We start from the raw sequence: 144,179 nt of genomic DNA on the forward strand, positions 1-144,179 counted from the left end.
GAGGATAATTCCTGACGTTTCCTTGACAGTGAGAGGTCGGTGACCTACAGCTTCTTAAAGAGTTTTGGCATATGCTATACATGGTGAGAAACATCGGGAGTGCACGTGATATTCTGGGGGATAGTGTGCAACTGTCTTGTTTAAAAAGCTGCAGAGTGAAAAACTTTTCCATCGAAGAAAAAGCTTCACTTGCATTCTATCAGTCTATCAGTCATAAATCAGTGTAATGGCTCGTAATGTGAAACATACTTTCCACCACAATCTATTTTTTCCTTTTAGAGTGTTGCTTTTAAAGTGTTGCTGTACAATGCTCTGAAGCGGGTTTGTTGTCCTGTTGCTTTTCCTCACTGACTCTGGTGTTGTTTTAACCTCTTCAATTGAGGGGCAAGAGTGTTTTCTTAAGTTTAGTATCTCTGTCAGACCTTTGGCTCACATCTGAGACACCGAAGACAAGGTAAATATGAAGTGAGTTTCAGAGAAAAGCAGAGTTTGGAATTGTTTCGTGGCATTAGAATTGATAGAGGAGATGTAGGGGATGAAAGGATAAGGTTTATAATGTCAAAAAAGAAGCTAACCAGGATATGAATGTTTTTTTTTTTTTTTTTTTAACTTAGACTAAGCTGCTGCTCACACCCTGACAATCCTCGCAGACTAACACCATGCAGGCCGGCTGTGAAGCCAGGACCAGCTCTCCTGCTGTAGTTGAACAGAGAGGAAGACAAAGAAAAAGCAAGGAAGATAGAATCATTCAGGCTCTTTACCTTCTCCTTCTTACTTTTCAAGTAGTTAAATTCATAAAATCTTTGACGCTCTTCTCAGTCACCATTGGCGATGTTCGAATTGATACAAAATGCATAATTGAACGGCTCCTCACTATTTTTTTGGTGACATCACAGCCTGTCAGCGTTGAATGGCCCATGCAGACCCAAGCATGAGATCATGTGTAAATGTGCTACATCTTTATATTTTTTTTAAATCAGTAAAGACAACCGATGGTTAGAACACAAGCCCACAATGCCAGGTTTAGTGTAGTTAGCCTTCTGCTAATATCTGTTCGTTCACTCAGCTAACATGGGCACTGCCATTTTGTTTTGGTCATGTAAGAACCAATGAAAAGCTCGTGCAAAACGAAACAGACATCACCCCTTGCTTTAGGTGAATAAATACGAAACATAGAACAGTTTTGAATGAATTCATCCTATTTAGCTCCTTCTAGTATCAAGCTATGTAGATTGTCTCTTGCATTGAATAACCAGACTGATGATACCATGCAGGACCTTGCATTTGTATCCATCTGTGAGTTGCCCTGTGTAACTCTCTTGATATTCCCCAGAAATTGTGGCTTTATCTACAATTGAATTCACTCAAAATCTTGACTTTTTCCTTATATAAGCCTTTATTATGTTGTTTTTTTTTACTTTATTAATGTGATCCTTAGCTTTGCATGCTCCACATAGTCCTAGCTAATGTTTGCACGTTTGTAAAAAGTTATTGCAACAGTTTGGTTGTAGTTCACATTTCAAGTCTTGCCTGAGGTAGATTCAGCCTCCTTAAAGCCATTAGACTGATTGACTGACCATGCAGTGAAATGTTTGGCCTCTGACCACAGAATTTGACTCCTGCACACTCTCTCACAGAAACATTTTGGTTTTGTGGAGAAATGAGAAACGTTTCTAAATCACAGATTATTTTTCATGAACTCATACGCTGCTGCCTGATTGCACTGTGATGCTATCCAGAGAGCAATTAATTTTTTTAGAGTCAAAAAACTTGATGAAGCTATTTTTAAAGCATGTACACGCAATGTGAAATTAGAAAAGGGTAAAATGACAGCAAACTCTCTGGAGAATAATTGCCTTTAACTCTTGTCATTGCTGACTAATTAACAGTATAGCACAGTTCAAAAACTGGCCTCATGTTTGGCTCAAAAATGCACAATCTGATTCTTAATCCAAAAAAAGGCTGTTGTAAACTTTTGCCATCTGGAGCCTTCTTTCCTCCATCACTCCTACCTCATAGGGGTCTGAAGTGTGAGTGACACTAGTGAGGGAGTCCTGTAATGCAAGGTCAGCACAAATGAGAACCAGGCTCACACTGACTCAGCTGGCCGTGTTCTCCTGTCATTTTATTCTTAGCTTGACACCAGAGGAAAAAAAAAAAGTCAAAAGTCTCTAAAAATAGCAGTTCAGCGGCCTTGAGCCAAAGGGCCCAGGTGAATGTTTTTCCTCTATAAATCCTGTTGGTTAGAAAGTGGCACAGCATAGAAGGCAGGTATTGGTACATTAGACGTACTTCAATAGAGCCATTTTTTAAAAATTAATTATTGCATGTTGAACACAGGACAGAATCAATATGAAAACACACCACAAACATGAAGTCACATAACGTGCATGAATGTCACTCATCAAAAACACATCCTCTCAGCACACATGCATCAGATCTCCTAACACAACCACTGACCATTTCAAACTGCAGACGCTTTCCTTTACTGTCATGTTCTGGGTAGGAAACTGCTGATATCATTCCACACTCTATGCAAGGTTATCTGGGATACTAGAGAGGGTTTACAGGCTCTCTGGAGCCTGTCTGACCTTGGAGCAGAAGTTGACTTCACAGATCCTGTGTTCAAGAGGAAGTCTGGGTGAAAAGGGCACTATGAATAGATTCTAGAAATGATCTCACCTTCTACACTAAATCATTTACATGATTAAATCAGTTAAATATTTCCTTTATGGTAGTTAGATTTTTTTTTCCACACATGCACAACTTTCTCTGATAAGTAAGCCTAAAAAGTACAAATGGAAGTTTGTGTCCAAGTATGTTAAAATAACCTTTAAAAGTAAATAGCGTCAGAGAAGCTGCTTAGTTTTACAGTAAAACAAAACAAAAAAAAAATGTAGAACTAAGAGAAAGGTCTGAACACTTTCAGCTTTCAATGAGCGACCTTAGTTTAAAAAGGGCAACATTTCGATCCGAAGGAAGAAAATCTTTTTTTTTCTTCCACGGTTTGCAGTGATTAAAGACTCCGGATTTGAACCCATGGAGAGGAATTCTGTGGTCTAAACATTGTAATGTAAAATTAGTATCAATTCTTCTTAGTCTCACTTATTCCCCCCCAAAAAATTTAATTTGTTTGCATCATCTGCAATACGATATCTTATCGTCAATCAAATTCAAGAATTTTGTTTATTTCCTTTAAATACTTCCAGTCTTTTTACAGCACCAAACAGACAATAACATTAGTGCAACAGACAATTTGTTTGGGCTTTTTAACAAAGCATCAAAGCCGATCCCATGTTTGAAATCACTATGTTCTTGTAAAAATATATTAACTCTGACTTCTGACCTACATTTAATATTTGTTTAAAATATTTTTTCACAATACTTTAACAGCTGCATGCATGTTTGTGTGTTTTGGGAGCTGTGTATTTATGTTCTTGTACTGATTCCTCCTTTAATAAGGTTGGAGTGATCAAATTCAAGATGAAAGAGCACCTGGATACTAACTACAGTGTGGGCCAAGTTTAATATGATGTTTACAGGCTTGATTCCCAGAGCGTGCAGCTGCAGATTATCAAGACCCACTGGAAACAAAACATGGTCTTTAGTAGAGTGAGCTTTCTGGCTGGGATTTTCCAAAGCTGACATTTATAGAGAATAAGATTTACTAAACTACATAATTTAGTTTCTCCAATACCTTCACTTCTGCTCCAAACTCTTTTCTCGCCATCACAATTACAGGAAATCCAAAAGCTGTCAGGGAAAGTGAGGTTTTCTCAACAACTGAAGGTTTCGAATTATAAGTTCAACTTTAAAACTGCAAACACTGTTAGGATCACAGGTTGAAAAAACACGGAAGAGGACCCAATTGCAGAAAACACAAAAAATGATTTAAACTAGAAGGTCAAAACAAAACTTACTTTCCAAAACGAGAAGACACTGGAGACACTGATCAGGAACATCCAACATACGACAGGTTGCCGAAGACAATGAACCAACAACACGAGGGAAGGAACACAGAGACTAAATAGACACAGGGTACTCAAACACAAGTGACACTGGTTACACAGGTGAGGACAATCAGGGTGACCAGACAGGAGGAAAACACACAGAGGAGCAATGAACACAAAACCAGCAACACTGAGGACAGAGAACTGAAGAATGTAACAAAACACAGTGGCACGAAGAGAAGGCATTACAAAATAAAACAGGAGACACTAAAGACTAAACATCAACACAAAAACACTACACCAGGAAACATTAAAACACACAAGGGAAACAGGCAACACTAAGGAATAATAAAACAACAGAACTCGACACCAAACCATGACAAACACTAAACATTGAGAAAAAAAAACCATGAAATCCTTTTAAAGGAATTTGCAGATTTGAATTGTGCACTGTAAGCAATTGCTGTTAATTTATAGCCAATTTTCAATACTAAAATACTGTTTTGATCTAAAACAGTTAAGAAATGTAGTTAGCAATGCATAGTGGAACGCTTACAAGCAACAGGACAAAGGCCCTGAACAGTCCAATGATGTTTTAAGGACGCTCCAGTACAGAACCTGAAGCGTGGTCAATAGTTAATCTTTTGTTTCTGGAAATATGCTACTGCTTGTTTTTCCCAGTTTGTTTTCTTTATCAAAATACCCAAAGACATCAACTCCTGAGTGGAGAATCATCTGAATAGCAGTTTTCAGAGAAGGACACACAGAATGGAGGACGTGCTACACATCGACAACACCTGCTTCATCAACATGAATCAGATTCTGAAACTACAAATAGTTAGTTAGGTCTTATTGAAATCTCATTTTATTGTTCAATACCTATATTGCAGAGGATGATTGATACAAACAGATCCTCAGTAGCACTAGCTTGTCTAGCTATTGATTGTAACGTGTAATTCATGAGTGAGCCTTAGATTTAAATAGTGTACTAAATAAATGCATGTCTGAACATTTAAGTAACATATTTTAGTCCTTCTGATTTCAGTATATTATGTGCAGTTTGATAATGTATAGACATTTAAAGAAATACATTGTGTCTTTTTAGTTGCATAAAATTAACAAAAAAAACAACAAAAAACCCAAACCATTAACATACACGCACATACAAATATTATTGTGTCTTTCATTCATAATGTCTTACTACCTCTCCAGGGAGCAGACTTCTGCTCCAGACAGATTTCTCCCAGATTTTGCAGCTAAACAACGCACCAAGTATGTGCCTGCAGGAGCTGGAGCTGGGCCAATGTCAGCTGGGGAGAGTGTTGTGGGCCATGTGTGTCACAGTGTAGTAGCCTTTCAGTATGCATGTGTACGAGGGTGATAAGTGAGGTTATAGGCTGCAAAAGTCTTGGGACAGTGGGCTGTAAACACAGCTGTGTGTTGAGGTGTAAGTGAGGGCAGCAAGATATTTTCTTTTCTGCAGTCCAGACCGTAGATGAGTTCCTGAATATGTAAAATTACTTGCAGGTGTCTGTGCAGTAGACTGTGGATTGTATGATTAATCTTAAACTAATAATTAGTGTAAGAAAAGTCGGTCAATATGTAAGTACAGTTTTGATTTGAAATGGACAATCTATCATCACCTTTCATGTAAAAAAGAAGTCTAATATGAATAATAATAATAATAATAATAATAATAATAATAATAATAATAATAATAATAATAATAATAATAGTAATAATAATAATGAACAAAAGAAGTCTAGTCATGTCTCTCCTACAGTGACCTCATCAGTTGGAGTTTAGAATTGGAGTCGCAGAGTGCTAGTGAATTTCAACAATATATCAAAGAGTGGACTGAGCTGTAAGGGACCAGACTGGCATTTAGGGCTTAGCCTCCGCCAAGTTCTCAGAGAGGAAAGTGGTTATTAATTTCTGTTTTAAAATACAAAATTTAACATTTAAATATGTGGCATGACAGTTTACATCTCTATCAGTTAGCTTATCCTCTTTGGAAAGATGAATATGCAGTTCAGAGCCAGTACAAGTGTTCAATATCTTGTTGAGTCAAATAGGAGGCAGGAAGCACAGGGGAACTTTTAGAATAATGCTACACTGTCAGTAATCTATAGGTGAACAAAACAAAATGTATTAAGATGAAAATAAGCTGTTTGTGTATTTTTCTGTTACACTGACTTATCCAGACGGAAAGGAGTTTTCATCAGAACATCACAGCAGAGGATCCACTTCCTGTTCACACTCGAGTCTCCAGCAGGATTTACACAAGTGACAACTGGACATTCAGAACCGATTCCGTAACCAGTCACACAACTTTATGGGGGTCTTTTGAGAGCAGCCTCCTCCTCTGCTTGACACAGCTCCTCGTCGCTCTGTGCTTGTGTTGTAGTCTACATCTACATTGTTAGTTTGACACTGTACCACATGCCGCACACATCTCACACTCATCTGGCACACAGACTCTCTGACAAACACACCTCACTCCTGGTGTACATGGTGGTTACGGTTGGTACATTTTGTATGAAGCAAATTTTGAAGATCCAGCTCGTCTCAACATGAACGAAAGAGACAAACTAGATTGGCCTAATTTTTAACTAGAAAGCTAACGTTTGCTAGCAAGAGTTAAAGTCAACAAATTTGTATACTATTAACAAATAGTAAATACAATTTGATTAACAACAATATAGCTAGCTATCCAGCCATGCCAATCTCTCCATTAATTCCTGTGAGAAAAGTTGTTTGGTAACAATGCCTGAAAACGGAGGGGAGAGGAAAAAACTTTCTGACTGCTTACTTTATGCTTCCATGCATAATGGCAACAAATGACACAAAATGATTAAGTAGTCATATGCATGCTCGTAAAAATATTTGATTTCGGTATGGCTGGGCATAGGCTACTGTCTAAAAGAGCCAAGTTGCTTGTTTTAGGCTTATTTCCATAGACTTGGTTGCTTGTTTCTCTTATGAGATCTGGCAACACTGAGAAGCTTCTGTTTCTTTCCCCTGCACCTTGTCAAAATTCTCATCAAGCACCTTCTGTACAAAACAATAACAGAGGAACACTGCATCACATGGCTGTGTGTTATGACCAAATGAGGCAGAAATCTAAGCAGCTGCACAAACAATTCTGTGTTCCACATGGAAATAAAACATTTTTGCAATTATTCGGCTACATTAACATTGTATGCCTTTATATGAGGAAGCCCACTGTTGGCTTGTTCTTGGATTACTGTGAAAGCATAAAAAGGTAAGCTCTTACTGTATCTTGTAAGAAAAAAGCAAAACGTAATAATGTAATAAAACCAATCCAATCATGTTTTTATATCTTTAGTACACACAGTATAAGATATTTGGGGATTTTTCCAAAAGAACAAACCTCCCTTTCCTTTTATAATATTTTATAAATGACTGAGGTTACCTCCAATACAAAATAACTATTCACAGTCTTAATAGCAGGAACAAAGTCAAGTAAAGATTTAACTCTCAGTTGTAGCTTTAATATTTCAGTAGTGAAAAAAATGAAGTCAGACTCCCGTTTGTCAAAAGAGATCAGTAGGAATTTATTATTTGCTTTAAATACATGAACAGCTGTTTTTTTTTTTGTCACTGCTCCACTGATCAGTCTCTGGCAGCAATCTCAAATTGAACTGCAAATGGATTTCCTCCAACACAGAAATGTTACTGAGACAACAATTATGAATCAAGAGTATGTTGTGCTGATGTTAGGCTCGTGGCATGTGTAGCTTTTAGTGCCAGCTTTGCAAGAGGCAGTTGGTAATGTTGAGAGAAAACAAAATAAAAACAGAGGTAGAGGTCATCTCTTGTAACCAAGTGTACATCCAATAAATGCAATTACCTCATAGGATAAAAAAACAGAAGGAAAAATAAACATGGAGGAATGATGTTCTGAAAGCCCTAGCTTCTTGCCTCTCTTGCAGAGTGCTAAACCTGGATATGAATAATGAGTGTAAAGAAAGAAGGTGCAGATGATGAGCTAAACACATGGAGCCCAAAAACACCTCATCAAGCCGGTGACGATCTGCATGATTGAATCATAGAAATAAAATCCACAGAACAGAAACTTACCACTGAAAATAAATACTGCACTGGTCGCTCAATCCTTTTACATTCATTGGGGCTCATGCATTCAGGCCTTTGCTTTACACTTGTCTGCCTTATGTGCTACATTTGTCCAAGTTATGCCACTTTACCATGAAAATCTCAGCCTATTGATAGTACGCTTTTGGTTGTGCTGAGATGAAAAACTTCACAGCAAAACGCATGTACGATAATGACTGGTGTAATTGATTTGAGGAAGCACTTTTTTTAAAGACACAGAGGTGATCAGCAAATTAGGTAGTCCCTGAATAACAGAGGGAATGTGCTGCTTTGCATGACTGCACACCACGACAGAGTGCTGCTGAAGAAGTAGAGTGATCACAGGTTTTCATCCAGTTTCTATTTTACATTTAGGATGATCAACAAATCGACAAAAAACTGAAAAGGAATACTTCTTAAAGTTCAACACAGCTTAGATTGAGCTGTGCTTGGTTTCCTTCTGTCCAAATCCGGCAGCAAGTCCTTTTTTTATATAAATAATGCTAAAACACAAAAGTCATCCTCTCACTCACATCAGAACTGTCACAAAAGTTTCTATAAAAACCTATGAGACACATACATTACATAACATTGCCTGCATACATACAAATATACATATATGCAAATACACAAAAACAAAAACCTCTCTATGTGGAATAATGGCAATTCTGGGGTCTGAAATCATAATTCCATATAAAAATATATAAAAATAAAAGTTAAAATCAAAAGAAGTGTCTTCTTAAAAGATGAAAAAACAAACAAACAATAATCTCAATTGTTCTTACACTATGTGATGGCAACTCAAGGGGTCAGAGTCTCTGAGAGCACACATTTTCTGGTCCATGGGATTCCCACTCACATCCAGATACCATTTTAAAAACAGCTACTGGATAAGTTTAATACTGAAGTGTAAAAATGTCCACAGACACAAAGAGTAGAACAAGGTCCTTAGCTCTCTGGCCAGCCAGTGAGGTAACATGAAAACTACACATCTATTTATCTACACACTAAGGGACCTCTGACTGCAGGGCATGGTAAGTGCACATTCCCATGAAGAGCTTCGTTGTCCTCTTAACCCTGATCAGTTCATGGAGACCTGCGTCACTGTTGACATGGTCCTGTCAACCCAGGCACATGTTTCACTCTAGTGTAATCATGTAACACTGCAAACCAATAGAAATACTTCAAATAATGCAAATACTCTTCCAAAGGGAGGTTAAGTATGTTCAAGTCGGGTTGTTTTCAAATCCATGTGATTGGACAATTAAAAGAAATGGTTGCATGAGAACAGTCCATCTGTGTACTTGCATTTATTTCATTCCAGAAAAGGACAACTAAAGCAATAACTTCTTCCAGTTGTCTTTTTTAAAGTTCTTAAATAGTTTTCAAACTATTCCTTCATATCCTCATCTCATGATCAGGACTCTGGTCCAGTGAGGGCTCCCTTGTGCTAATCATGGAGGCTGAGGGCCCCTGGTTGACTCCAAAAGGAGAAACAGCAGGAGAACGAGCTGCTAGAGGGGACAGCGAAGGCGAAAAGCTTGGGGACATTGCTGCAGATGAAATGGACCCCTCATGACTGATAGGGGACCTGCGCAGTGAGGCCAAGTGGGGGAATGTCCTTCCAATCACAGGGACTTTTGGTGGAACTGACATGGCCCCTGGGTGGGCTACTGATGTGATGAGTGGTGGAGGGTCAATTCTAGGTTTGGGATCGATTTTGTGCTTGGTCTGGAAGGGTTGGCGAGGGTTCTGGCTCTGCTGAGCTGTTTCATCTTTTAGCCTGGCGATCTCTGTGAAGACATTGGCCAGAGGTTGGAACTGAGGGCACCAGTTGAGAAGGTAATCCCAGTTATAGCTTCCACGAAGCTCCTCATCACTGGCAACAATAGCAGTGAGAGAACCATCCACTGAAGGTTTACCATCTTCAGGGAAGGCATAATCCTTGGGTAAGGTAATGTTAAGGCCCCGACCGACTCCAAGGTACCCTCCACCTTCATCCCTGTAGACTGGGAGTTGGCCAGAGAGCAAGGTCCCACTTAGACTACCTCCCAGTTTCTTTCCTTTGAACCAGGTGCTTCCTTCCAAAGCTGCAGGTTCACAGGAGATATCAGAGAGTTGGTCAGCATCCTGCTGGATTCCAGAGTCTGGTCCTCTGGCTGATATGTGCTCCTGCATGGATGAGGTAATCGAGGCGACTCGGGGATACTCGTTTATCATCCTGATCTCATCATCCTCTGCTGCTTCAGCTGACCCTCTGCCACTCGAGTGAGAAGGATCCAAAGAGCCCCCTCTGGTGTAGGGACCACCACCAGCCCCCTGATCTCCAGCATAGCCTGGCAGGGCCTGGTGGTAGATCCGGTCTCCTCCTTGCCCTGAGTTGCATTCATCTAATTTCTGCAGAGCAGTACCTGAGGCAGCAGTTCGGTTTCCTGCATCCTGATCTTTCTTTCTTCTGCGTGACTTAACAAGAAAGACCACTACAGCCATGACCACCAGCAATACGATGAAACCAAGAGATACAGCGATGATGCTAATCAGAAGAATGTTGACATCAGGGGCCAAGCCAAAGTTGGTGTTTGTAACATCAATGGAGATCTGGGCTGTAGTGGATCGAGATGCATCTAGAGGACTATGAGCTTTCACATCCAGGGTCATTAGCCTGGTGTCCCGTTTGGTGCGTCCTGAGCCACTACTGCTGCTACTGCCTGAACCATCCAGTTTAAGGAAAATCACTCCAGTGGTTTTGTTGACATCAAAGAATGGCGAACTGGTGGGAAGGGAATAGAGGACAATACCATCCACCCCATCATCCTCATCATTTGCCTGGACCTGACCAATGCTCTGGCCTTTCTTAGCTCCCTCTGGGACTTCAAAGGAGAAATCTGAAGATACAAAGAGTGGGTCATACTCATCCACACCTACGATGAACACCTGTACAGTGACAGTGGCTGAATGGTTACCGGAATCAACCGCGACAGCAACAAAGTTAAACGAGTTGATTTTCTCAAAGTCAAAGGGTGCTTTGCTCCTGATTTCTCCAGAGTTCTGGTCGATGGCAAAGCCGTCTTTCCCTGCACCTGACCGCTCCATCATATAATATTTGAGTTGGCCAAAAACCCCTGTGTCGTGGTCAATGGCATGGAGAACAGTTACAGCTGAGTTGGCTGGTTGGTTTTCTCTGATACTTGCTGTGAGGACTTCCACTGGGAAGAATGGATGATTGTCATTTACATCTTTCACCTCAACAATGACTGGAGCCAGTGCAAAGTGACCCTGTCCATCTGTGGCCTGTATGATGACAATATGAGTAGACTGGTGTTCACGGTCAAGTGCTCGCTGTAGCCGCAAAGCTCCAGTCCATTGGTCCATGGTAAACAAGTTCACCTCATCACCAGAGCTGATAGTATACTGGACCTCAGCGTTGGGAGTTGAGTCTGGGTCTGTGAAAAAAAAAGCAGAAAATTAGTAATGTGAAAGAAATTAAGACTGTTTTTGAGAAACAATTGGGCAAAAAGTGACAAAAAAAGAACTATAGCCCACCTGTAGCAGTCAATCTTATAATCTCTGTCCCAGCGGCAGCTCCCTCACTCAGTGAGACAGTATATTCTGCTCTGCTGAACACCGGAGGGTTGTCATTCACATCACCAATGGTAATCACCGCAGCCACACTGGAGCTCCTCTGGGGCACACCACGATCTGACACCACCACAGTGAGGTTGTAGATTGGTTTGGTTTCAAAGTCAAGCCCCTCAGCCAACAGTAGAGTTCCTACTGTCTGAAAGCCCCGCCCCTCCAAGAAGCGTACACTGCTTTCAATCTGGAAAGCATTTCCCTCATTTCCACTGGCGAGAGCAAAGTCCAGGCCGCAGTTTTCCCGAGAAAGGTCGCTGTCAAAGGCCTCAAAAGTCAAAACTGTTGAGCCTGGGATGGTATCCTCAGAGACTGTAGCTCTGCAAACAGAAGGACATTCTATAAGTAAGACCAAATATAATGGTTACCCCACAGCCTTCAATCTATAATATGGAACCTGGATTGTGGACTGACCTGTACTCTGATTGGTGAAACACTGGAGCATTGTCATTGACATCAGAGATTTGAACCTGGATGGTGGTAAGAGAGGAAAGGGAAGGCGAACCTCCATCACAAGCTTCTATGACGATACTAACTGAGGGACGCTCAGGGTCAAACTCGGCTCTGTGGTTGATGAACAAGGTTCCTGGATACAGAAAAATGACAAGGAGTGAAGCACTGAGCTTGGAAGAATATGTTAAAGCTCTTTATTTAAGCAGTTACAATGGGAAGACAAGACATAAAGGTTGCCTACCATTGTTTGGGTCAATGTAGAAACCTTCTTGGGTTGATGACATCACTCTGTAGGTGATCTTTCCGTTCTCTCCAGAGTCCCTGTCAGTTGCTGTTACAGTGACAACTGCACTTCCTGGCGGCGTGTGCTCAGGCAGAGTTACCTGGGGTGCAGGGATATTAATAATAACATTTAAAGCATAAAAGAAAAGTTTGAAAAAGAAAACATCAGATTGCATGATAATTAAATACCCAAATCCATGGTGAGCTGGTCAACATGCACTCAACCCACATGGAGGAAATTGCATTTTATGTTTTTGTTCCTTTTTTTTTCTTTTTCACTTTGGCTTATGTTGAGGTCTTGAGCCAGAAAGTAAACATTAAGCAAGGTCATCTTTGCAACTATTCGCCAGTCAATATAAGGCAGTTAGATAAAGTAGTTAAAATTGTAAACCACTGTGTACAGAAATCTACAAGAGAAACACCAGAAATCTTGTAACCTAGAAGCTAGTATGTACAACATAACAAAGTACACAATCAAAAGAATTACAAGGTGAGTGATATAAATAGGTATAGGGTACCAAATTATAAGTTAAATAGAAATAAACTGTCAATACCGTAAATACCATTAAATTATTAAATATTGCAAGATAGTGTGTGTGTGTGTGTGACAGAGATTCATAAAGGGACTGTACAATAAAATCAATGGGACAGGGAAGTGCAACAGAATAATAGAAGTTCAATAAAATAATCAGTCGAATAGAATGAATGATGTTGTATGGGTAAATGTGCAATAGGAAGAGTGTATGTGTTCTGTGCTAAGATGAATTCATGCTATATATAATATGCACAGTACACAATCCATTGTATTTAAATACATACAGTCAGTAAAAAATTTAACATAGCATCCTACCTGGTATAGATCATGGGTGAATGCAGGGGAATTGTCGTTAATATCCTCAATAAGTATTGTAATGTTAGCCTCAGTTTGATGCTGGCTGTCTGTGGCTCTGACAGTCAAGGTATACCACGTCTTCTCTTCAAAGTCCAGAGGGGCCGTTAGGGATACACCTCCACTGTAACGGTGAATTCCGAACTTGCCTAACGCTGTTGGGTCCAGCTGCAAGGAGTAGGAGAGGGCCGGACTGGAGTCCACGTCATTACCCGTCACAAGAGTTATCTCTGTGCCAATCAGCATATCTGATGGATGAAAGAGATTGTACAAAAAAGCCCTCATTAGACCCAAAAGGGTTTTGTCGTGTGACAGTTTAACTTTATGCATTTTAAGATTTTAAGGTTAAAAATTCCTGCATTTTAAAGGTCTTACTCTCTGGGATGCGGACTTCTTTGGGCAACGGAATAGTAGGACTGTTGTCATTTTGGTCAACAATGATCACTGTTAATGTGGCTGAACCGGCCAATCGTGGACTTCCTCTGTCAGTCGCTGTAACTACTAGCCTGTGATTGGACAGACAAAAATGGTGTTGTTCAAAAAGTTTACCTCTCTCTTTAGTTGCAACTTCATGACAAAAAGTAAAAGTAGGGATCTGAAATCTGACATGTAGGTTTAAGTTGAAACTGTTTTCATAGTATGTTTAGCAAATTACAGGGAATTCTACACCAGCTATGTTAACAACAACTAGATTAGCAAGATGGGCGAAATCAACAGTATTTTCTTCTTTGTTATATAATTGATTTTGTTTGTATAACACCATGCAGCAACTCAAGCATTAACTACACCTAAAATATGCATATCTATCTTCAAACTGTGCACAAAGAAAGTGTTGGTTGAAGTTTACTTTAAAGATCTGTCCTTACTTGGTCTGGGTAAAGATCTCCCGGTCCATGATTGCCGCTGTGGTAATGCTCCCTGTCACAGGGTCAATCTTGAACAGACCGCTCATGCCTGATGACTGGATTGAGTAGGTCACCTGACCATTTTGGCCCTGATCCACATCCTCAGCAAGCACCTGGCAGAAGGAAGAAAAATGGAGGAAGACGAGAAGTTGTATTAACCCTTATAGCAACAGCAAAAGTTCCTGAAGTATTTTTTTTTCCATTTGAGAGTACCTGTATGATTGGCATTTCATATCCCTGTGCTTCTTTCATGTAGGCCACATAATTCTGCAGCTGGAAGCGAGGAAGGTTGTCATTGACATCCTGCAGGATCAGGTTTATAGCCATGAAAGACGTGGAGGACACAGTTTCAGCCTTGATAACGAGACGAAGTCTGGGGCTGTCTTCAAAGTCCAGCCCCTTGGAGCTCTGCACCCTGATTTCCCCTGAAACATATATATTTGATTAGATGAATAGATAACCCTGAAATGGCAGTTTCACAGCTTTTTATTTTCTTTAAATCATTGTCTAATTGACTTTTCCAGGGCATCATTTGTTGAAAACATTTTTTTCAATTGTGCATGTCACCTGTTGAGGAGCTGATGGTGAAGGCCTGCCTTTTGTTCCCACTGAAGAGGCTGTAACTGATACCCTTACGTGTGCCATCTGGGTGTTGAGCCTGCGCTTGAGCCACAGCTGTGCCTGAATGATTTGAAGTATTACAGAGAGAAAATGTCTTTACTGTTGAAGAGATTTAAAATTGACAAACTTCATACAGGACAAATTGGTGATATGATAATCCCTAAAAAAACAACATTGTCTTTATCTAACCTTTTTCAGCGTTCTCCTGTAAGCTGACGTCTCTTGCATTCCTAGAAAAGCGAATCCCGCTGTACTCCACCTCCTTCACATATATCACTACCACTCCCTGTGCAGACTGAGCTGGACTGCCCTGGTCCATGGCTTCCACAATCAGGGTCCTCTGAGCCTGGGTCAGATCCGCCAGTGGCTCAGTAGCCTGGATCTCTCCGGTCAGGGAGTTGATGCTAAAGCCCTTCACTGGCATAGCAAAACGATAAAACACAGAACCATTTGCTCCAAAGTCTTTGTCCTCAGCCTTCATGGTGGCTAGAACACGCTGAGAACGTCTGCTGGACACTTCGATGACCAGCGGATCCTGGATGAAGAAGGGGGTGTTGTCGTTGACGTCTAGGACGGTGACTCTCACCTACAAGGAAGTGGTCACAGGTTAGATACTTAATTCATTGCTATAAGAAACAGGGTTAAGGTTTAAATGTGGAATGTGTTATACAAAATATTTAATATGTATGATTGTAAATCCTAAAAAAAGCAAGCCTCTTTTAAATCAAATATGTGAATAATAACTTGTTGTTTTACTTATGAAGATCTTTACAAAAATAAGGTACAGTGAGATAGAGAAAGAAAGTGGATGAAAGAAAAATATACAAAAAACAGCAGATAATTAAGAATTACCTCACTAAAGTGTTCTTTTTAATTGTAAAGCTATCTCTTCACACATGTTTAATAACATCATAAAGCACCTTAAAGTGCCCCACTGTACTGTATGACAAGGCAGCTGTACATATAAAGCTGCCTTGTCTGGCATATAAAACACTTTTCATTCATAAAAATAAAGTTTTTATGAACAGTTGCTAAATACCTCAAACATCTAACCCTTCGTGTACCTGAGCAGACGAGTTCATGGGTGCAGCAGGTGATAGGTCAACAGCAAACACCTGGAAGCTGTATGATGCCAATTTTTCCCGGTCCAGAGGCGCTGATGTGGTGATAACACCAGTGTTCTCATCCACACTGAACGCACCATGTGCCTCTTTGCTAAGAAAATACAGCACCTTTCCGTTCAGGTCTTCATCAGCATCTACAGCAGCCACCTGCACAGGAGAGATATTTAGTTTGACACTTAGAAGTTTTGACAAATCACTCGTTTCCATTCACTTTAAAATTCTAATTTCTGCTTACTTCCAAGACTTGGGTCCCCTCCGCAGCATCCTCAGACACCTCCACAGAGTAGGTCGCTTTACTAAAGACAGGGCTGTTATCATTAACATCCAGCACTTTGACTTCCACTGTCACAGTCGTGCTTAAAGCAGGGCTTCCACGGTCTGTTGCCACCACCTCCAGGGAATATTCAGCCCTTGTCTCCCTGTCAAGGCCGCGTGAGGTGGAGAGAGCTCCTGTGCTGCCATGGAGGTGGAAATCTCCATCAGGGTCCCCAGCTAGAGAGAATAAATACAGAAGAATAAGAAGACATGAAAGGGGTACATCTGTGCCAACTTTGTATTGAAGTCAAAGTTTAGAGGTTCTCCGAAAGGGTATATGGAATAAATCATCTTTCAAAGAATGTAAGAAGCAAGCCAGGGGTAACTGTATGTGTGTCTGATCTTTCATATGGAAGGAATAGAAGGTCCCGTCAATAGCTATACATCAGTACAAATGCTATAGGTATCCACTCCTTATAATGAAAGATCAAATCTATACCTGAACAGGGTTAGAACAACTGCCGATATCACCAACAAATGGTTAAGAAGTGTGAATTAGTCGAATTCATCCCATGCATGCACATTGAATGCCAATTGAGATCATCTGAAAACATTCAAACAGGAACAATTTAAGATTGAAAAAACATCCAAAATGACTAAAACTGCCTATCTCTCCCAAAACATTTCCGTTCGACACACCCTGTAACAGTAATTGCAGCAATTGTGGTGAACTTAATCACTTTTTAAATCCAATTCTTGGTTTAGGAAGAAAACACAGTTTCTCACCAGTGATTCTGTACTCCAGTTCTCCACCAGGACCTGAGTCAGGGTCTGTGGCCCTGAGAAAGCAGAGATCTACAGGGGCCTGGTTCTCCGGCACCTCCAGTCCGTACCATGACTTTGCAAAAATGGGAGTGTTGTCATTCACATCCTGAACCTCCACATGGACTACAGCTTTGGCAAAGTTAGGTGGCAGCCCTCCATCCCTGGCGTACACTGTGGAGTAATAGACGTGGTTATGATGATGAAAAGTACAAACTTAAAAAAAAAGAGAGAAAGAGCTGATCTGTGAGATGAAATGAGTTTACTAGTCGATTCATTTCATGGTACCAGTTAATGTGTAGTGCTTCTGCAGCTCTGCATCAAGCTCCCTCGTGGTGGTGATGACGCCTGTCACTGGGTTGATGATGAAGCCTTCCTCTGTCACACCTCCATACGTCACTTGGCCATTGGATCCTGCATTGTAACACATAAACAAATGCAAACTTATCAGAATGACACCCTACAAAACAAGCAATAAAGAAAATAGTCAACATTCACAGTAATAAAGCAGCGACATTTACAAACAAAAAGCCTCACAGAGCCGCTGGCACGCCCTAATGAAAGGCACAGAATTACAAGGCTCTAGATGATCGTAACCAAACATTTTCATTAGCATGTGGTTCAGTTTAAAGCGATTTGGTTACCCAAAACCATTTATGTGTCTCTATTGTTTAGTTCTCTGGCATTCCTACTTAAATCATACTGTAAGTACTGTGCATCAGCTGTACCTTTTTATTGCTTTTTTCCTTTAGGGAACTTTTTAATGTTTCTTCCAATTTATTTTTATATATTGTGATTTCCTACAGCACAACTAAATCCATCCTTCTCAACATTATACTTAGCTCTTACTAGCTAAGGATATGGATGTGCTCAGTCCCATGCAGGATTTACAGCGATTACTTTTACATTTTGTGGAACAAACAGAAAATGTTGCTAAATATATGTGCCATTTCTACTTTGTAAGCAAAACTCCTCTGACTATTTGCTACCATGAAAAGATGTTTTTCCAGGTCAGCTGTTTAAAGGACATTCTCCTATTGTCTTGCTCACTGACTGATTCTTATTTTGGGTACTGTACTATTTAAATTTCTCTCTGAGACTAACCTTGGTCTCTGTCAGTGGCGGTCACTTTCAACACTGTGGTTCCTGGTCCTTGGTTTTCCATCACCTGGGTCTCAAACTCCATCCGCTGGAATACGGGAACTTCATCATTCACATCAATCACCTGCACACACAGCATCTGAGAGGCGGACAGCTGAGGTGTCCCATGATCCTCTGCTACAATAGTCAGATTAAAGATCTCCTGCTCCTCTCTGTCCAAGGCTTTCAGGATGGAGAGAGAGCCTATAAGAGACACAAATAATCAAAGACAAATGAGCTTCATTCATTATGGATCCTGTCTGTCTTTAAATGTGCATGTTAATGCGTACGGGTCTCAGTGTGTGTTTTTAGATTAAACTTGTGAACATTTAATTGTGTGTACCTGAGAGAGGCAGGATTTGCATGCCTAAAGGAGCCGTTAAAACAAATCCCTTACAGCTTTGCTTTACAAGAATTTCCACAGTAAATGAGAGACCACAGTTACTGCGTGCCAGTTATTCCATTTTGGCACTTTGGACATGTTTAAATGTGAAAAGTGAAGTGCTTACAGTGTGAACATGTAAACACACTCAGAGTTTAGAAAGCATTTCATCATCGAGGGGAAAGGCTGCTTTAAGCTACAAAGTTTTCTTATAGAGGACTTGTGTTTCTACAACTTACAGTTAATGTATGGTCAATGTATAATGTATGTTGTGTGTATATCTGGCTTGGTGTTAATCCAACCCCTTCTCAGACTCTGGCTTAAGTTACAGTATCCTCCTACTGATGATATCTACAGCCCACACTCAGGAGTGTGAGCTTAATAAAACAAGTACATAAAGGGTATCTGTGTGCTCAGCTGGCATGTTTTCCCCTCTGAGACGTGTAATTTATAAACCAAGTAGCAAACACATACAGTTTGTGTAATAAGTGTGAGGCCAAAGCTCTGATGTTCTTGTCAGGATTTGGTAGCTCACATGTTTTAGCTGAACACAGACAGATGAAAAACATTCACCATGTTATCCTCTTTCTTTGAAGCATTTTAAGGTTAGCTGATACAGGATCAAACACAAAATACTGGTGGTCTCTGGATCACAAATGACATGAAACTTTAATTTGATCACACTGAAGACCTGATGATGTTCTAAAGAAAAAAAACATTTCTTACTTCATTTCAGAGGGGAAAAAAATACATTTGATCATTTAATGCAGTGTTGCAGCCAAGCTATGTTTGAAGTTGCATTCTCTTTCTTATAACTATGCAAATTCTCAAACAGCATGACCAACGTGTTTTTATCTCATTCTGAAGCGCCTTGTAAAGAAATGGCGGTACACATTAGAAACAAGTGGTTAATAAAACTAGCTATAAAGCAGCTGTAATGTGAAGTAAAACACAGTTCAAACACTGTTGGTAGAGCAGACATATCATTTATAAGCACTAATCAGGCTAATGATACCCCCCACATTAGCCTGGCAGTTTGGTAAATGTCTTCTCATTGCAATGCTAATCTACTATTACAGCTATGATTAACCATTTGCATAACCACACTGCCTAAGACACAAACCAGAGGAGAAATCAAGACCCGTTACTACAGCTGACACTTGACAGTAATGAAGTAAAAAGTTTTTTTCCCATCTGGTAGCTGCATTAAGTGTCTGACTCCCGTTTCCTAATCCCTTCTCAGCCAGATCGGAGCACACAAACATAAACCTGAGATTACACGTTCACATATGTATAAAGATATCAAAGGCCAAGTCCAAATCCCGAATCAGTTCCCATGAACAAACCCGTCAAGAAAAGGAAAACCAAAGCATTATTCGGGAGAAATATTGCTCCATAAGGCATTGAACAATCATCTTCTAAAGAGGGTTATGAGTTTTTAGCAGCACCTTAGAGGGTAATTGCAATCTTCTGGAAAGTTCTGTTCATTCAGGCGGCTTCAATGGGTAAGAAGCTGATTATATATCAATCATGAAACCCTACAAAGAAAGGCCACATTCAAGTCCTGCTGTGTAAAGTCATTCTAAACAGGATTATTAATAAACTAAATGATGCACATTTTGATCGACCCCTCCTTTGATGGACTGTTAATAGGCTATTTATGGTTTATCCCCAGTCTGCACAAACCTTGTGACATATAGATCAGGATAATTTCAGATGCTGTGTTTTACTCTTCAAAAAATATGCTTACCAGTATTGGAGTTCAGACTGAAGCGACCTGCGCTGTTGCCTCCCTGGATTCTGTAAGACACTCGGCCATTTTCTCCTTCATCTTCGTCTCGAGCCATCACATACAAAATCACAAACCTGAAAATTAAAAGAGATTGTAATAAACATGGCAACCGCTTAGAGCGAATTAAAAACAACATGACAACAAGGTAGCATTGCCATAAATAAATACGAAACTGTTAGATATCCTCACTCACCCTATAGGCTGATCCTCCATGACACTGACTGCAGACGGAGAGCTGAACACTGGCGCATTGTCATTTTCATCCGTCACAAATATCCGGGCAGTGACGGATCCCCAGCGTCTCTGAGAGGGATCAACAGCTTGGTCTGTGGCTCGCACCACAAGGTAGAGGGATGGTGTTGACTCACGGTCCAACTTCTGCCCAAAAGTGAGGACTCCGCTGACAGGGTCAAGGGTCAGGAGGTCTTGCTTATCAGGCCAATAGTGCTCAATGGAGTAAAGTAGATCACTGTTGGGTCCACTGCCGTCCTGTAAAATAAGAAATAACGACCAATTAGAAAGAGAGGGTAGAAAATGATTGAGCCAGGAAAAACACTTAATGTAGAACCTGGGGTGTGAGAACTCAATATCCAATTTAGAAATAGGTGTTACACAAAGTTATAATAACTCATGGTGAACTGTAAGTTTTTTTCCACAGCTTTCAACCACATTTCACTGATGTCATCAGTGAATGACGTTTTCTTTTTACATTTAGATAACACTTCACTTGGAAACAAGTCCTGTATTTCACTGAAAATTGTCTTGCTTTTAAGTGTCAAACAATCACTTAATCAACTGAGAAGTTCTCTCAAACTATTTCTTTTGTTGTGACAATTTGAAGCCATCTTTTAAAGGAATAGTTAATATTTGAGATTTCATCTTCTAAAATGGGAACATTTGGTCTTAACTTTGTTGTATCTTACTTTAAATCATATATTTTCCAATCATCATCTTGGGTAAAATGTTGGTTTGTCTTTTTTTTCTGTCATTTAAGGACAATCAATTGTAATTATAAATAAAAGCCTTATTCTGTTGCAATCAGTAATGGAAAATAAAGACAAAAAAGGTCGGACTTAAGCTTTTTTCTAGAAAACATGTTCTTCAGGAAATATTTTAAAGCTTCTCAGCACACAATATATATCCAGATACACACCTGGTCCAAAGCTTGGAAGGTGTATATGGAAGCCCCTGGCTCCATGTTTTCTGGTGTCACTATGGTAACAGGGTCTTCAGAGAACTGTGGGGTGTGGTCATTGCTGTCCTGCACATTAATATCCAGTTGCACCAGATGGGTGCTGGGAAACGCCTGGGAGAAGTCAGACACCTCAACTTGCAAGGTGTACCTTGAACCCTTCTCGTAGTCCAGCTCGCGTACCAGGATCACATCGCCTTTTAAACGGTCCACCATAAAAGTTCCATCCAGGTCTGTTCCTCCGACCACCAGGTAAGTCACCTGGCCTTCCAAAAGGACAGATTCATGCTGGTCATGAGGGCGAACAGAGCCAATGATTGAGCCTGGAGCAGCTCCTTCCACTGTGTTCAGGGTCATACTGAGCATGTTGGGTTTAGGATTGGACCTGGAGGAGCTGAGGACCTGAGAGAAAGTAAACAAAAGTCAAAATGATTAATTTCAGCAATTGCTGTTTTCATCTAATTAAAAGGACCCAGAATGCACTGCATCCTGACCATTTCAAAATCCTTGACTTTATCATCGGTTACAACATTTTTAGCGAAACAGCATCATCTCCTTAGAACAGGGGCATCTCCAGTATTTCTTTTGGACTAGGGGGGCCCATGTGGGGGAATTTTCGAGCCAACATGCTCTACCTCAGGCTAGGTTCCAGCAGCCTCTTACGGATGTGTATTTTTTTTTCAATCTGTCTTTACTTATCACATCTTCTTTTACAACTTACTATAATGTATCGAACAGTTAATATTTTCCTATGCTTAGGTTTTTTATTATTTTCCACAAAAGCTACAGGGAGCTGCTGCCGCACATGTAGGTTTTAGCTTGACTCCCACATTTTATCTGGCACATAGCCTATCATAGTTAAGGACTACAGGTTCTTCTATTGGGTGGCCAAACAGATCACGGGGAGCCTAGGCAACCTTAAGCTAACCGCTGGAAAAAAGCATCAAAAGGGTGCTCGGTCCAATAGATGATACAGGATCTGATTTCTTTTGCAGACAATAAAGCTATAAGGCCAACCCCAGCCCATCCTTAAACATAGCCTTGGTGCTGTAGTCTGTTTCTGCTTTCTTGTTGTTACTATAATTACCCTCGCAGGCATTCTCATTGTGCATGAAGACACTATGTGCACGGCTAACAGCAAGTATCTTGACCTTGCAGCATTTTGTTATCCAGATGAGAGTCAGCATTTGTGACCTGAGACCATATAATGAAGGGTGTATTGGGAGGGTGTACTGTAAAATGGGTAATATTCCAGAAAGCAAGTAAGTGTAAAATCCATATGCTGTGGTCCACTGCCAAGGGGCTTTCGCCGCTCAACGTAAGAGCTGCAAGCTTCTACTTTGTTCTGATGAAAGAGCTCTAAAGACTGCAAACAAAAGCAGATTTTAGCAAGCTCTTGCACCATCGTCAAAAAACTATGCATGCACCATCCCCTGCTTTCTTTACCAAAATAAAAATTCATCTTTATTTTCCACATTTTTATGGAAACAAGGATATAATTACAAGAGGAAAGCGATTATGTGAATACTTAAGTCTGATGGGATGACTCAATGTGCAGACTGTTGTAGTTAAAAAAACAACAAATCTTCCTGTTACAGAGACATATATTTAGGAAACATAGAAAACAAAACCATGAATCAAATTGATTGTGATTTGACAATTCAAATGAAGTTTAGTCACTGAGAAAAACTCCAACTTTTTTCTTAAACAAAGTTTATTCAACAATGTTTGCATAAAGCATGACTGGTCTCCAGTGCTAAAGTGTGATATACCTATTTACATCCTCAGGGTTTCAATTACCTGCTCTGCTTTAAAAGTGTAGGCAACTGTACCTCCCCTCCTATACTTTTTCCCCCCACAAACAGTAGTTGGTGTGTGAAGTTGCAGTGAATCCTGTATCTGATTAAAGCCATAGCTATAGCACATGAGAAGCTATCTTAAAAGAATTACCTGGAAATGTTATCTTAGAAGAGGTTTGAATGTGTGTGTATCTCTGCTAGCTACCGTGCAGTAGCGTGTTTCCCTTCTCTTTCCTTTTTCTTTCTTTCTTTCTTTCTTTCTTTCTTTCTTTCTGTGTTGTTCCGTGCAGCTGGCTCTCTTTAGATCTCATCTGGGAGCATTTGATTCCAAGGTGCCTGTTTCCCCTCTGTCTAATCTCGGAGTTGCACAAGCAGGTTGAGGGGAAATCTAAGGCAAGCTCTCCTGCTGTAATTAGCATCCTTTTCCTTTCTGAAATCACATCACATAAAATCACCAAGCTTAAACCTCCACAGTCAAAGCAAAACCATAACACTTCTATGTGGCTTTTTTTCCCCACTGTTGCATTCCTGATACTGCATGCCGATACGCAAGGTTGACCCTCATGCTGAAAGTTCAGGGCAATAACTCAGACCAGACCAGCTCCCTCCTGCAGCTCTGGGTTTCTCACCTTGGGTTTATGTTACCTCACTAACCTTTAGAGCAGAAAACACGCAGTTGATTGAAGAGATGCTTTTGTTTGTTCAGGCACAGGTTCAGCTTCTCTCTTTCTGATATTTACCTCCATTTCCAATTTCTGTGACAGTTATACTGTTGGTTTGTGCACAGTTTGAGGAAATTACTCACAGCAAGGAATGCAAAAGGACTGAGGTAATATGTGGATGTGACCGTTTAAGTTTTGGTCTCCACATTAACCTTTGTTTCCGCTTGGTCGAAACTTTTTCGAAACTAAAAATGTGTAGCATTTAAAAATTCATCTTGGAGATCTATAGGGATATATAAAAATCTGCAGATGTTTACTTGTATCCGTAGTTGGCAGGTGGAGCTGAGGCCTGGTGTGCCGTGGTCAGCAGCAGTCACAGTGAAGGCATACTCAGATCGTTCCGCCCATCTCAAAGGAGAAGCTGTTCTCAGCTCGCCACTGGTCGGGTTAAAGGAGAAACGCTCTGCTCTGGATCCTACAAAGAATGAAACAAACATGGTTATCAGCTCAAAGTCAATGGTATGTAAATGAAACACTACACTTACATATATCAATGACAATAAGGGGATTAATGATGCCCACCTGATAAAGAGAAGTATACCGTCCCATTCTCTCCCTCATCAGGGTCTTTAGCTGTCACTGTGCCTACAGCTGTCCCAGAAGGGAGACCCTCCATCACCTATAATAGAGAGTGATTGATATCAATTAAAATGTCTTTTTTGTCAACAAACAGAATGATTATTGTGGTAACACCCAACCCCTATCCTGTCTTTGTTTTCTTTTTTATAATTTATACATGTTTATATTTGTTTAAACTTCAAATAATAAGACCTGGCAAATGTTGAAAGTGGAAGGCAATTTAAAAAAAAAGTTGTTGATTTTCCTTTATTGCTTGGTGAAATCTTACGGTCAAAAAAGAAGATTCATCCCCTGCTGTCAATAAATCATGATAAAATCAGACACCTTGTAAATGGGCATATTTGAAGAGGAGTTATGAAGTCCAAAGATGTTAGCAAAGAAATACTCTCCAGCCATCTTTTGACCAAAAAACCACAAACATCTAAAGATAGGCAAAGAAGCCTACCGAGCCTACCTTATTTCTGTTTGCCTCCATATTAACTTTATTTTGTAGCTGTGATAGCATTCTACAATAGGTGAAAGTTGTAATCTAAAACCAGAGTAGCTTCTGTTTGCTCCTTGGTAATAATCATCTCCCTGACGTTCTCATCTGTCCCTTCCCCTTCAATCTCACCTGAAGCAGCAGCTCTCTGTCCGGCCTAGCGTGTGTGAAACTGGGGGCATGGTCATTTTCGTCCAAAATAGTGATGTGAGCGGTACCAGTGGCACTGCGGGGGGGTGTCCCCCCATCCTGTACGACTACAACAAGCTGATAGCTGGACTGCTGCTCTCTATCCATAGCCAGGCGGGTGCTGATCTCGCCTTAGGAAAAGAGAAGGAGAGAAGGCCTTAGCTTGCAGTACTCACAATAGTTAGGGAGTCATTACCATGTTAATTTGAATTGACAAACTGCAAATATAAATTCCTCAAGGGAAATTATGCTGTAATTAGTGCTGTTTATGTAGTAGATGAATTTCAGCAAGGGAAAAACAAATACAACAAACTGCGTAATGCAATCATATACTGTTGTTATCTCAAATAGATACAAGGTAAGTCAACTTTACCTGTTTGTGAGTTAATCTGAAAGTGTCTGTCAGAGTGCAGCAGCCTGTAGGTGAGTCGAGAATTCAGTCCTGCGTCTCTATCTGTAGCAGACACCCTGCCAAAGCCAGTCCCTGCCAACAGGTTCTCCTTGACAGCCAGGAAGACCCTCTCCTGGCTCAGTCTTGGGGAATTGTCATTCTCGTCGGTTACCGTCACCCTTACCGCTGCACTGCCAGTTCTTCCCATACCTCCAGGGCCTGAAGTAGCTAGAACAGTCAGCAGGTACATGTCTTTGACCTCTCTATCCAAAGAGCTACGGACAAACAGCCAACCACTGTCAGGCATGATGCCAAAACCTGCAGCATCACCATCAGGTCTGAGGCGGTAGGAAATAGTGGAGGCAGAAGATGAGGAGGAGCTTCCACCATTCCCAGAAGCTTCTCTGTTCAGGGCTCGAACCTGAAGGAAACGTGTGTTTAGCGGTGTGTTTTCCCGCAGCTCCACTCGGTAGGTCAGTGTGTCAAAGTTGGGACCTTGTGCATCCTGTGCCTGGATATGGACCACAAGGGTGAAGGTCGAGCTAAGCTGAGGGGCTCCACCATCCTTTGCAACCACCTGCAGGTCATAACGTGGGACACTTTCATATGACAAACTCCCGATCAGACGCACCTCTCCACTCCCGCGGTCGACACCAAATGTCCTCTGTCCACTGCTACCCGCAGCTCCGGCAGAAACTAGGTCAAAGCTGAGCTGACCGTTATGACCTGAGTCCTTGTCGGTGGCTTGAATGGTGTAGATAACAGTCCCCATTTTGGTGATCTCAGGTAGAAGGAGGGACTCTGATGAGGAAGGTAGGAAAGTTGGAGCATTGTCATTGACGTCTGAGATAGTTATTCGAACCCGGCTGGTTCCGTACGCCGGAGGAGAACCAGAGCGTGCCTGGATCTCCAGGTCGAGACTGGAGCAGGTTTCGTGGTCCAACGGGAGGGCAGTGCGAATGGCACCAGAGGCACTGTCCACTGTGAAGTAACCATCTGGGTCCCCGGAGGAAATGGAGTAGAAAATATCCTTAGAAGCACCTGCATGAAGGTCAAAACAGGAAGAAAATAAGAGTGAGTAAAAGAGCCAAGAGTTACAATTTAAAAATGAGTCATCATCAGTTCATACATAATCAAAAGAGGCATCAAAAAATCCTGAAACCGGTAAATTCTTTTTTAATTAATAAACAAAACAAATATGCTAGTAGATAGGACAAGAGCTTCAACATCCTGCATACAGCTTCCTTATCTACTCTTCTTTAGCTAAAATAATACATACCGAAAATATTGGTTTGGCAATAGTAAAGCTCTCTTCCCTGCAAATAAAAACCACCATGACTCTTCATGGTGGTTTTATGACATTAATGAGTGTAACATGAATAGAAGTTAACTGGCCGAAGGAGTCGTTGACGGCAGTGTAAACTGTATTCTTTATTGAATCGGACACTATGATCTATCATTACATGATTGTCTTACAATACATTAATCTACACAAAATCACTGAATCATGTTATCATTGTTATTGTGGGTCCATTGTGTTGCCAATATAATATCGTATTTTGAAGCTCCTTCGCATTCCTTCCCCCTACCCTTTACACACCAAAAAGAAAGAAGACATCAATGAACCAAACCAATGTTTTGGACTCATGAATGTTTACATTTCATTCAAGTGTTATGAAGAGATGAATACACTCCAAATTTTAAACGAGATAGAATCACTCACTGCAAGCTTTAACCAGTTAACACAGACAGAGATAATGGTTCCACTGTCCACTTCACCACGGAGAAAAATCAGTCTGACTCCCACTCAGACCCAAACTCAGTTATTCATTCTGTCTTGCCAAAGTGAAAATAATCCTCAGTAAAGGCAACACTGTGTGATGGATGGGATTTCTCAATGAGTGTGCTGCTTTGTACAAGTGCTGAAGTAAGAGGTAGGACGTCATGCACTCATTAGTGCATTTTTGCGCTGGCACTTACAAGAAAGTTGAAACCCGGTAAACCATATTAAAACAACTTCCCCCTGGCAAATCATGTGGAGCACATTTGGACAACAAAACGTCTATAGACAGAATAGATATCTCAACGATTCGGTTAAAAAAGCAGAAACTACTTCAAGGGACAACTTAAGAAAAAAACTCATCCTTACCAGTCTTTGTAGAAGCACGCACCACTCCCAAAGCCGTCCCCCTCAGGACATCCTCGGACACAGTGAAGAAATACTGGGCCTGCTCAAACACCGGAGACGCCACTGAACCTCCAACCACGCTCACATTGACCCGGGCATTGACAGGCGCCGTTAAGCCACCGCCATCCTCGGCTGATATCACCATGGAGATCACTGTGTTGGCTTTGCCATGGAGTGAGCGTGAGAGAGAAATCACACCTGGAGAGGAAGAAACCAAGAACTCTATAACCTTTGCTGTGAGATTGAAAGTTTAAAGTTGTGAGACATTGCACAAACGTATACCTGTGTCCTTGTTGAGAGTGAAGAAAGCAGAGCTCCCTCCCGGTATGGTGCGGTAGGTCACTCTCCCGTTTTCCCCAGCATCTGGATCATTTGCCGTTACCTTGACAACAGAGGTTCCTGGGGCACTATGGGTACTGAGACTGACTGTGTAGAGGACTGGATAGAAAGCAGGTCGGTTGTCATTTATGTCCACCACAGTGACTCGAACACGGGCTACTGAGCTTAGACCACCCTAAAACAAAATAGAAATGGATTAGATTAGATTTTTAATTGTGAAAAAAATACCATGTAAGTATACTACCCAAAGACAAAGCAGACAACAATGATAATCTGACTCGTATAGACTGTCCTGTATGTCCTCTGAAAACAACATTCACTTTGGTTTCTATCCCTTAGTGAAAAGCGACAGCCCAGGACTTTCATGTTATGAAACTCTGACAGTAGATTGATGTCACACTGTAAAGAGGATGCAGCTGTATAAGGGACACAGTCAGACAAGTTCTCTGCTGAAGATCCACGAAATATGGAGCCAATCAACCGTACTATGCATTTGTCAGAGAGGAGAAGAGTGCGCCCTCATTAAACTGTTTCTGCAGGCTTAGTTTTACGAGGCCATTAAGAACAGCGATGGTTGAGACGGAGGGAAAAGACAGCAGATGAATTAAGATGGGAATGTGCTTGGGTGGGAGAGAAGATGCATCAGGGAGTTTGGTTCTTAAATTATAGTTCTGAATTTACTTTTTACCTGAATTGAGGTAAATAGAAAAAAAACGATACAGGCTAACACCACTGCTACACTACAGCATACGTTCATGTTTTCCTTTAGGTAAGCATACACATGAGGATAAATTATTTATTGTTCCATCAGCAGCTATTTAAAGCCACTTAATGTGATTAATTGATCTTTTAAATTCAATTTAAAATGCATTAATCTACTTTAAAAGTGCTAGAGCAGAGTGTGTGTAAATTTTGTCAAGAGAACATCATATTATTTAACTTGAATGTTGTCCTTCAGCACAGGCTTATACAAACTGGATCTGTTTTCTAACTTCCTAACCTCTCCGTGTGGTTTGCTCTGATTGATTTGCCATGCTGTTGCGGTTCCCCTTGATTTTTTTTGAAGGCGAATGCAAAAAGACAGGATGCTGTCTTCTTCACATGTCCAGAATGTCTCTTTGAGATTTATTTGAGAGCAGCTGGACACGTCTTTAATTTGCCTTCAGTTTGAAGCTCTGATCAGAGGGAGCATTATACCACAGCAGGGGACGTGTTTGGTCATAGAGCAGCACATAGAGCTAGAGCTCAGCAGACTGTGACCTTCTGATCTCTTTAAGAAGTCTATTTCAGTTATAATTCACTCAGATTTGATTTTCTAATGCTAGCTTACAGTTACAGTAGCTTAGGATAAAGGCTGGAACAAATGGGAATTGAGTAATCTTGCCTGACAAAATAAAAAAAAACAAAGGCTGATTGTTAAATGAAGTGCTATGTTTGACACTAATTTAGTATGTTTGCTTTAACTTTATTTATTGTTTTTAAGGATGGTGTTTTATTCTCTAGTTCAACAACTGGCATGAAAATGAAAATGACAAACACTACACACGAACACAGTTAATACTTTGTCTTCAACAGTTGCTTTGTTGGAAAAATTATGAAAAGTTTGGTCAGATTACAACCAATGATTTCTATTTCTTAAGTATTTATAGTATGAAGATCCTTACGCCATCTGTTGCAGTGACAGTCAAGTCGAACTTGTCCAAGCCTTCATCCCTGTCCAGAGCTGTGCTGGTGCAAAGCTGTCCCGTCTCCTTGTTTATGGTAAAGTGGGATGGTTGTGCACTTCCAGATCCAGATCCCAGCGTGTAGGATATAGTACCGAAGGAACCACGATCCTGGTCTGCGGCTGACACCTAAGGGAAAAAGAAATATGTGGTAAGACATGGACGGTCCAACTGTACCAAACAGCCCGTGAGACACGAGGATTTCAGAAAGCATCACATCAACAAACCCAGCAGGGTTATACATCTGCATGAAAGCGTATGTCCATCTGTCATAATTATTATATATGAGCTGAGGGCAGTTCTGTTATTACAGTGATGTCCTATAATATAGTCACCTCACAGGCTCGTTCATCTGCACTTGTCCAAATATCACACACCATAGCACCACTTGTTATGATTTCCAGGGTACTATAAAAACCTAGCATCTGCAAGAGCCATTCACTTTTATGGATTACACTTAAACATTGTGCAAAAAAAAGACGGAAAGATCTCCCCTGTGGTGTGTTTGAAAAACTGGCAGGGGAAAACTGTGCATTGTAACCATGGATACAGGGGACGGAACTGACAGGTAACCTTTAGTTAGTGACGAGAGTTTTTCAACATAGGTTGTAGGAAGGATCAGGGGGCTACTGGATGCTCTTTAATGACTGTTAAAAGGTCAAGTAGCACAATCTGGGTTTCCCCTGGAATTTCAAGAACAAACAGACTGACTTAAACCACTTAAACACAAACCTCAAATATGAATCCAAACTCTCCATTTCTCCTACAAAATGGCTCACAACTGCTCACACAGACAGAGGTCTTGACCTGACCTTTGACCTCATTTGTCTCATCCAATTTACATCATTCTTTCTACTGCACACACACACTATCAATTGTAAGCTGTGATGAAATCTATTAAATCACTCTCATAATACAACAAAGGTTTCCTTGCAAAACACAAAGGGGAAATGTCCTCTGTGCTCCGGGGTCGTTTCCCTGACTGAAGTTTTACACTGAACCATTACATTGTTTGCTGCATGTCGTTTATGGGTTTTAAAAAAAAAGGCATTCTCCTTCTGATCTGGAGGCCTTGAAGGCGAGCCAAGACCCAGGGGGCTTCATGACATCACTTCTTCTCTGTCACACAGTCTCTGCTAACGAGAGATCAGTAAGACATCCGATGTGTTGGATTTCCTGGAAACTTTTGCCTTCTGAGAAAAATGTGAGCTTTAAGAATGTCACATGAGAGTCTCATGACTTGTGTCCTTGAAATAAAATATTCTGACTTTTAACCTTTTTAAATCTATATTTCATCATTACTATTCTATACTTCAGTAACAATGAGATAAATGTAGTCATAATTAACGTGAAAAAAAAGATTAAGCTTTTTGTCTGTTTTAGTCAAAGGCCCTTATTTTAATAGTATGTTATTTCCTCAAAAAGTTTTTAAAACATATCAATTTAGAGCTGCAAATACATACATTGCAAGCTTCCACTGCAAACTGTGTGTGATTTTATATATGTTGGACTCAACCATCATATTCCACATACCTACAAAACCGTACAGCTTGTGTTTTTAAATTTGACATTTCTTTATATATTTAGATCGTAACATTCTTGGCAATAACCCAAATTACATTCTGACACAGAGCACGGGACCGCCAACAGTGACCCTCCCTCCATCACGGCAACACTTCACCATCACATTCACCTACAAGCTGTAGAAAGGCAGACAAAAAACACAACCACCTTGACTCATATTGTCGCTCGCATAGGATATTAAAACGTGGGTTTATTGATAAACTGCTTTATAGTTTGTAACCTTAGCATTAAAGTGGCTAGACAGTTGTGGGTTTTGACGGGTCATTCTCTACGTCCTCCGTTAGTCCGTGTTTACAGCTGGGGCTTTGAGATCATTGGTGGGATTTCCTAGAGAGTACAGTGTTGAGACTAACACTATCTTTGGGATCTGGGCTCATGTCTGGCTATGGCTCATATCTTTCTGGCGGTCTGTGATGGATTAGCCACCTGTGTTGATGAGAGCTGGAGGAACGTGTACATGCTCTCACAGACACTAACATATATAATGACCCCATTCTTTTCACTAAATCTAATTAAAGGGGCTTAAACACTCATGACCGCCCACCTGGTTATAGGGTGACATCATCGTCACCTTAATCTCTACCCCCAACTCCTCTTTAGATCATATTCAAAGACAAGGAAAAGGGCATTCTATCCTGAATAAAACCGCAAAGCAGAGATGACTGGGTTTGTTATTGTCTTTTATTCTATAAAATGTTTGGACACGACATAAATAATTACACAAGTACTGTTTGAAAAGAGTTCTGTGTTGGTAGGGAAGTTGGGAACAAGAAGAGGAGCAAGACATTGATTCTCCACACACTCTAAAAGCTAAAATTCCCAGCAGCAAAGAATGGATTTTTCATGCTGAACAAAATATGCAAGACAAACACAAGGTTGCAAAACCCCACTGCAAGCACACTATAATGGAAACATTGTGAGCTATAAAATACAAGGTACGATGTTTTGACTTTTTTCAACTTTCATGTACTTTATACAGAGCAGTAGAGATGTGGTTCCAAACTTGAAATGCTGAAGAAAAATATAGAAATATGCAGCAACACAACAGAGACTTAAAAAAAAGTCTACTCTCCTAGGATGGAATACATGACAGTATTGTCAAAACACCAAGGTTGGAAGTGTGTGCTGAAGAATGTAAATCCTACTGTAGACAGGAGCCTGTAAGGATCAAATCTGTCTCAGAACATTTCACTTCTCTGACAGCACATCACCAAGGTACTTTAAGCATATCCCTCCGAAAGATTCTCTGACATTTGTACTGATGGCTTTAGGATTTATTTGAAAAAAAAATATCAAAAAATGATTAAAAAAAAAAACCCACAACAAACTAAAAAAACAAAATAATGGTTGCAATCCAACAAGGTTAGCGAATTTAACTTCCAGAAAGAATATGATCAACACTAAAGTAAAAGCACACAACAACCTCTTTTAATAAACTGAAGAAAACGCAGCTAGGAGCAAAGAACTGCAGTGCCTTAAGTGTCCACCTGAGGCAGGCCTCCATGTTATCCTTCACAATGCCTCTGCAGAAACCAATGGATTTCATCGCTGAGACTATACATCCACGTTTTGTGCAGTCTAAGTTTAAAACCCAAACTGTACGAAACATTACGACTAAAACAAACGTTGTCCGTCTTTGGGGTTGCTAAAACATAAAACATTTTACTTCTTGACCTCTATTTAACTATTATTTTCCAATGTTTATTTTGAAATTGGTAGAGTCATTTATAAGAGCCCCTTTTATCAAACAGGAAATGGAAGGATTTAGGATTAAGCCAGTTATAAATGGTAGAATAAAAGCTTCACAAATTACATATTTATGAGGCTATCTCTTCTCCAGAGCCGAAACATAAATTAGGGTTTCATCAAAAGTTCCTCATCCAATGCAGGCCATAAGGTTTGTTTAAACTGACATGCCAATTTAAAACCAAAAACTCCTCTTGCAATGCTTGTATAGCACTTATCCTGTCTGTACAAGTAGCCCATGTTTTAAGCCAATAAGATAATCTAGTAAACACACATCCTCGACATGTCTTCTTAAATCAAGAGATCTGGTAGACCAGACGAAGGTGTTTGCCAGAGAAGAATTCCTCCCACACCAGAGAGCTTGTTCTCAGATCCATGACCAGCCAACCAGCCTGACTCTGCTCTGCACACCTATTCCTCATCCTTCTCTCCAGAGGTTCCCCGCTGTGATAAACATACAACTACATAGCAACACATACAGAGAGAGAGAGGCCCATACCTTTCAACATCTAATTCTCTCTTGCTCTGAAGAATACTTGCATAAAGTTGGTTTAAGTTTCTGGATGTGTGCTGTTGTAGACAGGGTGGTCTTGTTGCTAGAAGGCCTGCATTTTGACTTAAAGGTCAAACGTTGGTTCCCATGTTTTTTTAAGGTTTTAACTAATACACTTTGTGGTAATACTACTTATGAGTGATTGTAAATGATGCAGCATTGGGGGATATGAGCTGCAGCCTCAAGAGGAACGTTCACATCCTTTGGTTGTTAATAATATATTAAAGGACCATAATGGTGGTTTTTCCAAGCAGATTTTCATACATTATCAGGATGGATGACTAAAAACTAATGGTTGCCTGGAAGGTGGTGAATGCCTGGAGTGCGGTTCACTTTGGAAAATGGTCTGCAGTAATGTTAAATACACACAATTTGTACTTAATGGACTTAAAGTGCAAAAACCACCAATGTGGTTCTTTCCTGTGGGAGCTGTGATTTCCTACCTGATGTGGAGATTGCAGCAGTGTTTGGTGAAGCATTGGTAGACATGCGCAAAGGGAAATAATCAATGACAATAAACGAAACTCAAAATAGATTTATGATCAAGTTGACAGAAATAAAATAAAGGTATATTCAGTATAATCAACTGCCTTTTACAAGGAGAACAAATTCATTCAACTATGTTGAGATACAGCTATAATTCTAAAGTTATTTGGATGTTGGCATTCTCTGAGAAGACGCTCACCCTTATTTCATGTTTTTGCCAATACAAATATTACATTTAACAAAATATCACTCTTAAACATGTCTGTTGTGCATTTTCTGATCAGAAAGTTAGACTTTTAAAATCGATTATCACTTCTACAGAGCATTATCTGATGTACCATCTGCGTAGTTTCCTTCAGAGAATTTATCAGTGGATAAATCATCAATACACTAACGCACATACAAATGCTCTTCAGGACTTTAGCATCTGCCAACCAGCTGAACTTGTCATACATGATACATGAATCTCCTCCAGCACTTAGATTTACCTATCATTTAGTTCATTGTCCGGCAACACTACAGTATATCTGTCAAAACACACAGCTCCAGTCTCACACAGCACCAGTCAGCAGGGTAAAGACTATGTGAAAAACAGTCCGACAGAGTGTGCCGAGGATCAGATTCTGCCAAGACTCAGGCCTGGGTTTGTTTTTGTCCATAGAGAGCCATTCATCCCTGGCTTGGACAGTAGGGGAGTGATCTTTCACTGGAGCATTAGCAAAACGATCCAGACCTCATTACTTATTTGTCTCACTTTCTTCTTCTTTACAACCCATCTCTCTCATTCTCTCATCTAGCTTTCTGCCATCCTTTCTCGATCATGTGCTCCCACTGTCAACCCCATCCTCCTTCTGCAGATACAAGTGCAACTCGATGCTCAAGCACATCACCCGATTAAAGTCATCTGCCTGTGCTATTTATTGCTCGGATGTGGTTAGGTTTAAAAGGGGCTGTGTGATGATACCACAGGATCCACATATATTTGAAACGTAACAGGTATACCCTCAACCAAATTCTTCTTTTTGCCCTTGTTTCTGTCCTTCTCTTCCTTTCCACGCATTGCTTTCTTCCCTTTTACTGTGCTCTCTCTCCCTCTCTTCTCCCCCTCCTCATTTCTAATCATTCCCCAGATGTGGGCACTGGTCCAGGTGGATCCTGCTGTTCTCTGCAGTTTGTCTCTGTAAAACATCACATCGCGTCAGAAGGAGTCTTCTTCTGCGCAGCTTTTTTTCGGTCGCAGCTGCTGCTGTGTCCCTGGACTTTTATAGCTTCTCATGAAAGTGAAGGAAAGAGATTCTTTACGCTTTTTTAGTAAAACCTGTAAAACACAGAGATGTACCTAATCCACGTCTCCTCTAACTGGTGCCAGGCATTTATGAAGGGATCTTTTTCTCCCAGGTCGAACAGGCCCAGAGAACAAAACCTGTGAGCGAAACTGTTTTGGTTTTTTTGTTTTCCTAATTTTGTGTTAGAGAATAAAAATGATGATTAGAAAATACTTTTGCATGACTCTCCTTGAAATCAAGATCTTGGCATTTATAATTGTATATGTTTTTGCTGGAGAACTTGTCGTCGCTTAGCTTATCAGGGAATCTGTTTAGCCAATATTGATATCAGTATCTTTCCATATCACTTTTATGTACACCCTCAACCATTATTTTCAGGAATGTCCACTTTTCCTGGAGCACTGCTTCACAACACTTTGATAAAAAATAAAACTATTTAGCGTAAACCCAAGCTGTATAAACCAAAATTACCTTTTCAAATAACAGCAATGTGGTAAAGAAAATGGACCTGGAGCTTTCAATTAAACGCAACACTGTAAGGTAATTGAACACACGCCGAAGTTTTTTAAAACAGGCTGAAATAGGACTAAGGATTTAAAGGAATAGTGCTGTGTGGGAGTGTCACAGAGAGCTACAACATTCATTCAATGCTCTTACTCTCCTTCTCCCACTGACACATTCCTTTTACTCTCCAGTGAGCTGCATTCCTCACATTATACATTCTCAGATCTCCAAATCAATTTCTGACTCTCTATTGCCGATGACTTGAGGCACTATGGGTACAATTAAGATATATGGCATGGAAGAAACAGAAGGGAGGGGAAGGTGGAAGAGGAGGAGGAAGAGGGGGAGGAGGATGGGGGGAATAGTTTGGCAGAGGAACATAAAGCAGCTAGGGCTAATGATAACATGAGACCTTGAAATGAGAGAGAAGAGGACCCAGGCTTCATCTCACTTCTCCTTCAATCTCCATTCCTCCCTTGACCTCCCCTTTCTTTCTTTTCTTTTCACGTCTCTCCTCTTTTCTGTCCTCTCCCCTCGCCCACTCTTTCAGCACCCTATTACGGCAAGTGCTCGTCGTCTTTCATGTGGAGTTCACGGCTGGAAATGATTAGGGACATCAAACCAGTGAAGGGAAGAGAAGGGGAGGGAGGTGAAGGAAACAAAGCGAGAGAGATTGATTTCTATATTTGGAAGAAAGAACGCTAATAATATTAATGAACATAATAAGGGGTGAAGGCCGCGGAAAAGTCTCCCTGCCTCTTTCTGTTTCTGTCTAACCACGAATGTGTGTGCCGTAAGCAAAATAAACAAAGCAGGACACATTTGTAGATGTCAACACTATGACTTCCAGAGAGTTGCAGTGTTAGCCTCGAGAGTTTGGCATAGAGACATGTGGTGTGCGTTACGATGTTTATCTGGGATGCATCTCGTGTTAAAGGACACAGGAGCCATTGTTCAGCCTTATCCACAATTTGTTCAAAAGTCCAATCATCAGACATTAAGTTATGACGTTTTATAGTTCCCATCTTATAGAAAGTTGTTGCTTGCAAAAAAAAAAACGGGTCCGTTCCACCACACAGCTTCACAATATTGTGCAGAACAAGACGGGACAACTAAAAACTTCTCTGAACACTTTTTGTTTTAAAAAGAAAAAAAAAGAAAAAAAATGCAATCCAAACGTGGTAAGATACATTTCTAGTAATAATTACAATCTAATCTATCACTATTAGCTCTACAAACTGTCAAATCTATTCTGAAAACAGGTAGAGAATAAAGCAGAAGGAGTCAGCTGTGAAAGGAGGAGAGAAGTGAGGTCTGGGGGAGATAAAAAGCTCGTTACAGGGATGGACAGAGGGATAGAGGAGCACAATAAGGGATGACATCACCTTTCTGGACTCTGAGGAGCGATAAGAGACGCAAGGGGATTTAGGTGGTAGTGATGTTATCTTGAGAAAAGCCCTGCAATGTGGCAACTCTTAATCCTGAGTGTAAAACTAAATGTGCATGCCTGTTATTCCTTGCTATCCTATGCTATTTAAGGGGGAATGTCAGTCCTGTGGTACTTCACTAGCAGCTGGCTGGGCAAAAATTAGTTATTGTCAACTATTTATAGCCGTTTTAATTCTGCCTGCTCTGTCTGTGACACATGACTTAGCAAGTCAGAAACAGCTCTTCCTATTTTTAAAATATCATGGATTATATTGTCACTATATGCTAACAGGGACGCTAATGAGGAGCCTGGTGTCAGTGGTTAAAGTTAAAGTGTGAGTATGCATGTTCACCACCCACTGAGATGATCTGACGCTATATGTCCACGGTTTGGCTGATCAGATATGATTGAGGTAACATGGACCCCAATTATTAAGACTTCTCAGAGGAGAGACATATTGTTCTTTTTAAGCATAATAAGGCAATTAACATAGCGCCATTGTAAATGATCCTTGGTCAGCAATCAAAGTCGGACATTTGTACGCTTAATGAGGCTCAACGCTTTTACATCATTCCTGTGCAGTACAACAGATCTGTTTAATTTCATAACAACATACCAAAATAGTGAGAAAGTGAAGTAAAAACGACTAAACGAATAGAAAAAAAATGCATGAAAGTAAAGTTTTCTCCAGAGCATCTCCTTTGATTTACGCTTGAAGCCTGTCATATAAAATATGGGTTGATTATCACTTATTGTGGTCCAGATGTAATTTTGCTGAAGAGAAAACAGCAATTAAAGTGAAGGGAGAGCACAAAGGCAGACTGGATGTGGACCTCAGACAGGGTCTGTCGTCTGAGGCAGTCTGAGCTGTTGGGTTTTTGGATGTTTCAGAGAATGAATAATGGGAATGAGTGTGGCTGCAGTTGGGACACCACTTGGGGTAATTTCAGGTCCTGTGTCACGCTAAAACAGCCGTAACTGTTTAGAAGGAATCGTCTGGGCTTTAATGGTGCAGCTCTTCTCCAAAGATAGGAAAATACACGTGTGTGTATATACAGTATAAATTTGGTGCATGTTGGTGGGTTATCCAATGCAAACATGACAAAGAGATGGATAGAGTGTGGAATCTGCTTAGCTTTTTTCTCCTACACTGGGACACCACAGGATTTTATTTACTCTTTGAGGAGTGTGCGACTCTACGACCACTGTGTATCATTGGGAGTGGATACTTGGTTTTTGAGGGTTAGTGTCTTGTTGACTGTTGTGTTTTCCAATTGTGTTTTATTTAAAGCATGCTGTTCGGTGAATGAACGAGAAGGGAGAGAAATGGAAGAAGATACTATGTTTGGAGGAAACTGAAGCTCAAAAATAACTCCATAATCTATTTTGTTAAACATGTTTCAGTTTGCTCGCTCTACAAATTGGAAAATGTTGTCTAATGAAACCCAATCCATTATGAGTGTCTATGTGTGGGCTGACACATTGAACACTTCTGATTATCAGCATTGATTAGTCCATCTGTGAAAGCAAAAAGCATACAAAAGAGGAAATCAATAGCTGGGATTCAAACAATCGATCAAGGAGACAGCTGCCGACGGAGGGGAGAAAGTCGATGTAAACTCGTTCTAGAGATTCAAACATTTGTAATCAAATTCTTTCATAAGCGAGAAATGTAAGTCCTTTAAGGTGTAGACAAATAAAACATTGATCACATTGCTGCAAGGTTTGGAAGATGTTTTCCAATGACAGCCTAAGATAAAGTTAGGCCCATTCAATAACATGGTTCTAGTTCACAACAACACAAGAACTCGTTCACAAACAGAGATAAACACAATATCTTGTTAAAATGACACACGACACACAAAGGTTACGGTTTATCCTTGTTGCTTGAACAGCTTCGCTCCACTTAACCAAAATAGTGTCTCTAAGACTCTGCAGCCCTCCACCCATTTAGTCATGCTTCCTGAATGTGATCCCTGAGGCCGGGGGACAGTTTCATTATGGCCTCATCTCTCACCATGTCATCAGTGTGCTCTAACAATGACGACAATGAAAGTTAATAAATTCATTAGTGCTAGAATTCAGTTAGAGTTGACTGAGTTGTGAAGGTGGCAGGTGCTAAGAGTCACTTCATGCAAATCACCATTAAGTTACTTTGAGTGAAGCTTGGCATTAGCAAATAATTGGTTAGTTTCAACCAAGTAATCTGATTGGACAAGAGGTATTCCATAAGTATTACATTTCAACATCACTAAGACTTGTTATATCACTCCGCCTCAGGTGTTCTGAATACTGTTAGTCAACATTAAAACAGGTGACGTGTGGCTTGATTTAATAAACACATGTGCCACAGACGTAACCGCCAACAGATTCTCATTTCATTTCAATTAAATTCATTTAATTTAGAAATACATCAAGTATCAAACGAGCAGGAAAATGTTTGTGTTGCAGACAAGAACTGGAAGTGCTGTTGGAGCCAAATTAATTATCTGATAAACAAAACGGTCTGTGCTTATTACTGTTTATTGCATTAGCTGGAACTGTTTTATAAGGGATAAAGTGAGCATCTTCTGGATATAAATGAGCCCGCCCTTTACATGGATACTTATAAGAAATCAAGAATTTGAACAAATTTGAAATTTGAAAATAATTTTATCGATTTAAGAAATATTCATTTCTTCAGCTGAACTTCATCTGTTGGAACCTGCAGTTTGAGCAGTTTAGTGTCCATACTGTAGCAACAGATAACCATGTAGCCTTCCTGAAATGAGCTAAACAAGCAGTTTTTATACACATTGAACTGAACATTTCCTCTGATAGTTTATTGAGTGACGCTGAACAGATCAGCAAGAATCAGCATGTTCTTTTCCATTCAGCAGTCTTTAAACACCAGCGTATCCCACAGCATGTTCTCTGCAGTTTTGTTATCCTCTTCTTTCTACTTTTCCTACCATAAATAAACTGGCATCAAACTAATAGGACTTCTTTCTATTGACTGTTTTGATCATCGTAAGTCCTCCTGTCTGTGTCTGCGATAAGAGCCAAGTCCATAGAAACTTTGTGCTTATCTTGAGAACACTGATCAATCAATGGATAGCAGACTGTTGCTTTCCCTTATTGGCAAATCATAATCAATATATGTAATAACAAAGCAATATCACATTCGATACTGCGTTGTTTCAACAAATGACTAACAGTTAGTTGGGCTTTGATGATCTGCATCTTCATACCTTTGGTAAAAATACAGCAGTGCTGTTACTCAGCACTACAGCACAACCTACATTTTGACAATGGAACTTGATGGTGAAACATCACAACAACTTGTTTTTGTGTTAGGTTCTTATGAGGCGAATTTGTCTGTGAAAAGAATCCAATAAATACTCACTGAACAGGTTAAAAAACTTCCTTGTACTACTCACAACTTCAAGCTCAAATCATGGCAGATGAAATTGGCTGACCTTTTACACACAGAGGTAAACAGCAAAAATCCTATGTCACTGCCACAACAATTCCATTTATCTTCTGCCTACTGCACTGCCGCGGTTAGGGCATTGTCGTAAGTCACCAGATGGAAGCCTTTAACTCAAAGACTTATTACATTATTTATCTATTACTTTCTGAGCCTGGGGGCTAAGAATACAATAAATCTAGCCAAAGTTGAGTTAAAGGATTCTATGCTGACATGTTTCCAATTCAAACTAAATCAAGGGTTTATAAAGTATATCTGAAAGAAACCAAGTCCCCCTCTGTGGAGCAGCACCGTTTTTTTTGTAATACAAACAGGCTTCCTGGCTACTCTAATTTTATCCTTATAAACATTTATGTTTCAGTGATATTTTATTTCTCGATGTGTAAACCAACACGAAGCGATGTGGGAGGTTTGCGTTAATAAGGCAGAGTGTGTTTACCACTGTGAGTAAGCTAGGCTTTAATATAGACACAATTATCCACCCTCTGCCTTTCAGAAGTGCTTATACAAGGAGCCAATACTCGCCGGACAATAATATTAATTTAGATGGAGTTCATTATAGAGTACATCTGTGTGTATGTGTGAGTGCCAGTGGGATCAAATCAAAGTGAGCCTTGAGGACACAGGTCAATTAAACTTCCAGCTGCGCCTTTCTATCCTTGACCCAAAGTGATTTTTGTATGTATGTGTGAGTGTGCGCGAATGTGTGCGGATGTGAACGCAAAGTCATGTGCCTAAAAAATATTCAGGAGTATCACCCCTTAACTCTGTACCAAAGGGTAAAAAAACATTTTAGGGAATCAAAAACATGATATAACTCATACGAGTGGACAGAGCCTTTTTTGTATTTGTGATTTTTTTTCTCCTTCTTCTTTGTCGTTTTTTTTTTTTTTTTCCTCTAAATCCCTCGTCTATGTCTGGAGTTTCTCAACATCCCAACATCTTTTACTCTTTCTGTCCAAGGTCAGGCAGTTAGCAACCTCCATCTCAAAGAAGTGACAACAGAAAAAGATATTGGGCGAACCCCCTGAGCTTTGAGCTTACATGGAGTGTTGGGTTACTCTGATAGTTGTTGACAGCAGGGAGGCACATCACCTCAAAACAAGATATCCCATGTGTGTGTTTCTCAGTGTTTGGGCCGTTTTATACAAACTTCACACGCTTCAAATGGTACAGTACTATCTGTAAGTCAATACTGTCTGTGAGTCAAAGTATTCGATGTCCAGTAAGAACACACTTCAAAAATCAGCATGAAAGTGAAAATTTAACTCGAGGGTGACAGCTAGGTCAGGATAAATAGGTAAACCACAGGCAGGCCTGCGTATGACAGCCACTGTAATAGCTCACATTTGCTGCTTCTTTGATGTAAATTTACTGAAGAAAAAGCTTTCTTTATTTGCATTAAACAAATATATCTGCCAATTCAGTGACTTATTTGACTTGATGGGATTAACTCAAATAAGTCTTAACATCCATTGAACAGATCTAAGGTCAGAACGACTTAAGTAAGTAATAGCTGCTAATTCTAACTAAAGGCACACATGGCGTTTAGTACTTTCTAAGTTGTTAATTAGACAAGCAAAGCGAGATTTCCTTGAATGAACAGCCTTGTATGGTGTTTACAAGCTAATCCAATTCATACACTCATAGGATAGACTCACTCACTCTCACTACAGTTTCAGTGTATGCACTGTGTCATTTTTACAGAATATATTTACACACATGTATGTACAGATAGATAGATAGATAGATAGATAGATAGATAGATAGATAGATAGATAGATAGATAGATAGATAGATAGATAGATAGATAGATAGATAGATAGATAGATAGATAGATAGATAGATAGATAGATAGATAGATAGATAGATAGATAGATAGATAGATAGAAACAGAAGCCTCTACCTTAGAAAAACTTGAAAAGACAATATTTTCATGCTCATATTGAAGACCTGTACAAAATGGGTGGAAGATCTGCCAAGACATATATACCCTAGAATTACCCTAGGGGCTACAATATGGCATATTTGCATATTTAGTGTGCAATGTCCCTATAAATGAATAAATAAATAGTCACATATACTGTATGTATGGGTAGAGAAAAAAAGGCAATCACACATGGAAGTATCCATATACCAATCCAGGTGCCATCAATGCTTGTAAACAGGGTCGAAAAAATATGGAAACTTGCTTGGTAGAGGACCTGACTTCAAGTAGGCCTAGCCTTTGTATTTAAAGTGTTCAAGCAAAGTCACATCCTGTGTGCACATGAACAAGCCTGTGGTTTGTACTGGCCAAAATAAGCAGTGATATAGCATGAATAACCACTGCACCCACACTCCATTAATCACACATTTGATACATTGCATCTAAAAGGCATGCATTTTATGTTGTCTTTTGTTTTGCATTGTATTTCTATATATACTTCTAAACCAGGATCTGTTAGTCATTTCTGTTTCTTTTTACGGTAAATGGGTTTTTTTTCACTCTCCTTATTAATGTTAAATAAAGGCTGTACTAATTACTACAGGCTGTTCGGAATACTATTAGATGTAACAAACTTTAAGTCACAATACTGTCAGTTCAAAATAAACAAGTGAAACTTAGAATATGCATGTGACCCTATAAACAGGCTCAACAGCGAAATCTATTGGATAAAAAAGTTGCATATTTTTCTTTTGAGTGGATGGAAAAGATAGTGATAGAGAGAGTGGGGAATGGTGTAGGTAAGGGGCCATGGGTTTGATTTGCACCCGGGCCGCCCACTTCGAAGACCACAGCCTGTATGCATGGGGCTCACACATTGAGGGAACACCTGCACAAAACTTGACTTTTTTGAAGGTGTTCTGACGTGGTGAGTATAAAGCCTGAGTATTGTTACAAACCTACGGTTGTTTGTTTTACTGAAAGTATGCAGACATGTGTAGGGGACTAACTCATGTGCACTCATGTGTATCTGATTCTGTTTAGGCCACAATCCCGGGGATTATTATACAGGGACTTCACCTTGTACATTTTCTACAGTCATGTGCATGATAAGGGTCCAACAACATGGAGACACACTTAACGGATGCTAAAATTGGACCTCAAACTCAAAATGGAGCCAAGTTGATTGTGCAGTTAGGAGTAACAGGCAGCTATGATAAATGGATTAGCCTCTTATTGACCCCGGTCTGAACCACAGTCAGAGTCAGGCATGGGTCAGTTGCTTCTTGGTTCACAGTTAAGAGAAACATATAGGTGTTCTTCTGTTTGAACTAATGCAAATTAGCATCAGCATGGAATAAGAGATGACGCTGGGGTGGAGTCTGTGGGTGGAGATTTTTTTTACCAGAATCCCAATGTGATGTCACAACTTAGTAAAAGGTATGACGTAAAATTGTCTGTAAATTTGCACAATAACAATAAAACGTGATCAAAACTGAAGGTGATTCTCCCTGAAACTGCGAAGAAGTTTTGCTCCTGGCAACTTTAATGGCGAGATGTTTTACTACCTGTGTCCAATGAAAGACCCTATAGGTTATGAACTCTAGCTCTAGCTACGACGCGAGATGTGCTGCTCATCTACAAACTGATGGCATCTACTACAAGTACAGAACTAGCGCACTTAAACTCTTGCACACTTTGCACTCTGTTTGACACACAAACTGCTGAATGGGCAACATTCAGTCAAAGCAATTACAACCTAATGAATTCTATTGATTTACTTTATTCTGCTGAAGGTTCAGGAGCCAAACATGCACACACATGAACATAGTGAAACACACACATGAACACACGTGCCTACAGCATAACGAAGTTCTGCCTTATTGACCCACAGAAATACAAAAAGCCTCAACATGTACGTGTGTGAGGGAAGGATATTAGTCACCTCGATTACATATTCATAGACAGCCCGGGGTGGTGTAAAACTAGCTTATCCTTATTAAATTAATTTCCTGACTCTGCAACTGTGAGGTGAAGATGAGGAAGTGGCGAGAAGGCCCTCCTGATTCTCACAACACCTGTTAAATCACATTTCGTGTGGGACCAAAGCTTGATTTTTTTATATATTTTTTATAACCAAGCTTAGAAGTAGCTGCCAAGTTATTCATAGGATAAACTGTTCTGTCTAAAGCTACTTTAGCTGCTTAAACCATCTTTGTCTTTCTCTGTTGTTTTTTTCCTCTATTGATCTTCATGCCTTTCATCCGGCTCTCATTGGTTTTCTGCGAGAGGCTCACAGGGAAATTGTTCCATTTGGTGAGCACCTTTCTCTCTGACTTTTTCTCAGTCCCTCTCATTTTATCAGAAAAAAGATGGGACATTTGGACAGCCAACAGCAGGGAACCAATCTGATTAAAGAAAGCACAGCAGGCCTCACGAAGAGCAAAAAAAGCGTCTTTGTAAACCATGGTGTCATCACGGTAGAGCATAAAAGATACATTTATCTGCAGAGAGGCAGCCAGCGCATATGTGCATGTCCCCCCCCCCCCATTCGTCCACACAGCTAGCTCAGCCAACTGGAATTTCCAAGAAAAACAGGTTGGCTAGGCATGATGCAGCCCCGGGGTCAGAGACACGGCCAACTCCTGCAGCGAGCGAATCAGGCAGGGATGTAGAAAAAGGGGAACGAGAGAGAGTGTGAGAGAATAAAATAGGAGGGAGAAGGGGGTTAGCCTTGCACACCTACGGACGTGTGGAAAGAAGTCTTAAATCAGCTGCACGTCCGCACTTCATCAGTCAACTCACTGGGAAATGACTTCTCAACACAAAGACCCGCTGTAAGGGATGTACAACACGGTAGTAGCTTCAAACCCAAACAGTGCAGACATGGACTGGGCAGACAGGGCCACTGATTACTCCATTGTCTCCAATAAAGACCTATAAAAGCACACCACAGGTATTCAAAGGAATGTTGAATGTTTAGACAGCCTCCTTATCTGAGTGTTGGGAAAGTGGAAATCTTAATTGCTTTAGCAGAGGCAAAGAAGCATAGATAAGCAGGAATGAAGATTAATTTAAGCCTAAATAGTTGTCGTATAGAGAGAGATTTAAGCTTCAAAGAAAAAAATTAATGAGTCCCGAGTGAGTTTGATTAATTGAGGGGCTTTTTCTATCTTACTCAGTCCATCTTTATCCAATCTGTATCTATACTGCCTTCTTTCAATGTGCTGAGTCATTACATCCACATCTATGATGTCATTGCAGCACAGGAAAACAGCTGCACTGATAATGTCGTGCAAAAAGTTTTGGCCAACTTATTTTCAGTACAGTAGACACAAATTTATGCTGACACATGCAGGAAACGATAAAATTTGGTAGTCCACGTCTCATTTGACACGAAAAATCATGATGCACCTGTATCAGCGTCCTCAAGAGTAAGAGAGGAGGAGGTGTAAATAGAAGTCAGGGCTAAAAGCGAGGCTAGAGTAATTCCACTAATGGGTTTAGTTTTGAGAGATGAGGTGGTGATATGCAGTTAAAGTGCTGTGTACTGTACGTCCTGGGAGGAGTGGAAGTTGTCAGGATAAGAAGCGTATGTGAGGAAAGGTGGATAGTATGGGTGGAGAAAAGAGAGCTGAACTAATGTGGTGTTTTGGAGATATGACACAGATGGTTGAAGGATGCAACAAAGAGGTAGAAGACAGAGAGTATAGAAGAATGAACACGTCAACCCAAAGAGATGACAACAGAAAAGAAAAATGATTTATGGTTTCTGAACAGGTCCGAAAAAGGTGACTTTTTTATTTTTGTGACTTTTCTTTGCAGATGACAGTGGTCTATTTTAGAGTATTGTTTGCCAATGAATGAGGGGAGGCGAGGCGAGGCGATGAAGGCTGTGAGGTTTAACTTGGTGTTAGCAAGGAGATTAGCTTAAAGTCACGGGGTAAACAGACCTCCAACACAGTCAGCCAAGGGGTTCAAGGTAGGAGGCCAAGACTAAGATGCACTAAGCCACACAGTAATGGGAAATGAAGGGGTCTCAGCTATCACATGCCTGGTCATACCAAGGATGCCTGTGTAAAAGGGGGAGGGGGAATGGGGAAAGGTGGACTGGGTTGGCGAAGATTAGTACCCAGATCAAAGCCAAATTTGAGTGGATTTAGCATTCAGAAAGGGAAGGCTTGATCAGGGTAAAAGGAGGGTGGAGATCTAAAGATACACTAAACTGTAAATCAAAGGGCTTTAATTAGCCTTACATTACAATCAAAGTCTTGTTTGTGATTGCCTCCAGTCATTTTGCACCAAAACATGTATTATTTAAATGTATTTGACCATGTTTTATGCATATGTCCAATTAGAAATAATGGTATTGTTAGTCAACTGAAGGAATCAATTCCTGATTATTTGGTAGGCTGAACAAGAACAAAGCTAAGGAAGACCTGCGTTTTCCCAAGATTCATTGTGAACAAAGAGTCAGAGCCTTTGCTTTTCTTTGGCTGTACTGCACTGTAAAAACAAATTAGTCACGATAACTTAAACAGTAGCAGGTCAGGAGACATGGTTAGATGACAGAACAACTAAATTATAAATACAATATAAATACATTTCAAGATTACAACAACAAATTCATTTGACTAGCAACGTTTTTAATTTTAAATATATATATATATGTATGTATATATATATATATATATATATATATATATATATAAATATAATGGAATGCACTCTCAATCAGTTCATCGCTGTCATTCATCACTCTCTCTGAAATATTAGGATGCCATTTCCCATTTAGCGGAGCGAGTTTGCAATTTAATTCAAAGAAGGGACTGCAACATAGCTAAAGTAGCTTTCCTGGTCATCCACTATATTTCTGTAAAGGTTTAACAACTTCATGGCGAAAGAACAAGCTATATTGCAGAATCCTCAGAGATTTAGGAAAAACTGAACTTTTGGCTATAACTGAATTTATTTGTTATACCTTCTTTGGCAGAGAAAGGGATAAAAAGATGAGAAGTCCTATCACGTAAAAAAATGCATATATCCTACCTTTCCCCACTAATACAACATTCATAATTTTTCCAGTATGCACCTGCTATGACAGATTTGCATCCTGCTGCCCCCCTAAACCAACCCCCACTTTAACGCACTGCTGCCAAAAACAGCTTCTGCCCAAGCTTCCTCTCTGTTTGCTTACCCTTTGATGTATTTACTTGACCTCCAAGAGGCATCTACATTATTTTGTTTTTTCTCACCCTTAAATTCCCCCCCCTCCTTCAGTTGGCTCAGATGGCAGCCTCACACCTTAGCCAGCAAAGACCCCCCATCAATGGGGTCACATTTAGCTCAGCACAGCACTAACAAAGGAGGATGACGGAGGGACAACTGATACAACTGCAAAAAGAAGAAGGAGTGGGGTAAGGTTCTAGGACAAATAACAGAGTGATAGAAGATGAGGAGGTCCCTCATGTCTTTAAAGTCTTATTGGTTTTCTCTTTCATTACAAATGCTGTGTTGGCTCAGCACACTACATGCCTCCCATGGGTTAACTATACTGCCTGAACCTACACAACAAAGCCATTACTCATATATGATCCATGCCTAAGGGTATGCAGATTGGTGCATGACTTACCTATTTTGATAACATATTTAGCAGTGATTTAGCTTTACATATATATAAATATATTATTGCAACTCCAAAAAAAATCAACGTGGTTTAGAGTCTAGCGGCATGCAGAGATTCTCTCCCAGTGACTTAAAGGTAAACATCCCCCGTGTTTTTTATGAATGAAGCATGAAGGAGAGCAACTGTACCGAAAGAAAAGACAGCAGCTTCTGAAGAGTCATAGAAAGAAAATGCACCTCTAAATTTCTCTCACATATATATTGCTCCCCAAAGGGCCAGTCAAAACAAGCCTCTCGAACTCAGTTTGTGAGCCACTACAGGCACACAATGGGTCCTTGTGTTTGGGGGCCAACCAAAGTGTTCCCCAGGTTCCCTCTTGTTGGTCCATCTCTGCAGTGAAAGGTTATTGGACATTAAAAATGTATATTCTTTAGATATAGCTTCCTATCAATTCCTGCTCTAAACCCATTTTAATCTGATGTCCGTGGCCCCTTTTCTGTCTCTATCTATCTGCTGACTTGATTTGATTAACTTCAAGTCTTAAGGTCATGTGTGGATGTGTGCAATAATCTTTGTTGGGAGTAAAGCCTGGAAAGCCACAAATAATGCATTTTTACCTGCAATTAATTTTTCTCCTCCAGAATTTTTACTTTGGTATATTATTATATTCAATAAATGCTTCAGGAAGATTAATCCGCCCACTTCATTTGTCTACAGATGCTGCCAAAATTCACACAACCTGAAAGTTCCTCACAAGAGATAATGTCCTGAAGAAGCATAGTTGTATTCTCTGACAGAAAAAGTCCTGCTTCTTTGTCATAGGCATCTAACGTGCAAATAACAACAAATCTTCTGGATAGAAAAACTTTAAAAAGGCCATTTAGTCTATATGTTGTCTTTCGCCTCATCTGACAATGACGAAACAAAATAAAATGACTATAAGAAATAATCATCTCTTGATAATCTGAAATTAACATGGATGTCCCTTTACATGACCTACAAAAGCAAACCATGTCTATTTCATTTCCTAACGAAAACTCCTCATGGAAGCTTTAAGTGAGATGTGTGTTTTTGACTTTTTTTTTTCCTTCTGTTTTCAGTTTGTGCTACGGCTAGCTGTCAATACAAAGAGGGTGTGTCACATTCATTTCTGGATGTTTTTGCTACAATCCACTGTCATTTTGGTTTTGACCAGGCAAGAAAAGCCAAGAATATTTATGGTGGATTTTGATTTTGTTTCTGTTATGTTGGGGTGCACTGTGTTTCCTTTGCTGTGCATTCATTCAGCTGTGGTAACACCGCACGGCTGGACGCGCACCAGCAGTTTTTAAGGGTATCGGAAGGAAGATCTTCAGTGTCATTATTCTCTGAGAAAAAACATAATTCAGTAGCAATGTTGTCCTTCTGTGGACTCAAAGTGTAATTTAATTGAACACAAATTTCTGTTTGTTATTTCTCTGAATGCAGAGAACTTTGAAAACGAATATGGAATGTGGTTGGTAAATGGGCCACAAACCAAAACGAACTCCAATTCCTGCTGTAAAAAAACCCAAACCAAAACACACACTTATAGCAAACATAAACCACACACATGCCATAAGAATGGATTTTAGTTACGAACAGATGGAAACGTTCATTTTTTGTTTGGGATTTTCCAAAGACTTCAGCTACATTTGGATGTCTATATTGCTTAATATTCTGCAGTAGTTTCAGAATTATAGTTGTTAGTTGCTCGATGCCAAAGATTTAAAGTCTTTGATTTCATTTTCATTTTGGAATTATTGTTTTCATTCAGTGTATTTGACATAATCAGGGATGTGAATGTGTCGGATTTATCTTTATAGTATAAAGCACACAATCGAAAACTGGTTCAGCTGATGCCATTACTAATATGAACATTTTCCTGTGACATCATCTGGCACCAATGGACAAAGCAACAGCCAAATATCCCTTTTAAAGCAGGAAAGAGCCTGTTAAGCCTTCATTCCTTTCTCACTCTTTTCCCTGCCAGGTCGATTTATCTCGAGTATTTTTAATCTCTGTTTTCCCTCTTTTGTCTTTTGCTTCCCACTCTCCTCCTCCCTCATTTTCTCCAGACAGTGCCAGCCACTGCTCTCTTTGTTCCCCACTAGGTGTGGCCGATGACAGAAGGCTAGGGGGCCGTAAACTCGGGCATTACTTGAAACAGCGCTCCTCTGATTCGCTGCTTTGATACTCTCACTAATCTCCAACACTCTCTGTGGCACATACTGGCACAGAGCTACACAAGCTGTGACTCTACACACTGCATGTGTACACAGGCCTGCTCACACACGACGCTGTGAACAAAGGATGAAGATACAAACAGATAACAGGCTACAGTTTGTACAGTAGCCGAATAAATACCATCACACAGACTTGCACAGACTTCTGCAGAGGACTTACACATATCAGAACAATTTCTGTACAAAACAATAAAGTTAAATCTGATCTTTCCATCAGCATAATGCATATTGACGACTCATATTTAGGCTTACAACAGCAAATCGCCAACTGCAAAGCGCCCTGCATTAAAAAACTGTCTCCATCGGAGGATACTGGGTTTCCCTCGCTCAGTGTTTTGGCCGAACTGAGCGAGGTCAGGTTCAGAAAACAAAGATTGACAAAAAGCTGAGTTGGCACCCTCACACAAACTGACACACACACCCACACTACACTTTAAGCTACTGTTTGTGATGGCGTCCCATCAGGCAGTACATTTACACAATAAAATCATTATGTTGAAGAATTGCACCTATAACTCCCCCAATGTTAGAGTAGTAAAGATACAAAAGTTCTGTACTTCACGACTTTTAAACAAAATGTATGTAAGTATGCACTATTCAAGCTGCATTATTGGAAGATAGGCTACTATGACAGCACTGGTCTGACCGAAAACGAGTAGAATTGTCTCAGTGGGAAGTGAAACAAAACAGAAAACTTTGGGCAGGATATGAGTCACAACTTCAGTGAACATGGATACCAAAAGTGTCACTTGGTGAATCCTGCTGAGGTGAGGAGATATGTCTAAAACCCCAAGCACATCATTTCTAGCACTATCATGATCAAATACAAGAGAAGTGTTTTCTACTTTGTTAAACAACCAGCACTGCAGGTCAAGACCAGAAGTCTGATCTGAAGGGATTAAGGCAGTAGTCATGTTCAGGCACCATGTAAGTATGTATATCACATTTTTATTCATGTTTTCGTCACATTCATTCACATTAAGTCATGGCATTTTTATTAAAACTGTCACAGCTCTCAACAAAACCTAATCATTTAGCTATTCCATGTATAAACAGGAGACTAAATGTGCCTCTACCTTGAATCAAATGATAATGTTGAATGAAACATGTTGGGAGATGTACATACAAAAACAATCTGGTCATCTCTTTTTCGACACTTTCATGCAAAAATGTTACTAGATAATACAAACTCTGCTGTACTACATAGAAACAGCTCACAGTTCATTAAATCTTCTTTTCTTTCATACTTTGAGACCTATTTTGATATCAGGCCTTTCACCATGTTCTGATGAGCCCAAACACGTTCAAGCCAAATGTTTTTAATACAGTGAAATCATTCTTCATTTATAGTATGCCAAACATTTTGATTACATGTAATGAAAGCTAAAAACCAGTCAGGAAGATTACAATCAGTGTCTCATGGCACTACTATAACGTTTTCAGGCAAGATGATTTGCAAGACAGAGAGAAGGTTTGAGGCAGCATATGCCCAACAATAAGTCATTCCAGCTCAGGCTTAACAGGACAGAACTCATCATAACCCTTGGAGTCAGGTTCTCTGGCTTGGGAGAAAGTGTTGGACAAAGAGGAGGACTAGATTAACCAGCCAGCAGTATGTTATGAAGGCCTGTCCTATACTCTGATCTGCCTGAATGTTTGTCCTGTAGCACAAAGCTAGCCTTAGCAGCCTCCCTCACACTCTGCGGCTGATTGAGGTTAAACAAAGAAGGACTGAGCCTCACTGACATGACTTAATTCAACAATGATGAATCCAAGTTAGGCAGAAGAGCAGAAGTATTGGTCACTGCTGAGTATTGTAGGGACTGCAGATGTAAACTAGCTCTAAGCTAACGCGGTGTAATACATCAAATGGCAACATTTATGTTTAATATTGTACATGGTCCCTTTACAAATAAAAGTTAAATCTAAAGTATTGTTAAATGTTGAGTAAAAGCTACAAATTGGTCACTTATGTACACTTTCTGGTAATGAGGCGAATATAGTGCAACATTATGTACAGTTTTAACTTTATATATCAAAATGAGCAGTATCTTTACTTATTTCAATCTTATATATCCTAAACGTCTGTGAAGCCAGACGTTCACAAACGTGGCCTCAATGTGGCTTCAAAAGAGAAAAAGCAATATAGAAAGAAAGATTTCCATTTTCTCTCCATTCATCTCCTGACCTAAATCAAAGAATTAAAATGCGATTTGTCATTGCTATGCTGTTTCAATGTGATCTACCAGGGACTTTAGCAGAAAGAGTGTAACATTCCAATTTAATGGAAAGCTACATCCATGAAGATGACCAGATTATGTTCCTTGAGCTGAATGTAAAGTGAACTTGAACTGGAGTTCATCTTATCTTGCAGTTGATGGGGGACAAGCAACACGTGATTAATGCTGTATAAAATGACTAAATCTAATTTATAAAACTCGTTAAGCTTTGCTTGTTTTTTCAACTTTCACCCTGTCCTTGATATCTTGGTGGATTTCCAGGCTCTTGAATTGAACGCTGCGGCGTGAGACGGTATTAGAACTGGGACAGGAAATGATGCGATAAAAACCAGGAAGTGGCCACTATTGTTAGGACAACAAAACGGATGTTCTGCGGGGAACGATATGCACTGGAGCTGGACCTCTATGCAGAAAATCACACAAGGAAGTAGCAAGGAGAAACACACACACCCCTTCAAACACTCTTTTTGAGAGAATGTGACGCTTTAGTAACTTCAACTCTAGAAGCAAACATCCTCCAAGGATTTGTCTTTATATAATTTCTGGTCGAAAACACATCTAAAAAGTTTGAACTTGCTTTTTCCTAGACATTATTATGAAGAAAATTAAGAAAGGGGTTAGATAGCTTTTGATTGCAATAGTTGATGGTTTGTAAAATAAAAACAGGACTAACTTTCTGTTAAACAAAGGCACTTATGAATCCATCACCTCAGTGACAGAGTTGAAATGGTGGTATCCACTATGGTGCTTTGATAAGTATGCACTATCAAAAACATGATCAAAAAAACTAATTACGTGCAAAGGTCTGTTATTGTGTGGTAAGGAGAACATCTATGATAAATAATTTATTCAGTTTGTGTAATGAGAGACATTAAATAGTGAAAGTAAAGCAATCTGTTGCTTCATGAAATTATTGTAGTTCATCCTATAAGGAAATACACCCTGTGATGAACAACTGACAAGCATGACTATTACTTAATGTGTTTACATTTTCAAACTTCGAGCGTCAGAATGACAGCCTGGCACTTCTGGTCTGATTCAACAATTGCTGCACTTTTATGACAAACATTTCACACCTCTCTTCTTAAGATTCAATTAATTTTTTTTTTTTACAGTAACACCTCAGAGGCATCATGCATCACACACACAAATCCCTTGACTGTGTGCTTTCAAACACCCTCCTCCTCCTCCTCCCCCTTAGTCCTTGTGTTACACACATGAGAACGATTTGTGACAGGAACATTTTTTTTCTCTCACATTCAAGTCTCCGTGTTGCATAGCATTGATTTCCTCATCTAAGCCGTGCGTTTACTCCTTATCAACATCATGAATTCTCTCCCACAGACACGGAGACAGGCATGTAGAAAATAGAACTGGCGTGCAGCATGGAGCCCTCTAATGGCTTCGAGCAACTCTGTGTTTTGGTGCATTTCTTTTTGGCTCTCCTTTGCTCAAACAGATCTTCCACTTCTTTTCACAACACAGCCACCTCATTATGAACAAGGACAAAAAGGATGCTTGTCAATGAGAACATGATTAAAAGGGATTTGCGCATGCTACTTACAGCAACACACAAACTGTGAATGCTTGTGCAAAATTGATTCACGCAAGTGAGCTCTCAACACCGACGGCCAGACTGCACAAGGCGTCAAGAAAAAAGGTACGAAAACCAATCTCAACCAGCCATGACAGAAGCTGTGTGAAATAATAATAAAGACGAAAAGCTCTGCAGACAGACTTTGAGACGTAAAAAAAAAGAACCTTTCATGGGTTTATAATGGGAGCCAATTCACAGGAGAACACATCTGGATTACTCATACAGTAAAGCCTCAATCAAACAGCTGGTTGCTCGTAAGACTGGTTCAAAAGGAGAGTACAAGGCTAATTCATGTCGATGAGAGAGTTTGTGTGTGCACTTTTATGTAGATCTACGGTTACATTTAGACTAATGAGACTAATTGTGTAGATATTGATGTTTCAGTTCAGGTGAAAGTCAAGCTTGAGATTGTAGAGAAAGGCCCCCGATGTGGCTGTCTCCTTGTTAGTCGCTATGGCAACATGAGAGTCACTGACAGACACAGTCACAAGAGCAAGGAGAGAATTTTCACTCCTCTTTATCTTATAGGTACCATATGACTTAATAAAACAAATCCAAGTATTTCCTTTCAATGATAATTTGTACAATTTGAAAAAAATGTGTGACCCAAATAATTAGGTATAAAAAGATGGACAACGTGACAGAACTCCAAAAGTGAGGACAAAACATGAAGTTGTGTTATAGGCATAAGCTTCTATTCCTCCACGTTAACAGAAAGGACACGGGTCAGGGTAATGTACATTTCCTGAAAATGTTCATTTCAGTTACTTACTTAAGAAAAAGACTAAATTAGAAGTATAACGCCATGATCAACAGCTCTGTTGACAAATGCTCCTGCTAGGTTGTGTGCTCCAGATTATCATGATTGATACTACTTTGGATGCAGCTAAATGTATGCAGCATTTGAAGGCCAATATAATTTCCCCAAAGTATACCGTATGATAGTTTTGATATCCAAGGAACCATTGGTGATACAGTATATAATATAAACCAAAACTGTAGTTTTATTTGAATTCCTTCAAGTAAATCCCCAAATGTTTTGATTACTCCCAATGTACAAAACACAACTTGTTTTGGACATCCCTGTACTCCTAAATTAGCGTTCAAAGAAACTTCAAGGCAGTATGAGAACTGAGCTATAAACTTTAAAACATTTCAAGTCAAAGTGCCTCCTTCAAGTTGGCAAAGGAAACTTCAACAAGTGAAGGAATGAGATCGAAGAGAAAACTAAAAAGTTTGATTTCAAAAGATATCTTTGAATTTTTGAACAAACAATCCTGTCAAAACAGAGATAAACTCCGTTTATCTGCATTCAAACTCTCAGGGCACAACAGGGATACTTCACTTAAAAGCTAAAAATGGTTTCTTCTTCACACTCTAAAAGTCTTCCTACTATCGTTTTTAAAAAAAACACAGAGCCAAAGGAACTGAGCGTGCTGATTTGTCATCAGGGTTAGAGAGAGCAGGGGAAGACTTTGAAGCCCGGGCAAACCCAAGTAATGGTTTCCAGAGTGGTTAAGTTCAGAGAGATGGAAAGTAATCCTGGTACTTGACATACAAAGGTTAGATCTACACAGATAGATGCTACAGCAAGTTAAGACATAGTATAAACATCCAGGGTCCATGCTTTGAAGTCTATGGGTCTGTTTTTTGTGGAGGGTGGTCTTCTATGCTCCCCCTACATAATCAATAGGTCTGCGAATGTTTTAACACAAGGGGCATAAAATATTGAAGCGACAGAGTGAAACATAACCTCACAGGGGGAGGGAGGGACTGTATTCTGTTAGCAGTAGAGAGCCAGTCAGCATTATAAACTGCACTATCAGTCACTCTACACCAGTGCTTGTATGAGCGGAGAAAGAGAGACACGGAGAGAGGGATTGTAAATTTCATGACAATCTCGCTTGAAAAGTGTTTCCTCGCTAGTTTGTCTTTATATTTAACCAGGAAAGAAGTTGATTTTCTAATAAGAAGTTAAACTATATTGCTTTTTCAACATCTCATTAAATAATACTTCTGTCAGAGAGTTAAAAAAAAAAACCCAGATCAATCTGTCCTAAGAAGAGAGACACACCGATAAAGACATTGAAGCAGAACTTCTATCATTTGTTTACCTCTGAACCATTAAATGGCTAAAACTTCCAGCATCCCATTCAACAACTGATGACATTAGAGGTTAACTATAACCACACTTCCAAACAGACGCCACATGATTTACTTGCATGTATAAACACAGAGAAGAACCCCAAACACTTGTATCACAACTACACACGTAAACTTCAGGTTACTTCAAATGCAACCAGTGGTGCAGAAACAGAGCTGACTTAATATGAATCACATCTTTGTAAATAATACTGAGATTGTACCTTAGATGAAACTTTACCCTCAGAAGGAGCTGAGCTGTGAGCTGGTCTTCACTGGTAATACCAAAACAAGTATCAGAGGTGCATGACAGTTTAAGATCGAGCGTAAGTATGTCAAGTAGAAATACACAGAGCCCATGACGTTCATGACTTGCCCCTTTACGAAATGATGTTATTTATTCTTATCTAAAACATTAGCTCACGTATTCATCATGAAGCCTCAAACTCCTGGTTAAGTGCCTGAAAGAGAAGAACAGGGTGCTGCAAGCTGAGAGTGACATTATACACAAAGACGGTGAAAATGATAGCAAGCATTGTTTTCAGTATCGCATATTTGATGGCTTTTATTTTGGGAAAATTTAAAGTTTCTGTCATTAAAATGTGATCAAATAAAAGCTAAATGAAGGACAACTTTGCTGAAAACCTTGAACATGTGATCCCCACAAGCATACTGTATGTTCATATTTAGAAAGCATGCACAACATTTGAAAGAAATGTTGTTTACTTGTTTACATATTTATTTGAACTCACTGTTGTTACCCTGTGAACATCTCAACAGCTGAATTTGCTGCACTTGAAACATAAAGCAGATGACGGGTGAAAGCCAAAATTAAGCGCTATAGGGAGTAAAAACTTCCTGGTAACAAGCCTGATATTCTCCCCAAAACGAGATGACAAAGGATTTATGAAATCTTATCAGCATATAAATTACCCCACGATGTTTCAAGCAAAGAAGGAAAAAAAATTTGGAACGTCAAACTTTTTTTTCCAGTAAATGGCCGCATTATGTAACAGAAGTTGTTGTCCAAAGCTTTATGTCGCCTTCACTTTCCCTCTGCGTCTGTACATTATGTGAGCGAGACGGGGGGCTGACAGATGGCTTAAGGTCCAAATTCACCACCTCGCGTGAGTAGTGGACCTCAGACCCGGCTCTCACCCCGTTCTCTGCCCCGAGGTCCAGGCTTTAACCCAATCAGAGGGATGGATAAAACAGACACACACATGTGTGTATTTACATACATCTGCTAAAGCTATCCCTAAGGGGAGGAAGGATTGAGAGGATGAGATGGACAGAAAAATAGATTGACATGACTGGCGGAACAAACCAAGACCAAAAGAAACCAGGAAAATATTAATTCAAAGGCAGAAACTCAATCAAGTTTTCAATGATCCTTAAATCAGATTAAAATCCTCTCCTCTCCCTTCGCCTTCTCTGATGCTCTGAACACAGACCAGTAATTAGACTAATTTCCTCACAGCTGACTCACCCTAGAGGTGGTCAGTATTAAACTGTATGCCAGATGGAGAATACAGTGCTGCAAAGCTGAGATCACTGTTGATAATTCACTTTTTCCCACCGTTCAATACACGAACAGTAACCTTGAGTGAGGGAACATGTGGGAGGGTTCGGTTGGCTGTGTGATTGCTTCCAAGCGTGTGAGCGACAAATAAATCAGGGCAAAGATTGTCAGAATATTCAGCTAATAATCAAAAGGAAATTTTCCCACTACTAAATAAACATGATGAAAAGAAAAGAACTCGTTCAAATCACGATGAGACACAAAATGAGGTCGTGGATGGAAATATTCATCACAAAGAAACATCAGAAAGTAAAGCAGCTGTGCTACAGTGCCAACTTAACCATGACCAAAATGCTCAAAGGAGGTGGTGGGGATAGGAGAAAGAGGGCTGGTGATTATACTGGCTTTAATTGATCAGGACATTATTGTGAGGTCAAAGGGGGCACTGGAGTTAAACAAAATACTGGGAGGAGTGGGTTACATGAGAGTCTGACCCTAACCTCAGAGACCCTGCCGGGAAATGCTACCCAGACCCGTGTGTACGCTGAGCCCCTGAGGTTTACTGCATGTATAAACACGCCCAATACTACATTGTATATGGTGGTTTTTATGCAAGTTCAAGTCTGGCTCTGTACACAGGTATGATGAGACAAAGTAAAGGAGAGGAGTAAAAGTAGAAGAAAGTGACTCAGATATGCAGACAAAGGGTATGGACTATTTGAGACCAGTTGACAGTAAATCACAATAATAGTTCCGTTTGAAAATTCCCATAAGAGGGAAACAGCCAAGGGACGCCGCCAGCCATCTTAATGGCACAGATTAAATCTCTATAGCTGGACTATAAACGGACGTCTCTCCGTTTCCATAGGTCTGCTACAACCCTCGTCTCACATTACCCCTGTCCTGGCTCTGTGGACTGCTAGCTAACCAAACCTGACTCCCAGCTCCTTTGTCTCTCTTAGGTGGTGTTAAGTCAAGACCAGTGGTTCCCAACTGGGGTCCAGACATTGTAAGGGCCACTTTAGGGGCTTCTTAGGGGTCCACAATCATTCATGTGAGACCCAAAACAACCCAGCCACATGTAGAAATAGTTGTGGAATGAAAGCCATCTGGTCCATCTTTTTGTTCCAGTTATATGAGTTGAGATTTAATCCACTAAGTCAAAGAGAACCGTAATGAGCACGTACACAGCTTCAAAAATGTAAACTCCTGAACAATACATTTTGTATATAACTTATCAGCTATCTGTCCTTGGACTGAATGGGACACCATATTGGAAAACTTTAATGCAAGCCACAAATTAAGGAAAAATTGGGAACAAATTCAAAACACACCTCGTAATCCTCAGTAGTTTAAATAAATTGTCTTGGGTTCCTTCAGTGATTACATGGAAGGATTATAAAGAAGATGTAAATGCAAGGTGAGAATAGATTGCTATGTCCTAAATGTTGTTGTTCACTGACTTTTTCTCCACTCAAATTGGCATCATGCTATTGTGAAAAGGCCAGAAAATAGCAACTGAGAACATAAGAGAAAATATTCAACAAGGTTGAAAGGTTAAAACTGTACTCATATTTAAAACCAGTACATGGTACATTATTCATCCACTACTTTAACTTCTTACTCTGTCCCATGATATGATCCATCTGTACATCCACCCCTCTCTTTTTACTGTATTTACCGTAGCTGCTAGAAACGTTTTGTACCCTGTTAGACCTTATATTCCAATACTAATGACACATTTTGTTCTTACATACTATGTTATAGCTAAAATGAGAACGACTTTTAAGTTTGTTACTAAACCTGGCAACTCCTCGGGGTCATTCAAACGTTTCTTTGCATTCTTGTCTATTTCTGTCCTCCATGAATATGAATTTGGGTGGAAGTTGTGGCTAAGCCTGGAGGATGGAGCTGTCAGCTGTAATTTTGTCACACTCATTGGGATGTAAATGTCCCTTTGTCTCTCACACCTGAGAAACTTCAGCAGATCTGACACAGTCATCCTGTTTTTGCCAAGCTGAGCCCAACCCTAGGCTTAGAGAGGGACACGAGTCGTACCCCACCCCTCTTTCTTCCATGCTAGCTTTCCAAAGATGGTAGAGACTGATGGCTAAAACAGGCCAAAATGTTTACACCCTTGATCCAGGTCTTAGATACCCATACCTTTATTGCTCCACCCAACAGAAGAATCCCAAGGAGGCTGTCAAAGAAGTCTAAATTGGGGTGTTTTTTTGGTTGCAAAGTTCAGTCTTTCCATGCACAAGCTGTCAGCCATGAAATAATGTTGTGTTCTTTTTGTGTACCAGCCAAGGGGACCTCTGCATGAATGTGATTATACGAGCCTTTTTATTTGTGAGACCGCACGGAAATGTGTCCATATGTGTTTGAATGTGGGTGAAGAGGTCAACAGCGTCAGGGGAGAGGCAAGGCTGCATAGGGAGTGCATACATACGAAAATAAGTGAATGACTGATTTATTAGGTGCATAATTGCAACAGCTCCCCTCTATCTTGGCTGTAGATCTCTGTTGGATGTTCAGTTTTTTGTGCGTTTGTGTGTGTGCTCATTAGTGTGTGTGAGCAACATAGCAGGATTAATAGAACACTCAGCATGCCAACTCCACGAAGACCACCAGCAACGCATTAACCTTGTACACCAAGATATTGAGACAGAAAAAGCATGAAATCGAGAGTATAGTGTGTTTGCCAGTCCACCTGCACGCCTGTCCATCCCATTTTCATCTCTATGTCCTCTACTAATTCTCTTTTTTGGGGCGAAAGTGGAGTCTGCTTTATTTGATTGAGCGTTTTAAAATCTCAAAGCAAGATATTCTACTCAGACCCAATTAGGATTTTAGCTTTGATCCGTCCTCTTCTCTTTGCACTAGCCCTGAAGAGACATGAGTGCATAATTGTATCTGTTTCCCTGGCGACCCAATGTATCACATTTAGGATTTCAGCCAAATGCTCTCTGGTGTATATCATGCCTCGCTGATGTAAGGCGAAAAAGAGAGAGGCACACTTATACTTCGAGACGCCCAGAGAGCCGAGCCAAAAGTGGTCTTATTCATCAAACCTAACCTTGCGAAAATGTGGACCTGACTAGAGTCCTTTAAATCATTGGGATGAGCTGGCAGGAGGAAGAAGAAGCAAGATTACTTTATTACACGGTGCACATAGCTAAGCAGTATTGGAGCCATGACTGAAACCAAAATGAGATGATGTGAAAATGGGCGGTTAGAAAAACAGAAAAGTTTCCTCCAAAAATAGAACAACCTGTTTTGTCTTCTAAATCTATTTGAAGGACACAGAATAAAATCTGGCATTCGCTCATGAATAAGCTTTTCAGGAGTTTGTAAATCATTTGTCCCGTACAGAGTCAAGGTTTTCTTCGACTCCCCATTGAGAAATAACACCTGCTCCAAAATACAACCCATGGATTGTCTAAAAGCCATGTTCGAACCTTCACCCCTTTGAGTCTTAACCTAATAAAAACGCTCTGAATTCAGAGCCTTAATTATGTGTTTTCAGCGCCGTGTGGCGAGAGGACATTAATTAAGCTAAATGATCCCTCCTTTACAAAACATCTTGGAGCATTCATCAAGGAACAAGCAGTAGAATTAGCTCCCATGGCGTGAAATATAGGTGTGCCTTGTGTGGAGCTCTGGGCAGCCTGGACCTCACTACGGGGGTCACATCCACTCTGCTGTGAGAGAGAGGCAGCTGGAAGAGAGGCCAGACTAATGTGTAAAATGGAGGATGTGAAATTGGACGTCTGCTGGGCAAATAAATATAAAAGAATAATAACCCACAGAAAGAAAAAAAAAAGAAGGCACCAAATCTATTCTGTGTTGTAGTTTTCCATTTTAGAAACAGGACCCTTACCTCCTCCTCCACCTTCATATTTCTCAGACAGCACAGGGATGGATGGGGGCTTTCTAGTGGCACTTGGGGATTAGAAACACACACATGAACACACATGGATGCACACACACATGCGTGTCCTAACATCTACATGCTTGGGAGCGCCACACGTGGTTAAACACACACACAAGCAGAGAGGCTGAGGCAGCCTGTGAGGTGATTGTTACCAGATGAAGAAAGGGGGGTCATCCATCCAGCCGCACTCTGTGACAGACAAAAGATTGCACCAACTTCTCCTCGTCCTCTCCTCTTTGTGTGTGTGTGTGTGTGTGTGTCCATGCACATATGTGTGTGCGAGAGAGGGGTCTTTCAAGCATGTTTAAGTAGGTTTTTTGTTAAAGGGGGAAGGGGCTCGTGTCTTTAATTAAATGAATAAGGGCCCCATTTCTCTGTTGGGTTAACTGGCAGCTGGCGTATGAGTGTCCCATTCAAATAGAGTGACATGTTTCATTTGACAATTAAGAAAACAAAGGACTCTCTTTAGAGCCACAGTTGGAGGCTGTATATACTGTGTGTGTGTGTGTGTCCTTGTCAAGATTCTGTTATGAACTGAAACAGACAAAAAAGGGAAGTTAAGCTGAAACAAACAAGAAGCATCAGTTCTGATAAAAAAGAAAAGACGGTGTGATTAAAAGCAGGCCGGACAAGAATGAATGTGAATTTACCTTTCTGCTAATTCAAACCATCGGGCCAAACCTACTGCTGTGCCAGTCAAACTGGCTCATGCACGGAGTATTTACAGTTTTGGAAAGCAAAATTACCTCAGTTTACCTCAAAGCAGCGGTGGACCACATGGGATTTAAAGGTGATGCAAATAAAAACCGCACATGTTGCTTCTTTTCTGCGGGCTGAGGGTCATTAACCTCAAATTTAGTCCCATTTTAAATGTTGGGAAGTCGAGCTCAACACTTATCTATTAACCAGACACTATCTTTCGAAAAAAATGTGCACGCAGTTATGCACACAAATTGTGCATTTGTGTAAAAAGAAGGGAACAGAAACATGGACTGTTTCCCAGCATTAAAGCCTGATTCCTGGAGGTGTATAAAGATACTTTGGGCTTTGAAAATTCACCTCACACACAGTATGATTATGTAATTTTTCCAATTCTGACACACTTTTCCATCCTTCCTTCTGAAGTCTCTTTAATCTTTGATTTTAATTAGCTTAAAAATGGACGAAGACTTTTTTTTTTTTTTTGAGTGGTTCCAGAAAACCAAGCTCTGTGAGCCAGAAATTCACATTAACCCTTATCAGAAGATACAGGCCACAATCCTTCTCCCCTTTTTTTCCCTCTGTCTCCCCATCTTTCCTTATCCTACCCCTTTCTCCTCTGTACTCCCTCCCTGTGGTCCTGCGAGTCCTGTTACCATGGTTACCGCTGCATTTTGGCTCCAACCCCTTTGAAAAACCATCCTGCTTCCCCCACCCAACACACACAAACACACACAAACACACGTGCATAGGCACATTCTATATGTATGAAGTAATGGTGATAATCCGTCACATGGTGAATGTTCATGATGAGTCTGCCTGCGTGTGTCTGTGCCCAGTTACAATAACATGACCCCCACTCTCCCCATGACAGCCATGAAAAATATCTTTGAATGGAAGATTCCTCCCCAACACACATATTTCAGTCTGCACTCGTTCTCATCTGGTCCTTTTTATTTGAGATTACCGAAACAGTCCTGTCATTGCAGATAGATTCATTCTATAGAAAGAATCACAGGCTTTGAGAAATAAAACAAAGACACATTTGTTGTCTATTTTTCTCTCTTTTCTGGGAAATGTTGTTGTTTGACCTGCACAGTTGGTCTGCCCACCAGCCGTCTGCTCCACATTTAATTCCCCTCTGCACTGCACTACCTTTTAACAAATAGTACGTGTGTAGATGTGTGTGCAAGCAGTGTATGTGAGAGAGACATACCCTGTTTCAAGGACATACTCAGACAGATAGAGGTGACGTCACACACACACACACACACACACACACACACACACACACACACACACACACACACACACGATTCCAAATACTGAAGTAAGCTGTGATTAATTGGCTCGGCCCCACCTCCTTTGACCTCCTTCCACGTCTCTTATTGTCATGGTAACCATCGGCACCTCCGCCACATCCTGCATTCGTGCTTTCACACCACATGCTGCTGCATCATACCCTCTCTTTGTGATGTGCTACTTTTATCTCAATGAGCTGTGCGTTAAAATCTAAATCGCAAAATTTAAAAATGTTCAAATCTTTCTCATTTATAGCTCTATTAAACCACTGATTTTTGTATATCATTCCTATTTACTTCATAAGATATGCACGCCAGAAACATTTGTGGAATGTTTTATAACTTCATTTTGACATTGTTCTCTATTAACACAGGTATCTCCTTATAAGTGCATGTAGCTAAATACAGCTGCATTATATGTTCAGTTACAAACATAGCAGTTAAAAAGAGGTAAGATCAGACTGTTGCAGTTCATAATCGTCCCTGTTTGCTTTATTACAACTTACAGCATGCAGATGGGGGTTTTTTACACGTTATCCACAAGTAAACCTAATCATCAGTTCCTTACTTCCTCTGATCTCAATTGCTCCATCTAGATGACTTAAAAGAACCATTCTTCAGATAAGAAACAAAGCAAACCCTTCGATTGATTCACATAGGCCCTTGTATCCGGTTTTAGAGTGGCAGATCCGGCACTCCAAGATTCTTGCAATCAAGCAGCTTCTCTATATAATCGTCCCCTGGAGCAAAGCACAAAATGCTCCCAACAGTCCGCCTGTGGTGTGGTTGTATGCCACTGTGCACGTGTCTGAGCTTTTGTGGGGAAGCATAGATGTGTGGACATGCATAAATGAGAGTGTTTTTGTGTGCATTCAAATTGGAGAACACTGCTTGAAGTAATGATAATAATACATGATTTTCAAAAGACTGCAAAGCTGCCCCGTCTGGTATCATATGGTGTTTTTCAAGAGCTTGTCTGAACTACAAAGGAAAGCGATTGCAACAGTTTTAAAACGAGAACATATTGAAAGGGGCATGGGTTTCCAAATAGTTCTGTGTTTATAAATGGATATGTAACTTTCTTTTTACTATGTGTATACACAGGTATGTTTTGTAGGCGTCTTACTGCTACAGGGCATCCAAGGAAAAGAGACTTCCGTCTTCCGTCTCAGTAAGTCCCAGCTTTACCTCAGGTAAGGTTTCATATCTCATCATATCCATATTGTACAGTAACGTAAAGTATGATCATACCGTGCCATATCTTCTGTTTAAACTTTGCAAGTAACCACAACTTCAAACCTTTTTTAACCTAAGGACTGTTAGGTAGGTTGCCACAACTGCCAAGTACATGTAGGTGTCAAAACACACATTCATCTTTATGCATTAAGTTTTAAAAGGTCTTTTTCTCTTTTTTTCTCTCGAAATATATTGCATGTCATCCGTATTGTCTAATGCAGTAAAAGTACTGCGGGTCTCCTGTAGGTTGAATTTTGTACGCAATTCCTTTATTATATGTCTTAACTGTGAGTGGAACTAAATTTGAGAATAAAATAATACTGATTGGCCCATCTATCTACAAAAGTTGTAATGTTAATACATTGCTTCAGATGCATCATTTAAGCAAAGGTGGTTTGTAAATCACCTTTACCGGTACATGGCTAGAAACCAATAACATTTCCTCCTCCATTCTGGTTGCCAATACATGAGTAGGGCATCAAATTCAATGAAAAATATCTCCCTTCTCATCTTCCAACTACCCAAATGTTCCCACTTGCCGCAGTCGCGCTCCACTGAGCCATGATGTGAAAACATTAGGCTGCGCTGAGTGACATCAGCAAGGACACCAGATGTTGACATTTAAAGATGGCTGCTGCAACTCCCTCCTGTTGACAATTTCTTTGATCCCTCTCATGGCAGTAGTTCAACATCGTCAAGCAAGGGGAGTTGAGTGTCTGCTGGCTTCAAATATCCAGTCTCATGCATGTGCTTGCAATGTTTCTGTATCAGGGTATAGATCTTCTGTTTTTACAGCAGTACAGTTAAGTGTGTTTTTGTTTACTGCAGTTGTTTTTGGGTTTTTTTCAAACACATTGATTTGAAACATCATCGAGTAACTTTTCTAATACTGCTCAATTCTGCTCAATGGATATGTTATTTCACAACCGAAAGATTTATTCCAAGTACTATAAAGAACTTCCTAAACTGTACTCTGCACACCAGGGTGTGTTAGGCCGCAGTAAATCTGATCCAAAACCACAGTGCTGAATTTGGGCCATGTGCACCAAAAAATGTTAGTTCTCCTGAATTGACTTTAGATCTGGATCATCCTTACAATAAAAGTTAAATCACTTACAACAGCAGGGCAGAAGATAGGCCAAAACATATGATTTACCTTACCTAAGCCAACACCTATTACTGAGGCCAGGTTCCTGTAAATGTACTCAGTGTGAGGTTAAAACAACATATAGCAACTACTGTTTCAGGTCAGAAAGATTCATCCTGGAGTCCTTACACGAATCCAACAAAAACAGGTTATGAATGAGCTGACTACAAGACATGAACTCTATAAAAAAAAAAGAAGAAAAAAAATCCCCGAGTTGTACAGTAGTCCTTACAGGAGTTTTCACCAACTCCAGGGTGGGGATACTGAAAGACAAAGTGACAGGCACTTTGAAGAATCCCTTTTCCTTAATAATGAGTTACAGGAGTGTTGGTCAGAAAAAGATAGACCACCCTGAAGTGGCAGAAAAAAGCCTGAAGCAAAATTTTGATTGACCAAAGTTGTCAAGGATATTTAAACCCAAGAGCTTAGAGAAATAATCAAACCATTATTGATGAACGGAAAACTGGGATGAATGTATTTATAGGTATATTATTAGTTTTTAATGTCAGTGGAGCTTTACAAATATTGCTGTGAGTGTTCCTTGAAAAGCATATCATTGCCATTTGTGCTGACATGATTGATTTGTTAGACCTTGGCCAATAAGAAGGCTAGACGAGGAAGCAATAAACACAGTAGTGGATTGTAAATCATCCAACACAAACTGACATGGCAGTCAATTTGACAGAAATAAATTTCTGAGGTTTGTTCCTCATCTGAAGGCTGCTTATTAAATGAATATTCTGTATGTTCTGCATGAATGGGTTCACTGAGTCCGGTGGGCGACAGAATAGAGGACCTCGACTATCTGTCTTGAGATGGGCTTTTGTTGAAGGAACAGACAGAAGTTTGGGATGTGGACTAAGTCTTTAATCAATTTCTCTTTGGTCAATTGATATTCGGTTCCAGTATTTGACTTCTCTTTCTGATCGCCTCTCCATTTGTTGTCATCACTCTTTCATTCACTCCTGTCCCCTGGCCCCCGTGGCAGATCACGATTTGTAAAGTTCATTGAAACAAATCACAGCAGTTGCCCAGTCAAACAGTGAAGTTATTTCCACTCGTGTAGTCCTTCCAGCCCCGTCTGACAGACCACGGCCAGCAACCACAAACACACATGTATGCACACATTCATGGAGGCCCAAAGTGGAAATAAGTCTGACTTTTCTGTGGTTCTTATCCCTATAGCCAATGCTGGGACGGGTTTTACTCTACTGTATTTGTCTCTATCAACATCAATCAACAATATTATGCTTTATAATTCAATTAACATGCTGTATATACAGTAAGTACCTTTGTAGAAGTTCACTTAGACCCTAGACCACCTACATCAAGACTAAGTCAAAACCAGTAAAATAGACAAAAAAACAAGAGGCACTCAACATGATCTGCCAGATCAAAAATGTGTCAAAATGGTCCGTCTGTATTTACAAATGCATTGTTTTAAAAATGTGAAATTAGTCAAGTTATTGTTATTATCTAAATTAGACAATCCAAATCTGATTAAGCAAAACCTCTTCAGTTGTGGTCTTGGCTTTTCGTGATACAAAAAAAGTGTATTCTTTGTTGGAGTGCTTTCTAAAACATAAAACTTACTTCAAGATGATACAGAGACCTTCAAAATGACTAATGATCCAGATAAATCTCAAATACAACTCCAGTGTAATCTACAGAAAGTATTAAGAAAGAGAGCAAAAAGGGGAAAAGCAGGGGATATAGTCAGGTGGGAAGTAATAACAGATTATAAATTCCATTGTTGGAGAGTGGAAACTCTCTTTCTCTCTATCCGGTGTTGCTCTAACCTTTCATAGAAATCTCATGGTGAGAACTATCCTTATAAAAGCCCAAGTCAAAAGAAAAGACAATATGAGGCGCACGCATGACAGAAATGCATCTGGGAGATGTAAAGAAAGTGAGAAATGAGATGTGGACCATATTGAATATAAAATCCTCTGTGTAAGTCGGTGCCTTTTCTGTGATCTCATATAGACCAGGCGAGATCAGCGGTACTGTTTAATATTGTGTCTTTTGGCACCATAAATGCAACACTAGATCTGGAATACCGATGTTTCCCACTCTGCTTCCCCCAGCTTAGCTCCACGTTTGAGATCCTGAGGTGAGAAGGTAGAAAGAGTGGACAAGGGAGATGATTAAATGGATGATTCATTTGAGAAAACAAATATCTGTAGAGTCTGCACAGGCTTTGACCCCCCGAGAGGAAAAATAAATAGCGTTAAGAGAGCTGGGACAGACACAACAGCAGAGCATAGAGAGCCTGATAGCAGCTCCACAACACACACACGTACACGCATACAGACAGAGAGAAGTGCATCATGCGTTTGAGTAGTGACAAAATCTCAACAAAGAAAAATGAATGAAACAAGATGAATTATTCACATATTTTTAGCACACTAAAAATCCCAAGATGGAAAGAAATGTCTGGCCACACCCAACTGTGACTTTAAATCTAAAATCTATAGCTCTGTGAAGCCACAATGACAGAATCTGATACACTGGGAAACCAGCACATTCATCGCCCTTCAACCCTAACTTATTGACCACCTGCTGTCCCAAACTGCAGAACCCCTCCCAAAGCAAATACAATCTAAAGAAACACAGGAAGCACACTAATTTACACCAACTTAACTCGGTGTGTTACGAAATTAGATTAGTGTGACCAAATGAACTGTGGAGAGCCCCCAGATCACCTGCTGCTCGCGTGTGCTGGGTGCGTGCAATACAGAGTTTGCATTCAATTACAATGTGTGACTGTGCGTGTACACGCATGTGGGTGTGTTCCTTTCAATCCACTGTAGGGACGAGAGGAAGGATTCAAGCAATAGGGGATACAACTGTGACCAAATGGAGGTCCAGTTAGGGAAAGAAAGGACGTCTGGGAGACAGATAAGTTTGAAAGGAAACACAATGCAGAAGCAATACAGGAGAGCTGGAACAGAGAGATAGGCAAGCAGAAGAGACAGAAAACCTGTACCTGTGTGTGTGTTTGTTTGTAGTTAAGTCTGTGTTGTATATTGACAATCCTGCCTGCGGCCTTTTGATAACTCTGTGTTTTGTCTGGTGGAGCTATTTCGGTTGTGTTGTTGTGCTCAAGTTGAATGTGTCCTCAAAGCAAAATACAAGTTTTGCAAAACCCTATTTATTTTTTCCTGCACATTATTGTTTAGTTTAATCACCAAATATTCCTGCATTCGTCACATTTGATTCAAGAACAGCCAAACGTGTTGCGTGGTTCGGTCTATATAGAAATGCTGAAACAATATGTTGATTAATTGACTTGTTAAAAAGTCATCTGCAACAGTAATGAGTTGTGTAACCATTCATTGACCAAAAATTGCTCCAGCATGCGGTTTCCTATTTTATAAAATTAAGGACTTGGTGTTTTTTTTTTTTTTATTGTTACAATGAAAAACATTTAGTTTGAAACTGTTGGTGAGAAAAAAGACGGATTTAACAGAATCAATTATGCATTTGGGAAATTGGGATAGGAATTAGTTAAATTTCACACCAATAAGGTGTTTAAATATTACATTGTTTGACTTTAATGATATTGGTAGCTAACCTCAAAACAAGTCCACTGATGCAGAGGTTGCTTTTTGGGACTATGAAGGCATGTCACTGCACCATGATGGAAAATAAACTGTCCCAGTATTTCTGAGCAACAATAACAGAAGGAAAAAAGAGAAATTCTTTCCATTCTTGATGGGCTCGTACACTGATGGGAGATTGATTCCTTTAAAGTAGCTGAGGGAGGAAAAAAGTTGAGACCAATAAAGAAGCCTTAACCTTTAAAACCAATGAGACATGATGTTAAAACCAAGGAAAAACACAATGGAAAGCGTGATACTCAGGAACAGATGAGATGGATAAATGGAACAGAAACCAGTCAGAAGAGAGTGAGAGAAGAAAACCCCTCACTGCCATATGGTACAAAGTATTGTGCTAAATGAGGCGTAAGGCCATCCTCTCCACAGAGGCATTGCCCAGTCAGATCACACATGAATGAACACTGTGATAGGTTTCAAACACAGCATATGCCAACAACTAGTGATATGGAACCAAACAACTGCTTCTGAGGGAAAAAAGAAAGGAGTTGGAATAATTTACTCAACCCGGGCCAGAAACCAATAACCACCAAAAGGCTGAAAAATGCTGTGTGATAAGCATTTTGAGACTGATCGCAACCTAAAATATACCCTAGCATTGAAAAAGAGATTTAAAAGAGAAGAATCACGAAAATCTAGACGATTTATTTTTAAGTTTTGCATGTTTGGTATAGACTTAAGTCTTGGTTGATTGGGGGATAATTAAGTTTTGGAGTTAAAAGTTTGTTTTTTTAATTTGAAGATCGCTAGTGTATCAACCACTGGAGGAAGCCAACATGGACTCAGGAGCTACTCTGATGGAAACTCAACAGAAGATGGGCAACTCTTGTATCTTCTTGCAGTACAAACCCACAAAGAACAACATAACACAACCTAGAATCTACAAAGTTGTCAGCTGTCTGATGCTTTACTTTCAGCAGCACGTTGAGCTAAAAGCTTACATCATACATCATTGTTTATCAGGACAGGAGGCTAACATTTCTTTTTTAGACATGATAAATCACCTAAAGTACAGCTGTTGTTATTAAGTTATATATAGCAAATGGACATATGACAAGTTTAACCTGATGATACTTCAGAAGAAAGAAGACCACCAAAGTACTTCCAAAAAAAAAGTATCACATATCATACTAATCCACCCAATAGTGGTTTAGATATTTCAATAAAAAAGAAAATGTCAGTGTAAAGGGAAATGAAGGTGACTCCTTAGTAAATCAGATTTTTTTTCTCTAATGTCTATATATGGAACATGTTATGAAACTCAATCCAGTAGTTGTTGAGGCAGTTTGACCACAGTGGTGGACTGACAGACCAAACCGCCCAACACACCATTGTTACAGTCTCTAAAGGATTACCGCCACATGTTGGCTGATACAATGCAAACCATTGATTTTAACCTCATCAGGCCTTCACGCTAACACAATAAAGTTAGCAACTAAAGAACACCTGATTATGAAGAAAGTTTAAGGCACGATAATACAATCAAGATAGATGTTTCATTCATGGCGTGCGTTCATGGAGCCTCCAGTGACAAACAGGTGACGAATATGTAGCAAGTGTTGATGGATGTCATAAGAATAGTTCACATAGCAGACACACCATCCTGATCCCTCATCACACACATCCTGTCAGCGCTGGCAGCTGAGAGATGTGTGTGACGAGGTAAGAGAGAGACAGAAATACTGAACCTTAGAGGGAGAGTATAAGCGTGAGAGAATAAGGGTCAGCTGTTAACTGCATGAAACGATTCCCTGAACGTTCGATCTCTGGTGCCTGTTTGTGTGTGAACCCAACCCTTTGTCATCAATTATCACCTGTTAGGTGCAACTGAGGCAAATGTGGGGACAGTGATCGTTCCAACCTGCAGCCTTATCTTCTATTTTAGTGATCGTTGCAAATTAAACACACTGACAGATTAATTAAAACACACAAGATTAAGTTTCAACAGAGCAGGGCGGTATCAAAGCACAGCTGTCACTTTCGGGGAACAGGCAGGAGGGAAGACATCAAGTGGACAATAAATTTAATCCTGCCCACACAATTTCAAGCTTAATAAAAACTACAATGTGTGTGTTGCGTGACTGGGTTGAAGGAGAGCGTGCAATCTCCAAGTGGAAGCCGTGGTTAGATCGAGCTTCAGTTTCCATATGCGCAAAATTCACCTCGATACCAGCTGAGACATTGGCTTGGTGTTACAGGAATCTTAGGCTGAACACCTTCCTGTTTTTATTGAGTCACCTTATGTCTCTGTTTCTATTAGTTTATCAAATGTGATTAGTCTCAGTTTGTATGTTTTTTAAATATGATCACTCTTTCCTTATAGACCCATATGGAGTTTAGCCATGGGGTCCCAGACTTTGGACTTCAAACTTAAAGAGGCTGATTGCTCTGACAGGCAGAGGGGCTGTGTTTATTTAAGTGGTTTTGCGGGAAGTTCAGGAGGACTAACTCCACCTGTCAAAAGAAACCTGTCTACTGCATGTTTTTACTCTATTTCAGTCAACTTCACACCACACTCACATGTTTTTGTGTTAGTCTTTCCTCCTTTTGTTTAGCATGAATACAAGCAAGTCTCAATGGGCCAGGAACTGAAGTCTGTCAATCAAAAAAAATAACTTAATAGGAAGGTAAAGTTGCTAGAAGAGAATTAAATCTCCATCATGAGGTCAGAATTTCCCGATATCTGTAGTTGTTGCACGAAAAAATATCTTCATAACAATATCCGTATTCCTGTTCCACTTACTATGATCTCGGTATTGATGGCTGTAACTGTTGGAATATTGTGGGAATATGTCGGAATATTGCAAATACTTGCTCCCCACAGGATAAACCATGATATTTCATTTATACCTTTGGATGTCTTCATTCCTTCAAATTGTTCATTTTAAAAGCATGCTGTCTTGCTATTCTTTACCAACATGCAATGAAGAACCATGATGTAGTTTAACTGCAATGCCAGCAAGCTGTTCTCTCAGTGTCTTGTACAACTCCCAGGTGAACACATCTGCGTGTCTGTCAATTTGATTGACTGTTGTTGAACAGGCTTGACCACGAAACCACATGGTGAACATCACAGGAGAGATTCATCACCTGCTGAAAGCAAGTTTCATGGCTTCAATTGTCTACACATGTACACATACAGTACACACATGTTGGACATATACTGTAGGTACGCACTTGAATGTAAACACAAGCCAAGAGCTTTCTGTTTTGCAGGCTTCTTCTCAAAAATGTGTTTCCATTATATTGCGTTTTTTTTTTTGTTAAAATGCCATTATTACTAATAATGGAATTTTCAATTATTAGTATTGTAGTCTAATTGTTGTTTTATTCCTTTTCTATACAATGTTTCTTCATCTGCTCATCTTTTGATGTTTTGGTACTTCTTTTCACTCTTGGCATGTCACTTTCTCTGAGATCTGCAGTGGCTTCCTAGTTGCTACAGGTCATGCCTGAATCAAGTAAGTCCTTGAATATGAAAGAAACTCCACAAGGCACAACCTACACAGGATGTAAATTATGCATAGCCTCTCAAAACCCCTAAGTTCAACATGGATGGAATCACATCAAAGTATTCAAACAGGAGATCATTTCAGTAACTTATTTTTGCAAATACAAGTTTTTTTAAACTATCAGAATGCTTGACTTTTAAACATGCTTTCGACTTTGTCACAGGCAAGAGTTCAAGCAGTTCACATACCTTTACAGGATATGAACCTGAATCAAATGAGTGCAAACACACGGACATGCACACACACACACACACACACACACACACGTGCACACACACAAATGCACCATAACTTCTCCTGCCTGGGAAATGTTTCAAGGAAGTGGACGTAGAGGAAAGCAGGGAAACCAAGAAATAAATAACTTCTTTGTGTTGCTGCTACATAAACAGTGCAGCGTATTACAGATTACTATAGTAGCCGAACTGATAAGAAACTTCCTACACACTAGTGCTGCACATGCATGTGTGCATGAGTAGAGGATATAAGAAAAGAAAAAAAAAAAAAAGGAAAAGGAGGAAAACAAGAAAGAGAATGGAATGGGTCTGGACAAAACAACAGAAATATGAAAACTGGAAAACTTGAAGGATGGTTTTGGCAGCAAAGAGAAAGACAATACAATGCTCACAAATCATATTGCTTCAAACACTTACTTTATATCTATTTCCTTATGTAAATATTAACAGCTTGCTAATTTTCCCTGCTTAAAATTCAAACTAAGCCAGCCCAACCAGTATAATCATTTCCAAAGTCAAGTAGTGATTGTTATCTATTGTAAATACTTGTACAATTCTGAGAACATTGTGCCTCCGTCTTGCCCTGTTGGGAACATGACAAACCCATGGAACCTGATTTCCATGCCAAATAACATCACACAAAAATGTAAGCTGGGCCTACTGGACCAGCTAACCCTATTCTTCACTTTGTCACTATCTTGACACAGTAAATACTTAATGCTCCACTATCTCGACAGTTGGTTGGCAAACAAATCGAGAAAATAAGAAAAATCTGCTGCAACATCCATTAATAGGCTGTGATGTCAGGTCTAACATCATTGTGTGTGTGTGTGTGTGTGTGTGTGTGTGTGTGTGTGTGTCCTATTTGAGTGGCCTCATATTCCATTGGCCGGTAAAAAAAAAAAAAAGTTTACTCCAACTACAATTATCCTGAAAATCACAGTCCCTGTGGGGAGCCTCTTACCCCGAGAACCTTGGCTCGGTTCAAGCAAGCCTTGAGGAACGTGCCGGAATGAGCATATCAAGCCTTATTCACTCACTTTAGCATACAGGAAAACCACCCGTGATGTCTGGCATGGGATTACGCCTGCACCATGTGCCAGAATAACTGCCGGCTAGGATTAGAAAAACGACAACAGTTGATTACAACAGTTGCAACCACTGGAATCAAGGTCCAAGGGGTTGATTGAGTTGGTCGAAGGTAATAATAATTTAACAGAGCAGCCTGATTAGGGGCAAATTACAAGGTTCAATAATTCATGAATGGACAGACTGTATCCATGATTGGAAAGACAGCTCAGAAGTAAATCACTGTATTGCTATTTTCATCCACATCCCATTTTTTTCTTTTCCTCAATCTTGTTACAGAACAACCGTGTGCCTCGATCTCTTCATCATTTTTAAATGTGTGTATCAGATCAATTGTCTTCTGTCTTTCCTAAGGAATATGCCTGTGCAAGTTTCAACAAAATTCTAACCAGCCACCTTTATAAATCCACGGTAAACAAAGCTGCACAAATGTAAAATGTATGTATTTATCTATACCAGTTCTGGTGATATGATTAGAGGTCCATTATTTTTAACACTGCAGCCCTTTTAAGTTGTAGCAGCAGGGTTTTTCAGAATGCAGAGAAACAGAAAATCGTCAGAGCAAAGGGGTACAACCAGCCTGCACAAATAGTTGGTCCAAACGGTGCATGGTGCCATTAAGGCCATGCTGAAAGACAAACTTTTCATTTTTCAGGAGATGTCCTCCTTACACATTAGAGCTGCAGGAATCCAGATAAAAGCAAGACAGCCACGTTGCTTTGAGATAGTGCCGCGATACCCAGACCTCACCCTATGCTGATGGCTTGGAAACCATGACAACCAAACAAGGTTAGAGAGAGGACAGCAGCAGCAAAAAGAGTAAATCTACTCACAGCAGCTTCAGGAATGCAGGTAAACTCTTTCTCCCTGCCTCTCTCTATCTGTTTCATTTGTCTGAACGATTTTACAAATTTTTTTCTCCCTTTTAATGGACACATTGAATATTGGCTCCATAAAAGCCTACTTTTTATGAATCACATCACAAAGCATCAGTTGTTCCAAAGACACCATTTTTTCTGAAAGAAGAAGGACATAGAGGCAGCTTTTCTCTTCAGACATGAAATTGATTTTCAGACTTATTTATATTACTGTATCTATCAGGCTTTTGCCAGAAGAGTAATCAGGGAAGGCTTACAGGGACAGTGTAATGAAAAAAGAGAGTGAAGAAAGGAATAGGTGTACAAGAGAGACAGTGAATTTTGGCTGCATAAGTAGGACAATAGTGTTGTGGCCAACACGCTGCAAGATTGAGCACCCTGAGAATTAAAAACAGCAGTTTCCCGACAAGATAGAGAGTGGAGTAAAACTGAGGAACAGTAGAGCGTGGAGAAAATTGGGGTTTTCTTACCTCTAAGAAGCAGGTCCCTGATGGAGTGTTCTCCTTGATGGATGCATTGTAGAAATTGCTAGAGAACACGGGTGTGTTATCATTAACATCCTGCAGAACTATGTCCACCTTTGCTGTGGATGACAGTGGCGGCCTGCCACTATCCGTCGCCACCACAGTCACACTTGGAGCTGGCTCTGATTCAAAATCCAGAGCCATTGCTGTGGTAATGATCCCAGTGACTGGATCAATGGAAAACCAATCAGAGTGAGAGTTCTTGCCTTTGAGGAGGCTGTATCTCACGTCGCCATTGGGGCCCTGGTCCTTGTCCCTGGCAGTTACTTGGAGAACAAAGGAGCCAGGATAGACAACCTCAGGGATAGTTTGTTTGTAGGCCTGCTGGTCGAATAGGGGGGGGTTGTCATTGACATCAGTCACCTGAATGGTGAAAGATGACTCTGCTCTGAGAGGAGGCGTGCCAGAGTCTGTAGCCATAACTCTGAGGTCATACGAATCTCGTTCCTCTCTGTCCAAGACCTGGTCAACATATATCAAGTAGATGATGCTGTCTTTGGTTGTAAGAGCAAACTTCCCATCCCCCCCTTCAAGAGACACATTCACATTGGCGTACTCTCCATAGTCAGGGTCAGTGACAGATATCCGAGCTACATATTGGCCTGGTTGGGCCCCTTCAGAGATCCTTGGAGAGCCATCCTCACTCAGGAAGATGATGGTCATGGTTGGCTGGTTGTCATTGTAGTCACGGACATGGATGGTTACAAACGCATTGGTCACCTGGGAAAAGAGTGAATGAAAGTGTGTTACTTGGTCCTGAAATAATGGTGTTGCTCATGAATTACTGTTTTACTGTAAATAAGAGGGAATCTTTTAATGTTTAATTTTAGAAAACCAAGTAGGAATGAAGTATAAAGCATGCTTTCAGCAGTATAAGCATTAATCCAACTTTGCATACTTAAATTCAAAGCAAAGAAAGGAATGACCATACCTCAGGGTGACTTGCATTATCTTTTGCTTGGACCACAAGTTCATGGACCCTCTTAAGTTCATAATCCAGGGGCCTATTGAGAGTGATGACCCCAGACTTGATATCCATCACAAAATAGCGGTCGGGGTCACTCTGACGCCTGTTGATCTCATAGAGGACAAGACCATTATCACCCTCGTCCTCATCTGCTGCAAACACCTGCAAAAATAGGGAAGTCAAAAACTTAAGTTAAAATCAATTTAACCATGTGGAGTAACAGAATTTAGAATTTTCATTGCAGTAAAAGTCACTAGCTAAACACCAGACTAACCTGTAGGATGCTACTGCCTTGTGGGAGACTCTCAGAGATAATCGCATGGTATCTGCTCTGATTGAAGACTGGTGCATGATCATTGATGTCAGTCACAGACACCTCCAGGGTCATGGATCCCATCCTTTTGGGTGAGCCACCATCAAATGCCTCCAGAACAAGGGTGTAGGTTGAGCGTTTCTCCCTGTCAAGCAGTCCATTGACCACCAAGTCTAGATACAGCACCTTGTTGGCAGCTCTCTTTGTCTCCAATTTGAATGCCTGGCCTACATTTCCCTCTCGAATAGAATAGCCTTGGGTGGTCAGTTGGTCCTTGTCTGCATCTGTTGCAGGCTCCAGGGAGAATTTTGTCCCAACTGCTGTGTGTTCTGGGATCTTTAAAACAGCTTTCTTTTTGGGGAACACAGGTGCATGATCATTGATGTCATTTACAGTGATTGACACCTCAATTGTGGTTCCTGTCATTGTTACTGCAATGAAACTATAGTGGTCTCTCTGCTCGCGGTCCAGACGCCTCGCAGTGGTAATGATTCCAGTGGTTTCATCAATGTTGAGATCATTGCCAACACCTGTGCCCTCATGGTCAGAGATGAAGTAAAGACTTGCACTTTCACCAGGCGGTAACCCAGCACTGATATCACCAACAATGGTCCCTTCTGGCTGCTCTTCATCCAGCTGGAGTTCGAGTGCTCCAAGGACAGTTGTAGACTGGAAAAGAACTAGCACAATGCAGAAATAAAAGAATGTCTTCCATCGCCGATGACTTGAACACACACAGGGTCTGCTGACCAACACCCTCTCTCTTGGCCCTTTACTTATCGGCATGGCTGGGTTCTGCTACACCTGGAGGGGAAAAAGTAATGGAGAGGGGAAAAAAGTAGAAGAAGAAAGAAAAAAATAAAATTATCATCCAGAGAAAAGACTTTTTTTATATGAGCATTGAGCAACGGAACATGTTTTTTTTTTCTTGTTGACTACTTCAGAACATCTTGAAAAGTCACTCAGTTACTGAGTACAAAAAAAAAGTTTTCTTTTTTTCTTTTTTCAAAGTGAGAATGTAAATCCTTGCGTGACAATGTGCTAACATATTTACAATGGACAACTTATATTAAAGACCCTGCCTGGTGAATTTCAGCTCATTTTGCCTGAAAAGGGATACACATAATGTTTTGGAAACTTTTCAGCTGGATCAAAAAGATTTGCGAGAGCACGAAAATGGAAGTTTAAGTCTGTCCAGGATCCACATTGGCTTCTACCACACTGAGGACAAAACCATAAACTATATTTATCTTAAGGATAACGAGTTTTACTTAGAGTGAGAGGGTTTTTTAGAGCAGTCAAAAACTGGAATCCTGAGGGAAAATGCATTAAAGAAACTGAAATAGGCATCAAGATATTTTCTCTAAATTTGGAGGATTTTTATATGACGATAGCAAATGCCTACACGCATATATGCACACTCAAATACATGGAATGCATGGGAAAGTTAGTCTATAGCTGCTTCAGCAGCTCCTTTATGGGGAAAAGCAACCATTTAAGACTAAGCTTAGCGTTTAAGTTCCCCATACCTTAAATCATGCTCAAATCCATTTAGATAATATCATCCTCGTGCTAACACTGAATCAATCTTTAAGTCACAGACTGGATCTAATCATAAACACATACATAAACTCTCCACAAAGTCAGGCAAAAGAACAGGGTCAAACACACTTTGCCATAAATTGTCTTGGTTTTCTTAGAAGCTATAGATATGTCTCTTAAGATGGCACATTGACTACATACCAGCAAATCACTACAGTTTAAAAGGCTATCTAAAGCTCACCTGACACTGTCAAAATGATCCTGCTGCAAACCCCAACATCTGGTACTTGAAGCAAGTTAAACAAACACCAATAATTATTTGCAAATGGTATTTGAACCCGGATTGACACACGTACTTTTGCACACTACCACACAATTCTTGAAACACAATCTTAACATTTTGGGCATATTGAACCTGTAAAAATCTTAAAAGTTGGATCCTGAAGTTTTTCCTCTTGATGAGTACTATAAATATTAAGGTAATGCTTCAAATGAGATCAGTTGATTCTGCATGTATTTACTAAGGAAGATTAATGAAGCATGTTACTCTCCAAAACATCCTGTAATGAGGAAGACAATACAGCCTGGAAATAACTCTTTCATCTCATTTGGAGATAGGGGCATGCAGCTTAATAATATTACACATAAATCACAAGATGTACCTGCAAATAAACTACTTGTTGAAGAGCCCTTGCTCTATGATATAAATGATAAAAACTATAAATGTGTGATTCAGGCAAAGATCCAGTAGCAGACAGACATTGGTGGTCATTTAAGGGTGTTGGTCTTTACCAGCCATCCATATTCACCCAGACAATCACTCCCCATGTGCATGTATAAACTGGACAGTTAACTTCAGGAATGTCTTCCTCCTCTAGAGAGAAAGCAGGCCTGCTGTCGGCTGCAGTTTTGCACATAAGTTGAATTGAAGCATTCACACTCACAGGTGGGAAAAAAGACTATCAACTGACCTTCTTGAAGGCCAGTGTAATGGCTGACTTCTATTCCAGAGAGTTTAGACAGTAAGACGAAAAACAATAATTCCGTCAACTAGATAAAAGTTTACTTGATTGCAATTACCCTAAAAAGCATTCCTTTGAAATGTGACATATGCATACAAAAGTTTGACCTTTAGGGTTAGGTAAGTTTGAAAAATACTCTTTGATTCAAACATTTTTCTTTTAGCAAAACACTAATCATTATTGAGATGTCATACATGAATGCTATTTATGTCATGATTTACTTTTAGCATGGACTTTGAAAAGAATGCTTGTTTTTTGTTTTTTTTAAAACAACATTTTATTTATTATAAAGCCTCCTTCAATCATCTATCCCTACCAGCCGTTTCACTGACCCTCACCTCCTGGGCTTCTTTATTATGCCGTGGGGGAGGACAGATTAATAAAGTCTATAGCTCCACTGGGACAGGGAGAAGGACACTGATACTAGCCCCTCTGGTATGGTCCCTGACCTTTCCATGTGGTCCAGACGGCTGCTTTGCACAGTTGCTGCAGTCCTACCTAAAAAAAAAAAAAAGGGAAAACAGAGCTAGACTGAGCACCGCCAGCATACACACCCCGACTTTTTTTCTGTTTGTTTTTGTGTCATGAAGTTGGGAGTGTTTGTATCTGTGGGACCGTTGGTCTTAAACAAGAGCAGAATGGAAAGAGAAAAAAGGAGAAAAGTTGAAAGAAGACGTCTGACAGCAACAATTAAGGGTGTGATGATGAAAAGAAACCCGACGACCCAACTGCTGAGTCAGAGCCTTTGGAGACCCTGCTCTGACGAAATGAACCCACAGTACAGTGCCATAATGCAGCCACTGAGAACACCAGGGAGAGCAACAAAAAAAAAAGAACAAAGCAGAGGGATGGAAAAAAGGAGATCTAGGACACAATAGAAAAGTTTTATTCTGAGGAATGATTACAGTTTTCTTTGGCTTGGCGGCCTCAGGGACCACTGAGCGGTGTAGATGAAACTTGCGATCAAAAAACACAGTCAGAAAGGGTGTTCTGTAACGTCTGTGAGTGTGTATGTGTGTCTATCTACGTCCTCTTTCTCCCTCCATCATTACTTCAGCTGAGTGTCAGTGAAAGGTTATATTGATGAACAGACCTCGCTGCTGCAATCTGTCAATGTCAATGAGCAGTCAGGCAATGACTTCATCTCCCCTTTGACGTGTGCTGTAATGCACTTGTGTTTTCTCTGGACAGAGCAATCCGATGAAGAATGGAGAGCTAAAATATAACTCATGCTGAAAGGAAACTGGCTTAAACCGAGGGTCAAAAAAGACGTACACCTGATTCACTCCCTCTAGTGGCACTCTTTCTAACAAAATGTTAATGATGATAAATGTTGGTTCAAGTATTTAATAGGAATTAGAGTCTATACTTTCACCAAAAACTCATCAAATCTGACAAAACATAAATCAAATGTTACCAATGACATGTTTCCATCTATACCACTTGTCGCATAGCTTTTTCAGTCCTTGCCTTCATATGCCTGCTCAACACATGTGCATACGGGCAGTGACATCATCTCCATGCGACCGCATTGACAGGGACGGCAGGCCCGGCGGGCTCCGTGCAGTCTCAGCCACATTATTATCTGGCATTGCACCCCCATAATCTGGCTCTACTGTGCACTAGCCTCAAAGCCTCAAACATGGGCCTCCGCTCCTAAGTGCTGTTAGCAAATAACAGACAACCATGGCGTTTCCTATAGGATGGGACCATTTAAAAAGAATAGCATGAGGATGTGTGCGAGTGTGTTTTTGCTGTCAAATCTCAGTTTTGAAGAGTACATTTTACTCATGCTGTGCCAAGTCTTAACCGGCCTCTTTATCTAAATATCCCTCCCTTGTCTGTCCCACCTCTTTCCCTCTGTCTGTCCCCTCTAATGGATTTAGCAGATCGAGCTGGGCACACCATAGCGAGCCATAGCCAAGCTAAACAGGAGTCAAAGTCACGAAAGTTTCTGACTACAAAATGTCAATTTTTCTATCTTTGCCATGTTTTGGTTGCTTTGATCGAACTGCAAAGTATTGCATACACAAAGCTTCTCTGCGGTTAAGAGGTCTGGCACTGCCTAGAAATAGTTGGCAGCTTCTTATTGAGGGTTTCAACTGCTTCTCTATGAACAAACATAGGCCATGATCTGTGATTGACAGAAAAGTCAGACAGGAGAAAGAATACAGGGAGAAGCTGTCAAAATGAAATAGACAAGTTAACAACCAAATTATGCAGGACATAATGACTTATACTGGAAACAACCTTGCCTTGTATATTCAAAACTTCAACTAATTTTGATTTATGGGGGAATTTTTACAGCTTGAAAATCTTCTTTTAGATCTTGTCATGCATGTATTGCTATATGTGGTGTTAAGGTATGTCATTTTGGTGCCATTTGAAAACATAACATGGTCCTTTTTGTGACGTTTCTTTGCAAGCGTGCAATTACAGGATGGCTGAAAAAACACCAAATCTTCAAATGACTGGGAATGAAAGGTTAGGCTAGATTGTGGTGAAACAGGCTGCAGCCATCTGTAGCAATAAAAGGCTTTGTGACAAGAGGGAGGGTTGAGGGTCTGGTGGGGGGGTTTGAAGATGGAGGAATGCTTTTGCATCTCAGTTTTCATGTAGTTTGGGTTTGTGTGTGTTTGGGGGGGGGGCATAACTATGACCCCTGTCTCGCCTTGAGTGGCCTTTCCCCGGATCTCTGGATATAGACGCCCTGTTTTCAAACCACAGCTGTCACCAGCACTGTAACATGTGTGCTGGGTGTGACTTATATCACATTTTATTTGTCCCTCTTTTGTCTTTCCTCCACTTGAAATGTTATATTTAATGTAGATATTAGTTTGAATTTATTTGCATAGCTGACTCAATTAGAATTTATTAAATCAACCGTCACACAATGAGTAAAAAGATGGTATGGCATCGGCCCTATTAGACAGCCAGACGACCACTGTCTGGACTCTTACACTTGCTCTAAAATATACATGCAATTGCTTCACCAAACCACAATCAATATTAATACAACTATGCCCCAAGAGAATTCATGACTGGGTAGTCTAATTGGGTTCCCCCACCCAAGGGAAACCTGCATGCGTAAAAGCTCTCACAACCTGAGAAATCCACCTCTCAAAATGTGAAGTCTGCTAGAATGTAAGTGTGAATTAATTATGATGACAGTTCTCTGGCCACTTTGCTGAATCCCAATTGCTTGATCTAATAAACAATGACAACTTATCCAGCAAGATGCCAACAAATGTTTATTCATTTATTGAATTAATTGAATTGGGACAGTGCACGTTAATCAAAATATGGGCAACATGCATTAATAATAGTATGTAAATAGTAATCTTGTGATTTTAGCATACTGTATCTTGTAATTGATCTTTTAAATTCCTTATCTTACCAAGTCCAGTATCAAAGCACTTCACTGTAACATGTTCCCCCATTTACCTCATCTCTGTGAAAGCTTTTGTTTTTATTCTGTCCATGAAATGTTCCTCCGGAGTTTTATTTTATGACCTATTTCCTACATAAATGTTGATGTCACTGACATCGGTGAGGCTGCAGAGAGTGAGGGGAGGTAGGGATCACGTCATCACAGTTCACAGTGAGTTTGAAGGTGCCTACTTTTGGACTCTGGTTATAGCCCTTTAGTGGACATTTTTTTAAGAATTGCAATTTGTGTTTTAATTCAGAGAGCAGAACAAAGTAAAAAAAGATGACTCAGCTAAGTGAATGGTATTGTATGTTTGTTTGTTTTTTACTGATCAAAGGGTAATTATAGGAATTTATCTCGTCGTTCGGCTCCATACTTTAATTCAGATTTGAAACATTAGGTTAAAAGGTTGACTGTTAAAGTTTTGGGTTTTTTTTCACCATAAAAGACCATGCAGCCACCATTGTACGTGATTGGTTGATATTAGTGATATTTAAGATATTATTCAATAAAGTCATTCTGACCTTTTAACATTAACAGGTTCTGATTGCTCTTCTTAGCCATTAATAATCTTAATTTCTTTGAGAGAAAAAAAAAATAGACTACATTTCTCGATTTGCTCTGTAGCTTTGGGTTGAAGTTATCAAATCAGATTGAATTCACTAATATACTTCAACAGAAGGTCATAATAAGTTTTGCATCCTTTCACTAACAGTGTAACTCAACTCCATGGGGATATTAGTTGGAGGAAAAACAACAGCAAAAAACTTTGAAACTCTGCAGCAGCAGAATCAAAATTCAAACCTGGTGTAAAGGCTCGGATTTGTTTATTTACACACACATAGGATGTCAAGCTAGAATACAGTAACACACACTTACTTCAGGTCCCCTGTGACAAACAGTCCTAGATTTAACTGTTCAACAGACCAGAAGGAGAAAGAACAACTGAATTAAAAGAAAAACAAGTACAGGAACGAGGAACGAGATGCTAAAAAAAAGTTGGATTTTGAATTACATTTCAGTGACAAAGGCAGAAAGAGACCAAAAGGAATTCTGAAAGTCTGAGTGAGGGCTGAAACACTAACCCACACACATAAATAATGTACCCTCTGAATGTTCAGTGAACCAGAGGGGCATCTTTCACTATGATTCAAAGGCCAAACAACAAAGTCCATGTACAGTGAGGTTTGTTTCTCTGAATGAGTAACTAGTTGCAAATTAGTCCTTTAGTAAAAAGTTATTCCATTATAAAAATAACTAGTTTTAGTTCTTAGCCATTACTGTGGAGTGTAAGAGGAAACAACTCGAAAATTACGTGTAACATTAATGTCTTTTTCATTATGAAGTTATTTTGCTAATTAGTTTTCGAAAGGCAACACATTCAGCAGTTGAATGTTGTTCAGCCTGTTGTTTATCTCGGTTTTTTACTAGATTAGAACCACTGTTCTAGCTTTGAACAAAGTTTTCTTTGCTGCACGTCCAGTAGACTACAACTCACCGCTTTATTCTTGTCGTTGAACTGAAGCAGTAAATATGTATGACAACCTTTATACTCATTTGAAGCCAGTCATCATTTTAAGACCTTGAACAGTAAAATGGAAGTGTAACTCGCGCTTTGGTCCCCTAAAGAAAGCAAGTCTCCACCATGACGACCCCAATGATACATTAAACAGGCACACATTCAGAAGAATCAAAACAGTTGTTAGCAAAGAACCAAAGGCTAAGCCCAAAGACAAAACAAACTGATAGCCAAAACAAGGACAGAAAAAAAAGAAACCAATGATGTAGCTTGGAACTTAAACACACAGACATGCAAAACACAGTTTAATCTTTTCTTTGGTTCCACCCTATGAAACAATCAGGATTATCGTTTCACTGCAAAGCTGGCACATGTGTTTATCAGATCATGTTATTGATCCTGTAAATGTTAATCAAAGTAATACAAATTTTAGTTGAATGCCAGCTTACATACCGTATAGGTAAAAAGAGGTCAGAGTACTTCTGAGGGAACAGATTTAATCTCCCTGTCTTGGAAAGATTTGGATTCTGGTTCTTTGGCTGACAGATCTGTGAAACCATCAAAATCTGTAATTACTCATTTCGAACTCAGAATATGGTCCAATGACTTGGCTTGTTGGTTATTAAATTCTCCTTAAAGTCTCGGGTTAGTTGGTGCTCCGACAGCTGCTCTCCAAGAAAATGCCTTTGTATCATGTTACTCTGTTACAGTTTTTTGTGGTAAGCCTGGGAATTAAGTCCGTCTGTCTTTGTATTAATTTGCTCTGGAGAGTTAAAAATCACTGCTCATCAGTTAATGAAAAGCCAACAAAATAATGGTCAAAGGCAAGAATGTGACAGCTGTGTTTGAAGACACTCAAAATGAAGAAAAACTGATCTCACTTTGATTCACTGTCAGAATATCAATCGCAAATAAAACGTTCAACCTTCTTAAAGCTTTTGCTTTCAGTCTAAACGCTATGAAGACCCACATTTATACTTCACCATCCTATTGTCTCACACAACGCATCCACTCTCTGAATCTTTTAACTTGCGTAACACATTGCACTACCTGTGCTGCGATGCCCTACATGCAGCTCACAGTCTGCTGCGAGTGTTTGAAGTTACCAGGAGCTCAGATCATCTCACTTACCTCATTAAAAACACATGAGATACTACACAGACTGGCTATCCCTTCCTCTGCTGGCTCAACTCGTTGCCTTAGAGCTCAGACACTTCCCATCCATCAGGTTCCCAGATGGGCAAAAGATACAGCATTTCATTCATCTTTGCTCCAAGCAATTCCCACATTTATCTCTGTATGTGATTAATGACATTACTGGATCCCTTCATTCAGAAACATGTTCATACTGTATACTGCATAAATGTCTGCATCAGTTGTCTCTCTCTCCCTCTCCATAAGGGGGGAATCATTCAGAAGATCTAAGAAATGCATCTGCTGGCAGACTGGGAGAACATGCTGAAACAGCATCAATTCATTTGCGTTTTACATAATTCCATGTGGAATAATTGTTTGAGTTTTGGATTGTTGGTTGTTTGACACACTGTACAACACATGGTGAATCTATTATATTGACAAATAATAAAAATATTTATTGCTAGTGGAATTCAACACTAGTTGGACCTATGAGACATCTCTATCAAACGGAATCAAAAGTATCCAAAGGCCAACTGCTTGCATACCTAAATACAGGTAAAAAAAACACTCTCTTTCCATCGACTGAAACAATGAGAAACCCAGACTTCCAATGAGCTTGCCACACTTTGGCACTCAGGATCTGGTGTCACAAGTCCAACTCATGGTGGAGAAACTCGAGACAACACCAGGCTTTAGAAAACTTCCATCTGCAGCTTCCTCCAGTAATATATTAAGAACCTATTTCCAGTAGTCATTATCCACAATCCTGATAATGGTCCAGTTTAAGGAGTGGTTGAGTTATGCAGGCCAGTTTGGATCAACAGTTGTTGTCAAATTTGAGGACTGAAATATTTCTTCTTCCTTTTTTTTTAGGGGTTTGTACTCTTTCCCATTCAGCTGACCTGTTCATTATCCAAGCTGGATCCATACAGCCTGGACAAGGACCATGAAGAATGATGAAGGCAATTACTTCAGAAGCTGGCCTCAGAACAAACAAAAAATGGAAGTGCACCATCTCAAAACTCCAGTTAGTCAATCACGCTGTGTCTGACAGGAGACTCCACTCATTTCCTTTGATTGGCTGTGTCGGTCATAGAGTAATATCTTCTGCAGAGCAGCAGATAGACGGCTCTTTGTACTGGATGTAGGAAGGTAAGGTCTGTATTTCCCCAGAGGAAAGACAGCAGCATATTGTCAGAAGATATGCTTCAGTCCAAGCTGGAAGATGACTGAACACTTCTTTTTACCAGATTGCCTTTTAAATAATAACGTGACCATGACCACAAATTGCAAAGTATGAAACACATAATTCAAAAAATATCTCCAAAGGCTGTAGAAGACAGGATGAAGAGTCAAAAAAAAAGCATGGGTGGTCACTGCTAAGCAACTAAGGATTGATATTCAATGGTAGCCAGCAAAAGATGGCATTAAAAATAATAACTACATGCTTTTATCTTTCCTTTTTGTTATTTGATAAACTACATTAATCAATTTATCAATCAATCAATTCATCAATTCAATTACAGCTTTAATTTTGGGATACGCCTTTCTGTGTACCTAATCACACACAAAAGAGAAATTTACTAGGCGTAATTCAATATCACAAATGTTATCAGAGGAAGATTTGGTGATGGAAGCTCCCATGGCAACCAAGAATCCCCTAATGAAATGTGGAGCAATCAGCAAAGGGGATTCCTTATCAATGGGGATCCTATTTAACGTGTCTATGACTGAAGCTAATAATAACCGCCTGGCCTTGCTGTGGCTGGATGATGCAAACAGAAGTGGCTTTCAAGGAAACCGAAGTTACTCCCTCACGCAATATTGCAGCTTAACAGTTCACATGCTATCTTATGAACTAAACTTACAAACTTACTTACAAATCTTTTAAATATTGAAGCTTTGGTGTATGTAATGTCTTGAATGGTGGTCTTCTGGGGGTAAATAAAAACACCAATGCTAACTCTTGGGATCGGAAGTGAGTGAAAGATAGAGGATAGATAATTCCACTTGCTAACCACTTGTGGAATCAAGGAGGCGAAAAAACAATGTTATGTCATCTTCTCCTTCTTTCACATTAAGGTATGCATTAGTGGTTTGTTCCTATGTAAAAGGGTAAATGCTATTTTTACCTCCATTCCTTTACTAATTTTGCATTTTTATCACTTGGGTGTGTTTTTTGGTTATAGGGTACAAGTTATGTTAGGAATATTATTGAGTAAGGAAAGATCAGCTATAAAGACAGTGTAGTATCTATGCTTGAAAGTGTGTGAGTTTGAGAGAGCGACGGGGAGAAGGAGTCTGTGAGTCACTTTCCGATATTTGTACTAGGAGGCTGAACCCAAAACAAAACCCAGGAAAAAACAGTTTGGGACACAATTAGACAGATTTTTGTTTGAGCTGCGACATTTGGGTGGGAAGATGCTTTCTGGTTTTTTTCCGTTCCTCTTTTGGCAGTATGCCATCATTGCAGTTGATTAACTGAGAAATATTTTACAGTAAAGTCTGCACTTTCACCATTTTCTACACAGTATTTATTATGTGTAGTATCTCTGTAAGAAGTCAGAAATTTGAGTCTGTGAGAAAGTGGTTAAAGGATAAAATCATACACATAATGAAACATGACTGAAGAGACAAATTTTTACTTCTTATGTGAGGTTTTTGGGAGTCACAAAGAGAGACAGCCGAATAAACAGTACAAGAAGGATTTCAGTGTCCGTGTGGGTGGTAAATTTGCTATTTGATTACTCTGTATATCTTTTTGGTTTAAAGTAAACTCTCCAGACTGTTTGAGATTTTCAGAAGAATAAAGCCCAAACTTGGACATTCCCTAAAGTAAGACCATGAGAATAAACAAAGACATATCCATAAAGACTGTGTGTGGTTGTATTATATTTCATTTTGAGAAAAGGCTAAATTGATTAAAGCTTAAGCAGAGATTTTGTAATATTTCCCAGCAGGAGTCAGACGTAAGATTGCAAGACTCAAGTAGGACAATAAGATAAAGAGAACAAACCAAGCTGGAAGCAATATAGCTACTGGAATGCACCCAAAATATTTTGATATATAATGAGGTGAATGATGGCTTTAAGGGAGTGAGTACAGTTCTGTCTCAAAACATTAGAGACTGTTGTCTGACATGTTTATTTCTGACACAGCCTAATGACAATCAAGCTCTAGACCCATAGTCAGTGCATGCACATCCATTAAGCTACAATGAACCACAGGAAGTGCAAGGTAAACACCAATGTTTGCTTGGGTGATAAACCCTACAAAGAGCTGACTCTGACCTAAATAAATAGTCTTCTAAACCTTGACAAGCTTAATGAAGGACTGCAGGTTGTAGGAATACCAATAGTTGCCACAGATATCATTGTTACCCCAAGCAAGGTGACACTAAGTCTGAAACTTGAAATGAATTATTTGTTATTGTATTCTGAAAAAAAATTCTACATTAACAGTCAAGCAAAGATGTATCTAAACTCTCCAGAAATGTCATAATTGATTTAACTCTGGAAGTTATCAAAGGTTATTGCTGCTAAGCAGCTGATGTCAGTAATTATAAGTTGTTTGTACAAACATAGGCTGTACACGGCAGCAGCCACACCAACCGATGTCCATATGGTTTCTGTTAGAGGACATCTTGCTGCACGCCTCATCACTCTGCAAGAAAAACTCTGACTGTTTTTTTGGGGGGGTTTTGCAGAGTTGTAGCCCACAGTTCCATGTAAGTGGATAGTGTAATAATGCAAAGATCCGTATCCTTCCAAACAGCAGAAAACCAGGAGCTGTGGATGCTTGTGGACACCATATGACTGAAATAACTGTTGTGGTTAGGTGCATAAATATGCCCCTTGGTGCCCATATTTAACTTTTGAACATGCAAACGTATAAAAGCAGAACTGGCTGCTAAAAATGCACTTCATGTGCCATTTGTATGTATTTGTTTGATATCAAAACTAGCTCAATATCTCCTGGACTTCTTGGTTTTGTATGATATGCAGAATATTAAAATCCATCTGCTGAGTTAGTCCCTCTACAACTGTGTGTTCTGTTTTCATAATCAGGCAAAAAAAAAAAAAAAAAAAAAAGAATCGTCAGGGAAGCAGGCCCATATGGAGCTACTGGTCTTGTGCCTTGCTCAAAGGCATATTACATGTCTCACAATTTCTTCCACTAGTCTTCTTTACTTCTTTACTGTCATCCAAGAAAGTAGTCCACAGTATGCTGGCCCACTTTTTGCACTTCATGCTGTTTCCTACTAAGAGGTTGAGTCTTCCATCCAAAACAAAGAGTAATCCCAGTAAAAATGGAAATCCTGGGGAGGAAGCCATTGACTAACTCTTATTAAATATTTCCATAAGGCATACTAAGCCTAAATTCTATCCTGTTACCTAACCCTTCTTTCATTTTTAATTTAATTCAAAAGGCACTCCACTTCTCTTGTCTGTTCAGCTTTTTTAGCTATGAATGATTATCAGTAATCAATATGAGGCTATATATGCTGCATCGCGTTGATCTCCTGATCGTATGGAGGTATTGTAGTCCCTTTCAAAAGGTCTCCCTATAAGAGCTGCAAGGTGCAGATGGCAGATGCAGGGTGCACCCATCCACATGGAGAAACAAGCTTCTAGTCGGCAAGGGCTGATTTCTTTACCTTTTATCCCTAATTGATTAGGTACAATAAATAAATAAAAAAGCTGTCACTTACATTCATCCGACTCTCCGTAGCTCTGGAAGTGCTTTCTGGATATCGTCCTCTAACACTGATTAGTATGCAAACGGGTTTCCAATACTCCCCCACAACGACAGACAATCCAAGGGGACAAAAATCTTGAATGGAGCCGTGCTGACCAGCTGGACTGGGGTTTTTTGTTTTTACATAATATCCATTTAAATGACTGTTAAGCCAATTCCGTCAATTTTCGAAGCCGGTACTCCTCCAGTGAATGGTCCTTTTTTTCTTAGTCCCCGTGTCAGGTGAGCGCGTCTGGATCAGCTGGAAAGCTCTCCGCTTTCTTTGCTGTCTGTGAAAGAAAAAAAAGGAGCCGTTTTAACCCTGCACCGCTGTGCTGTCTGGCTGATGTTAAACGTTTCTCTCCTCGTTTTCTCCCCCTCAGCATCCAGTCACTCAGACACGGAGTGCGCGTGCATGTGCGTGTATGTGTACGTGTGCTGATACACAGCGGCTTCAGGGGACTGTGCGCCTCTAACGACTGAAAGCCGACTCCTCCGCCACAAGGCCCAGCCCCCCCCCCCCCTTCCTCCAACTCTCCTCCTCCCCTCACTGACTTGGGCTGCTAATTTATTCGGGTAGCTGACACAAAAGGGGGGTACAGAGGAGAGGCAGGCTGTGTGTGTGGAGTACAGTGAGGAGTACGCAAAGGGAGGGTAGGTTGGAGAGAAGACTTTGGTGCCCCCCAGCTCCCTTCAGTGGAAGTTTTCTTTGAGACAAAGAAGGGCAGCGCACAGCATCAAAGGAGGAGTTTAGCTCAGCATGCCACAATCATTTGAATACAAATCACTCATTAGAGCCCCCTTATTCTGTTCTTTTGTGTCGATAATGACTTCATGTTATAGCATGATTTAGAAGGACATCACACATATTTAACAAATCATTTCAAGGCCCATGTTTCTTTAATTAAATGTAATATAGGCTAATGGGTTTTCTTAAGGTTTTAATACTCACTAGCTTATACATTAATATAGGTTTTCAAGTTCAAGAACGTACTTCCAAAAAGTAAATTTAATTAAAAATAGTCATATACAAGATTAAACAAAAAGGTCAGGTATATCTTTTCAGTAGGCCTACTTGAAAATATCTTTGTGTTCATCAATAAGGATGTGTTGTGTATTTTAAATTCAAACACATCATGTCCTATTGTACCATATTATACCATATATTAGTTATAAATGTTCTTATCATTAGTTTTACCTTATACTGAGCATGTACGCACGCCTATTCTGCAGCTACCCACAAAAGGCAGAAGCAGAACAGGCTGAGCCCAGGTTCAGACACAGACGCACACGCACACACACACACACACACACACACACACACACACACACACACACACACACACACACACACACACACCAGATATAAACACATACACATACTCCTCCTACGTAGGCATCAGCCAGATGAGAGTCATTCATCACTTCAGGTTTTAGGTCAAGCCTCCACCTGCATCACTGAAGCAGAGCAAGGAAGGAAAAGTGAGGGAAGGAGAGATGGCATGGCGATGGGAGTCTGCATGTGGAGACAGTGGACAAGGACAATTATCCATCTCCTCCTGCCTTGAAGGACCACATGCCCCAAATGGAGTGTGTATGTTATATTCAGGAGAGGTTAATGAGACATTTAAACAATTATATTTCTATTTTCACCCACTTTGACTAAAGACCAAACATTGTGGGTTACAGCTTGTACAACTCAGAATACAACGGAATATAAAAAGCAATCACACTGTATAACAAAAAATAAATAAATGAATGTAAAAGATAACATGACCAGCACAAGAAATGAACTTTTATGACAGTATTAGAATCACACACCAATATTCAATATCATTGCTTAGTTTAAAATCAAATACTGTACAAGATAAGAAACTGGCAATAAGGAGTAGTATAAAATGCATTTTAATCACTTTTCCCTTCAAATTAAATTGATCAATGCGCACAAAGCAACATTATCAGATCCTATTCATGCCTCAAACAGTATTGTTTGTCATTACTGATTACAAAATGTAATCTGTTTTGTCCAACACAGGGAAAACAGGCTTCTACTTTGATAGAGTAAAACAGCAATTAGAGTAATTATTACTTTGAAATCTCCACTTTTTCCTCTTCATACAATTCACTGTTTGTACAATTTTATCTTTTTAGCTAATTAAAGTGGTAATAAATATGAATAAATCAACACAATGCTGTTTTCAATATTGTCTTTTCGTTTTCTGAGTTGCACATTAACTGTGAAAACAGAAAGCCTATTAGTTTATAGATTAATTTGTAAGAAAAATACCAAGAGATTAAAAGAAGATTCCCCAAAGAGCCACATTTTTTTCATTTAACACATATCATATCCATTTGTAAATTCAGCATTTGTCACTGAGTATTTGCATGTGTAAAACTTACTATGTGTGTATGCGCACAGGATTTTTCTCAGCATCGACCTTGAATGCACCACAGAGTTGCAGAATTACACAGCTTAAACCAAAAGCAGATGAGCAATAAGTGACACTTTTGGTAGGGCTCCCCACGATGGAAGCAACCACTATTTAATTTATCTCTAACCTCAAAAACTCATTCATTTAAAATGTCTTTCAGTCAAACACACATTTATACAAACACATACATACACATAGGAACAACTTTCAAAGAGATTTGAACTCCTGTATTGTTCCAGTTTTTGAGTTCCTCCTTTCTAACCTCAGGACCCACAGCCTGACCATGATAACCCCCGTCCTCATTTCATATCTTTTGTAAATTTCCAAGATTAATAGTCTGTCAAGTATTAAATAAGCCTTGAATTAGCTCCAACTCCATGCATTCATAATACATCTGTTTAAATCAGCAGCCTTGCAGCAGTAATTCCAGATGAATTAATCTGGCATTTTGAATATTATCTGTTAGTAGTTTTGATTTTCTTGGACATGTTGTCACAATGAGCACAACATCGATGTAAGTGTGACATAATGGAAAGCTTACAAGTAGCAGTGGGGTCATTTTGAAATGCATGGTTAGGAGCTAATGAAGGGGCTGTCTGTGTTGGCTGTAGGATTGGACTTGTTGGCGGAGTCCGTCTCTCCCTGCTTTACAAACACAGTTGACCACAGGACTGTGATGCCTCTGATGTGAATCAAAGCAGCAAATTAGCCAATTTGGCATGTTTGCACTTGCAGTGGACTGAAGCTTATTTTCAGATGTCAACACTTAAAAACAGATGATGGTGAATATTATATATTTTTTTTCTTATAGAAATAACTTCTGGAAACTATGTTCAAAATAACAAAATTTTCAATTTCTGTATATTCTGGCAGCTTCCTCTCAAAAGGGTTTAAAGTGTTCATTTTCACCATGTCTTATTTCATTCAACTGTTATCACTTCATCTATCTGGATTCAGTTATTTTCCTGACACACAAAATCCTATTCAGAGTTCTGCGCAAACTTTTATTTTTGTCTCTGTCTGTCTCCATCAACCAAACATACAACTCTGTGTCCTCACAGGTGTCTGCAGCAGTTATCTGATCCACCTTTCCTGTGCAGCAGGATGGGATGAGGTCACGGCTCCACTCAGTGATTCTCCGCCAAGAGAGGAAAGAGTGGTGGCTTAACTCAACCTTCCTTTCCCATGGCCAAAACATCACGCCTGTCTTCTGGAGTCTCATTGAAAAAAGCCTGACAGCCAAGCAAACACGAACCGTTTCAATATTTATGCTCAGTTGAAAAATGAGGGAAATCAGGTATAGATGCGGTATCTCTATTCAGCCATTTATTTAATCAGCTGAAGTTCAGTTAGAATATCAACTTTCATAAAAATTGAATTTGTTATACAATTTAAATTACTTTTTTTTGTTTTTGGCATTGCAAGGGTGACAAATACTATATTTGTAGGATCATTTCTCCAAAATTATTCTAGAGCTGTGCAGACTATCCGGACTACCCTAAGACATTATTTTGTTTGATTAATACCTATCAGGAAGAACAGATATAGACATACAACACTTTTGAGAGCTAATCCAATTTTTCTAATTCATCTATTTATTTATTTATTTATGTTTTTATGTTGGTGAGTGTGACGCACTACTCACTAGAACAATCTTTTTAGCCATTTAGGTATGGAGTAATTCACATATAAAGAATGATGAGACTCTTTTATTTAAGGCTGCTTTATATTCATGCCAGACTGAAGTGTGTTGAGCATTTTACAATCCTGGAGAGTAGTATAACAGAAATGTTGCTCTATAGCTTCATCTCTTCTTTGCACATTTTAGCACTGTTGGGATTTTCACTGTTTTTTGTTTTTTGGGGGGGGTTTTGTCTTTTCTCACTTGCCCTTCTTTTCTACTGGCAACAAAAAGTGTTGGGTTTTTTTTCATCAGTCCATGCAAGTATTCTTAGTGAGCTTATTATAGCTTACTTGTACTATTCAGCGGCCAGTGTGCTCATTTAACCACACACAAGGAAAATGACTTTGGCTAGACTTTCAAAGCTGCTACGTTGTGCATTTCTACAGATGTCACTAAAAGGACCCAAGAGTTAAGTATAGAGGAGTAACATACATATATCCAAAGTAAATCTATGGAAATTTTGTTTTGTGCTGCCAACAAAAGAGAATAAAAATCTCTGTTTCCAGTCCATTGTGTGTTGGCAGCATATTTCCTGTTGGTTATGTGCGGTTTCCTCTCTTTTAGCTGTTTCAGAGTCTTTTACATGTGCATTGTTTTTGTGAGTTGTCTGAATGGACATGTGCAGCTTTAGGACTATTTTAGGGACAGACTCGGGCTAAATGGACCAAGCAGGGCATTGTTATTAAGAGCTCAAAGTGATAGAGCTTCCCAAGAGTTTCACAGAATGAAATCACTAAATCCCAGCGGATATGAAGTCTGAAATAAATGGCTAAAGTTACCTGCTATATAAAGGAAAGTACTTTCCAAAATCCATGATTAAATCCTCTTTCCACTCAGTGGAGATTTCTGCTAATTCTGAGCTTCATATTTCAGCCTTATCTTGAATTACGTCGTCTCCATAATGTTCTTAGAGTTTAAATAAAAGTTAAAACCTGTCTTCCTCATACTGAAAAGTTATAACTTCAGAGGCTGGCCTGCTTCCACTTGGCAGGCTTCAACTGAACGAGGCCTCCCAGCATTAGCCGCACATTTGTAGAGAGCCTTATCTTTCTTTCAAGCTTGAAGGTCATGACTGTTTTTATTTAATATCGAGCATTGATCTTGAGGTAAAGAGTGAAATCAGCAAAGAAACAGTCCAGGTTTGATACTGCAGGATGTAATGACCCTCACTCTCTCTGATATCACAGAGCGAGATTAAACAGTTCCTCTGACGAGCTTCCAGGTTTTGTATGATGCAGGAAATGTACTGGTCCCCAATCCATCTAAGGTTTTCCCACTATGCTGGGAACATCATTTCAACAACTGTTCTTTTTAATACGTCTTATCAGGTTTTTGTAAGTGTCAAAGAAATCCATATAAGAGAGTCCACCACAACATGTAGATGTTAATTGTCAATGTCAGCTTTATTTATATTGCACATTTAAGCCAAGGTAAACAGGTGTGTTTTTAGCTGTGTTTTAAAAGTTGAGAGGCTGTTCGCAGTGCGCACAGTCATGGGTAAGGAGTTCCACAGAGTGGGGGCTGCAAGTGCGGACGCTCTATCTCCTCTCGATTTTAAAAAGGATTGAGGAACATCCAAGATCATCTGATTAGCTGACCTCAAGGCTCTAGGTGGCTGGTGTACCACAATGAGGGCAGACAGGTGTTCCGGGGCCAGCCCATATGGAGATTTAAAAACAATTAGAAGAATCTTAAAATGAATCCTGTACCTAACCAGAAGCCAGTGCAGTGAGGAAAGCACTGGAGTTATGTGCTCACGCATCTTTGTCCCATTTAGGAGACAAGCTGCTTCATTCTGGACAAGTTGCAGGCAGTTGAGCTCAGACTGGCCAATGCCGACGTACAAGGAGTTACAGTAATCTAAACGAGATGTAATAAAAGCATGGATTACTTTTTCCAGGTCTTTCTGGCTTAGGTAGGGTTTCACTTTAGCTAGAAGCCTCAGCTGAAAGAAGCTAGACTTTACCACAGAGCTGACCTGTTTGTCCAGTTTAAAAGCATCATCAACAATCACACCAAGATTCCTGGCATGGAGACGTATGTATGGCGCTAATGGGCCAAGGGAGTTGGCGAGGACCTGAGTCAGATCAGGGAATAGCAGGGAAAGACAGTTTATTGGAGGACAGTTTATCTTCACTACCCTTAATCTTTTCTTGACTTTTCTTCAGTATAGGACATCATGTAACACTATACCTGCAGACTTCCTTTTCAGCACTATTATCACACTCTTTCCCCTCCTTTCCACTTTACAGTATCTCTCCACTGGCTCGTTCCTTCATACCTCTGTCAGAAGTTTTTATTGTTATTGACAATAAACACAAAGCAGGCAGGTCCATTAATCTGAAAGGCCTTGATGAAAAATCTGTCATTGTTTAGACTTTGGGGAAACCCTCCAGTCCCAAGGACTGAAAAGCAAGAGCAGGTAAATTTTAGAGGGTGTGTATGTGTCCAGACAGAGGTCTTCTGGCTGTCTGAGGGGCAGATGGCAAACCATCGTTTTACTCATTGTGTAACGGTTGATTCAATACATTTCAATTGAGTCAGCTATGATGCTGTCAGCTGTTCCATCTGTAACGCTCACAGAGACTTTCCCTGTTGGATGGGATGTGGGTTTCAGGAGGCAAGACAGACTTAAAAGTCTATGTAGATTAAATGAGTGAAAACTTAATGGTCATTGTTGCTAAAACGCCTTAATTGTGTGAAGGATCAGCAATCACAGCTATAGAATAGTATGGTAGCGGTATGCCTTTCCTGGTCCATTACTCGCAGTCATTGTCACAGTGTGACTCACACAAGCATCTAGCAAACAGGAAGTATAGCCAAAGCTTAGAAGTTCCTGTATGAGCCTATCGACAAGCCAGCCACTGAACTACGGGCACAGGGGGTTCCTGAACGTATCCCTGCTGCGTGTGAGTGTGTGTGCGCATGTGTGTGCGTGCGCACGTGTGTGTATGTGTGCGTGTGCGTGTGTGTACCGTTCAGCATTCCATCCCCTCCGCTTCCTTCCCTGCTGCCCCTGGCCCGCTCATGCAAGGCATCGTGGGAAAGAGCCGGTCTTACCTCTGCACAGCTCACTCGCTCACTCAGCACACACATAAAGCTGCAGAGATGGGGACAGATTTAGTGGGTGCTGTGAACCAGATGTGTTGCTGTGTGGCACTGTTGTTAAATTGGGCTGTTAATGCGTCACAGTGATTCCAAATTTAGAGCGAACAACAGATTGATAAGAAGTCTGTTTCTGTGTTTTGCAGGCAATGTAGCACCTGAAAGCTATACAGTATCTTAACAGAACTGTTCCTTGGTTTTCCAGCTATACTTACATTACTCAAGTAAAAATCTAAATATTATCTCATCTCATATTGATTGTACTGGAATATTGAAAGTAATAGTACAAGAAGTAACTGTGATCTAATTAATTAAGTTTAATTTTAACTGAGGCCACCACTATAAAAGACTCTATTTAGTAAAAAAGTATCATGAGAGTCACGAGGCACTTCCATGTATTGCTTGAACCTAACTTGAAGGCAAAACAGATCCCTTGTTGTGCATTTGCGTTTGTGATGCCTTTCTTCTTTTGCTTTTTTGTCTTCTCCTCTTCTTCTTCTTGTTTTTCAAGTTCAATTTTTTAATCCAGCAAGCATCTACAATGTGGCATACTGCCTCTCTGTTTATCCATTCATTCAAAGTTGTATTTTTAAATTGACCAAAATTACAAGATCAATTTTCTCCTGATATAAATTTGAGTTACAAATAAAATGTATGTGTATTATTACTGATGATGCATTTTTGCACATTTTAAAGGATTCGATCCCTTTTTACAACTGAAAGTTCATCTTCTGGAGCAGACCCTTATCCCAAGAACAAATCTTACACACACACATCCCCTTCCTTTCCCACACAATAAATTGTTAAGCTTTATGTGACAAAATATCCACTTTTGTGTGCATACGTGTGAGGTGCATACAGGAAGTTTGAACCTTGGCTCAGCCTGTAAAGTGTGTGTCAGGGACTTCAGAGGAAGAGAGGGTCAAGTGCGTCCCTCATTTTGTTCCTTCTGATTCAGCTGCTTCCTGTTTATTGTCACACTGAAGTGTTGCTCTAAGAAGATAACAAGGCTTTGACCTTTGACCCCGGCGGAACAGAAGCACATCCGACGACGGATGTCATATTGTTCGGTGCCTTGTCACATCTCATCACATGACCCATGTGACCTACCTACTATTCACATACAGTTTGTACGTCATACAGGGTCAGAGTGCGGAATTAAGATTGACTGTTAGTTCAAATAGGTGCTTAGCTTGATATAATCATTAATTATCTCTTTGTCTCCCAACATTGTTTAAGGGCAGGCACAAAATCTATCAGCCAAATTGAAAAAAGAACACAAAAGAAAATGTGAAGGAATTAGGACAGATTATTTGAAATTGTGCTCCGAAAATGCAAAAGACATGCTGTGCTTATACAGTAAGACTGCATCATCTATAGGGGCTTCATGCTTGTGCAAGTGGTTGAAAAAGGATGTCTACTCATCAAACAGGTGGGTGCAATGAACATCTTTGAGTTTTCAATACTACACATTTAGGTCAATTTGTGGTCACAAGTATATATGAAGGTTAAAAGATGAAGTGAATCCGGATAGTCAGATTGCCCTAAAATAGTCAAGGATAAGAACACCATAATGTGTGATATGTGATTTATTGAAATATCCTTCTCAAAATGTACCTTTAGGCTCCACAGAGGCAACACAATGCTACCTTATCCATTAGGTTGTTAAGTGCCCCTTTCATTTTGAATAACTCAATTGAACTTTGCTCAAACAAACAAAGCTAAAGCGAAATGTTTTATATTTTCAGAAAAGCTCAAGGTATCAGACAGATTGATAGATTTTATTTAAGTTTTCATGAAACAGTGTTCTTAAAACGTTGACTATCTTTCTTGGAATCACAGGACAAAATCTCAAGGCCACTTTGAGTCTGGAAAATGATCAAGAAAAACTCCAAAGAGGGCTCTGTTACTCTCACAGCTGTCTGTGCCTTGAGCCAGGGCAGAAGCAGCAGAATTTCTCTGGGTCCTTCTTCGAATGTGATTTATGTTACTGTGATTGTTTGTTTTTTTGGAAGAGTTTAAGATTTCTCCTCCAATAAATTACTCATCTCAGAAGAACAATAATCAAGATAAGGTGACGCTGATTTCCAAACACAAAGCCCCACACACAAAATACAGGTCACATTATGTTTACATTATGGACAGCGGCCTGGGCTTTACAGGGGATTAAGGCCAGGAGAGGGAAAGGCTCCAACAAAGCTCATATTTGTTCATAAGGATGTTTGAAGGAGTCTGGCAAAGTGACCAGAGTATACAGAGACTTGGAGAAAGATGGAGTGAATTTGAGGCCACAGTTTGAAGAAAAAAAAACTCAAACAGGGCAGCTCATGTTCAGAACAAGAGTCATGTGATACCACTGGATGCCTGTTCAAAAGCATATTTTATCTGTTTTGGCCTGTCGCATGCTACAAAAAACACTCCCTGCTCTTCCAACTGCTGCAGCTATTAACAAAGCTTGCGTGCACAGAATATGACAAAATAAAAACCACAAATAGTTTGTTTCAAAAGTCTGAATAACAAGTTGATTGATTTATTTCTGCTTCTAAAACGTCCTCTGTACTGCAGAGTGTCTCAAATTAAGCATTTAAAGCGTGACGACCACCAAACACGGGTTTACTCATCCTTACTTTGTCAAATGCATCTCAACCGATGTAGCGATATGGCCTCATCATGTGACCTGGACCATGCAGTCTGCATCCTCCAAGGTCCTCTTCCACTTAACGGTTCCTAACTGGCATGCACAGAGAGACACAAAGATAAATTTGTAAACACATTTCAACAGTCTCAGTCAACACAGTAAACAAGGTTAAGTCTAGACTCCACACTGATAAGAGCTTGAGACGGAAAGGAGCCACTGATGATGTGCTGTGTGTGCTTTTCAATTTTTAATGCGACTTTAGAGTTTCTAATGGCAGTCATGCTTCTTTCTAAAACAAACTCTCTAGACGTAATCTGAGGATAAGAGTTCTTTATCAATCCTTATTTGATTATTTAATCTGGCTTCAGAGCACACCACAACACAGAGTCCCCCTTCATTAAAATCACTAAAGACCAACTCATTGCTTCTGACGAGGGCTTCATTCTCCTGGACAATCTGCGGTCGTGGATGAAGTCTTCCACCACCCTCTTCAAACACATATCTGAATACCCCCGCCTCACACTTGCAGCTTTCTTTTGGTTCCACACCTAACCAAACAACAGTTTGTCACCATCAATGGTTCCAGTTCCACCCTTGCCCCTATCCACCAAGGCATCCACCAGGCAACTTTGTCTACTCTTCTTCAGCACCTACACTATGTTGTTGGCTTCCATTGCTATGCTGAAGACACCCAATGACAACAATGTATTTTGTCATTTCACAAATAGGGTTGGAACACTTTTAATACTTCAGTACTTCTCCATGCCACTTCTTTAAAAAAAAAACACAGTCCACATTATTTTGATAATCATTTTAACCTTATTCATATGTTTAACCAAAAGCTGCCACAAACACAGGAAAGAGCACTGTCTAAATGTTGCAAATACACTGATATCGTTTCAGTAGCAGTTTGTCTGCAATTTCGGTTGATTAAAAACAAGAAATTACCCAATATGTGTTGCATATCAGTTATTTGTTTTACTAGTGTCATAATAAGTCATAATATAAATCTGGTATTTTAACACCATAATTCCTAGATGGTATTTTAAAATGTGTGATTTCCTGAATGAGGGAATCAAACCTTTATTTCCCCTTGGGGAATTTGTCTTGCACCGAGAGCATTTTAACATTAAAGAGACAAAAGAGATCAACAACCATACTGGATAGCCCATGGATTAAAAACTATTACAATACATCAGTAACATATAATTCCTATAACACGTGCATTGAATATATCAAATATTGCATGATTACACATAAGGGGTGTCAAGTAGCAGGTTGATTAAAGTGCAGAGTGCCAGTTCAGTATAATCAGAGCTTATTAAGCTGCTGAAAAACCACAAAATGTTGATGACTCGTCTTGATGTCAGTGGTGATTATCAATGTTAAGGTTCAATTTAGGACTTTCTCCCATCCCTCATGTCACATTGGACCTACACGCTGGCCAACAGTAATGGTGCTGCTGTTTTGAATTTCTCACACACAGCTCTATTGGTTTCTGTGAAAGCAAATCAATATCCGTGACTATAGCCCTCCCCAGCCTTCTGTTTTTTTAAGGAAACAAATGAAAAGGAAAAATCAACTAGTGTTCTGCTCGCGGTCGAGGGAAGTGTAACATTAATGGGCTTACATTCATAATAGTGAAAGGAATAGTATGCGTGATGTCATTACTTAAATGCACCAGGCTTATGTCGTGTTTTGACCAGTGTGTCTGTCCTCAATGGCTTTAACTCTCTCCTCCCCCAGCTGCTTGGCAGTCAGCAAGAGCCAAATATTTACAGTGCCTTGTCTGCCATCTAAACACCCCTTTCTACATGACATATTTATTCAATTATGCTTCATTTCACAAAGACAAAAAGAGCACTGCAGGCCTTGGCCAAGTTGTGAGCATTTTCCACCAACAACTGTGCAGCCTCCATGGCTTTGATTCAAAACAGACCCAGAGAAACTTTGGATTCATGTGTGACATTTGTTAAATGCTAACTGTAAACCATTTTGACCGGTGAGGAAATCATAAGCACTAGTTCTGCACGATTCAGGGTCCAGGTACGGTAGGTAGTTTGGAGCCAAACAGCATAGTGATGTGTTTCTTTGGAACAAAACCTTTAGTTTAAAAAAACAATGTGCATGAGCAACCTGTGATTACCCACCACAAAGGAGGTCTTTTCCCATTTACAGCCTTATTTCTTTTTGATTGAATGTTAAAAAAAAATTCACCGTGCATATACCTCGTTTATGTGTAAAGTAAGGCCAGAAAGAAATCCAACATAAAAATATTTACAAGTGTTCCAAATGTTTCTTGTCAACTGAAAAAACCGGGTTTGTGCTGGGGAAATTAAATTTTTACAACAGCTATTATTTCTGCATTATTTCTATTAAATAATAACAATTGGGTGGGATGACTATGAATGTCCATAGTAGCCAACTCTGGCAGCTAATTTTTCATTGCATGCATGCTTCCATATGGGCATGGAATATAATACTTGTGGTTACATGGTTCGGTGAACGTGGAAAAACTGCTTTAAAAGATCAGTCTGACATCTTGGCTGGGAGGCCCTTTGATCAAGTTTGTGTTGCTGCACAAGGAGAGTGTTCTAAGTTCCACCTCTGTGCGTCCAGTATCTGTGATCACTGACGTGGATTTGAGTTCTTAAAAATGTACTTTTACTTACTTACTACTTATTTACTATTTTTAGAGTGCATGATTAGAGGGTACAATATAAACAAACTTCCAAAAATGACTGCTAAACACAACTGAAGAAATGTCTCCAAGTTGATTTTGCAATGTAACATGAAAAAAAGTGTTAATTTGGCGACCCTCTCAGGCTCGGTCAAATGGGCTCCTTCTTTGTCTGTGTGTGATCCATGTGTTTTTTCTGAACTGTTTGGGGAGAAATTCATCCACTTCTCAGTCCCCTCCATGACACTGAAAGGGGCTGTCTTCATGTTTCTGTACTGCAGTAAAGGAGCCTATTATGCAGACAGTGAGCTGCCAGTTACCTTTAACTAGGATGTTGACATCATAATGACTTCATCTGGCCTGCTGTCTGGTTTTCAAAGTCGCTAAAAATCAGACAAATCTGTAAACCTGGATGCTTGAGGCTGCTGATGTTGGTTACACAACCCATGTGGCCCCGGCTGGCTCCCTTCTCCCTCTTTTTTTTTTTTTTATAAAGTTTTGCACTCAACATTCCCCCTTCTCTATTGCTTGCTTCTTTTCTTAATCTTATTGTTGCATTTCTGTATGAGTTTGCCTTCAAGGCCCGACTTCATGCCTTCTTCTGAAATATCACTGTGCCTTGCACAGGCAGTCTGTTTCATGTTGGTAAAGTGTGTCAGGAGCAGAGTGTGGGGATTTCAGGGTATTGAGGTTGTGGCGAAGGGGGCTCACTTGTCGTATTTCCAGGCGACCACTTTTTTATTTCCAACTTTTCCATGCATTATATAGCTACACGTCAAGTACTGCAGCTCTCACAAACACATGCACGACATTGTGCCATGCCTTGACAAGGCTTGTGCACATGGCTTACATGGGGACAGACTGGTCACTGTGATTCCCATCATCCTTTGCACACAGATAGAAAAGCAAGGTGGTGTGTGTTTGACCGCAACCAGAAAATCTGCTGTACTGCTTAGGATACCCACCGGCTGTCCACATCACAGTGACCACTGATTTCTGAGCTCTGTAATCACTGAACACAGGACTATTTTAGGGCTATTTTACTATGGATTAGGCAGCAAATTGCCAGGGATAGTTAGGGTTTCCATGGAGAGGGCTAGAGTTGTTCTTAGGGAATAATAAACAAGGTTAGACTGAGATGAGACGTGACGGTATGAGAGCGACAGCAGCTGGAAGAGTGTGTGTTTGTGTGTATACTTCTGATGTCAAAGTGTGACTGTTTAAGGGGGCGGAAAGGGGAAGATTTATATGGGACAGAACATTAAAAAGCTGAGTAAAGACAATTACTTCAGTCTCTTACTTAATCACATCCATTTGTGCATGTCTAAGTGACGACTTCTTCCTTATCAACTATTAATCAGCCGGGTGTAATGACAATCCTTCACAGACATAAATGTTTACGCTCTGTCAAGCTCACACACATGTGTTGCAGAGCCACAAACTTGTCCCCAAGTCTTTCCAACAGCTGAATTCATTACAGAGTTTGCGGGGTTAATCTGTCATGGAATTAGGCTCAACCCAACACTTAGCTCTTTTAATGACAAGAAATATGAAAATGCTGTCAGACTTTCTTAAACACACCATCATGTATTTATTAAAAGTGATTTCCATCAGCTGGCAACCCGCTGAGAGATTGACATAGAGTTTAAATTAGCTGCATAATACATGCAGAGAAATATATAGATAGCACATGTACGATCTTTTAAAGTCAATGAAATAAGCTTTAAAAAATATGCTTACAGAAACAAACAAAAATTGAATGAAAAATGACACCAACTGGAAACCATGTACTTATTATCGCTACCACATCCTGCGTCAGTTACTTTCTATCCACCACAACAATAAAATACAAACCCTCTTACATTTTTAGCACATTTCAAGAAAAACAATTGAAAAAGACACACATCTTCTCCTACTTTAAGTGTTATGAAATTCTACCACATGATGGATATATTAGGTGGGCTATTTTGGCCTCTAGTTTATACAAAGGCATGTCAGAGCTCGTTTATACGACAGAGGATCCAGAGTGCTGGGATAAACTTAGGAATCCTGCATGCAGATGGGATGTAAATCATGCCACGCTTAAGGAATCTACTCCATGAAAGTGGTGTAAATTATTGAAGAACTATCATCAATGTGCAATCAATCATCTCTTCACTCCCGTGAAATCATTACTGATGGCATCCAGAAAACTTTAATACAGGGATTCGAAAAAAGGAAAACTGTCTCTTTTCATCATATCAAAAACGTCTTTCATGAAGTGAAATGTGAAAACAAAAGTGAGTCTCTTAACGCTTGAAAGTTCAGTGCACTTGATCAGATTTTACTCTCTCCCAGCTCTCTCCGATTGGTCATCAAATTCAAAGTTGTTCCTGATTTTGACCACATGCTCTTGCCTTAGGTAATCGCTGCCCGTTGCTTTTAGATTTATCACATTTTCTACCAACCAACTCAGCCTCTCTAATCATCTCTGAAGCTGCATGGCTGCAACACACTCACTCACCTGTGCTCCAAATGGTTAATTTCCTGAGAGAGCTATGGAGGGGGGACAACAAAGACAGGAAAGGGAAAAAATGGAGGGCTTTGATTGTAATGAGCTTATTGTGCTTCGCAAAGCAGTCCGTCTACGTGTGAACAAAATATGGGTGCCATGTGGGGTGGAAGGTGTTCGAGGAAGCCTAACAGGACTTCTCGTTTGTTCACCGTTAGATCCTTGGATGCAGGCACACACATAAACTTCTTTGATGACTTTTCAGGCACCTCTCAGTGTTTCCAGGTGTTCTGTAGGCCTACCGAGTGACCATTAAAGTAACTCATGGCATTGAACACAAGAGTTCTTGTTCATTCAAATGCAATAATATTTCACAGCAGACTGTATAAGTTGGTTTTAATGGTATGAAACACTGCACATTCACTATAAAGATTTACCAGGCAGTCATGTTTTTTTGTAGCTGCTGTTCTGATTGCAGCCTATTAAATACAGCAGGGGGCTGTAGTTTAAAGAGACCCTTCAAATGGTTTGTTGCACATCTTGTTCTTTCTTTCCTTCTGTCCACCTGTCTGACTGCACAACACATCTGCATTGTTGGCATTATTAGCCAGCTAATGTTAAGGGTATGTCAACCTCACTGTGATTGTTGTTTGATTTAAAGCTCCTGTGAGGAGCTTTTAAATTTCGGTGGCCCCTGTAGGCAAAACAGGATGCTTTATCTCTTTGCCTTGGACATGTGTAAGGGGTGCTTTCTTACTAAATAAATCATTTTCAATGTTGAACATGCAACTCAAAATCAGACTTTTGTGACGGGTGCGGGTAGAAAACAGGGAGGGAGGACCCAACTGAAGGTAAGAACTAAATATTTATTAAACAAAAAAAGCAAAACTGAAAACTTACTAAAATAATAAATCCAGAAAATCCAAAAACCAAGTAGAGAAAAACAAAGTAAATCCAGGGAGCAAAGGGAAACATTGTCAAGCTACAGACTAACTACACATGACATTCACAAACAACATACTAAACAGACAGACTGCAAACAATGAACTGACAACAGGAGGGAAGGAGCACAGAGACTAAATAGACATGGGGTAATCAGACACAGGTGAGACTAATCAGACAGATGAGGACAAGCAGGGTAATCAAGATAGAAGGGAAACACAGAGAGGCAGGAAACCAGACAACACTGAAGACCAGAACTACAACTTAACACAGAAAACACTAAAGACTGAACTAAGAAACACACAAGAGGCAGCACTCGAGAATTACTAAAACAGAAGTGAAAACACTAAAATACAACATAAACACAACCAAACCATGACACCTCTGGCATGAAACATTTAAAAAAGGCTTTTTTTGGCAGGCTGCTGTTTATCCCTTTGTCTGACACCAACCCCCTACAGTGATAAATAACATTATAAAAAATAATAAATCTTGTTACTGATGGTCTCTTTTGTTTTGGTAGTTCATATGTAGTCATTAGTATTTATTTCATAACCAGCTAAAAAAACTTCTCATAGGAGCTTTAAACTGTATTGTAACAGAAGTTTTGAGGAGGGAAGATTTCAGATTCTACATAACAGAGGGAAAGTCAGCAGTGTGCACAGAAATCATTGAGGGATGTTGTCAAAAATGTGCCAAAAAGCACTCAGATATTTGTGTTTTCTTTGCACGAAAGGAGGTCTGCCAATGTGCCTGCATTTTTGTGTGTGTATGAATGTTAATACATCACAGTTTTATTTGGATTTGGTTCTCCATTTTTCCGTGTATCTGTTAGTGTTGGAACGTCTTTTTTGGAGCTAGTATAAACCCCACTGGGACACTGTTATCAAGAAACAGGGCCTCTATGATTTTACTTCTAAGGCGTTTTTAGTGACAGTATCATCTTCAGATTCTTGAGATCTTTTGTTTGGTTCATGCACTCTGAGCCATTCTATTTTTCTATGTTATATAACTCGTATGTCTCAACTCAACCCGTAGCAAACTCCAGATATTTTTTTCTCTTCCTAAGTCCCTAAAACTGCACAAAGAGAAGACACTACTTAGCAGGTATTCATGGGTTTTTTTCCACCTAAGATCTTCAAAGAATAATATCATTGATTGGTTGTTTTCTGAAGTATAATAACCTAACCCTAACCCTATCGAGTCCTTTATATAGCCAGCTCCAGTGAGACTGTAGATTGTGTTTTAAATTGAGTTTCTTTGTTTCGGAATTCACTAAAGTCAGCAAAGGAAGAGAGAGGGCTGAGCTTATTCTCAGTGCAAACAAAGCAATATGTCTATGTAGGTTCTCGGTTTAAGATCTTGTTCAGTTGCCTTTTACATTAGTCTTCGAATAAACAAAACAACACTTTTTAAAGCTGCAGATGGCGAGACTTCACAAGAAGACACAATCTCTGTTCATCCACTGTCCATTTGAGAATATTAAAGATAAAACTGGCAACCAAAAGAAATACAGACGCCCTTTAAAAAAAATTACAAACAATTATTAGAGGGAAAATTTGTTTATTTTAAGAAACACTTACTTAATAGTCAACATGTAGGGACCAAAACTAAAGAAAGAAAACAACATTGACAGAGATATAATTATGTAAAAGTGCTCTCCACCACCTAGTCATTCAAGGTGATTAGGTTGGACACACTGAAACATGAGATTTAACAAGAAGTGTGGTAGATCTGAAACCCAAACACAAAACCATCAGATCACATCCATTCAAATTCTCCAGAGCCTCTTCCCCCTCAGTTAGTGTTCAATTTGAGCGTACCCTGCTAAGCCTTTAGCATATGAGATGGTTATGTTTCAGTACAAATCCCCGAAAACCTGATTTCAAGAACAATCGAAGTCATTGATCAAAACGTGTCTAATCTTGTCTAGTGCAATAACATTTTTTGTGAGGTTGTGAAGTTAGGGTTGTTTACAGGCTCGGCCTTTGTTTTCTTCTTTCTCCCTCAAACACGTTATTGTTTCCTTATTTTGTGCAGGAACAAGGAAGTCTGGAAAGACTCAATCTCTGTATTTCAATTCCCTGTCCAGATAGTGTACATTAAGCAAGACTGTTTGCATTATAAGTGACTCCACTACACGTCTTCATAAATGTAATGTAACAAAATCAAATGCACATGATTGGAGAAAGCACAAGAGTCATTTTCTCTCTTTCTGTTTTTTTTTTTTTTAGGTTTAAACTTATTGGAATGAGAAGAAGAATTATTAGAGCAACTGCTGTGCCTGTGAAGCCAGACAGTCACGGTTTCTTTGTACGTGGATCAAGGACTTCCTATCTAAATGAAAGAACGCTCAACTTCTGCATAGAAACGGATTCAAGACACATCTGAACCTGTTTAATGCAGAAGAGAGAGCCTCAAGCATAGCTGAAGTATAAAATATACCAGTGCTTTTCGTAAGTGTAAGTCCAATTTATCATCAAACTGTATTACAACCTTAGGATATTTAAGAGGCTTTTTTCCCCTTCATTTTAGGTTGTTCAGGATCAAAGTGGTGCCTGTTGTGTCTCCGGCTGTGTTTTTCCTCTTCTGACACCATCCGTCTCCTTTGAGTTACATCAACAGGACATCCTAAACTCACACACTGCTGACCTCAGTAGACCTCAGGCCAAGCACGTAGATAAACCGCCAGTGTGTGCATGCATGCATGTATGAGTGACTGCATGTTGTCTGCTTTCCATTAAACTGTATCAAACAAAGTGTAAGCTTCATAAAGAGCTCTAAAGGCAGGTTGTAATTTTTCTAAATCTGTGTATTGGAGCGTGTGACAGTCAGGAACTTGGCACAGGTTGTTTTTAACTTATAAAACAGAGGGCAGCAGTCGACCTCATCAAAGCTCAACTACTGTTTCAAACTCCCGCTGCCTGCTGAACTTATTCCAAGGAGTTTTTCGAAGGTCACGTCCACTCACGAAACTGTCTATAAACACACACATACACACAGTATAAACTGGATACAATTAGGCTAAAACTGTTATGAAATGATCAAGAGTGTCAAGAGTCTTTCAGCCATAGACTGTATACAACAATTGAGACCCAGATGGCATCAGCTCTCCCTGTTTGAGTTTTGAGGCCAGGCCACATATTTAACAATATATCGTTTTATGCAGCCTATGGGTTTAGCTCAAAGTTAAGACTAAGAATAGAATTTGAAACATGATAAAAACTTACAGAAACAGTAAATGTGTTTTTAAGAGGTAGATTTTTAAAAGATTTTGGAAAATATCTTGAAGATTGATTATTCAGCACAGTAAAAAGGAGGCAGACACTAAGTGGAAGGGAATATTTGATCAGAGTTGTTGATGACATCATATTTACAGCCTAAATATGAAAGATTAAAAAGGGTTAGTGTTTACATGGATGGTTATGCTGCATTTTGTCTGTGCCATTAAAAATCTTGACTTGGATGTGACTAGGCCTTCATCTGTCTCCTGTTGTATCACAGAGAAATACTAAATGACATGAGAAGGCCTTAAAAGGTGATTATAAATAAGGTCAAATGAGGGTTTACTTCATGTTTACGCACCATTGCTAAACATCAGTCAGCAAGGTTTATCACAAAAAGTTGCATCTGGCAGTGGTACACTTTCAATGCCAGATCATTTGGGTCTCAAACTGTCCTTTTAAAAACTCAACACATGCAGAATCCTAAACTGACAAGAGACAAAAGATTAATCCAACTGTGTTCAGAAAGCTTCGATAGAAAGATTGTTGGGATTTTTTAAGGTTAACATGTGGATAGTGTCTCTTTGCTTTTATTCAGAGGGGTCATTTCCATGTTATCAGTGAAACAATGAAAAGGATTAAATCGTCCTACTTTAAGCATCTGGTTTCTCCCCATGTGCGGCAGTTAGCATATAACCGCTTAAATCTAGGCACAAACTTGGCAGGGTTTTTACATTTCCAGGTGCAGTGAGTTAAATGCACTCCCAACTCTCCTTTTGTTCTCTTGAAGAAAAAGAAAAAATAGAAATTGTCTTCAAGTACGTCATTAAAGAATAAGAGAATATGCACCATCCAGTCTGTAACAGTTTGTGTGAGTTTGTGCATGTTGCTGCATGATTGTATGTTTGTAGTGTACTGTATGTCTGTGGTCCAACAGTGCACTTGAAAGTGTTGGGAGTGCCCATACTTAGAGTTGGAAGACTGACATTAATTGGTATTTGACCATTGGTTTCCTTTCACTGAAACACCAGCTGTCATCTATTTAGCTTGGCATCGTCCAGAAAAACAGACCATTAGCTTTATATACATCAAGCTAGTGCTCTAAAACAGCCTGAATAAATTGGGGACTATGTTGACATTTCAGAGGAAGCAATAGCAAACATTGTGGCGGACTGTTATTGCTGTAAAAAAAAAGATAAGGCTTTGGCCATAAATTGAGTTTGTTGGATAGAGGAAATTATTTTTATTTGCCAAGAAGCTAAGCTCAAACAACAAACTACACCAACTTTGAATTTGGTTAAAATGAAGGCATTGTGTTTGTTTGCTGCTTGCCTATTGTAATCCTTAACACAGAAAGTAGATTTATTTACATTTCCATACTGAGAATTTTAGTATTGTCCTTTTAAAGATGGCCACACTGTTGCCACCCTTTTCGGTGACAGGCTTTTTCCATGTTTATATTTTTCATTAGTTTGTCTGTCTTTTGAAAAAAAGAAAGACAATTTGGACTTTTAACAGAGGCATTGTTTCATGTATACTTGGAAGCAATAATGCATTGGATACTTGCCTTAGATTAAACTATGTTTATTAGTTTGAATAAAGCCAGACTTTTTTTCCTAAGATGGGGAGGAAGACTGAGCACAACTACAGCTGTGAGGGCTGTTCAATGTTGGCTCATGATTAATTTTCAGCAAGTAAAATAACCGCAAGGCAGATTCTCTTATTAAGCTACTTGGACAATTTTATTAAAGGTTAGAGTTTATATTAGAGCTATGTTTTAGCAAGGAAATAATAAAATAATTTGACAGAATGAGAAATTTGAGAGTCTTGGCTTTTAAAACAGTTTGAAGAAAAAAAGTTTCTTGAATTTGGACATTTAAGACAAATAGAAAAGCTTTAGTCTTGCTGTTCTTGAATATTCCTGGTGTTTTTTAATTAGTTTTTAGTATTCATATTAAATTGAAATACAGACATCAATTAGCCTTAAAGAAAATCTGCCTGCAAAGATTGGGCCTCAATCAGGAGCTGACAGCCAATAAATCCATCATGTGCACTGCTTGTTGTCTGCGTGTGTATGGACATGTGTTCCCTGTCCTGGAAATGCACATGTTCATATGTGGATGTGATGTTGCTGATAACTCATAGTGCTGACATCAGTCCCAGACAGACAAGGGACAGATGTTAGCAGTGTTCCAGCAGACAGCTGGAAGAGAAGAGACTTCTGAAGGGAGGATAAGGACAAAACAACCCACGGGGATAAAATCTGTGTCCTGAGACTTGCGGAAGCAAAACGTCTCTTCTTCAAGGCTTTACACACTCCATGAGGTTTTTGTCTCAGTGCCTTACCAATGGAGTTGACATTCAGAACAAAAAAAAGGCTCAAGGACGATGCAGCAGTTTCACTTTGGCTGCGAGTTTTCACTCGTAGAGAAAAAGAATAAAGGGGGAGGAGGCCCTTGGGACGATGGACTGTAAATCCACCTTAATATCCCAGTATTCCTTCATCCTGACCCTGAGTATCCACTATTATCTATATCAACGTGACAGATACTTCCTCTCTCATGTTTGGGGTCAGTGCACTGGCTTGATAAACAAAATACTAACCTATATCAAATAACAGCCTTTATTAAAACTTTGTCCAGATGTATCATTTGACTCCGTTGTTTAACATCTAGGGATTTGCTAATTCAGACAAATTAAAGCAAAACAATAATGTTTAACGGGTCAGTGACGGGGGGTTTCCAGACAGATTGCTATCTGTGAAACTTATCTGACACATAACTAAGCTGTAAATGTAGATTTAGCACTCATGCTATGCATTAATTAAACAGAACGAGCTTCAGCAGTAACTGATATTTCAATCAGGTCACTAAATCCCATTGAAAAAACAGATCAAATCAACAATGAATTTACTCTGTAAAGGAAATACCATCTCCATTGCTAAGAGCTGATCAGTAGTCAGTGTTTGACTTAAAAGAAGGACAAGCTTGAAATGTAATATGGATATTGGGCTTAAACAAAAATTAAAATAATTCCTAGCTTTCATTACCATATACATCATTTTGTGTAAGTCCCAGGTACTTAGAGCTAAAAATATACTTCACTGCTAAAACTAGTCCCTAATGCACTCATATGTTTGAGGAAATAATCAAGCAATTTCTAGTAATAAATAAAGCATGTATTTCTGCAGTGACTAATTTACATACGTTTAGGAGCCATAGACAGGATAGAGAATTACTATTATAAACAACTACTTTTGCTTTAATACATCCCATGATTGGCTTTAATATACTGTAGTTATCCATTTTTTTGTTTTTACAATGTGTTCTGAGACTGAATATCCTGGGCAATTGAATTGTTGGCTAACTGTCAGAAAATATCTTCAGAAAATATCACTTATGCCTCTCATTTTCAGTGTTTATGTGGGAGATTTCCACTGGCAGGCCATAATCAGAAAACTTGAGCCCTTTAGCACTGCGGAAACATTGCTAATGCAAGTTGAAATTAAAATGCCTAATAATAAAACACAGAAATCCAGAGGTAGCCGACTGCAGCCAGCTTGTGAAGAACAGAGTCATGGGTTGGGTCAGAGAAAATCTGATAAATACAGATGTGACTGTGTACTCACACATCACTCCATCATGGGCTGGGTTACTGTTTGCCAAAAGGTTTACTAGCCTTGTGGGTTCCTGCAATGTTAGAGTGAAACTGGAGAGCTTCTGATTTGACCTGAGATACCTTTATCGGTCAGTTAGTGTGCTTGTGTTCATGTTTCTGTGGCTATTACAGAGACAATAAACATTGATAATTAAGCCCACAGGAAATAAAGAACATGAACATGTGCTCAACAGTGGTGGAAAAAAATAAATACTATTGCATAGAAGTCATGACAGGAAATATGAAGACAATGTGCGTCAGTCACTGAGTGTGGCCCATATATCTCTTTTAGTCATGCCTGTTCTCCTCCCATTCCTCTTTGATTATATAGACCTGACATCTCCAGCAGGCAGATTAGTGTGATGCACTGAAGCAGAACAGAGAAGAGTGTATTGATCGTCACAGTGACCTTTCCTATGCCACTGTTCTGCAGATGTGTGTGTGTGTCTGTGTGTGTGTGTGTGTGTGTGTGTGTGTGTGTGTGTGTGTGTGTGTGTGTGTATGTGGGGGGGTGGGGGGGGGATGTCATTCTTTGAGACTCTGACTCACTAGCATCAGCTGACATTGTAAAGGACAGAAATGCTGCCCTGCACAAATTACATTCATTGACTTCCAAGCGATGAATTGTAATCATTGTGGTCTCAGTGGGATAGTACCAAAGTACAGCAGCCTTTAAGCTCATGCCTCTTAAGTGGAGGTTGGATAAAAATCCATATAACTCACCATGTTGATCGAAAATGAAAGACTGCAATCTTGAAAGAGTACATTAAAGAAACACAAGATTAAGAAATACGTCTTGTACAATTAAGATACATACATTAGCTGAGGCTGTGTGAATGTGTCTGAGTGAATTCAAAAGGTTGACGGAGACTCATACAGTAAATCGGCAGGGTGGGGGGAGGTAACTGAAAACCACTTCTGGAGTCTCAAGTATGGTTGGTTGGGTGATTGGTGATGGCAAAGAGGAAAAGAGATGAGGGGTCTGTGGTTAAGGCGTGTGCCAATAGCTCTGTCACAGATCTAGATTTGAAACAGATCATAAAGAAACAGTCAATTCTCTCAAGTGAAAAAGTGGAGAGAAAATAACGAGGATGTGAAGAAGGGAGGCAGCAGAACTAGCTGGGGAATCGACATTATTGGCAGGAAGGACTGGGAAAAGACATCTGTGGTAGGAGTGTGTAACCACACGAAGACATGCACTCCAGATGGGACAGAAACAGGTACAGTTGGCAAATGTGTGGATCTCAGTGAGATGAAAGGACTCATCAAAAAGAGGGAAAACCATGCAATAAGATTTATAGGAAAGTTGAAAATCAAAAAAGTGACGTGAAGAGAGTTGATTGCCTTTGCCATGTGATTATAACCGTTCTTATAGAAAAAGTACGACAGAGAAAGCAGTAATTACAGGTCAGGGAAGGAGCTCCTGGACTTTTAACAAAAATCAAGCTAAGCACAGACAACTTAAACACACATAGCATGTGGGGAGCAACTGGATGATCACAGAATCAGAGAAAAGACACTCTAGCCAAACAGATCATCTGTGGTGCATGGCAGGCTTGAGAGCAGTAGTAAAACAAAAGCAGCAATGTAACAGTGCAACCTTTGTAGATACAAGGTGTGCAAGGGAGGCGAAAAGATGTACAACCTCCAGCTGAAGCTTCAGAGGACAGATGACCTTCGAGGCTAATACCCCTCTCACACACGCATGTGTAAATGCACACGGATACATTTTTCATCCCTTTATCCTGACTTTTTCCTGCAAGCGCCCTAGTAAAAATTCCCCAAGAAGTCAGGGTATGGTGATGTTTGATGTTTGATGCTTATATTTCCCAACCGGTACTGTACATCCCCAATCAAAAAATAAATGTATCTTTATCAAAAGTGCAAACACAGCATGTAAATAATAAGAATCAGTCTGGAATTGTAGGTCTGTTGGTTTATCATGCGCACTCAAAAGACAGTTGTACTGTGAACTGCATTCACTACCGGCTTATCAAGGAGACACACTACCAAAGAGTCCATAACCAGCCTGGAAAAATGTGTCGATTAAACTCTGTACTTCCACAACTGTGAAGGTGACTTTGAGTAAAGTGTTAAAGCTGCATCTGCTCTACTTAATCTAATCACGTCAAAAACTCTAAAACAGGGAAGTATCTGTATTCAGTACACCACAGCTCTGAAATATCTTTGGTGGTCATAAAATCTCTCCGGGGTAAGTGTGCATAAAGAACAAGAGAGTAAATCTGCATAGTAAAATGAACCCACATTCATAGCTGTCTTAAAGTGAAGTTAAATCCCAGTGCTAGTGAGCCTGTTTTCTGTATGAACACAGAGAATGAGAAATACTATGCAGAGAATCCTGGTGTTATCGAAATGATTGAATCATTCCAGACTGGGACATCGAGTCACAAAAACCACCTCAAATAGGTTTTTATATTATAGGGATTTATCTCCTCATGGGAAGCAGAGAGTTGAGATAAAGAGAGGCAACTTTCTGGATCAACATCAGACATGGAGCTGCTGGAGATGTGATGTGGTGTGGTTCTGACGATCATATTGCTGATTCAGGCAGTTTGGAAACCAGAAACCAGAGACCCCCTCGATCCCTTGCCTTCACACTTAACTGTATTCCTCCCTTTAATCCTCAACGACCCCATGCACAACTGACACACACAAGCAACCACAACTGTCTCCCTCCTCACCCCTGGGAAATCTTGCAAACTATCGTCACTGCTGACCACACCTCCATCTCTAATTTAACCAGAAACCCTACATTTGGTTCAAAGCAGACCCCCGTCTCCGATGATCCTAAAAATGTGACCTCCAGCGCTCAGAGCTCCATTCAGACTTTTAGTGTCGACGTTACCCTACAATCAGGCTGCAGTCACGGTTTCCTTAAGGGTGGAAATCAAATAAGCGCACATTATGATCAGACGTCATTTGGGTTTTTCTTGTATGCCAATTCAAACTAAAAGAAAAAAAAAAAAAAGGCAGCCACACTCAATGGCGTGTCTCAGCTTCAGAAATGTTCAAAAGCAACAAGATTTAATTTCTCTGAAGTTAAAGTAGGACTGCCTCATGTTTTCACGCTCAACCAGTTTCATTTTAACAAGGTTCTTTTGTTGCTTTTACTCACCTCTAGTGTGTTTTTACACCCTTCTAATCCAAGTGATTTCTTTCAGCACACTTTAAGATAAGGAAAAATCAATATACAGCCAACTGACTGGCTGCACATGAAGCATCAGTGGTTGGTGTAATCACATTTTGTGTGGCATGTTCTCTGCTCATGTGAAGGAGATGCATTAAATCGCCGCCGACTCGTTTGTCTTTTGTGCTGGCAGACCTTGGTGATATATATGCCTCTCTGTTTCCACTCCAACACAGAGGTACAGTTACTGAGCGTGCAATCTGATGGGATCCCTGCCAGTATTTCTGACGTCCATTCGTCACCCATAAGACACACACTACTTGCATGCTTACACACTTTCATTGGAATTAACATTTGTCCTGGAGAAAGGCCAATTAAAACAAAACATTTCACATACTGTATTAAGGACCGTGCCCTTTAGAGGACAAAGAAAGGTTGTGAACAAGAGAAAATTTAGTATTAAACAAAAGAATTAGGAGGGTTAGGTGAACTTTAAGTGTAGGAGGTGAGGTGTGATTAAAAAGAATAGAAAAAAATCATTTCTTATGGGTCAGGGTTAGAACAGTACTTCACAAGAAATTAAATCCAGTCTTAGCCATTTATCAAGCCATTGAATTCAAATAAGGCTTTAAAAATTTCAGGGAATACAGCTCAAAGAAAACTGTGTGATGGAAAACAATGTAAATATATTTGAGATTAAAATATATATTTTTTAAATCTTTAACGATTGTATTGATTATAAAACAGTAAAAAATACAATCATTAAAACATGTCCCAGATGTCGTCAGCTACAACAGCTGATACTACAGTATGTGCAGGGCTTTTTGTCTTTGTTATTAAAAATTTCTTTGCAAGACTGAACCAACAGCGACATCTGGTGGGCAAATGAATCATAAAACAACTTGAATCAAAAATTCTTCTTTGACGTAGATTTACTGCAACTCTGGGTACATGTCTAAATAAGACTAAGTGCTTTAATACCTCTTAATTTGCAGAAAACTTGAAATGAGTAAAAATTAGCACAATTTGTTGTTGACTTTTTAGCATCCATTTAGCTCCCTTTTTTTAATTTTATTTAACACCAAAATAGCTGTGTTACGTCTTCTTTTCCAAATTCCTGTTAAATTTAGAAACGAAGTTATCATATTTCTGGAGACTGAATGTCTGATTCCCATGAGGATAAATGTCTCCCATGAAAAACAGCTGATTCTTGTAAGTGAAAGATCCCGTCCAATACTTGTAATCACATTAGTGGTGCTTTTAAGAAAAGTAACCTGAACACTCGTCTTGTAAAGGAGCATATTCACCTTGTCGGTAAGAACAAAAAAAAAGTCCTCCTGATGATATTGATGTTTGATGTGTTAAATAGAATCCTTGAAGAGACACTTCTTTACGCAACTGCTTTTGTTTTATTGATAATGTGTTTATACAAAGACATGACAAAAAGACACAAGATGATAGAAACCACACGTAAAAACCAAACATGACACACATCTCGTCATCTTTCATTTGATTAGTTGGATTTTTGGCAATAGAAAAAAAAATATCTTTGTGGTTACTTAAGTTTTAACTTTGTCGTTGTGGTTGAGCAAAAGAAAGACAGGTTGGAATCATATTCACAAACCACTGTCTACATCTCCCATTATTTCTTCTTTTATCTGCAACCAGACACTGTCTCACAGCCATAAAAACATAAACACCCAATATTTCCTAATTAATTATAGGCCACTGTATCTTCATTAAACATTTGTTTAACTCTTATCTCCTCATAAGAATCTTGTTAGGGTCGTTTTGATCCTTTAGTTCAGCAAACACTAAGTGAGTTGGTTAACGGACAAAATGTAAAATAAAGCACTGTTTGAGTGCTTCTGAAAACATGTTCCTCTCTCAGGGTTTACTTTCTTTACAGGTTTGTTTGGTTTGATATTTGTAGCATGAATATTTTCTGCACAGTTTGGGGGGGGGGTTAAAATGCTTTAAACATCACATTTAGACAACACATAAAAGCTTATCAAGGTAACAACAATGTTGTTATTGAGTTGTGTTGCATAATTGGGGAATTGCTTGAAACAACTTGTTTGATTCAGGTACCATAAAGGCTAGTTTTAAATACATGAACTAGCATTGCACTGAAACTCTGGAAACAAGAGCTTAAAACACAAAATTGAAAAATTGTATCACACTAAAACTATGTGAAAACAAATGAATTCCTTTTGAATACATTAATAATTTCACAGTTTGGGCAAACATTTCTAACAATGTGCAAACACTACTCATGATAGAAAACCTTTTGGATTTCATGCACACCCTTGAAATCCATTATGCAACAATCATGTTTTTAAACATGTGCTCCCTTTTGTATTTTTTTTATAATCAAGTTTAAAAGATAAAACATCCTGAGCAACACAACAAGAGATGCTTATGTAATTGCAGTATAAACTTGTAATTTTAAAAAAAGAAATATTGAGATACCTTTAAGGCAAGGAAACAATGAATAAATGAGGATATAAAAATGTAACAAAGTGCTGGTGAGCTTTGGCAGTCCGTGAGGCTCAGTTTAGAAGAGGACTGCTTTCATCCAGCTCTTCAACAGGATCCTCCCCTGAGTAGACAGGCTCTGGCTTTTCTACCTCTACAGGTACATCCACTCCTATCAACGCCACCACCCTGAAACATAGACGAACTGGCATCAGAGAAGCAGAAAACAAGGGATGCAAAAAAACACATTTTCTCTCACATTTCAAACAGAAAAAAATATGTTGGACTATAGTGTTCCTAGATGAAAATTAAAACTGCTGTCTACTCTCACACACTTGGGCTTTCTTAATGGTTTCCTCTTGACATTTTCCTCAGGATTAGGATTTTACTACAGAAACAAGTCTTGCTTCTCTTTTGTGACAAAGAAAGTAATATATAGTGGAGCCTCCTTTTAAAATTGTTGTTAATTATTGTCATGTATGCTGATGCGACAAGATTTATTACAAGTCGTACATTTCTTTCTCAGCATTGTACGTGTTAACTGTAAAGTACATCGGGCTTCTTTGAGTACACGCTGACATCAGTATCTTTTTTGACAATTTGATCAAAGGTCGTTTCTGAAACGTAAGTGAAAATCGTCATTTCTGACATCTACCCCGTGCCAGCAGTCATTTACTGTATAGAAAAAGTCAAGTCTTGTATCTGATGTGATTAAACAAAATGCTCTAAAAAGGTAAAGTGCAGGACTAAAGTATTTATTCACAGAAATTAGGTTTCGGTTTGACCTCTTATCACACGCAATCTCTTAACTTCATTTCCCCACTCTCATTATCATCATTATGAGCTACAGTCTTCTTCGTTGATCAATTAACTGTGAAACATTACCCTCGTCCACGTCGTAAGTACCACCACGAGGAGTCATTAAGTGGTGACACCGCGTGTCAAATTGGCAGACAAATCTGTTTAGGGCAGCACAGCTAAAGACAATATAGTTCCCCTAACAGGTATTATCATTCACTTGTACCACATGTACTGTGTATATATAACATCAGGTGCATGTGTAATATTATTACTGAGAGACCCCTTTACTGAAGGAGTACTACAGTACATGGAATTTTCTGATAGAAAAAAAAGTTAGGTAGTGGAAATTTGCTTTCTTTAGAGCATATTAGCACTGTGACTGGGGGAGATTATCTTGAAGCGGTTGTTTTTGACTGACCCTGAACTCATCCCAGCTAAGACCACTTCTGTGTTTTCATTTCCAGAGAGGTAATGTAGCTCTTGGATTCCTTAAAGCGGAGGGATGATTATACACAAATCTCTGTGTAACAGAGCTTTGTTGCACAGTCACGTTGTTCACTTTTGCTGTTTTGTGTTTTTCTGCAGCCTCTTGGTTCATCTCAGCTTGTTGGATATAGATTTTTTTTTCAAATTATTAACCCCCCTTATACTACATACTGTATACTAGGAGTTTAGTGTACTACAAAGGCTTATACTCTTCAAAGACCTTTTTTCCCTTTGTCTTCATTACAGAGTCCCATCACCGTTATTGAAACGAGTGTAATAGTAGACAGGCTTTACTGTACTATACTATGTAAGACCTGCTTTCACCAAATAAGGGGTATTTCTGTGTCGTCCATAGTGACTGCAGCTTGTAAACTGAGCTTACTGAACCAGTTGCTTTGTTAATTTTTGACTACCCAGAACAAAAGTGCATGTGACAGAAGTAGATACCCTCTTTAGGTGTTATGCTACACTTATCCAAGGCTGACTCAGCAACACCAGCTTGAAAACACAGTATAACAACTCTAACATAGGAACAAGGTTTACCTTTGGAAAGAAAAAAAAAAAAAAAAAAACACAAGACAGGAGGACATGTTGAACGTCTATCTGAAGAGGGAAACTGTTTGGCAAGGGAAGTGCAATGTGATAATCTCCAAAATGAGGAACTGAATGTTCTTGCTTGCTGAGTGCCCAACTAAAGTAAAGCATTGCTCTTTTCTATTGAGCTGAAAAATTGTGACTCAGCAGGAAAAGGAGGCTTTTGTAATGCAACTCAATCCACAAGATCAGCTCTACACCTGAAGCGAATTTACACAGCATTAACTCACTTTATCTCCGAGACATAAGAGAACATCAATGTAATCCCTCAAGCAGGACACTAATATTTTTGGAGGGTCCTTGAATGCACCACTGAGGACAGTTTTAAACATGGGCTGAGAATGGTTTCCGATAGTAATATATTCTAAGGAAAGCATTTTTCCAAAGATCTAATAATGGCACATTCAAAGCTGCTAGATGTTGATTTTTATGATGTACTTTAATAAACAAACATGTTGTTGGTGGCATTCGAGCAAGTGTGCAGAAAAATCTTCTTTCTTGGACTCAAAATGTAGACTCATTTCAACTGATGTGCATGTTTGGAGCTGTATGATATTGTGCTTAGATTCTAAATATGCACAATGTTTTAAAATATAAAAAAGTGCTTAATGAACCTCTGACGTTGCGTTACCTTCGATGGCAGCGTGAGGAACTTACCCGAGGAAAAACAGAGGGATGGCACAGAGTCCTGCTGACAACAAGAAGACAAAGCCCGGGTACCATGCCACCGTGGCAGCATAGATACTGTTGAAGACTGCTGCGGATACATTGCTGGTTAAACTCTCCAGGAAGGAAACAAAGGCAAACAGGGCTCCTGAAAAACACCACAGAGGGAAGAAGTCAAAGATAATATGAACCGTTTCTGTTAAAGATTATTTTCCCCTCTTGACCTGGAGTGCCTTGTTTTCAAGTGCACTGTGAAGTTACGTGTCCGGACAGCTCTTCATGGACTCTGACTCTACAAACACACAGACATGGTTCTCTGGCTGCTGAGAAGCTCTTGAAGCACTTACCCTGCTCAGACTTTGAGATGATCTTTGACATCATGGATCGCAGCACAGGGAAAGGAGCCACAGCCAAGAGCATCGGCAACCTCACTGTGGTAAACAAGCGACAGGCAACAGACAAGTGTGTTAGTCTTGCACATATAAGTCTTTAATTACTTGTTCATATTAATAGTTAATAGTTAATATTTAATGTTTACATTTGCACAAAGAGAGCACAGTCCACCGAAGTTTAATTCCTTGTGTGTTAAACATACATGGCCAATAAAGCTGTTTCTGATTCTTGATATCATAATGCAGGGCCGATAATGCAACACGTTTAAATATGAATGCATCATCAGTAAAGTCAATTTATGTTTCAAATGACTAAATGTTATTTAAACTTCATTTTCTAATTAGGTGGTGAATTGATAAGATGATGTTGTAATAACATTTTACGATGCAGTGATCTCATAAAGGTAAGAAGATACTGTTGCTATAATAATGTTGCACTCCTTGTAAAGCTGGTGGGAAATGTGCTGTCAATCAGTAACTTCAGAAAGTCACCTGTAAAGTTTATTCATGTATTTTACTCCTCAGTTCTTTTTGTCTGTAAAAATTTATCCACATACAGTATCTACAGTAATGCCCTCCAGCTAGCTGCAATATAAATATATATCATCTTACATACAGTGTGGCATGGTGAGCAACACCAGGCGGCTTCAATTTTCAACATGTAACAAGAGGGAAGCAACCCATATGGCTTGGGCATTTCATTAAAATATCTAACAGTACTAAACTTCACTGTTAAAAGGACGTGTGTGAATTAGTGCAAGAACAGGATTTGATTCTTTTCTTTGTTATTCTGTCAAAGCCTGAACTCTTAAAAACAGGAGATCCAAACTACTGCACATTAGAGTTAGACAGCTGGTGTGGACGGTTTTTTTCCCCTCACCTAAAAACATGAGCAAAGTCGTCTTGGTGAAGCCCAACAGGATCATGCCTGATACTACCGAGAGGATCCCGACGAGGATAACGAGCAGCTTCGGCACGCCGCAGTACGTGAACGCTGCCACTCCAACGAAACTTGTCAGGAAGACTGTGGAGGAAAGCCCTGCGCCGTAGCCAATCAGAATCTCCGTCCAGCATAGCGGCTCATTTAGCTCATACAGAGTAATAAGGGAGATCCCTCCAATATAAGCGAAAGAGAAAGTGGTGAAAATGAGTATCAGCAGCACCAGGACAGTTTTGCACCTACGGCTGGCCCCTGCAAACATCTGGTAGACCCCGTATAACATCTGTCTTAAGGCAGAGGGTTGAGGAGACCCAGCTGGAGTAACAGCATCTCTGGGAGGCTTCTTCACAGTCTCCTCTAGGATAAAAATTGCATAAAATAGGATCAAACATTGACACAATGCCGAGGTAATAAAAGGCCAGTTAAAGCCCGCAGCTCTCAGAAAGTAGCCTGTTGATATTGAAGCCAGTCCAGACAACAGGCCAATCATCATGTCCACTCCAGCCATACGCAGCGTCTTCTGCCTATCGTCCTTGCACAGGTCTGCTACGTAGGCAAAACAGCCGCCTAGAAATGTGCCCAAGCCGCCGAACAGAGAACTGAGGAGCGAGGAGCCGATGAGCAGGTAAAGGTTGAGCTCAAAGAAGGACACTGTCAGGAAGGTCAGGGTGTAGAGGAAAGTGCCAATCAAAGGCATGATGATTGTGATCTTGCGTCCCCCTCGGTCACTGTATGCCACAAGCATGAGGGTGACAATCAAAGAGGGGACGGTGGAGAAGAGCTCGGTGTAGAGGGAGAAGAGAGATGCCTGCTTCTGGACCTCCTGGAAACACAGACAGACAGAGAAAAGGTACGGAGTGAATCATTACAAACAGGCCGTGTTCTGCTTCAGTAACGGGTCCAAAGAGGCTGCCTTCAAGCTGGAAACTTTCCTACCAACCACAAAAGTTAAACAAAGATTGTGACTGTGAGCTGGTTATCTAATTTTGCAAACACATCATGTGAGGGTTTTCTAAGTCATTCTGCAGTGCAGCAGGTGCAGGGGCTATTTTCAGACAAAAACAGGATTTTCCGGATCAGTCTGTTTGTTCTCACTTCCTTATTAAGTTTCATGCTTCTTTTAAACGATGACATAAACATATTAAAAAAGGTAGTGTTTTTGTTATGTCAGACTTGATAAACAGAGTATAACTCTTGAGCAAATGTGTTGTTACCAAATGTTATCACATTGTGTGTTTGTAAGTTAGGAAAGGCAATCTTTAGTTCAAGTCCTCTATGCATATCACCTTAGGACAAAGCAGCTGAACATTTACCTGAGCTGTGTCGAGAGAGACGATTTGAAAAGGTTATCTGAACATTTATGCTGACTCGTGACTGTCAAGGGTTCAACATATAGTTATTGCAATACAAACAAACGTTGAGGAGAACAGACGACGTCAGTGCTTTATAATTATAACTTGTTTTTGTCAGTAAGATATTTTTGAGCGAGAGATTTCAACAGACAGCATGACACATCAAAGTCACATGCATAACTGTGTATGAAGCAGAAAACATGGAGTGTACTTTTCCTATTTTTAAAGGTTCTGTAAAATGTAACATGTTCCTAATTTGTTAATGGAGCACACTGACATAATTGAATGCATGCTCTCTGATTATTAATGGCGTACCTCATGGTAGACTGAGTGGCTGCTGTTTGTTGCACATCTGGAGGTGTTGTCAGAAATGGGATAGGTGGTGTTCGTCAGCTGTTCCCACAGCCTCCGGTACACATACTGCTGAACAAGAGGATAGATGAGAAAACTGGAGAAAGCGTACAAGGCGACCACCGGCTCGACGAGAAAAAGACCCGTCATTTTGAGGGGTTTGGGATGTTTCCTGCAAAGAGATGAAGAGGAGACATTTAGAGATTAACTTGAACACAGCAACCTTTGTCCTCAGGGCTGTCCAGCTGTCCCCCCCACAAACAATCAAAAACAAACCCCCACCCCAGACTTTCGAAGAAGCTGTGAACTTGCTATCTACCTCCACCTCAGACTTTTGAAGCTGTTATCGACTTCCTTTTGTTTGTTTTTTTAATCAAGCCTGCACCTTAACTCCTGTTTTTTTCTGTTCATTGTGTTTATATAGGTCGTCATGGATTATTTCACTTTATTTTGTTTGATATCAGTTCTCATATTTTATCCATCATAGCACTTTATTCTTTCAGTATTCATCTTTTTTATAATACCTTTAGTATATATTAGTCTTGTTCTATTATGTGCCATGCACCACTACCACTTTATTATTAAGTATTTACCTAATTGGACATAGCGCTCTCTCTCTCTCTATTTCGATCTATATATATATATATATATATATATATATATATATATATATATATATATATATACATATATTTCTTATTTACTGCACTATAGTTCTGTTTACATCTGTTCACTACTGCAAAGGTTTAGTCCGATCGCTGTCCACTTATACCTTCTTTTGTATCTTTGTGTGGTCTTTGTAATTTTGTATTTTAAGTTTGTACTTACATCTGGACACGTTATTCTTTAGTTGGAACTTTATTATTTTGTTGACACTTAATCTGTTGGTTAAACTTTTAGTATGGCTGTACTGTTGTTCATTTACTGCTCTGTGTGCCTTTGAATTGCGGGTACAAATAAAGCTTTTTTAAAAATTTAATTTAATTACTTGTTCAAAAATAGCCTCCAGGTAAACTGTATCGATAATGAGGTGTCTTCGCACATGACAGTGTGTAAATAAACACTGACTGAGATCGGGCTGCATTTGATTTGGTCAATACAGTCTATGGTTAATACAGTCTATGGTTAATACAGTCTATGGTTAATACAGTCTATGGTTAATACAGTCTATGGTTAATACAGTGTTGTTTTGTTGCAGCCTCAACAACATGCAGTTACAGTGTGCAGAAGGAGCATATGACATCCACGTTCATGCTCTTACAGGATTATTTAAGTCTTGAGATATGGTTTACGTGGAAGTAACGCTAAAATTATTGCTGTTTGACATTTTCAACATACAAATTTTGAATAAAGAGTGGACTAAGAGGCAAAAGCTGAGCAGTATGCACTTTGTTTGTCCCTGTGAATACAGAGTGCTGCAAAAATTAGCTGGGCTAGGTCAATGTTTAGATGACACAAACATAGAAGATACCAGCAGCTACTTTTACATAAGGATATTTTCTTACAGGATGTAGATAACTTAATGTAGTATAACACATACCTTCTAAAGAGTCTCTTGGCTCATGTCTTCTTTAGTAAGTTATCCCCGGTCTAATGAACTGTTACGGAGGCTCACACGATGAGCAAGACCTTGTTATCAAACGACGGAATCCCGCCTCTCGCCTTCAACAATTGGACAACGAGCTTTGAACACTTCTTGTGTTGATTAGACGGAGGACCTGTCAATCATGGCTAAAGGGCGGACGAGAACATTTTGTGACAATTTTCGAGAATCATTTTTAACTAACAGGCCTATAAAAAAAGACAATCTCTGAAGCCTTTTGAGTTGTATTAACCTGTCAGGGAAGTTTAATTTATCAAGCTTGTTTATCTATGTGTATTAATTTTACAAACCATTTCACAGTGTATTACGGTAACGTGAGGGAGGCGGGCTCTGCTGCGGGATGTACCATTTGGTCAACACACACCGGGAAGGATTTTGTTGTGACAGCGGAGTAACAACCCGGCGGGGGGATACGGTAAGACGAAATCCACAGGGCTTTCTCTGTGGTATTTAAATCCCCCATTGAAACGCAATTTATATAAGAAATTAAGTATTAAATTGACATAACGTGGCGCAGTCTGTTTAAGTAAATGTCAGTTAGTGATCCCGGACGTGCAGGTAGTACCACCATCAAAACACCGTCCGCTAGCGACTCATAGCTCTCCCTGTGATTAATTCAGCTAACATAGCTAACCTTACCCGCTAGCTCTAGATTATGTGAAGGGCAGCACGATGTTTTCGCTCCAACATGCTTGCCTCTCTTGTTTGCTTTTTACATTAAACATCGTACAAAACCTAACTAGCGTAGAAAACGCAGGTGCTAGCTCGTCCTGCTGCAGTTGCATGATAAAGTCGTGACTGTCCGTGTCAGGATGATATTTGAGTCTCCTGGCCTATCGTAAATGCTTGCAGTGTTGCTGCTGCTGCTCATAATCTATAACCTGTAACAATGAGTTTGATAAAATATACTTTGCTTTAATGTTTATGAGTGTCCTTCATTGTTGAGGTTATGTTATGTTATTGAGCAATGATAGTTTTGTCATCAGCTTGAATAGCGCAATTTGTCATGTTATTACACAATAATGTGGTCTAATCCTACAGAAATGGAAAAACCTGCAGTCTGACTGGTTATAAGTTATTTACTCTTTGCTAAGTCTTATCTTTTGTTTCAGTCTCATTGTCGTTTATAAAAACTGTAATCCCTTCACATTTTGAACCAGACTTCCTCTAATAGCAAGTGTTGTATGCTTATGCTTATCTAAAGCCAGAGCATCATCACGCCTTGTTAGTAGCCTTCACATTTAAAATGTTTTCATAAAGATCTGCTGTCATTAAGTGTGTTTTGCTTTACAGGTTGTAACTTAGGTTTTTTCATCTTGGCTGTACGATGGCCTTCAGCAAGGGATATCGCATCTACCACAAGCTGGACCCACCTCCCTACAGTGTCATAGTGGAGACTAGGACCAGAGAAGAATGTCTCATGTTTGAGTCGGGGGCAGTTGCCGTTCTCTGTAAGGCATCCTCTTGTTTGTTTTCACTCTTGCAAGACATCGTTTTAATACTCGTCCCAAATGAGGACGTGTCGTAGGAATAGGGCCATGAGAGACAAAGAACTGAAATTCTGATGCATTATTTTTCTATCTGTAGCTGCAGCAGAGAAGGAGGCCATTAAAAACACATACACCAGGATTGTGGATGCATATGGAATCCTAGGCGTCCTCCGCCTTAACCTGGGTAAGCAGCTCCAAACATCCTCTCTCATCGTTGCTGACGGAAGTTTCCTGAATCCATATTCTGATCTCAGGTTCTGGTGCAACTGTCATCTACCTCTGGTTTGTGAATTCCTGTTGCTGCTTGCTTATAAGCTGCTTTTTTTCTGTCCTTCACATGACCTTGAAGGCTCTTGTTATCACAACAAGGAAAAATCTGTATCAACAATTAAAGCTTAGTGTTAGTGATGTCTGAGATTTGACTGGCTGGAGATTTCCTTTAAGACAGTTGCACCAATGTGTAATTATCATTTTGTGTCCATGCTCATTATGCACGTTATTTATTTTTTTGGTTTTTAAACCAGTGCTACCGATCTACCTTGGATGGTTTTATTCTTATTTCTCTTTTCTTTTTCACCATACGCCCCCTCATTTCTGCAGGCGACTCCATGCTCCACAGTCTGGTGGTTGTGACAGGATGCAGCTCCGTGGGAAAGGTGCAGGATTCGGAGGTTTTCCGAGTGACACAGACAGACTTTATATCACTTAAGAATGACCCAGGAGATGAGGACAAAATTTCCGAGGTCCGAAAGGTTCTGAACTCAGGACACTTCTACTTTGCCTGGTCTGCCACCGGAGTCAGCATGGACTTGAGTCTTAACGCACATCGCAGGATCCTAGAAGACACCACAGATAACCGCTTCTTCTGGTAAAATAATGGAGTGATTCACTGTTATAAGGAGAATAGTGTGGATCTCTGAACTAGTAAAAATGAACTCAGTACATGTTCTGCAATCTGCTCATCCTTGTGATGAAATAGTCTCTTCTGATTGTGGGATATGGGGGCTGTGTGATTTGCAACCCAAGGTGTGAAAATTCTCTGTTCACACTGATTTCTTTGTGTCTTAATAAACCAATAGGAACCAATCTCTGCATCTGCACCTCAAGCACTACGGCGTAAACTGCGACGATTGGCTGTTGAGGCTGATGTGCGGTGGTGTTGAGGTCAGGACCATCTACGCCGGACACAAACAGGCCAAAGCATGCATCTTCTCCCGACTCAGCTCAGAGCGAGCCGGCACGCGATTCAACGTCAGAGGAACAAACGATGACGGGCAGGTGGCCAATTTTGTGGAGACTGAACAGGTGAGTCCTATTTTTTTATTATTTTATTTATTTTCCCTGATAGAATTACATCTGTTTCTAATGCGCTATGTTCATGGCAATGCTGGTGCCCAGTAGCTGTCAGAGCAGGGCAGATAGTACATAAACCAGCAGGCAGTGACACACAGAACCTCAGACACACCGTTTTTGTTTTGTCATTTGTCTTTCTTGGTTCATATAACAAATTAAAAGACAGTTGAACATGAGCTGGGAGTGCAGGTTGTAATCTTTGGATTAGTCCATTTCTATGTAAACTGGAGCCGGTTTGCAAAGAAATGACGGAACGAGTGCTTCCATGTCGCTATGGAAATGTCTTCCCCTCAGGGCTTGATTTGTTTCTTTTTCCAGTAACATCTATCAGTGAGCACATTGTCTAAAGAGTGAATTGACCTTGGTGTTTACACTCTATTTAAACACTGGTTATCCATTGACTGTTCAAGAGCAAATCTGGAACAGCATTGTGAAAGAAGACGCTATTGTTTTAGCCTTTTTTTTTTTTCTGACACTATTGAATGAAAATGCTAATTATTGTCAGTGCTGAGAAAACGGAACATTTAAAGGGAAATCGAGGAGGAGGACAATGATGATTGTGATGATGATGAACATATACCAGCACAAGAGTTGATTGGTCAAGCCGAAGTCTGAAGCTTTTTCAACCCTTTAAGTGTTTCACTTTTATTGGCCAGTCAGCACAGTGTGAAAAGGTAAATGTGAGTTTGATTGTGCAGGGTGACCTTTTACGTTTCCTGTTGGTGAAAGGACTCGTTTCGAGTTTTCCCTTTTCATAGTTCCTGTTTCACTTCACTAACTGCTCCGGGCTCAGCAGAATACATCGAACAAGTACCACAATTGATGCTGAAACATAATGCCCTGCAGGGTGTTTGTCTTGGATTATATTGGATTGTCAGGTGGTCTTGTTATATTGGCCATACAAATAACCATACATGGTATAACAGTAACTGTAACACTGGTGAATAAATTTGGTCTTGGAAAATACAACATCAGCATATATCACACACAATTCCTCTTTTTCATCTCCTCCTGCCAAAGCGGCCACAGACACATACTTGTATTGTTCCCAACAATAAAGTGAAGTCATTTCACTCACTTCTTTATTTGGTCATTGAGGACTTACAGTTGTGTGATTTTTTTTCCCCCCCCCGTCCTTTGTTTAAATGAGTTTATCACATCGCTGATGAACTTCACCAAATTCCCCTCTTCTTCTTCCAGGTTATTTTCCTGGATGACAAAGTCTCGTCGTTCATTCAGATCCGTGGGTCCATCCCTCTCTTCTGGGAACAGCCGGGCATTCAGGTAACGGGAAAACAAATCTTTCCTCTACGGCCAGCTTTTTCATCATGAAGATGAGGTTTTCACATATTAGGCCACGTACTATAAAAAAAAAAATCGTAAAGCCGCCTTCATGTTGGTGTCGAAGTCTTGAACAGTTTGTAAATGTTCCAGTTAGAAGACGAGGCTCAGTCTGGTCTCGTGCACGCTCTGAGTGTAAACAGTGATCTCAGACAAAGCCTGTGTGGAGTTCAGGACAAAATGTATTTGAACTTGTCAGTTGGACCTGTTGAGACAAAGACAGGAGTGGTAAGTCTCCTCGTCATTACACTCAATATATCTGTTCTAGTTTTAACCCGTTTTGTCCATGCTGTGTTCAGAAAAAGTCCATTAAGGGCGTTTTGTTGCAACTGAATGAGAATCGGCACCGTAATGGTCTGGATGAAAACCCCCACCTGGTATAACTTTCACTTTTATCGGCTCTTTCTGGTGCTGGCGCTTCCATACTTCAGTTGACGGTTTCTCTGTGCGATGTCAGAGACCAGGGATGAGAACCAATCACAGTCCGGATCTTTATCAAGATCCCAAACATTACCCCCTCTTTTTTTTTTTTTTTTTTTTTTTTGGACATGAAAATGAGGGGGCAGGATCACCATTGAGAACATCAACATAAACCACATCCTTTGGCTTTCTGCCCCGCCCTCGTCCTGACATTGCACAGACTACATCAGGCGTTGGGGGAGGTCAGTGATAGATGCAGTGGTTGGTAAAGGGCATTTTTCTGTTTTCCTCAGCTCCCAGACATCTTTGGTCAGGTGAGAGCCTGGTCTGAAAGCAACCCCCGACCACTACTCTCAGCTAAATCCTAATTATTCCCCTACACCTGGATAGGTTTTAATTCAGAATATGGCTATTAAATTTCCTCGAAGGCCGATAAAAAGCCAAGACGGTGTTAGGCAACCGTTCGGTGCACAAGGTCTATGGTTTGGTCAAAAGATAGGGAAGTGGATTCTGGGTTGTTTTCAGATGGAACTGTAGTCCTTCTGCTTTTAGAGCCTTGTGTTAGCTTTTAGTCCCCTCTACCGAACATGGCTTTGAAAGGCTTACTCTCTCCTCCCCATTCTCTCTGATTCATTCCCTGAGCAGGATGGATAGTCTCAGTTTAATCCGGCGGGAGAGTTGTTGATCTCTCCACTGTTAGTTTACATTAGACGTAATATTCTATTCTAATTGCCATACTTGTAGTGTAGAATAATGAAACCCTGCTGGAAAAGAAGTGAAAAGATGTCAGCAGGGGCGGCTGACTCTTAGTCTTCTAGCTTGTTGCGTGGAAGGTACCTTAAATGACATGAATCTCAACTCAACTCAACTTTATTTATAAAGCACTTTGAACAGCCACAGCCGGGACAAAGTGCTGTACATACATGAGAAAAAAGAGCATGAAACATAAAACATAGGTAAAACAATAACAGGGTTAAAACAATAAAAAGAATAAAACAGGAACAGAGTCTCATGCTGGGTTGAAAGCCGAAGAATAAAAATGGGTTTTAAGTTGAGGTTTAAGTGAGGGGTCTTGTCTTATTTGTTTGATGATCATTATTAATCATTTAACTTTAATAGGTTAGTTTAAGAACTGCCTGTGAACAAACGTGTATAACAAGCTAACGCACGATGACACTTTCAAACATGCCTTGAAACTAACCAATCAAATGCTGTAAATAATAACCAGTGTCTAAACGTGATAAGTCAAGTCACAGTCCAGGTGTTGGCTGTTATTTTGTTCAGTTTGTCCAAATGGTAAAAGGGCTTTTGGCCTGAGGTGTACAAGTGCAACCTGAATCCTTTTCAGATGCCATCTCAGGAAGTTATTAAATATGCATAGAGCTGCACAACAGCAGAGAGAGAGAGAGAGAGAGAGGGGGGGGGGGGGGGGACAGAGTGACAACAGCAGCATGGAGCAAAATAGCTCAACCTGCTACTGACAATGACTCAGGAGATCCCAATCAGGTCTGCAGAGCAAGTAGTAGAGGCTGTTTCTATTGACGGCTTTAGAGTTAGATTAAGATGACCTGTGGCATTAATGGAGGGACTATAGAGGAGAAAAAGGGCGCAGAGACTGAATGGTTCAAGCTGTGGTGAATTAGCTTCTCGATGACAAGTTCTCAGAGACAGCCAGAGAGAGATAAGCGATGTGAAAAGCAGGAAAATAAAAATAAAAGCAGGGCTGTGTTCTTGCACAGATGCAGAGAAGCAAGAAACAAGTAAGGGCCTGCAGTGATGAGCGAGTAGATTTCAGTTCAACAGTGACTGTGCGAGCCTCCTGCTAAGCTTGGCAAGGTGTGGCCGTGCCTGCTTTCACTCCTCTCTGCCTTTCTCGGGATCCACTCAAACATTTATGCCTTCAAAATGGAAGCGCATATGAGAATTAGAGAAAACCAAAGGTCACATTGTGAAAGGTCAAATTGAGTTGATATGATGGACAAACGTTTTTCTCAACTGCTCAGTGTCTTTGTCTCCGTATGACCGAATCTCCTCGTGCTGCTCCTGTGTCACCGTCATCCTGCTGTATGTCGTCGTTTGTTTTTGTTTACACTAAAACGTTCTTCTTTCCACTGTTCAAACGTTATCCCAACTCTCTGTCCAAAGTTCTCACGGCCCTGCCAGGTTTTTCTGTACATCTGCATCGCGTTTGTTTGCACAACTTTCCCTTTTTAAAAAAAATAATAAAAAGATTTGATTTGAAGTAAAGATGGAAACTGTTACGAGTGTCTTTTTTCTTTCTTTTTTTCTTTTTTGTCTTTTCTCACTGTGTCCTCTCTGCAGGTTGGCTCCCACCGTGTCAAACTCTCCAGAGGATTTGAGGCAAATGCACCAGCATTCGAAAGGTCATTACATTTTCTATGTAGTGTGAGTGTGTGTGTGTGTGTGTGTGTGTGTGTGTGTGTGTGTGTGTGTGTGTGTGTGTGTGTGTGTGTGTGTGTGTGTGTGTGTGTGTGTGTGTGTGTGTGTGTGTGTGTGTGTGTGTGTGTGTGTGTGTGCGCACACAAAGGTTTTGTTTGCCTATGTACCAGATTCCAGCTACTTTATCCGACCACAAACAGATTACCGCTGAGGAGACACAATAGTACAATGTCTCCTGCAGTTACTTCCCAAGTGCGCTTTGTGAAGAGCTCTGCACACTTCTGGAAGTGAGGATGTTAATTGAAGTGTGTCCTCAGAGGACACATGAGCTGTCCACCTTAATAACCTGTATTTCCTGTATTATCTAGGGACAGCTGTATGGCCTTCTTTGATGGTTGCACATCTCTTTTAATTGAAATGATTTTACAGTTACTTAGATTCATCATAATTACACGTTTATATCAATTAATTGAATCCATGATATATGAAAGTAAACGTGTGTCCTCTGATTTTTCCTTTTGAGTAGACACGTTAGAGATGATGGTCAGAGAGTATCCCTGATTTCAGACACCTAAGCCTGATCAGCCTTGCTCTGTGAGCGTTCATATTATTCATTCACTGCGAGGATACATTGATTAGAAATAGAGATTGAGATTACTAAACGATCTGTCAGGTTCATTTCACATGTTGCTGAAAAGCTATGAAGGCCGTTTGTGTTGTTTTTTTAGTAGAACTCTTCGACTTCAGGGCTGAGCTCAGTCTTCACGTCAGATTTCTTTGACTTATTGTTGTCTTGAACAAGCCGAGACGAGCGCGTCAGCTGCTACACCATTTTAGTTGAATTAGTCATATTTTCACACTTACACTTGGCAACACGTTTCGTCTATCTCAGGATCTGTCCAGATCAGCCTTCACAACATGCAGTCAGTTTTCTTTCGGGGTAATTTGTTTTCACTTGAAATTCCTTTTGATAGTACAGGGAATCTTTTTATAAACACTGACTCCTGCTGGATGATGCTCCTGTTCCATCCATTTTTCTTTTTTTAAAAAAAAGTAATACACCAGTTTGAGCCCGAGGCCTCAGGTTATTGAAGTTCATGGCACTATTCCTAATTCACTCTCCAGTCTCTCCAGCCTTACAAAAACAACCAACCTGAGACACTGTCCTAACCCATTTAGACCTGATTTAACACTTGCATGTATTTACTGTAGCTTTAAGACCGGATGAGATGCTGGCGTGCTTCTTCCTTTAAACAACAGATTGTTGCTATTTACTGTTTTTGGTAAATGTTGGAATTGGAAGTTTTTTCTGTAAACCCCTCAGGTTTTGGGAGGCTGTTTTTGAACAGTACGTTGGTTTTAGAGGTTGTTTTATTGAGGCAGCCTCAGGCCCAAAAGGGTTAATGAGTACACACTGCAATCAACCAGTATCTTTAATGCACTGCACTCTTTCAGCTATTTCAGTGAAAGAATGAATGAAAATATAAATAAGCTATGAAACAAATAAATGTATATCTCTTAGAATCTCTCTGTGTGCTGTGAGCTTAGCAGTGTTTGAGATGTGATCTGATGACATGTAGATGTAATTATGCTGTTATTAGTTACTGGTTCAGTCATTTTTCAACTTCACTATGCTTACTGTATATTGTTGACGTGTTCTCCAGACACTTCACTGCGCTGCGGAGGTTGTACGGTAAACAGGTGATCATCAATCTGCTCGGGAGCAAGGAGGGCGAGCACATGCTCAGCAAAGCATTCCAGGTGAGATAAATATTCTCTGTGTTTGTCACATTTATCAGCTGCTCTCGACACAGACTTAGTCCAGAACTCACAGGCAGAAGGTCATGAGTGTCAACATGTCCACACTGCTCTTATTCTTTTTGCAACACACACACACACACACACACACACACACACACATCTGTTTGGCAAAACTTTAATGACCAAATGTTTTATTTAATTTTTTTTATTTTATTTGTTTATTTGAGCAGTTGAAGTTCTGCTCAAAAGGAGTCGGCCGAAGTAAAAGCTTATGAGCACCCACCCCCGAATGTAAAAGGAAACAAATGTGTTTATATCTTAAGTTTACCAACCTGAGACATGACGTGCATTTTCACCGATCACATTCAAAAGTTTCCGTGAACACAAGCCTTCGGTTTTGATTTACTGACTGCATCAAGGCTGCATGAATCGTTTGGGCATTCAGTTGAAATTTTGGGCGTCTTCTTCCTCTCTCTGTGTCACTATCAGAGTCACCTGAAGGCGTCTGAGCATGCTTCATATGTGAAAATGGTGAACTTCGACTATCACCAGAATGTGAAGGGAGGCAAGGCCGACAAACTCCACAGCGTCCTCAAACCTTACCTCAGCAAGTTCATAGAGGAGTGCGGCTTCTTCTACTACTCGGGAGAGACCGGCATCTCAAGGTGAGAAACAAATGCAAACGTGCATGTAGTTTTCTGACGTGGCATTTGTTCTTGTTCCTTCTGAGCATTGTGACGTGTCTCTGTAGGACTCAGGGTGGGACCATTCGGACAAACTGTCTGGACTGTCTGGACAGAACCAACAGTGTTCAGGCCTTTTTCGCTCTTGAGGTAGGAGGCTGTGAAAGCTGTGGTTCACTCTTTGTGAGGGATTGTGCTTTTGATCTAACCCCCCCCTGGTCCTCACTATAATAGATGCTGCCCAAACAGCTGGAGGAAATGGGTCTGACTGAGAAACCCCAGCTGGTGGCCAGGTTCCAGGAGGTTTTTAGGACCATGTGGTCTGCCAACGGAGACTCGGTCAGCAAAATCTACGCAGGCACTGGGGCCCTGGATGGCAAAGCTAAGGTACACAGAATGGGAAAAAAAACATGCACTCTTATAGTTTGACAAGAGAGGATATCCTCTGATGCCTTAGATGTTTTGCATTTCATGTTCTTTAGTATTGTTAGTTAAACTACCAGGTCTTGTTATCCATAATTTTGAGTTTCCAACAATTTTTAATACTTGCCAGGGATATTAAATTGTGTATCATAGCATCTGATTAACTATCATTTCTAACTGAGAAAAAAAGTGGGTCTCGAAGGGTTGTTTATGAAGCAAAATGGAAATCAATGTTGAATCGTTGTTTCTAAATGTGTGAAGGTTGAAATGGACAATTCTGAGAAACGCTTTAAGCAGACAAAGATTTTCAATAGCTTACACAATAAGCACACTTCACAATAGCTTCCATCGACACCTCAGATCAGGTCAGTGTCAGAGCGTGACCTGAGAAACACATTTGATTTCACATAAAGGAAGTTGAAAAACCAAACAGGAGTGGCATGCCACATTGCTGAGGGACGATGATAGTGGTGTGTTTTGCATTATGCGTGCAGTGACAGAGTTGATCCCCTCTGTTTGTAGGGTTGTGTGTGTGCTTCTGTTTCTTAACTCTTGTGTGCTGTTTCTCTCTGCTGTCCTCCGGACCTCTCTCTCTCTCTCTGTGGTAAGTGAACGAGCCTCTCGATGTCGTGTTTGAGCGGTGGGACCTTCTGGTGCATTTTTTTTTATTTCAGTGTCCGTGGGTTAAAATGATGTTAATGTTGATGGAGGACGGGTTGGGTTACACCTCTTGACACTTAAAGAATTCTACTCGAGGTATCTCTGTGATTAATTCTCTCTTGACCTGGCAACTTTTGGAGGCTTCACAGAGATCTTTACTGATCTACTTCAATTAAAGGGGACATATTATACAATTTTTTCCACCTTTTCAAATGGTCCCCTGTGCTCTAAATGAAACATCTGTGCTGTGCTTTGGTCAAAATATAACATGAACTAAGCAACACAGGAGATTTGTGACCCTGTGGAAACCAGCTCTCTCGAAACGCTCCGTTTTGGTGTGCGTCTCTTTAAATGCAGTGAGCCCCCCTGAGTTTTCCCGGTAGGCCTCACTCCTCTGTAGTGAGAATAAAAATGGCTGACCTGCGCTAAAGTTTTGCTCTAGGCTGGAGGGGGAGCCAATACGTGCATATACCAGGGGAGGGAATTTTCTTACCAGAATCCCACTTGTGATGTCACAAACTGAGAAATTTTGAATCTGAGCACTTTTCTGTGTGGTAAGACGGGTAGGTAAGGTAGACCACAAACAAAACTGGATGGATTAATTTCAATTTTTGTTTGTCGATAGACACTCAGGTTATCCAAATGTGGAAAAAAAAAAGTGGATTTTTCATAATATCTCCCCTTTAAGTAAAAGAGACACTCAGGAAAAATTGACATTGTCCTTGATTGTTGAGAGCTCATTCTTACTGCAGTTTCCTTTCTAATGTTGGCAACAATGTGTGATTGGATAAACCTGAAGGAATCCATCCAAATTTTCACTTCTTCAAATTATGCAGCAAAAATTGTTCACCTTGTGAAGCAGTTTTGATCCTTCCTGAACTGCTGAATAAAGTGTCATCGTATATATCTTCCTGATATGTTCCTCCTGTTCTTCTCTTCCCTGCATGGAGTTTGATGTGAAAGCCTTTTAACCACATACAAGTATAGCTAAGTTATTCTCTTCATTTAACTGTCTGTGTTCGTGCGTTTAGGCGGGAAAGCTTAAAGACGGAGCCCGTTCAGTGACGAGGACAATCCAGAACAACTTCTTTGACAGCTCTAAGCAGGAGGCTATCGACATCCTGAGGCTGGGCTCCACACTCAACAGTGACCTGGCAGACAAAGCTCGGGCCTTGCTCACCACTTCCAGTCTTTACGGTAATTCTTTGAACCGTGTGTAGTATGAGAAATGAATTATTAAGCGAACTCTTGAGCTCATTTCTAAAATTCCTGAATGAATAGCGTCACAAATGCAAGAATGTGCTCTGTCTCACATGTCACATCTCATATATTCCCGTAATAGTAGTCCTCGCTTGGGATTGTTTGAATGTTTTGACAAGTTTAAACCAGCTTCAGTTGGAGCCAGAAGCCAATCAAACCAACAGCTCGGTTTGTCCTCTGCTCTGTGTCAAGAGGGAAGTGTAATCTGTGTGTGTCAGCTCGCTGTCCTCATAAGATTAATGCTGCCCTAATGCTCTGCTGGCATTATCTGTCAAAGCACTGGTTAACCCGCCCTTCTCTTTCTCTCTCTCTCTGCTGCCCTTGCTCACAATCTTAGTCACTGAGCCGGTCTTACAATCAGGTATAGTAACTGACAGACCGCCCCCTAGTGGATGGAAATCGTCACCACATAGTTGTCCTCTCATTTGTGTTTGCTCGTTGTTGTTCATTCATTTATAATCCAATGCTGGTGGTGGTTTAAGCCTCCGCCTGTTGCATCTCGTCAGGCTTTTGCTAAAGTCATTAAAAAGCAAGTGGATGGAGAATTTTATAATGAAATTTGACATCAACCGTGCTGGTAATTAACAAACATCAATAAACCATTACCATAGTTGATTATTTGAATGGTATCTGTGTTTTCGTCTCAGTTCTGCTCTTTTTACTTTCTCCCACGACCCATGTTTTAAAAACGTTTGTTTTTGTCTCCCTCTGTTGTATTTGAATGTTTCCCATTTGTTCTGACGGTTTTGATTCGCCTTCATTCCTATAGAAACACACAAACACACCCACACACACACACGCATTCTTAACCATTTCATGCTCTACTCACACCGTTCTCCCCTCCACAGCCTCCCCAAGAGTATTGCTGGGAATGTGTCAGAACTACGAAAAGTACACGAAGCCCAAGCAGATCCGGGTGTGCGTCGGCACCTGGAATGTCAACGGGGGTAAACAGTTTCGCAGCATTGCTTTCCGCAACCAGACACTTAACGACTGGTTGTTGGACGCTCCAAAGAAAGCGGGTCATCCTGAGTTCCAGGGTACGTTCGTTCATCCTCATTCCTCAGCATACGTCTGCGTGTCACAGGGGCACAAGTTACTTTAAACACCTAAAACAGACATCAGGGAATTCTTTTTTTTTTTTTTTTTTTTTTTTTAATCAAACCATTATATCAATAAAATACTACTATAATGTGAACTTTTTTTAAATGTTTATATGTGAATATTTTCCTCTCTACAGACAGTAAAGCCAACCCCATAGATATCTTTGCCATTGGTTTTGAGGAAATGGTTGAACTGAACGCTGGAAACATTGTCAGTGCCAGGTACGTGTGTGTGCAACATCTCTGCCTGATATAACAAACCTGGCTCTGTCATCCACATGATTGATTTCTGAGTAGATTTGTTCCCAATTTGCTCTCAAGGTAATGATCATTACCATCTGCTGCTTAAGCCTGATTGGACAAGAATATTCTGACTTGCCCTACAGTAGCTTGAAATCTTGTTGCCGGATGTTTTGAGAAAGGACTAAAAGGCTTGTTTCTCCTCACTTTGACTCTTCTTTCTGTTTCGGTCTCAGCACTACAAACCAGAAACTTTGGGCAGCTGAGCTGCAGAAAAACATATCCCGGGATCACAAGTACGTCCTGCTGGCCTCAGAGCAGCTGGTGGGCGTGTGTCTGTTTGTTTTCATCCGCCCGCAGCACGCTCCCTTCATCAGGTATGAACCATACATGGTGGATATGCTGAGCTGATCTAAATACCACACGTTTCACGGGCATGGTATCAAATGTAATCTTGGTGTTGAATTTGTTTTCTAGGGATGTAGCTGTGGATACTGTAAAGACTGGAATGGGCGGGGCTACAGGTAACAAAGGAGGTGTTGCCATCCGCCTGCTGTTCCACACCACCAGCATCTGCTTCGTCTGCTCCCACTTTGCTGCCGGACAGTCACAGGTGAAGGAGAGGAACGACGACTACAACGAGATCACACGCAGGCTCACCTTCCCCATGGTAAGAACCGGCGTAACTACGTCAACTTGAGATTTTTTGCACAAAACAAAGCACAACCTTATCGTTCTTGACCACGCCAGGGTCGTCTGCTATACTCCCATGACTACGTCTTCTGGTGCGGAGACTTCAACTACCGAATCAGCCTCCCCAACGAGGAAGTCAAAGAGCTGATCAGACAGCAGAATTGGGAGGCTTTGACAGCAGGGGACCAGTTATTTGACCAGAAGAACGCTGGTTTGGTATGAATACAGCACGGCTGCATGTGTACTGCACTTATCACTTTGACTTCCTCTAAACGGGAAACAACAAGCTGTAACTTGCGCTAAAATGCTTCCCAGGTTTTCAGAGGTTTCATCGAGGGGAAGTTAGATTTTGCCCCCACCTACAAGTACGACCTCTTCTCTGAGGATTATGACACCAGTGAGAAATGCCGCACGCCAGCCTGGACTGACCGCATACTGTGGAAGAGGAGGAAGTGGAACTTTGACAAAACTGGTAATATGGGAAGCCCCTTACCCGCTTTAATAACCGTGTTCCCTCAGTGTCAGACCTTCATTAGGAAAAAGGGAACACGTGCAGAATTTATTTTTAACATTTGCCTGCCTGCTGAGCAAGAGGAGCGGATTCTTTATCGTGATATCCGTGTTACATCTGTTTTTTTGGGGGGGGTTTTTGCAGCTGAAGAAATGAATGTAGTCGGGGCAGCTTCTACATCTGGAGAGAAAGAGGACAATCCTGACAATCCTTGGAGCCCCGGGACTCTGAAGTACTATGGCAGGGCTGAGCTCAAGACCTCAGACCACAGGTGAATAACAATAGTCATAGTACTTGTAACATATTCCTCCTTACTTAAAGATCATCCTCATGGAGCTCTTTTGTTTTTTTTCCCGTAGGCCTGTGGTATCAATAATAGACGTGGACATCCTGGAGGTGGACCCAGAAGCTCGGCACCAGGTCTACAAAGATGTCATCGCCCTGCAGGGACCTCCAGACGGCACCATCCTCGTGTCGCTCTGCTCCTCCGGCCCTGACGACTACTTTGACGACCCCCTCATAGACGAGCTGCTGGACAAGTTCGCTCAGTTTGGAGAGGTCATCCTCATCAGGTGAGTTTAAAAAAAAAACCAACAACAACAAAAAAACAGATATGAATGACTCCTCAGACTTCAAGACTGTGTTTTAAAAATGTCCTTTTTGTATGCAGGTTTGTTGAGGAGAAAATGTGGGTGACTTTCCTGGAAGGTTACTCTGCTCTTGCTGCTCTTTCTCTCAGCGCTTCCACTGTAAGTTCAGAACTTTATTTTAATAACATATTTCATACTGATGCAGACATAAAAAAAATACTCTTTCAGGTTTTTTTTTTGTCATTAGTTTTTATACCTAATAACTAACTAATTTCTGCTTATCTCTTGTGACACTGTAGGTGCTTGGCAAGATGATTGACATCCGCCTGAAGAGTCCAGGTTGGATCAAGAGTCTCGAGGAGGAGATGAGCGTGGAGAGAATTTGTGGAAGCATCCCCACCTCAGCCAGCTCTACCCTGCTTGCAGAGGACACTGACATGGGGGATGATGATTATGATATGGAAGGTAGTTGGGGAAGAATCATGAAATCAAACCAATCTCAAAGTTTGATGATTTTACTGAACCATTTGTCCGATTTGCTTTAGTGGTGAGACACTTTGACAGGTAGTTAACTCCTGTCTTCTTGTCTCCTGTACAAGGCGATGTGGACGATGAGGTGGAGGAGATTCTTCCCCAGCACCTGCAGCCTGGTGCAGGATCTGGCCCTGGATCTTCCCCTCTCCCCTCCCCCCGCAGCAGTCCCTGTTCCTCCCCCACCCACGGCGAACCCACAGCTCCCAGCAGGCCGAGTCGCTCCGCACAACCTCTGAGACCGTCACAAGGTAATTACAGCGCGTGTAGCAGGACTCAACACCTGGAATCAAGTTACTAGAGTACCAGCCAATCACCTGCTCAGACTGCAGCCTGCCTGCTGAGATGTAAACTGCAATTGTGTTCTGTTTTGTAATGACTCCAAGCAGATTGTAGTCCAGCCTTACAGAGGAGAGAGATTTCAGGTAAAATATCAAATGTGTGTTGATTTAGCGGATGTTTGGTGTTAGAAAGCGTGTGGTGTGTCTAACAGTAAACCACTTGTTTCCTTTAGAAAAAAAATTATAATAATCTTGGAGTGACATGTTTGCAGTGTTGTCTTTATCGTTTCTCTGATCAGTTCTTCACACTGTGTTCAAAAAAGATAAAATGGCAGTTGTTGAGAGTTTTTTTTTTTTTTTTTTAGACTGCCAAGAAGCAGGGCACATGACTCCTTTTATATTTGACCAGTGTGTTCAATTGTCCATAATGTCAATTTGGATCACAGAAAATTGGCCTAATTACAAAAAAATGGACTGTATAATAAGAGTGAAATGCTACAAAAGTAGCTCATAGATAGATAGATAGATACTTTATTGATCCCGATGGAAATTCAAGGTTTTTTTTGTTTGTTTGTTTGTTTTTTAGATCATAAACTCGTATTTATTTACCTGCCTGTGTTGCTTATTTACCAGGGTTTTTTTTGTTTGGTTTTGTTTGGTTTTGGGTTTTTTTATGGGCTGAATTAAAATGTTTTTTTTTCTTTCCTTTCAGGGCCTCCTGTTGATTTTCAGCCTGGTGCTCCCACATCTCTGAACCTGGAGCCCAAACGGCCTCCTCCCCCTCGTCCCAACGCTCCACCAGCCAGACCAGCGCCCCCTCAACGCCCACCACCACCATCAGGTAAAGTATCAACTTTTTGGATTAATATTCACATGGGAGGTGTGTGTGTGTGTGTGTGTGTGTGTGTGTGTGTGTGTGTGTGTGTGTGTGTGTGTGTGTGTGTGTGTGTGTGTGTGTGTGTGTGTGTGTGTGTGTGTGTGTGTGTGTGTGTGTGTGTGTGTGTGTGTGTGTGTGTGTGTGTGTGTGTGTGTGTGTGTGTGTGTGTGTGTGTGTGTGTGTGTATAGATGTAGATGTAGACAGATATATAGAGAGAGGTAAATAGGAGATACTTCAGGCAGATGTTTAACATTCTCACCTTTATCCCACTTCTTCGCCTCCTTTCTGAAGGCGGCATGAGCCCTCTGCCAGTTAGAAGGGCCTCTGGAGGTAAAGTCATCACTGTACAACTGTGTGCTTTCATTGCTCAAGCATTTCTTATCTACCCATAAGAGAATGACATTGCAGTAGTGCTGACTCAGTAGGTTGTCATCAGCTCCTATACTCAGCTAAGCAATCGCCATAATAAGGGCAATTATTTAGTACGATGACACGCTGAAGAGTCCCGGCTTGTGCCAGAACATCCTTTATAGACTTTCAGCCTTTGTGTTGGGAGAGAGCTTCCCCCTGTGTTTGCTGAGTCATGCTTGGTTTTAGATTAACAGCTCTTAGATTAGGTTTGGGTTGTAGATAAGATGTTCAAAATAATATAAAATCTTGTGATTTAGCCTCCTGTTGAGTCTATGTGTGTATATCTGTAGCGATAATAGA

At 40.1% G+C, this 144,179-nt stretch overlaps 3 protein-coding genes across 13 annotated transcripts in view; 1 reads left to right on the forward strand and 2 right to left on the reverse strand.

The window, feature by feature from the left end:
• Window positions 1-7,503: 7,503 nt before the first annotated feature.
• dchs1b (dachsous cadherin-related 1b) lies at window positions 7,504-91,704 on the reverse strand. The gene is made up of 29 exons (XM_079355267.1): window positions 91,161-91,704; window positions 77,761-78,603; window positions 77,451-77,648; window positions 76,466-77,239; window positions 29,909-30,097; window positions 28,188-28,419; window positions 27,867-28,103; window positions 25,700-26,758; window positions 25,270-25,457; window positions 24,600-24,696; window positions 24,335-24,492; window positions 21,518-21,958; window positions 20,558-20,853; window positions 20,323-20,438; window positions 18,155-18,394; window positions 17,339-17,464; window positions 17,015-17,224; window positions 16,209-16,465; window positions 15,914-16,120; window positions 15,039-15,435; window positions 14,796-14,909; window positions 14,442-14,653; window positions 14,190-14,341; window positions 13,699-13,829; window positions 13,285-13,571; window positions 12,394-12,535; window positions 12,114-12,285; window positions 11,610-12,019; window positions 7,504-11,509 (listed from the first exon to the last, which is right to left on the reverse strand). The coding sequence occupies exons 2-29, from the start codon at window positions 78,583-78,585 to the stop codon at window positions 9,465-9,467; spliced, it is 9,912 nt and encodes a 3,303-aa protein (XP_079211393.1). The 5' UTR covers window positions 78,586-78,603; window positions 91,161-91,704; the 3' UTR covers window positions 7,504-9,464.
• Window positions 91,705-118,573: 26,869 nt separating this feature from the next.
• Window positions 118,574-126,896, reverse strand: LOC306832200 (lysosomal proton-coupled steroid conjugate and bile acid symporter SLC46A3). The gene is made up of 6 exons (XM_079356681.1): window positions 126,788-126,896; window positions 125,212-125,419; window positions 123,485-124,367; window positions 122,560-122,643; window positions 122,204-122,360; window positions 118,574-119,854 (listed from the first exon to the last, which is right to left on the reverse strand). Exons 2-6 carry the CDS (start codon window positions 125,395-125,397, stop codon window positions 119,740-119,742), a joined length of 1,425 nt encoding a protein of 474 aa, XP_079212807.1. The 5' UTR covers window positions 125,398-125,419; window positions 126,788-126,896; the 3' UTR covers window positions 118,574-119,739.
• A 261-nt stretch (window positions 126,897-127,157) lies between these two features.
• The window catches only part of synj1 (synaptojanin 1), a 27,642-nt gene continuing 10,620 nt past the window's right edge, over window positions 127,158-144,179 (forward strand). For 5 of the 11 annotated variants that reach the window (XM_079356668.1, XM_079356675.1, XM_079356676.1 and 2 more), the window contains exons 1-26: window positions 127,158-127,265; window positions 128,144-128,301; window positions 128,438-128,524; window positions 128,941-129,208; window positions 129,420-129,645; window positions 130,894-130,977; window positions 133,777-133,838; window positions 135,519-135,615; window positions 136,105-136,280; window positions 136,367-136,448; window positions 136,533-136,685; window positions 138,413-138,578; window positions 138,979-139,002; window positions 139,490-139,681; window positions 139,882-139,966; window positions 140,221-140,361; window positions 140,462-140,654; window positions 140,735-140,893; window positions 140,993-141,149; window positions 141,333-141,459; window positions 141,548-141,760; window positions 141,859-141,937; window positions 142,078-142,243; window positions 142,378-142,560; window positions 143,303-143,431; window positions 143,760-143,798. In XM_079356668.1, coding sequence (XP_079212794.1) covers window positions 128,178-128,301; window positions 128,438-128,524; window positions 128,941-129,208; window positions 129,420-129,645; window positions 130,894-130,977; window positions 133,777-133,838; window positions 135,519-135,615; window positions 136,105-136,280; window positions 136,367-136,448; window positions 136,533-136,685; window positions 138,413-138,578; window positions 138,979-139,002; window positions 139,490-139,681; window positions 139,882-139,966; window positions 140,221-140,361; window positions 140,462-140,654; window positions 140,735-140,893; window positions 140,993-141,149; window positions 141,333-141,459; window positions 141,548-141,760; window positions 141,859-141,937; window positions 142,078-142,243; window positions 142,378-142,560; window positions 143,303-143,431; window positions 143,760-143,798 — 3,412 coding nt within the window. In that variant the 5' untranslated portion in view covers window positions 127,158-127,265; window positions 128,144-128,177. The remainder of the gene's footprint in view (window positions 127,266-128,143; window positions 128,302-128,437; window positions 128,525-128,940; window positions 129,209-129,419; window positions 129,646-130,893; window positions 130,978-133,776; window positions 133,839-135,518; window positions 135,616-136,104; window positions 136,281-136,366; window positions 136,449-136,532; window positions 136,686-138,412; window positions 138,579-138,978; window positions 139,003-139,489; window positions 139,682-139,881; window positions 139,967-140,220; window positions 140,362-140,461; window positions 140,655-140,734; window positions 140,894-140,992; window positions 141,150-141,332; window positions 141,460-141,547; window positions 141,761-141,858; window positions 141,938-142,077; window positions 142,244-142,377; window positions 142,561-143,302; window positions 143,432-143,759; window positions 143,799-144,179) is intronic. The other 6 variants (XM_079356674.1, XM_079356677.1, XM_079356672.1 and 3 more) reach the window with 3 other exon arrangements.

Source organism: Symphodus melops, assembly GCF_947650265.1.
Source record: "Symphodus melops genome assembly, chromosome: 11".
NCBI lineage: Eukaryota > Metazoa > Chordata > Actinopteri > Labriformes > Labridae > Symphodus > Symphodus melops.

What these genes read in the sequence shown, in the direction of transcription:
- LOC306832200 (XM_079356681.1), bottom strand. Translation starts at nt 125,397, where the DNA reads ATGACGGGTCTTTTTCTCGTCGAGCCGGTGGTCGCCTTGTACGCTTTC. An exon ending in GCCACTCAGTCTACCATGAG is followed by an intron (nt 124,368 to 125,211) that starts GTACGCCATTAA and finishes CTGTGTTTCCAG; the next exon opens with GAGGTCCAGAAGCAGGCATC. An exon ending in CATCTCAAAGTCTGAGCAGG is followed by an intron (nt 122,361 to 122,559) that starts GTAAGTGCTTCA and finishes GGTGTTTTTCAG; the next exon opens with GAGCCCTGTTTGCCTTTGTT.
- dchs1b (XM_079355267.1), bottom strand. Translation starts at nt 78,585, where the DNA reads ATGCCGATAAGTAAAGGGCCAAGAGAGAGGGTGTTGGTCAGCAGACCC. An exon ending in CGCCACTGACAGAGACCAAG is followed by an intron (nt 17,465 to 18,154) that starts GTTAGTCTCAGA and finishes GTTACAATGCAG; the next exon opens with GATCCAATGGCCAAGTGACG. An exon ending in TCACCCATGATCTATACCAG is followed by an intron (nt 12,536 to 13,284) that starts GTAGGATGCTAT and finishes CCTGCACCCCAG; the next exon opens with GTAACTCTGCCTGAGCACAC.